The sequence below is a fragment of the Syzygium oleosum genome, unplaced genomic scaffold (assembly GCF_021117445.2).
Source record: "Syzygium oleosum isolate NSW1041296 unplaced genomic scaffold, Sole_v2.1 Sole_v2.07, whole genome shotgun sequence".
In the NCBI taxonomy this organism is placed as follows: domain Eukaryota; kingdom Viridiplantae; phylum Streptophyta; class Magnoliopsida; order Myrtales; family Myrtaceae; genus Syzygium; species Syzygium oleosum.
Window position 1 is genome coordinate 1298594 of NW_026607491.1, and position 144179 is coordinate 1442772.

The 144179-nt window shown below is 40.1% G+C and overlaps 7 protein-coding genes, 1 long non-coding RNA gene and 2 pseudogenes across 16 annotated transcripts in view; 2 read left to right on the forward strand and 8 right to left on the reverse strand.

Annotated features, from left to right (window-relative positions):
- Positions 1 to 6338, forward strand: part of LOC115688145 (actin-related protein 5) — a 6731-nt gene extending 393 nt beyond the window's left edge. Inside the window, exons 2-12 of one of the 7 annotated variants that reach the window (XM_030613893.2) lie at positions 1 to 26; positions 387 to 511; positions 1263 to 1307; positions 1692 to 1806; positions 2562 to 2671; positions 2835 to 2944; positions 3088 to 3178; positions 3243 to 3686; positions 3960 to 4087; positions 5072 to 5411; positions 5559 to 6338. The exon at positions 1 to 26 is cut by the window's left edge and continues 45 nt beyond it. In XM_030613893.2, coding sequence (XP_030469753.1) covers positions 1 to 26; positions 387 to 511; positions 1263 to 1307; positions 1692 to 1806; positions 2562 to 2671; positions 2835 to 2944; positions 3088 to 3178; positions 3243 to 3686; positions 3960 to 4087; positions 5072 to 5411; positions 5559 to 6065 — 2041 coding nt within the window. In that variant the 3' untranslated portion in view covers positions 6066 to 6338. Of the gene's footprint in view, positions 27 to 386; positions 512 to 1262; positions 1308 to 1683; positions 1807 to 2561; positions 2672 to 2834; positions 2945 to 3087; positions 3179 to 3242; positions 3687 to 3959; positions 4088 to 5071; positions 5412 to 5558 lie in introns of those variants that run through there. The other 6 variants (XM_030613895.2, XM_056313387.1, XM_030613899.2 and 3 more) reach the window with 6 other exon arrangements.
- An 8597-nt stretch (positions 6339 to 14935) lies between these two features.
- LOC115662691 (scarecrow-like protein 9) lies at positions 14936 to 108243 on the reverse strand. Of its 2 annotated transcripts, XR_008817008.1 has the most exons (2): positions 105603 to 108243; positions 14936 to 15711 (listed from the first exon to the last, which is right to left on the reverse strand). XR_008817008.1 is itself a non-coding variant. In XM_030584796.2 (1 exon), the coding sequence occupies exon 1, from the start codon at positions 107870 to 107872 to the stop codon at positions 105716 to 105718; it is 2157 nt and encodes a 718-aa protein (XP_030440656.2). In that variant the 5' UTR covers positions 107873 to 108242; the 3' UTR covers positions 105165 to 105715. The 2 variants fall into 2 exon arrangements, 1 of the variants encoding a protein (XP_030440656.2); XM_030584796.2 differs by lacking the exon at positions 14936 to 15711 and having other exon boundaries at positions 105165 to 108242.
- Positions 15715 to 18456, reverse strand: LOC130138671 (scarecrow-like protein 9). Its single transcript, XM_056313451.1, has one exon. The coding sequence runs from the start codon at positions 18094 to 18096 to the stop codon at positions 15952 to 15954; it is 2145 nt and encodes a 714-aa protein (XP_056169426.1). The 5' UTR covers positions 18097 to 18456; the 3' UTR covers positions 15715 to 15951.
- Positions 52832 to 57809, reverse strand: LOC115688137 (ubiquitin-conjugating enzyme E2 36-like; annotated as a pseudogene).
- Positions 57787 to 62482, reverse strand: LOC115667987 (ENHANCER OF AG-4 protein 2-like). Its single transcript, XM_056313071.1, has 4 exons — positions 62431 to 62482; positions 60383 to 60693; positions 59726 to 59802; positions 57787 to 57976 (listed from the first exon to the last, which is right to left on the reverse strand). Exons 1-4 carry the CDS (start codon positions 62480 to 62482, stop codon positions 57787 to 57789), a joined length of 630 nt encoding a protein of 209 aa, XP_056169046.1.
- On the reverse strand, positions 72235 to 75196 carry LOC130138670 (scarecrow-like protein 9; annotated as a pseudogene).
- Positions 84239 to 87863, reverse strand: LOC115668121 (scarecrow-like protein 30). Its single transcript, XM_056313453.1, has 2 exons — positions 85131 to 87863; positions 84239 to 84996 (listed from the first exon to the last, which is right to left on the reverse strand). The coding sequence occupies exon 1, from the start codon at positions 87382 to 87384 to the stop codon at positions 85243 to 85245; it is 2142 nt and encodes a 713-aa protein (XP_056169428.1). The 5' UTR covers positions 87385 to 87863; the 3' UTR covers positions 84239 to 84996; positions 85131 to 85242.
- Positions 108244 to 115961: 7718 nt separating the features above from the next.
- LOC115662692 (scarecrow-like protein 9) lies at positions 115962 to 119502 on the reverse strand. Its single transcript, XM_056313452.1, has 2 exons — positions 116716 to 119502; positions 115962 to 116581 (listed from the first exon to the last, which is right to left on the reverse strand). The coding sequence occupies exon 1, from the start codon at positions 118966 to 118968 to the stop codon at positions 116827 to 116829; it is 2142 nt and encodes a 713-aa protein (XP_056169427.1). The 5' UTR covers positions 118969 to 119502; the 3' UTR covers positions 115962 to 116581; positions 116716 to 116826.
- A 5803-nt stretch (positions 119503 to 125305) lies between these two features.
- On the forward strand, positions 125306 to 125896 carry LOC130138661 (uncharacterized). The gene is made up of 3 exons (XR_008817001.1): positions 125306 to 125562; positions 125661 to 125728; positions 125834 to 125896. It is a non-coding gene; the product is annotated as an uncharacterized LOC130138661 (long non-coding RNA).
- Positions 125897 to 128550: 2654 nt separating this feature from the next.
- LOC115688126 (scarecrow-like protein 9) lies at positions 128551 to 131409 on the reverse strand. 2 transcript variants are annotated; one of them, XM_056313429.1, is made up of 3 exons: positions 131309 to 131409; positions 128975 to 131153; positions 128551 to 128856 (listed from the first exon to the last, which is right to left on the reverse strand). In XM_056313429.1, exons 1-2 carry the CDS (start codon positions 131316 to 131318, stop codon positions 129088 to 129090), a joined length of 2076 nt encoding a protein of 691 aa, XP_056169404.1. In that variant the 5' UTR covers positions 131319 to 131409; the 3' UTR covers positions 128551 to 128856; positions 128975 to 129087. The 2 variants fall into 2 exon arrangements, with proteins under 2 accessions (XP_056169404.1, XP_056169403.1); XM_056313428.1 differs by having other exon boundaries at positions 128975 to 131364.
- Between the last annotated feature and the right edge of the window lie 12770 nt (positions 131410 to 144179).

Sequence of the window (144179 nt, forward strand, 5' to 3'; positions counted from 1 at the left end):
TCAGAGGCCTCGACACAAGTCCACTGGTACGTATTTTGGTCTTTTTCTCCGAAGGGTACGACGGATGTTTATTACTTTTTGGTGGGTTTCGTTCTTGAGACCGGTTCCTTCTGTTTTTCAGTTGCGGTTTGCGTGATATCTTCTTTCGCTTTGTAAGCTGTTGAAAGTTCATCCTGGGGCTAAAATGCAGTAGATATGTAGACTTGCAATGGCACGTTGCGGTTGTGACTTGACTGTTTTGAATCTTGCTTGGTCGAGTTTTTCTCATGGTTTTCTTGCTTCATAAAGTTGGAGTTTTTGGGTGGCCTTTCTTAAAGTGAGTGGATGTTGGGCTCTCGGTGTCACTACAGTGTTGCTCATGCTATGTCGTGTTTCTTTTGACTTAGGTGAGACTGTTACTGTTGTTGGCGACCACGATCCTGCTTTGATGAAGTACTTCGATTGCACTCGCTCTGGGCCGCGCTCTGCTTTTGATAGCAACGTTGTTTATCAGTTTGAAATTATGGAATATGTAAGTGTCATGGTGACTTTCTTTCTCTAACAATCCACTCAAACGTCGATGGTCTTAAATTTTCCTTCTGCATAGAATGTACCCTATGATGTTAGTTATTGCTCACCTAAATACGTTTTATCCTATTTATACGACTAATTTTGTTTGCTAAGAAAAATATTAGTATGTTGGATCGTGAAATTGCTTCATATGTACAATAGCTGTAATTCTTGTCCACAAGCTTTAGCACTAATCTCCCTTACTTTTTGGCTTGCTGTTGCTACCAGGAAATGTCCATCACTTCTTTTATTTATCATAAATGACATTAGGAAACTGTTGGCCATTTAACTTGCTTGCACTAACAGGCTTATATTATCACCTTGTCAGATTTATTCTTCATACATAATGAATGCCGGACATAATGGCTTGTTAATTTCTTCTAGAGCATGCAAGCAGCCATTGCGATGTATCTCTATTTGTGTCATCAGATGACTTTCCTCTGTTAATTTTATCTGCTCAATGTATAAGTATGATTCATTTTAGCTATTGCCTATGATAGTATTGGTATCTCTATCAAGTTCAGATCAAGATATGATTGTTAGTTATTTTTTGTTTCAATAATCATTTAGAAATTTTGTTTCTTGTCAGAGTAAATCATTCTACATATGTTATGTTCGTTGTAAATTGTTCTGTGTCACATAAGGGTTATGTGCTCATCTTCAAAAGCATACTAAGCATAGTTATTCTGAAATGATAGTTTTTGCATTTGTAGATTCTTGATTTTGGCTTTGACCGCTTGGGAGCAAATGGTTCAGAGGTATGCAATATCTAAATTCTTCCGTATAATTCAGTGTGTCCATATCTGTTCGTAACTTTGGTTAGTCAACTCATTAGCTTTAATAGCCTAAGAAGAAAAATATCATTGGCTTTTATATTCGGAAACTTTCAATAGAGAAGGAGGTACCCGGTAGACAGAGTTTCAGGTCTTGCAGGCATCCCACTTAATATCATATTGCATATTGATAGAATTGCAGCTCAGTATTTTTCATTTTTTAGATATCAAAATTGGTCAATAGCAGTTTCACGTAAGAGATGTGCCTCCGTATTCAAATTGCTGATTAAGTAGAATGTGGATGAACTTTACTCATGTTTTTTGTGTAGATATTTATTCCAAATCATATGCTTATTTGAAGTTGTGCAGATTGATCATCCTGTCCTGATCACAGAATGTGTGTGCAATCCTGTCTATTCTCGCAGTAAAATGGCAGAACTTCTTTTTGAGACTTATGGAGTTCCATCAGTTGGTATGCCTCCAGGTTCCTTCTGTAACTAATATACAATACGATATGGGCCTGTCACTTTTCCAAAATGTGATCTTTTATTTGCCATGTAACTTTTGGCTGCAAGTCATGTTTACCATATGATTGACGCCATTATATTGCGCTCATATTGAGATGTTCTCATACTTCTCTGATTGCATTAAGATGACATGAGTATCTTCTATGGAGTTTGTTAACTGCAACAGATATAATTAGGGCGGATACATGGCAGGTATAGCCCTGATAAAGAAATACCAGCCATGGTGAATAGAAACATTTGAACAAAAAACACAAACGGTGTTGTGTGTGAGAGAGAGAGAGAGAGGCATCAACTTAGCACAGTGACCAATGTGGTGGGGGTTGCCATGGTCCAAGTATGGTGCCTCTCTATCTGGTGTACAAGGGGACTAGTGACTACCGTGCCATTTCACCATTCTCAGGTGACTGCCCGGTGGTTGTCTCTCTTGGCTGGAGGGGATGGGCGATCCCTCGAGTTGTTGCTAGTGGTGGTCGCCAGATGGTTTCTTTTTTCCTTTTTATTTGAGCAGATCTTTTTCTCTATTTATTTAGATATGGTCTTATCTGGTCATATAATAAACAAGAAACAGCATAAGTAAAAGGAAATTCCTATTCTATCCTCTGCAGTTGAAAAATTGGCAAAACTAAATGCAACCTCTAGGTTTGTCTGCATCATTGCGTTTCTTTCTTCACTAATAACCCTGTCTGAATTTATCTGTATTTATTTTTCTAAGCATTTGGCGTGGATGCTGCATTCAGCTATAAATACAATCAGCAGCTCGGTGTCTGTGCTAAGGATGGTCTTGCAATTTCCCCGGGGTTTACAACAACTCATGTTGTTCCTGTAAGTTTTAACCATTGCAATCATTTGAGATATGACGGGAAGTGGGGGTTTTTTCGCTTTTTGTACAGTAGACAAAGTTACAACTGTCAAATAAACTAAGTGACGAGAAATTTACCTTATTTTCCATCCATTGAATAACTGTGTTTATTCAATTATCCTGCAGTTTGTGGATGGAGAACCAGTTTATAAAGGTTCCTGCAGAACGAATATTGGTGGTTATCACGTTACTGATTATTTCAAGCAGCTCCTTTCTCTCAAGTATCCTCATCACATGTAATGACAAACCAGCACAATGCTGCTTTTATCACCCCCACACACACACCGCCCCCACACCCCCCCCCCCCCCCCCCTTCTCTTTCTCTCTTCCGTCCCTCCTTTTTCCGGGTGAACTCTTATTTTATTCACGTGATATATAGGACAAGGTTTTCTTGGGAAAAGGTTGAAGACCTGAAAATGGAGCACTGTTATATTGCGCCAGACTATGCTTTAGAAGCTCAACTGTTTCAGGTAGTCGAATTGGCTTATTGTTTCCATGCCTCCTGCTTATCTCTGAATGTAGTTATTCTGACAGAAAGGGACAAAAGAAGCTGAAGAGAAGACCAGGTGCTGGCAACTTCCTTGGGTCCCACCAGTAGTTGAAGAAGGACCTTCGGAAGAAGAGTTGGCTAGAAGGGCAGCTATTAAGGAGAGACAAGGCCAACGTTTACGTGAAATGGCTGAAGCAAAGAGATCTTCTAGGATAAATGAACTGGAAAATGAATTGAGAGGGTTGGCTTTTCTCTTAAAGCAGCTTGAACAAGTGGGACAAGAAGACGCTCCATCTTTCTTGGCAGAGACTGGTTATGCATCAAAGCAGGAAATAGAATCTGCCCATGCTAAAGCAACACAATCTCTTCGAAAGGCAAAAGGGGAGCCAAAGGCTGAACAAGTTGACTCTGATGAGAAAATAGATCCTTCTGCCGATGAAAAGTTCTCTCTTCTAAATGTACCTGACCACATGCTTTCTTCTGAGCAGGTATGCTTTTCTTTAAATGTATATATTGAACGTTTTCATCGAGTCCTTGCTACCTCCCAAATATTTGCATTATCCATGTACAATTATGAAACGTTATTTTTTTTTAGTAGAATTGCTGCTGTTCGATGTTTCTCTTGAACCTTGGAGATTGTTGTTGTAATCCTTGAAAGGTATTGAGTGCCTTAATAGGAATTGCAGCAATGAGCCTTAAATCACTTTTTGCTGTCACTGCCAATGCTGACTATATTAACTTTTGGCTATTTCTCTTGTCAGCTGAAGGAAAAGAGGCGGCTGAATTTTCTTAAAACCACTACTGAGGGCCGGCAGCGTGCCAAACAGAAGCGGATGGAAGAGGAACTAGAAAGGGAAAGGAAAAATCGTGAAGATGAAGAAAGACGCTTGTATGTGCCATCATAAGTTTTTATTGATTCTCTTAGACAGATCTATGAAGGGTCCGTCGCCAATCAGAAGAAATTTGACCTTTGTAGTGCGCTTGATTGCAGTAATGAAATAAGACTGGCAAAATAGAGGACGAATAACTATTTTAGTTGGTCTAATAAAAGGAGTAGCTATTATTATTTGTTCAAAAATTTAAATGACCCTGTAAGAAAGAAGTAGAGACAAAACATAGAAAACGCATTACCATTCACTCTATCCCTCTGTTAACCTTTGCCAACCCGGCATCGTGTTGGCCGACCCCTAGCTGCCGACAAGGCCACTATTGATCATGCTGTGTCTCATTGTGGGTTGCTGATGGCCGTCCCACCATGTGTAGAGGGAGAAGTGTATAAGGGAATACTTTGTTCCATGTAGGGCGTAGTACTATTTTATACAATTTCTGCTATAACATCACGCGGATATAACATGTACTAGCTACAATTGCAACGATAAACATGTATTAGATGTGAAATAGTCATTATTAGAGCCAAAAGTTGAATTCTGAGCATCTTTTGAGCTAAATGTGATTATTTAAGGGGAAAATATCTTCTTAGGTGTGGAGAAAAAATCTGAGTTTTCTCTCTGCAGTGAGATTGCATCATAGGAAACTACATGAAATAGCTGTACAACATGGGTGGAGACTATCAGCTGTCATGTGCCTTATGAGTGCATTTGCATTTCTGTTCTCCCTATAATTTGGACCTATATTGAAAGAGGGTAGAGAAGATATTTTCCTTCCTATTGCCAGCAATGAACTTGCTTATGTCTCTAAACAACAGAAATAGTTCCCTTTACTTGCTGTTGGTTACCTTCACTTCTCTTATTCCAAAATTATGTTTTGAATTTTCAGAAGAGAGACAGCTTGCTTGTTCTCTTGTTGAGTTTGATTTTTATTTTTTATGGTTGTTGTACCTTTGTTTTGAGCTATCCATTTGGATTTTTTGCAGAGCGAATCCAGTGCTTTATCTAGAACAGTTGCACGTCAAATATAAGGAGCTTTGTGAGAAAGTAGAACAACGTAAACGTTTTAAGACAAATGGTGGCAATACAAATGGGAATAATCTGTCTGGAGGTGTTGGTCGTGGCGAGCGATTGAATGCAGCCCAGAGGGAAAGGATGCGCCTTCTTACCACTGCTGCATTTGATCGGGGAAAAGGTGAAGATACTTTTGGTGCCAGAGATGAAGATTGGCAACTTTATAAACTGATGAGCAAAGATAATGACGACGATGATGATGAACCCGATCCAGAAGAAGCAGAGCTAACCCGAATCTCATCTAGGCTTCAGGTCAGTTTGCTATTGATTTGCATAGGTTTCTGTCGTCTGTGCAAATTTCTGTCTCCCTGTATATTATGTTTCGGCCAGGTCTTTTTCGAATTGGGAATAATATGACTGTTGGCTGTATCTGATTGTTCCTTGGAATCAATGTGGCAGGAGATCGACCCAACTTTTATTCCCAAGGTGGAATTAGGAACTTCCCAACAAATTGTCGAGGTCCCCAAATTCCGTCCTCTGACCAAGGAAGATTTTCAGGTCATTCTTGGAGTCGAGAGATTCAGGTGTCCTGAAATCCTGTTTAACCCAAACTTAGTTGGGATTGACCAGGCTGGATTGGATGAGATGGCTGGGGTTTCAATTAGGAGGTTGTCATGTGACTCTAAAGATGTTGAAGACAGATTAACCCAGTCTATCCTTATCACTGGCGGGAGTTGTCTTTTCCCGGGTATAAGCGAGCGTTTGGAAGCCAGAATCCGTATGATTCGCCCCTGTGGGTCCCCAATAAGGGTGCTTAGAGCATCCGATCCGGTTCTTGATGCATGGCATGGAGCTTCCATGTATGCTTCCACCTTGCAATTTCCATCCCAAACGTTCACCCGGATGGATTATTATGAGAAGGGTGAAGATTGGCTCCGACGATATCAGGTGCGGTACTCACTATAGATCTTTTTATTTTTTCCCCGTTGCAGTGAACTGTAATTCCTGTAAATTTTCTGTGCGAGATGATCATTCTTACGTTTTCTTGCGAGAAGCTCTTCTTCATATTTAAACTGTACATATATTCTAATTTATATCGTATACATTTGTTCTTGGCAACAGAAACTTTCTTATATGATCTTATGAGGAAGCTATTCTGTCTTGTCATGCAAATGGATAAATGATGTGAACTGTGAAGTCTTGAGTAGTGGAGATTATTAGCATGGGCAAATATTGGTAGTTGAGAGTCTCGAGACTTGGATGGCACGGAACTTCTAGAAAACAGATGGGGGGAAAAGTTCAAAGAATGAAACAAGGAGAAAAGAGAAAAAAGAACCGAACTTTTAGCAGAGATTCTGGGGAGATAACATGAGACTATGCAAATCAAAGTGATGTTTAAAAGTTACATTCCACAATTCATGCCGATGCTGTTCCTATCTAACCATCTTAAGTCTGGGAATTTCCCATCATGTTGAATTTCTATGAGACGAAGTGTGAATTGCTTGCCTTTGACTTGCTTGGGAGCTTAAACTAATCAGTGTGTGCGTAAACTAGCTCGAACACCCATTGACCAAGACTCGAAATCAAAAAGTTGCTCTACATGGGGGGAAAAATAGAACAGGTTTGTTTTTCATAGGAACTGCTTGAAAGCATGCATCACAGCATAAAAAATGAATAGATAGAAAACAAGCACGGTGTTTGGAAACAACTTAACAGCATTTCAGTTTGGATAATCTTCCACCAAAAAGATGATGAAAACCAAACCAATACGATCGCGTTAAGAGCGACTCCGGTGCCAGTTGCTCCTATGCCATTGCTGGTTTAGGATCCAGGAATTCTCTCATGTCGCGCTAAACTCATGATCATTCTCGAAAAAACTGTACAAGTGTAACAGAAAACGTTTTGTTCATTTATTTATACCAGACTATACAGTCCGTCTGCGCAAGTTTGTGCAAAGATGGTCGGAAGATAAGAGATTCAGTTTCAAAGCCACTGACTATGAACCTATCTAAAAATGCCTTTTGACACTTGGTTAGAAACAGTAAGAGCCCAACAGGCAACAGACAAGCAGGATGTGAAAGTCTTTCCTTACCTACTTTCAACGATCATTAAAAATTCAACACAAAGGCCTTCAGGTCGATAGTGCATACACAATCCTGCCCTTCCAGCCCCGCAATAGCCACTGCCCATCTTCTTCAATCTCAAAATCCTTATGGTAGCAAGATTTCAGCTTGTTCTTTGCCAAGCTCACCATATCCTTATTCAGGGATAGCTGCCTAACCCAGCCCTCAGGTTTTGCACGTGCCACATTTTGTTCGTCTTGGATCTCTCGATCCTCTTCGAGCCTTCACAGGCGATGATATTCATTGCCCGCCTCCCAATTATCTCTCGCTCGATCAGCAAGCTCTGCGGCGCGTCACAAGGCACAGTTGCCTCAAGCATGTCAAAGATAGCTGAAAAATGGAAGAGCGCCTTCCGGAATCGCGTGGCAAAGAAGGGGACACCATGGCCACCATTTTTGACTCCCTGAATGAAAATGTCGGGATTCATCTTTCTGATTAGATTCCGTACAACGTCTCGTCGACTCTCCACTGTCTCATCGAGTATGTTCCTCGACTTTAATGGCATCCCAATCTTTTGCTATAGCGTTGAACTTGAAGGGGAAATTGTATAGTATTTGGCAAACTTCTCACAACTACGGCACATGCACAGCTCCATTGGTGCAGTTGATTTGGGTATTAGGTGATTTTCATATCAGAAATTGAAAGTTACATGTTTGAACCCTATCAATTGCATGCAAACTACCCTAAATCAGAGCCACATGCATAGTCTAAAGGTCTGAATTTAACCGATTAATGAGTTTTGCAGGGTGTTCCACCACTTCCGGTAGCCAATTATCCACTTTCATGTCCCTAAATTGTTAACAAAAAATACAAATTTGCTCCATCAACCGCACCAAGATGACTTAAAAGACAATCCTTCATGTAAAAGTCCCAAAACACCTAAACTCTCAACCTAAGTCTGCCATTTCTCCCCCTACCGGCCATCGCCTCCGTCATGACTGATCGCTCCGCCGAAGCCACTTGTCTCGAGACATGACCAGCCTCCGCAAGAACCGTCGCAACAATCAAATCCAGGTCACCATGGGCTGTCGTGGCCTTGGATCAAGGTTGAGGTTGCGACGCCATGTGGACCTCGGATACATTTGCCGTCATCATACTTCTCACGTTACTTTGCATTGTCATTCTTTTGTCCAATCACATATTGTCGAAAATTTCTGTTAAAAAGAAAAACTATTTCTAAATATACTCTGTTAAACCAAGATCATCACATATTCAGTGAAGTCAATAATAATTGCAACAAAAAAAACTCTGCTTCTAATAAATTTGCTTCATTAGCATTGATTTCTCTATCCTATAATTCATATGTTCATAAAAATTCTCTCGATGCCGCAGTATATCCGAGGTCTTCTCTTTTCAGTGCCTCCCGAAGTCACCGGCTGCACGTTCTATCTACCACTTCAGGCCCATTTCATTTTGCAATGTTACACGCGAGATCATATCTAAACTACTTGCGACCAGATTGAAACCTTTTCTTGACAAATTGATCTCCCCTTTCCAAGCAGCTCTCAATCAAGGGACACTTCTCGGAGTAAAGAAACAATTGCCCCTGATTCTACCACATGCAAAATGATCCTTGATAACAGTCGGATAATCTTGAAAGGAACCTGCTTTATTGTTTCAATCTGTTTGAATGACCCTGGAATTGAAAAAAAGTAGGGATAGAATATAGAAAAGGGTTAATATCACGAAAAACCCCAAATTGATACTCCTGTGACAAATTTACTCTACGTTAATTTCCGTTAATTTTTTCTGTCAAATTGTTGAGTTGAATGACACGTGGGAGTTGATAGGTGTTCTGGTTTTGGGGTTTTACCTCTATTTATCACAGGTGTACTAATTTGTGGTATTTTGTGGTATTAATCCAATTTAAAGAAAACTAACGGATAGTAAATTTGTCATCAGTGTATCAGTTTGGGAATTTTGGTAGTTAAAAAATTAGTTTGGGGTAAATATATCGCATGTTGGGTTTTTGGTGATCAAAAAATTAATTTTGGATAGATTTATTATAAGTGTATTAATTTGGGATTTTTGTGGTATTAACCCCGTAGAAAATGTATTACCAACCTCTCTATCCCTCTCCTAACCACCGCCGACCCAGCATCGCCTTGGCCCACCACTATCTGCTGACAAGGCCAATATCGAGCATGCTGCGGCTCATTGTGGGTTGCTGGGGGCCATCCCAGTTCCCACCATGAGTAGAGGGAGATGAAGGAGGAGAGAGAGAAGTGTTGAGGGGACTACTCTGTTCCGTGTAGGCCGTAGCACTACTACATACAATTATGGTTATAACATTGCAATTATACATAACGTACTAGCTTGATTGCAATGGCGAACATGTAGTGGACAGTGAAATAGTCGATCATTGCAACCAAAAGTCGAGTTCCGAGCATCTTGTGTGAAAAGTTTGTTTGTTTGGGGAGAAAAGATCTATTCAGGTGAGGAGAAAAAAATATGAGTTTTCTCTCTGCAGTGAGATTGGATAACAGGAAATTACATGGCATAGCTATACATTAGGGGTAAAGACAATCAGCTGTCATGTGCCTTATGAGTGCATTTGCGTTTATGTTCTTTCTATAATTTGGAAGGATGTTGAAAGAGGGTAAAGAAGATATTTCCTTCCTATTGCCATCAACAAACTTGCTTATGTATCTAAACAACAGAAATAAGTCCCTCTACTTTAACTGCTCTTGGTTGCCTTCAGTTCTTCTTATTCGAGAATTATGTTTTGATTTGTCAGAAGAGAAATGGCTTGCCTTTTCTCTTGTTTACTATTGAGTTTGTCTTTTGCTTTTTTATATATGTTGTACCTTTGTTTTGTCATTCGAATTTTTTGCAGATCGAATCCAGCGCTATATCTAGAGCAGTTGCACCTCAAATATAAGGAGCTCTATGAGAAAGTTGCACAACGTAAACGACTGGAGGTGTTGATCGTGGCGAGAGATTGAATGCAGCCCAGAGGGAAAGGATGATGCACCTCAAATCGGGGGAATGGTGAAGATACTTTTGGTGCCTGAGATGAAGATTAGCAACTTCATAAACTGATGAGCAAAGATAATGATGACGATGATGAACCCGATCCGGATGAAGCAGAGCTAACCGAATCTCATCTAGGCTTCAGGTCAGTTTGCTATCAATTCACATAGGTTTCTATCATCTGTGCGAATTTTGGTCTCGGTTTTTCAGCCAAGTCTTTTTTGAAATGGGAATAATATGACTGTTGGCTATATCTGACTGTTCCTTGGAGTCGATGTGGCAGGAGATCGACCCAAATTTTATTCCCAAGGTGGAATTAGGAGCATCCCATCAAGTTTTCGAGGTCCCCTCGTCAGATTTTCAGGTCATTCTTGGAGCTGAGAGATTCAGGTGTCTTGAAATCCTGTTTAACCCAAACTTATTTGGAATTGACCCGACATGATTGGATAAGAGAGCCGGGTTTCAATTAAGAGGTTATCGCATGACTTAAAGATGTCATGATAGATTAACTCAGCCTATCCTATCTGTAATAATGGGCCCTAAAGCCCAGCCCAATATACCCTTTATATTCTGGCCACAAAGCTCCACCACCTGATTATATGAAAAAGAAAGAAAGAAAGGAAAGAGACAGACCAATCGAGAAGAGTGGAAAAGGAGGAAGGTGAGTTCGTCCGAGAACAGCAAAAAGGAACCGCATAGAGAAGAGAAATCTCATTATTCTTCTAATCGGGTAATTTTCGACGTTAGGTCATAAATTCAGAGTTATGTGAGTTTTGAACTACGAAATCCAATTTTGGAGTTACTATGTTGTAGATTTATATAGAAATGAAGTATGCTTTGATTGGAACGAATTTCCGAAGTTTAGTGTGCAAGTTACGCCTAACGAACAATACGTGTACCAGACAAAGATCAACATTCGCTACAAACAAATTTCTTTGTAAGTGCATACGAGTCGTTTTGTCAACAATTAAGCGTAGTTAAGTTGGGTCATTCATTAGAATAATATTTTACTCGGATTTGATATTGTTTTTCAATTAATTGATAGAAATACAAGTGCGTTGACTCGAGTAACCGTCGTAAGTTGGTTTATAATTTTTCTAAGTGAGTGATGAACTCATGTCTTGAAAGCGATATAGGTTTGATATATTATGAGTTATAAACAAGCATGTTTGTTCCATGAAATCCGGATTAGGCCTTTACTACGACTTGGTATTTGTAAATGGTTGACAAATGTTTTAGGAAATATGTTGCAAAATGTTATATATACTAAATTGTGAACTTGCCTTATGAAATGGATTCTGAATAGTTTGAGAAACGCCTGGCGAAAAGAATTATGTTTGATGGACGGGTTGAGAAAGATTATATGTTTGGCTTGTGAAATCGTTTTGTGATTTGTGAGTTTGTGTTGGTGCTCAATATCGCTGTAAGCTCATTGATGAGCTTGTGGATATGCGCATACTAGTTTTAGATATCCTTGTGAGTCAAGCCACTGGTAATGTGATGCCTAGGGTCCACTCATAATGATATTGTTCGCTTTGGGCCGGAGCCCACACGGTTTTGTTCTTCTGAGCTTCACCAAGAAAAGGTCTCGTTACAAGTTAGGACAAGTGCCACCACATATATGGCACTTCACCTCACCACACGTAAGCGATGTAGGATTTGGTTCATTCCTGTTCCCTTCGCCATCCTCGAAGCCTGTTAGGAACTGCTTCTTGTCCAGGCCCTATGGCCCTGGCGACCACTTCCCGCTCTCGTAGGACCGGGTCGTTACAGGTAATATAGATGGAGACCTAACCAAGGGGAGAATCTTGGTTGCCTTGTCACGGAGCGTTATGTGTGATCATGGTTAGATATTTGAACACAAGTTTAGTCAATGGAGTGGACTATTGACATGTGATTTGAGTTTGGTCAATAGAGTTGACCATTGACATATGATTTGAGATTAGTCGATGGAATGGACTATATATCGACGACTATTCGAGGAGGTGCCCGATATATGTTGACATATATCGACGACTATTCGAAGAAGGTATGAGTATACTTTCTGAAGCACAAATATGATGTGTTTGATCGATTCAAGAAATTTAAGGTATCGATTGAGAAGCAGTCAGATAAACAAATCAAGTGCTTGAGAACCGATAACGACATGAAGTTTTGTGATAAAATTTTTACTGAGTTCTGTGAGAAAAAAGGGATCGTGAGACACCACATAGTACCCGAGACACCATAGCAGAATGGCGTAGTAGAACGAAAGAATAAAACTTTACTTGAGCGAGCTTAATGCATGCTTTCACATGTAGGATTAGGCAAGGAATTTTTTGCCGAAGCAATGAACATGGCCTATTACATGGTTAACCGATTTCCATTATCTGCTATCGAGTGGAAGACTCCTGAGAAAGTATGATCGGGGAAACCTGTTGATTACTCCGGATTACGAGTATTCAAATGTTCTGCGTATGCTCATGCAAGTGATGATAAGCTTGAGTCGATAGTGAAAAAGTGCATATTTCTGGATTATGCACATGGCGTTAAAGGTTACCAGATGTGGTGCATTGATCTTAGATCACCCGATTTTCTAATCAGCTGAGATGTGATCTTCGACGAAACTGTAATGCTTTGATAAATGAGTCTTAAGACACAACAAGCTGAGCAAATCCTTTTGATTTCTTCTATTTCTTCAATCATCGACTAAGAAATGGTGTCAATAGTGAGGTGAAACTTTCAAGTGGAAACTCTAGAGATCTCGGAGGTAATAGAAGTAGAGATTGCATAGGGGGCCGCAGTTCCTGAAGTCAGTAACATTGAACAGCTAGCATAACCACAACACATTATAGTTGCGAGTAGACGGAGAAGACAAATTAAATCACCAGTACTTAATGGTTCTACAGATATTGCTTATGCATTGACTGTAGTTGATGAGGTGGAGACAGATGAGCCTTTGTCTTACTTTAAGGCTATGGCTAGTTTTGAATTGTTGCAGTGACTAGGGGCTATGAGTTGAGAGATGGAATCACTCCATCAAAATCTGACATGAGAGATGGTCAAGATACCCAAGAGCCAAAAGATTGTTGAAAGCAAATGGGTTTTTAAACGGAAGGATAGCATTGCAGCAAGGTATAAGGCAAGACTTGTCTTGAAGGGGTATACACAGCGGGAGAGCATATGTCCCATGTTCATTATTTTAGTGCATTGGGTAGTATTATGTATGCTATGGTATGCACTAGGCCCGATGCAAGCGTAATTAGTTGTTATATGAAGCATTTTAGTAAAGCTCATTGGAAACTTGTGAAATGAATCCTCGTATACTTAAAGGGGATGGAAGACGTTAGTACAGTGTACCGAGTGGGCAGCAATGGTAGTAAGACAACAAGGTATGTAGATTTGGATAATGCAGGTGACTTGGATAAGTACAGATCTTTAGCAGGGTAATTGTTTATGCTAGCAGATAGTGCAGTTAGTTGAAAAGAGTCCTTATAGGACCACGTTGTATTGTCTTCAACTGAAGCAGAGTACATGGTACTGACCTTTATAGCAAAGGAGGCGATATGATTAAGATGTTTGCTCTCGGAATTTGGGTTAAATCAGAAATATAACCAATGTGCGACATATGTGACATATAATTCAGTTTATCACAAGTGAACGAAACATGTCATCATCAGGTTTTTGTAAAGAAGATCGCTACAGCGAAGAACTTGGCAAATATGATGACAAAGCCTGTTCTTTTGGCGACTGTAGAGAGTGTGCGCCTATCAGGGCATTGGAAAAGCAACATGGATGATGAGTACTATGACTTAGCATCAAATGTCGAGCTAAGGTGGAAAACTGTTAAATTATGTTTTGAGTTTGAGCTAATTAGTAAATCCCAATCCGATGTTAATCGGTAAAGTTTCGATTGTTGCTGAACGTGCAAAGCAAGGAATTCATCTTTGTCCCCAATTAGGAAAGGACAATTCGGCGAGAATATCAATATTGGATGTTTCATTGAAGGTTTGACCAATTTCAACGTTTTGGGCACACCTTCTATATCAGTGTGTGGAGTCTTATAATGTGTACAGTGGACGTCAACTTTCAAAGCCACGAAGCAAAGCGTGTGGGGCACAATAAAAATAGAAGGCCTACGTTTTGCTTCCTGCCACACCCGTACAAAAAGAAAAGAAGACTCCTTTATTTCTGTTGTGTGAGCGCCGCACAATGAACAAACACGGCCGAACAGTACTTGCACAAAGGAGCCGCACAAGAAAAGGCCGCGAAGAGCAGCCGCACGAAGGAAGAAGACTAGCATACAGCGCGTTCTTGATTTCATGCGTTCTTTATTTCTCTTGTTTTTTATTGTTCCTCGTTATTTTTCTGGTGATTTCGCATTGACTTGATTTGCAAAATTCTGTTGTTTTCGCGTTAATTTTACAACAGCTCAGAAGATCATCTTAGATTCTCTCACGAGCTGCTCTTCTTCATATTTAAAAAGTACCTGTATGCTAATCTATACTGTGTACATTTGTTCTTGGCATTTTAGAAACTCTCTTATATCATATTAAGAGGAAGCTATTCTGTCTGTCATGCAAATAGATAATTGATTTCAACTGGGAACTGTGAGCAGGCACGGTGCTTCTTGAAACACGGAAGCGGGAATATTACGAGTAGGAAAGGAAGAGAAAAAAGAAAATTGATTTCAACTGAGAACCGAACGTGTAGCAGAGATTCTGGGGAGATATGCTAGTTCAACATGACACTATGCAAATCAAGAATGATGTTTAGTAGTAGCATTGCACGATTCATGTTGATGCTTTTTCCGTCTAACAGTCCCAAGTCTGGGATTTTCCATCATTATGGAATTTCTCTGGACCAAGTGTGACTTGTCTGCCTCCGATTTGCTTGGTGTGTTAAACTAATCGATGTGTGTGTAAACTAGCTCGAACACCGATTAACGATAAGACTCAAGACCAAAAGTTGTTCTGCATGGGGAAGAATTTGAGCAGATTTACTTCTCATAGAAGCTGCTTGAAAGCATGTATCAGAGCATAAAATATGAATGAACAGAAAATAAGCACGGTGTTTGGACCTCGGGATGGCCAACTCAAGGCAGAGATATCTCTGTAAGTGACTCTGAGCTCATGAAAATCTTATCCGCGAACCGAAAGATGAGCAATGGACCCAGATTGGATCTCAAAACAAACCACACCAGTGATGATTGTAGCAGGATTTTCAAAACAAACCCCGCTTGTGATGATTGTAGCATGATTTTCCTCCATTGCAGACAACTTAATAGCATCTCGGTTCACATGAATCCAAAACAAACTACAATAATAGTGATAATTGTAGCTTGATTTTTCTTCGTTATGGACACAACCTAACGGCATCCCAGATCGCGGAATCTTCGACCATGAAGATAATGAAAAACCACAGCAATATGAGTCGTGTTAAGAGTGACTCCTATGCCAGTCACTCCTATGCCATTGCTGGTGCAGAATCCAGGATTTCTCTCATGTCCCGCTAAACTTGCGATCATTGTCAACAAACTGCATAGAAACGTTTTGTTCATCTATTTTCATCAGACAAAACAGTTCTAACAATACAGTTCCCTCCAACATGCGCAAAGATGCAGGGAAGCTTAGAGATTCAATTTCAAAACCACTGATTGTGAACCTTACAGATCTAGAAATGCCTTCGGACTCTGCAATAGAAACGGTAAGAGCAGAAAAAGACTAGCAGGATGTGAAAATCTTTCCTTATCTACTTTCGACGGGCAATTTATACATTCACCTCCAGGTCGATAGCGCATAGATAATCCTGCCCTTCCAGCCCTGCAATAGCCACTGCCCATCTTCTTCAATCTCAAAATCTTTATGGTAGTAAGATTTTAACCTGTCCTTTGCCAAGCTCACCATATCCTTATCCAAGGGTAGCTGCCTAAACCCAGACCTCAGGTTTCGCAAGTGCGACATTTTGTATGTCTCTGGCCTCTCAATCCTCTCAGAGCCTTCGCAGGCAATGACATTCATCGCATGCCTCCCGAATATCTCTCGCTCAAGCAGCAACCTCCCTGGGGCGTCACGAGGCATGGTCGCCTCGAGCATGTCAAACATAGCTGAAAAATGGAAGAGTGCTTCCCGGAACCGCGAAACGAAAAAGGGGACACCATGTTCACCATTTATGACTCCCTGAATGAAAACATGGGGATTCATCTTTTTTATCAGATTCAGTACAACATCTCGTGGACTCTCCTCCGCCAGCACCGTGTCATCGGGTGTGTGACGTACTCTATTTGTGCAGTTCACGACAAGGATTTCATCGCTGTGGATATTTAGCTCCTCAACTTTAATGGCATCCCAATTTTTCGCTATAGCATTAAACTTGAATGGGACATTGAAAGTTTTGGCATAGCTCGCCAAGCGTCTTCCGGTTTCCTCAACGATTTCCTCTGGTTTAAGTCCTGGTTTTGGCCGGTCAATCCCAGTCATCCGAAGCTTAGGTGGTCCACCGGGGCTCAATGAGAGACGCTCTATAAGGCCAGGCCACTGGAAACCATGGAGAATTCCGAAATCAATGATGTGCAACTTGGGTGCCTCCCTGGCCACTTTCATTATCGTCTTGTTCGAGAAGGAAATTAAGAGCTTCTTAAAAGGACAAGCTGCCAGAAAGAGATGATAAGCCTTCAACGCATCGAGAACCGATGTTGGCCTAGCCATGAGAGCCTTGTATATCTGAGAGCCTGACCCGGTGAGGCGCGCCTCGAGACCATTCGCAAAATAGTGTGCCGTCCTTTGCATCCCGTCCCCTGTGGGAGACGCGTGCCTTCTGATCTGCTTGAGCAGCTCGCCTGCGACTCCTCGATCATCCATAGTAACAGCTTGTGCACAAAGCGTCAAAAGAGTTCTCAAGTCGACCACATCCCTCTTGTGCCTGCCTTGCTGCTTGCCGCGGGCCTTCCCCTTGTTCGGCGCTTTCTGTTTGCCAATCTGCATCAGGTTCCATAGAGCTTCGCGAAGGGTAGCTTCGCTTCCATTACGATTGAGCAACACTATATCGAACATCTCCGACCTCACAGTTGATTCAGTGTATACTGATAAATGCTTGCTCACCCTTCCTTCCTCTAAGTTCACATCCTCCTGCAAAGGATTTTTCTTTCCCCTGTATCCTCCAAGGTCGGCAAACACGTTCCCATCGTTCTCTAGATTTGCAACCAAACTTGTAGGCTCTTCAGTTTGTTCGTTAAAGGAAAATTCACCCCTCTCCGGATCAACTAGAATTTCATTTCCGAAAGCAAGCGACTCTCTCGCTTCTTCACCATTGCCCTTGAACTCGATAACAGACTCCCTTCCAATTAGTTCAGGCAAAGAAACGTCACTCAGTGGAGATTCAGCACGTCCAGCGGTAGTGATACCATCATAGACACCACCCAATGACTGGCCAATTGACGATGAGATGGATTGAGACACCGTGGTGAGGACAGTATGCTCTTGTGACACACGGTTCGGCTCTGCCTCAACCAAGTTAATCGCACCACCGCTACTATTACACGAGCTCTCATTGGTTCGATTAGGTAACGGATGCTGATCCGCAGCTGGCGGATACCTCTCCCCAATGACCTCGTAGAGTGATTTCTCGGCTGCCTCGAGCGCCGAGGCCTCGTGACACCCGATGCTCTTCTCTTCTATGTCTTCCTCCATAAGCATCTGGTGAATGTACTTGACAGCTGCATCACCAAAATCATAGTCCTCGGCCAGTTCCTTCCCAAGGTTAGCGCCCAAAGGAGGCGTGTATGTGTACTTATTGAACATGTCGTCGATCGTGAGCCTACTAACAAGATCATTCTCTGGTAAATTCGAAAAGGCGGCATCATCACCGTCATCGACTACATACCCATCAATGAAACTATTGAGTTCGTCTGGTGGTGGATCCATTTCTATACACTATGCTAGACTCAGAAGGACTTCAGAACATCAATGGCTCAAAAAGATCTTGAGAGAATTTGCACCAAAATTCGTCAACTCGCTATATAAACACAGAAATGATTCCCCAAAATCGCGACTCAACCAAGCGTACAACTGGGTAAATATCTCGAAGCTTTTGTAGGAGCTGAAGTTCGGAGCTTGCATGTAGTTACGCAAAACGAAACAGAGAAGGCAATTTGAGTAGGAACTACAAGCTAATCTTGTTTCAAAATGAAACAGAACGAGATGGAAAACTTTCGTTGTGGAATCACTTCGAGGAACTGGGGTGGGGGGGCATTCAGCAAGATTTGACCTGGGTGAGTTTTGACCATAAATAGAAAGTTGCAAATCCTGGGTGAGAAAACAGCCAGTCGATTTCAGATTCCTCAGTATTATCCCACGTGAGTTGACTCTGGAGAGGTGGACGTATACGTGTCCTCTGGTCAAATTACGTTCGTCCTCGCGTCTCCTCCCCTCCCGAGTGTTACGTTATATCCCATGAAAGGAGACTTGTCGCTTGTTTGCTGGTTGCCAAAGAAGAAAAAAGCCCTTCAGATCATTAGACCGACTATAAGTTGCGTGTGGAATTTAAGAGCCAGTTTGGTACTATTATGTCGCTTGTTTGCTGGTTGCCAAAGAAGAAAAAGCCCTTCAGATCATTAGACCGACAATAAGTTGCGTGTGGAATTTAAGAGCCAGTTTAGTACTATTATTTCTACGGCAGATACAATTAGGGGTGAGACCGACTCAACTCGATCAATCAAGGGAACTAGGCCGATCCCAAGGCCACTTGAACCTGTATTGTGCGAATTAGTCCTTAATCTTGATACTTTAGGGTTGATCCCGTTAAATTATGTGTTGAGTTGAAGCCCGCATGCATTTTTCTAATCGGATTAGGATCAATAGCTCTTTGACACTTAGTGGTAAAGTAAGGAGTACGCTTATAATATTTATTTTACTTATGGGGCAAAAAAGTCTTTGTTAGAGGAAAGAAATAAAATAAGGAGGAGGAGAGGGAGGAGGAGGAGGGCTTTACTGTATGGAAGGTTGCCTGCACAGTGGCCGTACAAAAAGGATTTTGTTTTCCCACTGACTGCATAGCCGTATATAAAAAGAATAATCGTGGGCCTTTCTCCCAGTCAACAAGGAGCCGCAAAGAATAAGAATCTATTTAATAACATTTCTATTTCTAGAAATAATTTCTGTTCAGAATTCCCTAGACGAGTTTTTGAGCAAAAAAACGTATTTAGTAACTACAAAAAATTTATATTCTAGAAGTAGAAAAAGAACAGAAATGCGTTTGGTAGGACACTAAAAATTTCTACTCTTAATTTTTTATTTAATTATAAAATTATCGGTGAAGACTTAATGATTCATATTTGGATAAAATTGGACTAGAAATAAAATAAGAATATATTATGATATAGAATTGGATGACCTTAATACAATCATAAAGAAAATTACTTCTTATAGACAAAGCAAATACCGGGTGGTGGTCGAGGAAATTGCAGTTTAGGGGACTTAATAATTCATGTTTGGAAAAAATTGGACTAGAAATAGAATAATAATATATAAAATTGGATGACCTTAATACAATCATAAATAAAATTACTCCTTATAAACAAATCAAATACCGGGTGATGGTCAAGGAAATTATAATTTAGGGTGTAAGATTTTAGGATTTGGGGTTAGGGGTTAGGGTTTTAGGATTTCGATTTTGAGGTTTAGGGTTTGGATTTTAGGGTTTACGTTTTAGGGTTTCGGATTTAGGGTTTTAGAGATTTGAGTTTTGGGTATTAGGGTTTGGGATTTAGGGTATAGGGTTTAGGGTTTAGGGTTTAAGGTTTGGAGTTTTGTGGTTTTGCATTTTAGGATTTAGGGTTTGGAATTACAATTTTAGGATTTAGGTTTTAGGGTTTCGGGTTTGGAGTTTTGGGGTTTAGGGTTTAGTGTTTCGGGTTTTGGGTTTGGGATTTTAGGGTTTAGGATTTGAGGTTTATAAGGTTTAGGGTTTTAGGGATTTGAGTTTTAGGGTTTGGGATTTATGGTTTTTGATTTTAGTGTTATGGGTTTTAAGGTTTGGGTATTGAGGTTTAAAGTTTTGCAGTTTAGGATTTGAGGGTTATTGTTTAGGGTTTTAGGGTTTAGGATTTGGAATTTAAGCTTTAGTATGATAATATCTTGTGAAAGAGAGAGAGTTGGTCTTGTTTCTCTATTGTTTCTCTTTTTGTTCCAAAAACAGAAAAGTAAAATTTTTTTTACTTCTTATTTCTGTTTCAAATTTATTCCCTGACCACTTTTCTATTCCAGGGAACAAAAAAACTAACTGACGTTATTAAACGGATTTCTATTCTTTTTCTGTTCCGGAGAACAAAAAAACAGAAAAATAGAGAAACAGAAACATTACTAAACAGGCCCTAAGGAGCTGCCGCATGAAGACCGAAAACAAGGAATCATACAATGGTTCTTGTTTTCAAACACACATGAGATCTCGCTTTGGGTTGAACACATGGTGATTTTGTGCCGTGAGTTGTATTCCATTCGAATTGTCTATTTATAAAATATTTGAGATTTGGGTGTAATCTAGGTGTAAGAAAATTCAAACTAATGAGTAAATTGTAACTCTGATTATAGTAGATTATTTGTTACTAACTCTCCTCGCGAATGTAAATATTAACACTCGAACCAAACCATATAAATCGCTTGCATCTTTTATTGTCCCTTGTTATTTCTCTAGTGATTTTACATTGACTTGATTTGCAAAATCCTACCATGGTCTATCCCAAACCAACCCTATATATATATTCCAAACCCTAGTATATAACCTAAAGTTCCAAGCCCCTCCTCTTCTTTACCCTTTTTCCTCTCCCTCTCTCCGAGTCTCACTCTCACTCTCTCCCTTAAACTCATATTGTTCTCCACCTTTTAGTGGCTCTCTCTCTCTCTCTCTAGCAACGACTCTCTCCCTGCTCGTTATCTTCACCAGTCTCGGTCATCAGCAACGAAGACTATAGAATCTTAGCAATTTAGATTGATCATTATTCACAATCAACATCTGCATCTCAAAGGCAAGTGCCTCCATGCTCAGTTCTAATAAAAACAGAGGCCGGGAATCTTAACTTGAATGGCCACATTCATTTTGCATCTTCGTTGACAATCACAGTAACAATTTCTTTTTGTTAGTGCTTGATTCTTCAACATGAATACCAAAAAACATCTTAATATTTGAAAAAACAATAACAAAACGGAGCTTGTAACTAGGGTTCCTATCAGAATCTATAATATCATAATCTCTTTTATCATACTCGAAACAAAGATGATAAATATGTGGATATAATCGTGTGGCATTATGGGATCTTAATTCAACTCAGACAGATGAATTTGACAATCAGTAGCCTTGACTCTACCAGAGTTAAAGACTCATTTAAGAATGAGAAATGCCACATATTATTGATTGTTAAGAAAAGCATAAGCATATTTTCAATAGCTCTGAAATTTCAAAAAGTACGTTTCTCCTTCCAAGAAATACAAAACATGAAATAAAAAAAGAATCGATTGATCCCGGATTGACCTTGAAATCAAATCTAAGGAGTCAATCCGATCCTTAGTCCCAGGCTCAACAGGGTTGGTGCCCAGTCATAAAAATTGGGGACTAACATTGTGCTGGTTAGTCACTGAGTTAGGTACCGGACTGGCCCACCCTAGACAATGCTCGCAATTATGGAAGGCGCAATTAGTTAAAACCTCGAGTGATTTCTAATTCGAAAATTGAAAGTTCCTCATTCGAATCCCGCCAATTACGTGCAAACTGCATGGGATCGAAGCTATTTGCTTATGCCAAAGGTTTGAACTTCACCGGTTCATGAATCTTGTAAGGTGTTCCATTGTCTCCAAATAGCTGGGACTCTACTTCTATTCCACTATATCAGAAAAAAGAATACAAATTTTCTCCCAAGCCCCATTAAACTCACTTAAATACGTAAAAATTCCAAAAACCCTAGTCTCACACCACCCAAAACACCCAAGTCTGCCAACGCCTTCTCCCGCCACCGACCTACCACCTCCGCCATCTTGGACCACTCCAAGGAAGCTGCTCGTCACTATGTCAGCCCCTTTCTATAATCAAAGTCTCCGCGGGCTGTCGCGAACTTGGATCGAGGTCCCCATGCCATGGGGACCTCGGATGCATTCACCATCAACACACTTCTCACGTTGCTATGCTTGGTCATTCTTTTGTCCAATCACATATTTGTCAATAATTTTCATTAAAAAAACTACTCCTTAATATGCTTTATTAAACCAAGATTATCGCATGTTCGGTGAAGTCAATAATAATTGCAACAAAAAAAGCACTCCTTCCAGCATATTTTCTTAATTGCGATTGATTTCTCTATCCTATAATTTATTTATTTGTAAAATTTCTCTCAGTGCTGCAGTATGCCCTGGTCTTTTCTTTCTAGTGCCCCCCGAGGTCACAGGTTGCACGTTCTGTCTGCCACTTCAGGCAACGTCACTTACGACATCACATCCAATATACTTGCAAACAGATTGATACCTTATCTAGGACAAGTTGATCTGCCCTTTCCAAGCAGCTTTCACTCAAGGGACACTTCTCGGAGTATCAAAATTTGCCACTGATTCTACCATATGGAAAGCCATTCTTGATAGTAGTGAGATAATCTTGAGAGGGACCTACTTTATTGTGGGTAAGGATGAAGAATATTACATATACTCGGTCTATATAGACCAACATAATCATAACTATTAAAGACCATATCATTTCATTCTAGTAACCGTAATCGATCTTGCATTTCATATGGTGCATGAGAAATAAAGTGCATGCTACGATTTGCACCGTTTGATTCAAGTGTTTAGGACTCATAAATGTGTCTTACAGGGAGCTTGTTAGAAGAGTCGAGCACCAAAGCAAATGCAACTTGAATTAGCCTCATCTTCCGTGTGATCTACCTCCCCCAATTCATAATTTTAAAAGGTTAGGCCCAAGCTCAGGGTACCTACTGATGTTGTTTAGTACATGACCCTAATCATATCGTGAAGGGAAACTTTGGACCAACAAAGACATCTAAGACCCCCAAAAAAAATCCTGATTTTGATGATTTTATTTTTAGTACTTGTCCTATATCAAAATTCGTTTTTTAGTTGATCTTTCAAATTAAAAGATGGACTCCATATTTGAAATATGACAAAAAGTTTGCACTACAGGCCTAGTGGACGTCGAGTGCCGATCCAGAGATGATGGGGTGGATGGGATCCATAGCAAAGCGGAAATCATGTCAAAAGTTGTGTTTCCTTTTTGTGAGAGCCGATGTTCAACCTCAGACTTTCAATGTTTTCTCATATGCTATTGTCTCCATTAAACTAAACCTATATAACAACTTGATTGTAAGGAACATTTCATCTTCCAACATTAGATTGGTAGGTCTCTCTCAAGTAGCTTTTAACGGTAGCTTATTCACACAATTTTACTCGGTTTTACTTCACAAGGAGAAGTAAGCCTTGGTGTCCTTAAAGTTCCATCTTTTTATGAACGAGGGAGCACTTGTTAAGTAACCAATTAAAAAAATTCACAATTTCCAATGCATCGACTTATAATCGCTACTATCCATATTAAGTATATTTAATCAGATACTAGTTTACACGACCTTTATAATACAGCTTTGTGTCTTCTTCTACAAGAGGTTGGATAGGCTTGTGTAAAGTGAGGGCCGTTCATAAACAGGCTGGTGGACCCATTTCCTAGTTTAGTCTCTCTTTTCTCATTTTCTTATTGCCGTGCAACATTTGCATTATGGCCTTTCAAGCTCGAAGCTTGACTCTTGTATGCTTCTATAGCTCTGTGTCCTTTAAAATTGTTTTGAGCCAACTGCCGTCGCATTTTGTATTACGTGCTCCAGCGACTCAATTCCAGCTTATCAAAAATAAGAACTTAGAGACAAATTGCAGGTTACCAAAACCTATACGAAAAGATGAATTACACTAAATTCAAAACCAGAATTAATAAGGACAACAAATCTTATAAGGAAATGTAAATGTGAGTGATATCCATGATTGTGACCCACCATTCTACCAAATATAAGAGTGGTCGGCGATTAGAGGAGGTTGGAGAAGTGGATAAAGTGTATTTTTCCCTGATACTTTTCATTTAAAAAAAATTATGAGCTTTTCCCTAATACTTTTCATTTAAATTAAATTCATGAGCTCCAAGACAGGCATATTAAGACAGCTGACAGCTGGCTGAACAAAGCTCCCACAAAACCGCTAAATTAGATTGATTTAAAACTACTTCTAAGACCAATATTCCCAAAAAAGACAAAAAAGAAAACAAGGAGCGAGTGCTTCAGCAACTGATTGCAAAAGAGGGGAAATCGGCCGCACTATTGTCTTTTGGGAAGGTCCATTTGATATCTAAAAATTGCTCAACAATAGTCAGGCAAGTGGAAAATTTTAACTCGAACCTGAAAAAGTTGGGTAGAGCCGGGTCTAAATCCTGGCTAAGTAAGCATCCTGTAATAAGAGGAGTGGTTGCGATCCCTGTAAACCATCCCATGAGAGTGGTAACGAGCTCATTTGGTAGGAAAAACTCAACTTTTGGGGTTATCATGCACTTGGAAGAGAATCTAGTAAAAGGAATAGATATAGTACTACTTTCTTTCTTTGGTGTTACTACGGGAGAAAATTTAATTTCTTTTCGTCTCTACAAAAAAAAAATGGGAGTAATTAATTGTGACATGTTCAGTTAAAAAAACTCCTTTTTTTAGTAAATCATCTATCAAGAAAAATTGAGAAGCTTAACGCAACAACATGATTTTCCTACAACGATTGACCCATACTATTGCTATCCACGATGGAAGGGAGCATTTGCCTATATATATATATATATTTAACAAACGAATCTTGCTAGGATTAGCGTTGTAAGTCGACAGCTTGGTTTTAGGTGAAGATCCAGAGAAATCTGGTGGTACCACGGTGGTCCAGGCAGTAAGTCCAGGAAGGCTGTTAGTCCGTTGGTTTAGCCGTGTTCAAGGACCCTAGAACTTGGGACTTATGCTTGCTAGCAATATGAGTTTATTAAAAAGATCTATGTCTTCCTCTAGTTCTCTATCACAGAGATCCACAGATTAAGGACCTATACATAGAGAAGAAATAAGAATAGAAGATTTTGACAAGTCTATAGAAAATTGGAAAATTCCGAAGGTCCAGTTAAACGAAATATACAAACAATCCAAATTTGAGAAAATCTGGAAAAAATCTGACTATATAATTGCAACAGAAGAAAGAGATATACCCCTTTCTTTTTCCTTCGAAAACTCTCCAGCTTTTTGATAAAAACACTCTTAAAAAATATAGAGAAAAATATAATTATATTCAATTTGGATTAGTTCAAGTAGGAATAAAACCTCTTACCAAGGAAGGTTTAGATACATCAATTTTTCTAGCTTTAAGAGATACACGTCTCTTCGATTATCAGGATTCTATCCTAGGAATGGTCGAAACAAGCCTTTGTAATGGTCCAATACACTTTGAATCTTCTCCTGACTTTACGGTGTCTCTCAAAGATAAAAGCATTCTTAAATCTTTAACTCTTCAAATCAAAATTCATAATTACAAGATAGCGGATGGATCAATCCCATTAACCTTAGTTTATAGAGTCCATTATAAAGCAATGCTTTCTGCATTTGGTAGCAAAGCATTTAAACAAAGAAAAAAAGGAGAAACAGTCCTAATACAAATGGACCTCTCTAAAGCCAATACAGTCGTTCCAATAACCATCAATTGGGATCAAGTCACTTTACCAGAACAATGGGAACTAGAAAATCCAGTTCCCCAACAAGTTGTTCATAATACTGACCCACTAATATCATACAATACCCTGAAAGAAGGGTAACTATCCAGTTTCCAGAAGATCTTTTGATACAAGATGTGCCGCTTCATTCCGAGCATCCTCTTCTAGAAGGTCAGTTGATCTTCATCCAAATCTCCCTAGCGTAATCACAATTCCCTTAAAGGAACTTGAAATCAAACAAACTTCTTCTTCTAAACCAAGAATCAATCTTCAAAATACAAATATCAGTGGCCTTTATAAAAGAAATGGAATCTCTGTGCCCGTCTATCAAGCCCAACCTGAACCTGAAATTGTCCTAGAAAGTTCTGACTCACCTCAACGTTCTCCTACATATTCACAAATGGTAGATTCTGAATTAACTATGTTAGAAATAGGATTCGAACCAAATAAAGCTTTCCTTAATGAAGAATTTAATTCTGAAGAAAACAAAAAAAATTAGGGAATGGTTCTTTAATAAATTTTCCAGACAAGTCAAACAAATCAAAGAACAGTATTATAAATACAAGTACAAACATGAAATTCATATATTCTTCTTTGATTGGTTTGAGGAACAATTCCTAGAACCAAAAGAAATTCTAGTTCTCGATCATAACTACAAGTGGAAATTAGATGATGACCAAATCATAGAATCCAATCACCCTCCACTTAGAAAGATCAAGATCCAACATAGAGAAAGTGAAATCATAGCTACCCCTTTTAGGATAACAACAGAAACCGATCCTCTACATATACAAAAAATTGTGCAACAAAACAACTATACAAATCAACACCTTCACACCATAGTTAAACAAATAGATAGAATAGAAAACTATGTTCACGTTAACCCATAGACTCTACCATAGACAAAACCTTTCAAAACACCAATATTCAAAACATTTGAATTCCCCAAAACACTCAATCCAGAATTTGCCAAAGCCATAGAAGATAGAAAGAAATCCTTAGAAAAAGGAAAAGCTAGAATAAAAGATACAATAGGATCCTCCTTAATAATAGACACCCCGGGAATACAGCAATTAACAGTAAAAGACACTCCGGACCAAGCCCATATCCATACCCTTGACAATTCAGATACTGAATCTACACCTGAAATTAATAGACTATCATGGAAAGAACCACAAAAACTATACCACAGTAGAGCCACACCACCTGACATTGCATTAGAAGAATCATCCAAAATATTTCAGAATAAATACTCCCCTGATGCAATTTATGAATGGAACATAGATGGAGTAGCAGAAGCCAACATCATAAAAATTTTAAATCAAATGGTAATGCTTGCCAATGCTTATAAAACCCAACAAGAAACTTCTGATCATGTAGTAGCTAATATTTTAGTTGGTGGTTTCACAGGACAATTAAAAGGTTGGTGGGATAATTATCTCACTGATGAACAGAAATTCCAAATATTAACGGCTTATAAGATAGATGAAATAGGCCAAAGAATAATTGATGAAATAGAACAACCTATCCAAGATGCTGTCAATACACTCATTTTCTCTATATCTCAACACTTCATTGGAGACCCCTCACACATCAGAGATAATAATTAAGATCTCTTATCCAACATGAAATGCAAACATCTAGGACATTTCGGAGAATATAAAGAGTTGTTCTTCCAAAGAGTCTTTGTTAGGACAGATTGCAACCAACCCTTCTGGAAAGAAAAATTCCTAGCTGGATTACCTACACTCATAGGAAATCTCGTTCGCGAAAAAATTAGGGAAGAATACAGTGGCAGTATTCCATACCATTTACTCTCCTATGGAGAATTAGTCTCTTACATCTATAGACAAGGTACACAAATGTGCACCTATATAAAATTACAAAGACAGCTTAAAGAAGAACAATCACGTACAAATAAAGGCTTAGGAGATTTCTATCCTCAATACGACCCTTCTTATGAAGAAAAGAAAAAACCAAAATGCAAAGGAAATTGTCCTCTTGAAAAACCAAAAAGAAAATTTAGAAAAAAGGAATTTAGCAAAAAACCCCGAGATAAACCCAAAAGAAAAATTAATAAAAATTTTACTTGCTATACATGCAGGAAAAAAGGACACACTGCCAAATATTGCAGAATCAATAAAAGAATAAACGAGCTACATATAGATGAAGATACAATATATCAATTAAATAACATATTTAATGCAACTGATGATGATACTTCTTCATAAGATTTTCTAGAAGAAGAATCAGGTCTTCAATTAAATGAAATAGAAACCTCTTCTGATTCTGAGGATGAAGAGAAAACCACCGAAATAAACATGCTAACCAAAGAAGAAGAATTCCTAATAAATACTGCTGACAACATCAAAGACCCTGAGGCAAAACAAGCCTATCTTGATAGATTCCAAGCCTCTATATGAAAATCACTTCCAAAACAAGCAACCCCTATAATCTCAAAGATATTCTTAATCGAAACAAAAAACCTTCTTCTAGGCCAATAAACATAAATGACCTTCAAACCGAAATCAAACAACAGAAGATAGAAATATAAGCCCTTAAGGACACCCAAATAGAAATAAAAAATGAAATCTCGAAAATCAAAGAAAACATTGATAAAAGAAAAGAAAAACAAGAATTAAACAAAGATGAAGCAACTGTTCCTGACCCAAATTTCTTAATGTTCTTAACAGAAATAACAACTAGGAAATGGATAATAAATATCACAATAAAAATCAACAATGAATTTATTATAAAAACAACAGCATTATTTGATACCGGTGCAGATCTCAATTGTATTAAAGAAGGATTTGTACCTACCAAATATTTTGAAAAAACCTCACAATCATTAGAATGAGCCACGGGCAATAGACTTAATATTGAATATAAGTTACCAGAAGTATTAATATTAAAAGAAAACATGTCATACAAAACATCCTTCCTTCTTGTTAAAAATATGAGACAAAACGTTATATTAGGAACACCTTTCATACAACTCATACAACCCTTCACTGTAACCAATGAAGGTATACAAACGCAAACCTTGAAAAATAAAATCACATTTAATTTTATCTCAAGGCCCCAAACTAGAAATATAAATACTCTCCAAGACCATTCAATCTTTGAAATAAATTGTCTTATAAAAGACAAAGAAAATCAACTTCAATTTTTACAAGAAGACTTAGATTACAAAAGAATAGAGAAAAACCTTCTGGAACCAAAAACAAAAAACAAAATAGAATCGCTATATAAAACCATTCAACAAAAAATATGTTCTAATTTACCTAATGCTTTTTTGTCACGCCCCGAACCCCATCGAGCACGCGACACACATCTCTGGTCGAATAATGCGACGTCCCAGGGTATCGCAGACTCAATCCAACTTCTCAAAGATTTTAAGACAATCAACGAAAGCCACAAATACCCGGACTATAACAATTGGGGTAAAAAGTGATAATAAACATTTCCATTGCTCGTCCAAACTTATACAATATTCACATAAACAACCCATAATGTACAAGCACACCGAATATCTATACTATGCACCACCGACATTCAAAAAAATCAGTAGCTTAGTACACCCTATCTCCAAAAATGGTACCTTTCAAAAGCCTACACCCAACCCCTACTCTAGCCCCTACGCCCTCTACATGGCGTCCACTCAGAGTCTGATTCCTCATCATCTGAATCTAAATCCCCCTGAACTGTCGGCTCCTCTGAGGACTCCGGCTCGGCCTCAATCTCAATCGGGTGGTCTATATCACCCGACTCCGCTGGAACCTCGACTCGCTCCTCCTCAACTGGCTCATCATCTGACTCGTCCTCTGGCACAAACTTGAGATCGTACTCTCGCACATACTCTGACTCGTCCTCGGGCGCGTCCTCTGGCCCCACCTCTGGGTCTTCTTCAGGCTCTTCTTCTTCTGGCTCCTCCTCTGGTATCACATCAAGATCCATCCATGGGATCATACCCCGCCTGGGATTCTTCCGGCTCCGGTTCATGCTCGGCCCCCGAGGGCTCAGGTGCTGCAGGCGCAGGTTGAAGTCCGGACTGTGCCAGGCTAGTCTCTAGGCTCGTCATCTCGCCGTCGGGAGGGGGTATGGCTGATGGGTCCCAATCCCCAACTCCATCAAAGGGGACATCGAAGCCACGGACGGGGCCAAACTCATCCACCCCGTCTCTAAACATCCAGGCAGTGTACGTGTGGGCTTGCCAGAGGGGTAGTCCTATATCTACCCAAACTACCGTAGTATGCTTCACCCAAGTCATGTTCTCATCTATAGGGTATTCTACAATGCTGTGGTCGGTGTGCATCGGTACTCCAAAACGCTCAGGTGGCGGCGGTGGGAGATTCATTGCTCAGGCCGGGGTTCTGAAATTGTTGGTTGAAACAACCATGAGATCACATCTCAGCAAGCACACACCCTAAACCCCACCTAGGCTATCACGTACCTCCGGACGACCACAAACACAACCACACTCAACCATCACATAGCAGGCACACAATTCATACTTACCTGGGCCTTTCCAGCGTACAACCTGCACGTTAGCCACAGTAGTATACTTTTCAATCACATGCACGTTCGAATTACATTTCACGCATTCGTTCCTACCTTATCACATTCTTTTCACCCAACTCGCTAGTGACCCGCGTAATGGTACTGCCTCAGGGATTTTCGTAACCTCATGCACGACATTTCACACACTTTCTTATTCAATTACTCACTCGATTCTCTCACCAACAAGCCCAATTACTAGTCGATTAAATCCGGCTCATGCACGCATCCAACTCCACGCATTTCACATACTCAGATAAAGCCCAAACAGGGCTAAATTGGCGATCCACGAAACTCAGCCCATGCGTGCACACAACAACTCATATTTCAATCAAATATTTCGCAAACTAACGAGCAATCACGGCCGCCATCGGGCCCACAATCACAGCCACAAATTCAACATTTCCACGCATATTTCAAGCCATAACAGGCACCACAACATAGCCACATCACAACACATCAAACCGACACAAATCGTCTTCAAATCGGACCATATGCCCGTCATTTCATTTCCCGATTTTCCAGCATCTAACTCAGCACTAAATCATCATAATTTCATTCATAAACCAGCCATAATTAGCTCCCAAATCGGTCCACTAATATAACCATCAAACAGCCTTTAATTAACCCCTAAACCGTCCACTATCAACCCGATTCAGCCCTAATTCGTCCGTCGATACCCGAAATCCTAAATAGAGTTTAGGGCGAGACTTACACGAACACTAGACTGGCTCGGCTAGAGTGGGAAGGGGGCGGCTGATCGGCGGCCTCATGGCGGCACGTGGCGGCGGCTTCCTTGGCCGCGGTTCACGACCACAAGGGGAGAGAGAGAGATCGCCGAGAGGGAGAAGGAGAGAGAGAAGGACGGCGGCGTGAGGGCACGGCTCGGTAACCGAGCGGCGGCGATCGGGCGAACGACGGCCGGTGAGCGGCGGCGCGGCAAGGGGGAGAAGGCAGCGATCGGTGAGGGAGGAGAGAGAGAGTGAGTGAGCCGAGAGAGGGAGAAGGTGAGGAGAGAGAGGGAAAAATGGGCTTAAATAATCCAAGCCAATAATTGATGTCCCAAATGACCATCTTGCCCTTCTCTCACAAATCCAATCAACGGCCGAGATTTGTTCTTATCTTGAGATCGATGGTCCAGATCGAATCTTTTCCAAAACATCCAAGGGCAATTTGGGAATTTCTCAAAAAGTCTAAGGGCAAAATTGTCCAAAAATCTCTATTTCTAAGGCTAGGGTGAAATGACCAAAATGCCTTTCCCAAATTACATTGGCCTTAACAAATTTCGAGGGGTAAAATGGTCCTTTTCCATTTCTCGCCGAAATTCAATTTTTCTGAAGGATTTGGGCAAATCCGAGGCTACCCGAGTAATTGACAACATCGTCTAAATGATCCGTCGTGACTTTCTAAATTTCCAATGCCCAACTTGGTCTCTAATTAACGACTAAGTTCTAAATAACGTAACTTGCGCATATCTCATACTAACGGGTGGCTTTTGGGGAAATTCGCATTATTGACCCGTGGCCGATACTAAATCAAGCCACGTTCAAGTTCACTCGGGTCGTGACAACCTCGATTGTCACTTAATCGCGAGGATTGATCGCTAGTTCCGATGGGCACGATCGTTTGGTATAGGTTTGGGTCATTCGTCAATTCATTTCGTGGTCAAGCGGAATCACCTGCGATCCACTAGTATGATAATGGCGAACTGATCCCTAACTATCTTTAGATCGGCCTACATTGACTCAAGATGTCACATCGACGATTTTCATGGTCGAAAGTTGGTTCACGATCGAGTTCTTTGGTCGCACGAATTTAAATCCCTAATTAGCCTTTCCTTAACGGTTAGTGTTCCCGAAGTGGTCAATTCCGGGCGAGATTTAACTACAAGCACGTCCATAAACTATTCATTTCATAAATTCCAAGTGGGTTAGATTTCAGAATGTCACAACTCTTCCCCCCTTATAAAAATTTCGTCCTCGAAATTTACAAATCAAACTAACTACTCAAACAAGTGGGGGTATTGACGTTGCATTTGCTCTTCACTTTCCCACGTCGCGCCTTCTGTCCCGTGGTGTTCCCAAACCACCTTGACCATCAGGATCGTCTTGTTCCTTAGAACCCGTTCTTTCCGATCTTCAATCCTTACTGGTCGCTCGACATGTGACACCCTGTCATCGACTTCTATCTCCTCATAATTCAACATGTGAGTTGGGTCCAGTTCATATTTTCTCAACATCGATACGTGGAACACATTATGAACTTGCGACAAATTTGATGGAAGTGCAAGGCGATAAGCTAAATCTCCAATCCTTTCTAAAACCTCAAAAGATCCACGTACCTTGGACTCAACTTCCCTTTCTTACCGAATCTGGACAATCCTTTTATGGGCGATACCTTAAGGAATACGTGATCCCCTACTTGAAACTCCAAAGGTCTTCGCCTTCTGTCTGCATAACTCTTTTGACAGCTTTGAGCTGTTTTCAGCCTTTCACGAATTACCTTAATAGCCTCAACTGACTGTTGAACTAATTCTGGCCCGGTTATGCTCCGTTCTCCTACTTCGTCCCAACACACGAGTGTCCTACAAGCTCTGCCATATAGCGCTTCAAAGGGTGCCATTCCGATGCTCTGCTGAAAATTATTATTATACGCAAATTCTGCTAAAGGCAATTGCTCTTCCCACTTACCCTGAAAATCTAAAACACATGCCCGAAGCATATCCTCTAAAGTCTGAATCGTCCTCTCAGACTGGCCATCCGTTTGCGGACGATAAGCTGTACTAAACTGCAGTTTTGATCCTAACGCCGTCTGCAGACTTTTCCAAAAATTTGCGGTAAACCTAGGATCACGATCTGAGGTAATCGTTACTGGTACCCCATGCAAACGAACTATTTGTTGCACATACAACTCAGCATATCGATCTAATGCGAAGTCCTTTCGCACGGCCAAAAAGTGTGCCGACTTTGTCAATCTGTCGACAATCACCCAAATAGTATCATGGCCACTTTGGCTCCTTGGTAATCTCGACACAAAGTCCATAGTTATATGTTCCCATTTCCATTCTGCGATTTCCAAAGGTCGCAATAATCCTCCGGGCTCACAATGTTGCGCATTCACTTGCTGGCACGTCAGACACTTGGCCACATGTCTGGCTATGTCTACCTTCATACCATTCCACCAATATTATTGCCTCAAATTCTGATATATTTTGGTACTACCTGGGTAGATACTATAACTACTACGATGCGCTTCTGACAAAATTTCTTCTTTAAGTTCCGCATCGTCAGGCACGCATAATCGTCCACGGAACTTCAATATCTCGTCTTCATATATCTGGAAGTCCGGCTTTCTCCTGGTATCATCCATCTCTAGAACCCTTTGGATTTCTTGATCCGTAGACTGTAAAGTCCTAATCTTAGCCTGGATCTCCGATTCAATCCTTAGCGTGGCTAGCAAGCTCGAGACTTGACTTACTTCGAATCTAAACTCCGAGTCTCGCCTTTTTCCAATAATGCCCATTCCTTGACCATCAAGTGTGCGATGCTTGACTTCCGACTCAATGCATCGGCTACCCGGGGTGATATAAAATATCGCAATCATAATCTTTCAGCGATTCCATCCACCGACGCTGCCTCATATTTAACTCATTTTGAGAAAACAAATATTTGAGGCTATGATGATCTGTATATATTTGAAACTTCTCTCCGCATAGATAATGTCGCCAAATCTTAAGGGCGAATACTATAGCGGCTAACTCCAAATCATGTGTCGGGTAGTTCAACTCATGCGGTCTTAGCTGTCTCGATGCGTAGGCCACTACCTGTCCATTTTGCATGCGTACACACCCCAGTCCTTTCAACGACGCATCACTATAAATTTCGTATCCTCCGGGTCCTGACGGAATAGTCAACACCGGTGCCGATGTCAATCTATGTTTTAATTCCTGAAAACTCCTTTCACATTTGTCGGTCCATTCAAACCTTGTTTCCTTTTTCAACAAATGTGTCAACGGTGTCGCTATTGCCGAAAATCCTTCCACGAAGTGTCGGTAATATCCTGCCAAACCCAGAAAGCTTCGAACCTCAGTTACCGTCGTCGGTCTCGGCCATTTCATTACCGCCTCAATCTTTGTTGGATCCATTGAGATTCCTTCCCCAGAGATCACGTGTCCGAGAAATGCTACTCGATTGAGCCAGAACTCGCACTTGCTAAATTTAGCATACAGTGCGTTCTCTCTTAAAGTCTGCAAAACTTTACTCAAATGAAACTCATGCCCCTCTGGGCTCTTCGAGTACACCAATATGTCGTCTATGAAAACGATCACAAATTGATCTAAGAACTCCTTAAACACTCGATTCATTAAGTCCATAAAGGCAGCAGGGGCGTTCGTCAATCCGAATGGCATTACTGTAAATTCATAATGTCCATATCTCGTCCTAAATGCCGTCTTCGGTATGTCCTCTTTCCTAATCCTCAATTGATGATATCCCGTTCTCGAATCAATTTTAGAAAATACCGAAGCGCCTTGTAATTGATCAAATAAATCATCAATCCTCGGCAAGGGATATTTATTTTTTATCGTCACTTGATTTAGTTGCCTGTAGTCAATACATAACCTCAACGATCCAATTTTCTTTCTCACAAATAAAACTGGCGCTCCCCACGGGGACGCACTCGGATGAATAAATCCTTTGTCTAATAATTCTTGTATTTGCACCTTTAGCTCCTTTAACTCCGACAACGACATTCTATAAGGTGCCTTCGAAATTGGCTCAGTCCCAGGGGCCAACTCGATTACAAACTCTACTTCTCTTTCTGGTGGCAATCCCGGCAATTCCTAAGGAAAGACTTCGGGATAATCGCACACCACGGCTCTATCCTCTAGCCTCGGCTATTCAGCCGTCGAATCAACTACAGCCGCTAGAAATCCTTTACATCCTTCATTCAACAATTTAGTCATTTCTAGCGACGAAATCCATGGAATCGAGGGTCCTCCTCGATTTCCTATAAACTTGAATTCCGGATGTCCAACAGGATTAAATTGGATCACCCTGCTACTACAATCCATTACGGCTCTCTGCTTAGACAGCCAATCCATACCCACTATCACATCGAAATCATACATGGCTAGAACCGCTAAATCAATCCTTTCCTCCCTATTCCCAATCACAATCTTACAATTCAGGCACCCCAACGAAATTATCATCTTATTATTTAAGGGAGTCGTAACACACAACACCACATCAAGCAACTGTGGTTCTATACCAGTCAACGCAACAAATTGCTCAGATATAAATGAATGTGACGCCCCAGGGTCAAATAAAGCATACGCAGTATGGTCGCACAGAGAAATCGTACCTGTGACAACCCTTAGTGCGTTCTCAATTTCTCTCCTGGCCATAGCGTACACCCGTCCTTGCGCTTGTGGCCTAGTCTGATTAGCTGTCTGGGCAGCTCTGGTTTGATTCTCGTTCCGGGGTGGCGGCAACGTAGGCGATCTATTCTGCCTGAGGTTGGGGCAAAACCTTATGTGATGACCAAATCCACCACATCCAAAACATGCTCTGCCCCTGGTTGGACAAGGTCCATTTCCATGTCTTTCCCCACACACCCGAGATGGACCATTCTGATTACGGGCCAGCTTCCCTATATTCCTTCTAGCAAGAAGGACAAAACGTCGATTACCCATCATTGATCTCTTTCCTAACTGACGGTTGTCCCTATCCTGGGCAAACCTCGACCCAGAAGCGGCGGCCCTATCCGCCAAGTCCCGCTCAATCGCTTGAGCCCTATCATAAATTTCATTATACTCTCTCAAATTCAATGAAATCATTTGGCTGCGAAGGTCCGGTTTCAAGCCATCTCAGAACCTCCGAGCCCTATCCAACGGGTCCTCAACCATCTTCGGGGCGAACTTAGACAATCGAGCAAATTCGGCTTCGTACTGATCTACTGTTCTCTGCCCCTGACGGAGCCTCATAAACTCAGATAATTTCTGTTCCCGGGCACTCTCAGAAAAATATTTACCATTAAAGGTTTCCACAAACATCGCCCAAGTCTGGACGGTACCAGCCGGGAATACCCTACCTCTGGTGGCTTTCCACCAGTCACTCGCATTCCCTTGCAATTGATACACTGCTAACGTCACTTTCTCCTCATCTGTACATCCCAACACCTCAAAAGCCTTCTCTAATTCCTCTACCCAAAGTGATGCAGCCTCAAGATCGCCTCTACCATCAAACTTAGGAGGCTTTAATTTCAGAAACTGCTCAACTAATTGGTGCATTTTCCTATTCGCATTCACCTGCCCCTGCCCTTGATTCCCATTATTATTATTGGCAGCAGCGGTCTCGGCAGCTTGGGCAATGGTGGCAGCTCGTTCCTGAGTCTGCCGTCCTATCAAATTACCAATTTCTTCTAGGGTCCTCATGACCGCATCCATTCTAGGATCTCCTACAGGTCGGGCTCGTGAGCTGGATGGACCCCCAGATCCTCTACCTCGCAAACTCATCCTCACGATTTCTACCACTCGACTACCTGCTATAATTCCACTCAGGAATTAGAAACCTAGGCCAACTTTGCCAGTCTAGTCCCAAGCAGTGAATTAACACAAGAATTCACTCAGCAGGTAATCAACCATCACAGCACAAGGCCACAATCAATAGGGTTTGTGCACTTACCTCATGTCCAGACGCACCTGCATTTCAATCGTTATAACACCCAACAATCACAACAAACACTCTAGAGGCACGTGTAGCTTATTCCACCCTATGACTCGCTAAGGTCTCCCAAGATTACCACCCCAGGGTCTCTGCTCCTTATCACTCCAGACTTCGACCAACTTAGATCGAGCCAGCCTCGCTCTGATACCAAATCAACACGTGATGTCACGCCCCGAACCCCATCGAGCACGCGACACACATCTCTGGTCGAATAATGCGACGTCCCAGGGTATCGCAGACTCAATCCAACTTATCAGAGATTTGAAGACAATCAGCGAAAACCACAAAAACCCGGACTATAACAATTGGGGTAAAAAGGGAGAATAAACATTTCCATTGCTCATCCAAACTTATACAATATTCACATACACAATCCATAATGTACAAGCACACCGAATATCTATACTATGCACCACCAACATCCAAAAAGATCAGTAGCTTAGTACACCCTATCTCCAAAAATGGTACCTTTCAAAAGCCTACACCTAACCCCTACTCTAGCCCCTACGCCCTCTGCTTGGCGTCCACTTAGAGTCTGATTTCTCATCATCCAAATCTGAATCCCGCTGAACTGTCGGCTCCTCTGAGGACTCCGGCTCGACATCGATCTCAATTGGGTGGTCTATATCACCCGACTCCGCTGGAACCTCGACTCGCTCCTCCTCAACTGGCTCATCATCTGACTCGTCCTCTGGCACAAACTCGGGATCATACTCTCGCACATACTTTGGCTCGTCCTCGGGTGCGTCCTCTGGCCCCACCTCTGGGTCTTCTTCAGGCTCATTTTCAGGCTCTTCTTCCTCTGGCTCTTCCTCTGGTATCACATCAAGATCCACATCCATGAGATCATACCCCGCCTGGGATTCTTCCGGCTCCGGTTCATGCTCGGCCCCCGACGGCTCAGGTGCTGCAGGCGCAGGTTGAAGTCTGGACTGTGCCAGGCTAGTCTCTAGGCTCGTCATCTCGCCATCGGGAGGGGGTATGGCTGAGGGGTCCCAATCCCCAAGTCCATCAAAGGGGACATCGAAGCCACAGACGGGGCCAAACTCATCCACCCCGTCTCTAAACATCCAGGCAGTGTACGTGTGGGCTTGCCAGAGGGGTAGTCCTATATCTACCCAAACTACCGTAGTATGCTTCACCCAAGTCATGTTCTCATCTATAGGGTATTCTACAATGCTGTGGTCGGTGTGCATCGGTACTCCAAAACGCTCAGGTGGCGGCGGTGGGAGATTCATTGCTCAGGCCGGGGTTCTGAAATTGTTGGTTGAAACAACCATGAGATCACATCTCAGCAAGCACACACCCTAAATCCCATCTAGGCTATCACGTACCTCCAGACGACCACAAACACAACCACACTCAGCCATCACATAGCAGGCACACAATTTATACTTACCTGGGCCTTTCCAGCGTACAACCTGCACGTTAGCCACAGTAGTATACTTTTCAATCACATGCACGTTCGAATTACATTTCACGCATTCGTTCCTGCTTTATCACATTCTTTTCACCCAACTCGCTAGTGACCCGCGTAATGGTACCGCCTCAGGGATTTTCGTAACCTCATGCATGACATTTCACACACTTTCTCATTCAGTTACTCGCTCGATTCTCTCACCAACAAGCCCAATTACTAGTCGATTAAATCCGGCTCATGCACGCATCCAACTCCACGCATTTCACATACTCAGATAATGCCCAAACAGGGCTAAATTGGCGATCCACGGAACTCAGCCCATGCGTGCACACAACAACTCATATTTCAATCAAATATTTCACAAACTAACGAGCAATCACGGCCGCCATCGGGCCCACAATCACAGCCACAAATTCAACATTTCCACGCATATTTCAAGCCATAACAAGCACCACAACATAGCCACATCACAACACATCAAACCGACACAAATCGTCTCCAAATCGGACCATATGCCCGTCATTTCATTTCCTGATTTTCCAGCATCTAACTCAGCACCAAATCAGCCCCGAAATCATCATAATTTCATTCATAAACCAGCCATAATTAGCTCCCAAATCGGTCCACTATTATAACTACTAAACAGCCTCTAATTAACCCCTAAACCGTCACCTATCAACCCGATTCAGCCCTAATTTGTCCGTCGATACCCGAAATCCTAAATAGAGTTTAGGGCGCGACTTACACAAACTCTAGACTTGCTCGGCTAGAGTGGGAAGGGGGCGGCCTCACTGCGGCACGCGGCGGTGGCGAGCGGCTGAACGTCGGGCGACGGCGGCTTCCTTGGCCGCGTTTCACGGCCATAAGGGGAGAGAGAGAGATCGCCGAGAGGGAGAGGGAGAGAGAGAGGGATGGCGGCGTGAGGGCGCGGCTCGGTAACCGAGTGGAGGCGATCGGGCGGACGGCGGCGCGGCAAGGGGTAGAGGGCGGCGATCGGTGAGGGAAGAGAGAGAGAGTGAGTGAGCCGAGAGAGGGAGAAAGTGAGGAGAGAGAGGGAAAAATAGGCTTAAATAATCCAAGCCAATAATTGATGTCCCAAATGACCATCTTGCCTTTCTCTCACAAATCCAATCAACGGCTGAAATTTGTTCTTATCTTGATATCGACGATCCCGATCGAATCTTTTCCAAAATATCGAAGGGCAATTTGGGAATTTCTCAAAAAGTCCAAGGGCAAAATTGTCCAAAAATCTCTATTTCTAAGGCTAGGGTGAAATGACCAAAATGCCCTTCCCAAATTACATTGGCCTTAATAAATTTCCAGGGGTAAAATGGTCATTTTTCATTTCTCGTCGAAATTCAATTTTTCTGAAGGATTCGGACAAATTCGAGGCTACCCGAGCAAATGACAACATCGTCCAAATGATCCGTCGTGACTTTCTAAATTTCTAATGCTCAACTTGGTCTCTAATTAACGACTAAGTTCTAAATAACGTAACTTGGGCATATCTCATACTAACGGGTGGCTTTTGGGAAAATTCGCATTATTGACCCGTGGCCGATACTAAATCAAGCCACGTTCAAGTTCACTCGGGTCGTGACAACTTCGGTTGTCACTTAATCGCGAGGATCGATCGCTAGTTCCGACGGGCACGATCGTTTGGTATAGATTTGGGTCATTCGTTAATTCATTTCGTGGTCAAGCGGAATCACCTGCGATCCACTAGTATGATAATGGCGAACTGATCCCTAACTATCTTTAGATCGGCCTACATAGGCTCAAAATGTCACCTCGACGATTTTCATGATCGAAAGTCGGTTCACGATCGAGTTCTTTGGTCGCGCGAATTTAAATCCCTAATTAGCCTTTCCCTAACGGTTAGTATTCTCAAAGTGATCAATTCTGGGCGAGATTTAACTACAAGCACGTCCATAAACTATTCATTTCATAAATTCCAAGTGGTTCAGATGTCAGAATGTTACATTTTTGGCAAAGAAAACAACATATAATAGATCTACCTTATGAACCCAATTTCCTCGAAAATCATATACCTACTAAGGCTAGACCTACACAAATGAACCAAGAAGTCTTAAAATTCTGCCAGGAAGAAATACAAGAGCTTCTAAATAAAAGATTAATTAGAAAAAGTCAATCTCCATGGAGTTGCTCTGTTTTCTATGTTAATAAAAATGCTGAACTAGAAAGAGGTGTACCCAAACTTGTCATAAATTATAAACCATTAAATATAGCCCCTAGATGGATAAGATATCCAATTCCAAATAAAAAAGATTTGTTAAGTAGACTTTGCAAAGCCAAGATATTCTCCAAATTTGACATGAAATCAGGATTCTCCAAATACAAATTAGCGAAAAGGATAGATATAAAACTGCATTCATAGTTCCCTTCGGACAATACGAGTGGAATGTCTTGCCATTTGGTCTAAAAATGCTCCCTCTGAATACCAGAGAATAATGAATGAGATATTTAATCCTTATTCTGATCATATCATTGTTTACATAGATGACATATTAATTTTCTCCTCTAATATAGAACAACATTTCATACATATTGCTTCTTTTATATCAGTCATTATTCACAATGGTTTAGTTGTGTCACCAACAAAAGTCAATCTTTTCCAAACTAGAATAAAATTCTTAGGCCATCATATGCAACTTGGAACCATCATCCCAATAGAAAGATCTATACTTTTTGCTGATATATTCCCTGATGAAATCAAAAACAAAACACAACTACAAAGGTTCTTAGGAAGCCTAAATTATATTCTTGACTTCTTTCCCAAAATAAATATCATATGTAAACCTTTACATGATAGATTAAAAAAGAATCCCCCACCTTGGACGTTCATCCATACCGAAACAGTCAGACAAATAAAAACGCACATTAAAGAAATTCCTTGTATTCATTTAGCTAACCTATTTACATTCAAAATTGTTGAAACAGATGCTTTTGAAATAGAATATGGAGGAATTCTCAAACAAGTCAAGAATAATAAAGAACAAGTTGTTCAGTTTATTTCCAAACACTGGAATCAAACCCAACAAAATTATTCTACTATTAAAAAAAAGATTTTAGTCATTGTACTTTCCATATCAAAATTCCAAGGAGATTTGTTGAATAAAAAATTCCTCTTGCGTATTGATTGCAAATCAGCAAAAGATATTTTACGAAAAGATGTTTTAAATATAGCATCAAAACAAATCTTTGCTAGGTGGCAAGCCATACTTTCCATATTTGATTTTGATATAGAATTTTATAAATGGTTCTTCAAATTCATTACCTGATTTTCTCACAAGAGAATTTTTACAGGGGATACAATGCAACCAAAAAAGCCCTCCAAAGAGGGAAAAGGCAAAGCCAAAGCTGAAAACCCCAAATACTTAACTCCCATAAAATCATAGTTAGATACAGCCATCTCCGAATCTCCAAAACCCATAAAACCAAATACCATATCCTCCCTTGCTAGAATAGCCGAAACACTTCCTAATGACAGTCCCGAGAAAGAAGATATCATGTTCTTACTCAAGAACATGAAGCCAAGACAATCACAACCATCACCGTTACCCATAGAGGTATATACAAGAACTGCCACATCCTCCCTGGCTCCACAAAAGCCAAAAGGATTTCAAACCATAAAAAAGGTTTTAAGCGAGGTGGTTATTGCACCACAGGCAACCCCTCAAAAATCAAAATTTTTTCCAAAAAAAACAAATTTCAAAATATAATCACAGTAGAAGATGATTTCTACCATGAAGATCCAATAAATTTTGCAAAAAATATATTTCCTGATAACTGGCTTTTCAAGCCCCACCATACAAACAAATCCCTTACCTACTACGAACATGTATTAGTTGACACAGAATCAGCCAAATTCACCCATTTCCAAAAAGATTCAAACGAAATCCTATATTTCATCATTGCCATAAACAGGATAATACACCCTTCTGAATAGGAAACAACACCTCATTCCCATAAAAAGTTCAAACCAGAAAACCATTCTACTACATTTGCTCCTTCATATACTTATTGAGACTACCAACAAGCTTGGTGGAACACCTTCTTTAGACAAAATAAAGCCTACAAACACACCTGGCTTGTCTTTTTCTCTGAAATATTCCAATCCCATAAACTTCCAAATTGGTTCAACACTTGGTGCAGCAATTTTGGCCCCATAGAAGAAATCATCCATCCAAGAATCAAATCAGGATATACTCTGTTTAAAGAAAACTTTAAACCATCCATATACGAATCCCGATTCCCAATTCTCATGCATTACTTCATAAACTTCAAAGTCTCTGGGAATTCGATTATAATGGATCACCAGAAAACCTTCATATACTAGTTCTAATCCGGAAATACAAAACAAAATGGTGGGATGGATTCAAATTTGTACATCGCACCACAGAATAGTCAATTCGCAATTGGCTAATAAACAGAATCCCTATCAAAATACAGAGCCCATCCAATTTGTCCTTCTTACAACAAAAGTCTAAGTATATAGCAGCAATGGTAGCAGTACAAGACCAAACACAATTTGTTGCCATGCTAAAACATATCATAGCAGAGATAGAAGGATCTCAAGAAGATTCGTCCTCACACCTTAGTGGAAACACTAATGAAGATGACTGCTATGGAATAGACCTTGGTGCAGACGAAGAATAAAGCCACAGACATATAAGAGGCGGAACACTATAGCAGAGCATGCCCCAACAACATATTGTTCATGACCGTACACTGTTCACTTTGTACTGTTCACTTCGCTATAAATACCCGGCCATTCTCACATAGAAGGTAGGTTTTCATTCTCCCATTTCCTCTCTTCCACTCTCACATCTCTCATTTCTTCTTTGAAGCCTCCTCGGACTTGAAGCACATTTTCATATTCGAGTATCCTTGATCACAGTAAGTTTTCGAAAACACACTTTCGAATACTTTTATATATACCGAGTGTAAGGATCTACTACTCACACTTAGTAGTCAGATCTAAAACATTCCATATCCAGAAACAAGATTATCAACTCACATAGTTGTTTAATCATCGTTTCTCCTGAAAACTAGTACTCCTTCCAAATTTCTGTCTGTTTTTATATATATACCACCTGCATGGTTGGTTTTAGTTACTTTACATTCTGCAACTTTCCATTTCATGTAATTTTAGTTCTGAACTTTCAATATATGTAACTTTCCATTTATATTTAATACAAATTCATACCACCTACATGGTTGGTTTCATTATTCTACTTTTTGTTTTATATATTGCTTACGCACTTCTTATAATTTATAACTCTCGCACTTTCAATAGAGCTTTTTCTTACTCATAAATGTTCGAGATTATATTAAGTTTAATCTTCATATATACGTCATTCCTTTACTTAGTGAAGTTCCTATATACAATAACTTTGACTCTAGAGTTATTTTATGACATCATACAAACCTTTAGAGAACTTTCTGAGTTCTTTAATTACTTTAGAGATATAGAACCTCTAGATTTCTTTCATTCAATTAATAAATCAAATAAATGTAGATGCTTCGAATAATAACGAGAATCTTCTCATCTTACTTCTCTTAATAAATCCTCCGATCCTAACTCCTTTATGGTATTATATATATATAGATAACCTTAGAGTAAGCCATAAGCCGGAGAAATTTCACCTACTTTACCCAACAAAGTTGTCGTTTCCATCTTAAGGAGTATGGGATTTGAATAAATTTAGTGGGAGATTCTATTTCATTCAAAAGACAAAATGAAATAGTTGTTAAGCGACAACGGCTAACAATTTATTTTTCTGCATAGATATTTCATTACTTTGAAAATGGTTACTACAAACCCACTTGCTGTTATACTAGACTAGAATTGCTTGACAGGACCCAATTACACTGACTGGGTTAGGAATTTGGGAATTGTTCTCAATTTTGAGAAATCTGATATGTGATTGATCAGAACATGTCCAAATCCTTTTCTACGGGTAGGACACAAGAGGAGCGCAAAACTTATGATAAGTGGCGTGAAGATATCCTAAAGTTAGGTCATACATGCTTGCTTTGATGAATAATGAATTACAGAAGAAGTATGAGCCCATGGAAAGTGCTTGGTCGATCATCTCGCACTTGAAGGAAATTTTCAACGAGAATGATTGAATCTCTAGGTATGAGATATCTAAGTGATTGTATCATATGAGGATGGCTGAGGGATCATCGGTAAATGATCATGTTCTAAAAATGATTCGGCATATTGAGGAGTTGGCTAAGCTAAATTTTATTATGGATAATAAATTAACTATGGATCTGATACTCCAGTTTTGCCCGATTCCTTCTCTCGATTTGTCCAGAACTTCCACATGCATAAAAGATGGAGAAAACTCTTGTTGAAATATGCGGTATGCTGGTGGCTTACAAAAAGGAAATGCACAACACAAAGCCCACTGTTATGGCTATAGAGTAAGACTACTTTGAAGAAAAGGAAATGGAAGAGGCCTATAAAATTAGTTTTACATCCAAGGTCCAAGACTAAAAAAGGGAAATGTCATTACTGTGGCGTCAATGGGCACTAGAAGAGGATTTTTAAGAAGTACCTCAAGAGCTTGAAGGTCAAGCTGAAGAACTAGCCTTGTGAAGGTATGGTGTCTATGCTTATTGAGACTAACTTACGGTTGGTTCTGAATCCAGCTTATATGTTCTAGATTCAGCTGCAACTTCACATATATGTATGTCTTTGCAGAATCTAGAAATAAGCAAGATGCTGGGGCTAAATGAGATTGTCTTGACATTTGTAAATGGAGCAAGAGTTGCTGCATTAGCTATAGGAACTTTTGTCTTTGCCCTCTGGGCATATATTGGTTTTAAATAATTGTCTGCATTATAAGAATGTGGTTCAGAACCTCATCTCTATACCTCATTTGAGTAATGAGAATTATGGATTTTCTTTTACTAATAACGTATGTTCCATTTATCACGATAAGAGATGTGTTGATTCTGGTTTGTTAACCAATAATCTTTATACCATTATAATGTTTGATGATGTGATTACAAATGTCAATAAGCAAAATAATATAAATGTCATAACCAATAAAAGGCCTAGAGATAGTCCAAACCCGAAATATGTTTGACATCTTCGATTAGGTCATATTGGAGAAGATAGAATCATCAAGTTAGGTAAAGATGGATACATTGATCCATTTGGCTTTGAGCAGTACTCATCTTGCTAGGCATGTCTTCTAGGAAAAATGACAAAAGCGCCCTTTGTAGAACATAGTGCGCAAGCTGCTGACATACTAGATTTGATATATACGGATGTATGTGGACCGCTTAATGAATCAGCTAGAGGTGGTTGTTCTTACTTCATTACCTTTACTAATGATCTATCATGGTATGGATATATGCATTTAATGAAGTATAAATCTGAATCCTTTGAAAAGTTCAAGGAATTCAAGGTTAAAGTTGAGAAACCAACGGGAAAGAGTATTAAAGCTCTTCGATCTGATCGATGAGGTAAATACTTTAGTGCTGAATTCCAAAACCATCTTAAAGAAATTGACATTTTATCGCAATTGACACCTCCCCGAACTCTAGAACACAATGGTATATCTGAGAGAAGAAATCACACTTTATTAGATATGGTGTGATCTATGATCGGTTACACCGATTTGCCTATATCCTTTTGGGGATATACTCTTGAGACAGCTACATATTTACTGAACAGAGTGCCGACCAAGTCCATTCCAACTACGCCCTATGAGATATGGCATGGTAGGAAACTGAGTTTTAATCATATTAAGAGTTGGGGTTGTCCAGCTTATGTTAACAAGCTGAAAACGGACAAATTAGAGGCAAGATCTGAACAAGGTCATTTCATTGGGTATCCAAAAGAAACTCTTGGATATTATTTCTATTTCACTCTGACCAAAGAGTTTCGATCAGCAGACATGCTTCTTTTCTGGAGAATCAGTTCATCCAAGAAAGTGGAGCTAAGCGGAAAATAGATTCACAAGAAGAAAACAATGGAGTAGTAAACGATCAGGTTTAGACTTAGATCTCATATTCAATGGGAGGTTTATATGTGGACTTCTCAGGAGGAGTTTGAGAATGTCTTGTGCACCCATTTGTTATGGATGCTAGATTGAACATACTAAACATTTGTCCATTGTGAATGACAACGATCAATCTAGAGATCCTAACATCTATGAGGAAGTGATGTCTGACATCGATTTCTAGTAAATGGCTAAAGGTCATGAAATAAAAATTGAATTTAATGTATTCCAACGATGTTTGGACTCTCATTGACCTACTCGATGGTATTGTACCAATTGGCTATAAACAAGTCTTCAAGAAGCAGATGAACGTTGATCGTCAAGTTGGAACTTACAAGGCACGGCTGGTAGCGAAAGGATATCGTTAAAAAGAAGGGATTGATTATGACAAGACTTTCTCGCTGGTCGCCATGCTAAAATCTATTTGGATCATGTTGCACCTTGACTATGATATTCCAAATAGATGTCAAAACGGCTTTCCTAAATAGGTTCCTCATAGAAGGCATCTATATGGAACCACCAAGAATTTTTTAATCTAATAATGGTAATCAAAATGTGTGCAAGCTTAAGAGAGTTATTTATGGACTCAAACAAGCCTCCAGAAGTTGGAACATCCATTTTGATGATATAAAAAATTCGTTTGATTTCATCAAAAACTCATATGAGCCTTGTGTATATAAAAATGTTAGAGGGAATGCATGTATGTTGATGACATACTTTTGATCGGGAGTGATGTACCTATGATATCATCGATCAAACTACTCTTGTTACAGAAATTCTCCATGAAAGATTTAGGAGAGGTAACCTATATTTTAGATATCAAGATTTATAGAGATAGATCGAGACGACTGATTGGCCTTTCACAATCTACGTACATAGACAAAGTGTTAACACATTTTAACATTGAATATTCCAAAAGACAATTATTGCCTCCAAGGAATGAAATCCATCTTTCCAAAAGTATGTGCCCCCAATACTCCTGAAGAGAGAGAGCAGATGGAAAAAATACCTTATGCATCAACTATTGGTAGCATAATGTATACTATGCTATGTACGAGACCTGCTATAAGCATTACTAGCATATATCAGTTTGATCCGAGCGAAGAGCACTAAATAGCAGTCAAGACTATCCTGAAGTACTTATGAAGGACTAAGAATCTATTCTTGATATATGAAGAATGAGAGTTTAAAGTTGAAGCATATACTAATTCTAATTTTCAATCAGATCCTAATAATTATAAGTCTACCTCTGGGTATGTCTTTACACTTAATGGTGGTGCAGTCGGTTAGAAAAGTTCCAAACAGAGCATAATTGCTTATCCCACCACTGAGGCAGAGTATGTAGCTGCTTCTGAAGTAGCAAAGGAAGCGACTTGGATGAGAAATTCGTTTCAGAACTTAAAGTGGTTCCTCGATTGAACAGCCGATTACATTATTGTGACAACAATGGGGCAATAGTTCAGGCTAAGGAACCAAGGTTTCACCCAGAATCCAAGCACATTGAGAGTCGCTTCCATCTCATCAAAGAAATTGTTGGGAGAGGTGATCTCACATTGCAGAAAATAGCTTTAATGGAAAACATGGTGGATCCCTTCACTAAAGTGTTGCCACAATCTTCTTTTGAAAGACACCTAAACAAGATGGGTTTGAGGTACGAGAAAGTTTGGCTTTAGTGCATGTGGGAGATTGTTGGCTATATGCCCTAAAGCAACCATGTAATACTTACGTATTAGGGATTTCAGTTGTATTATTTAATGACAAAGACACATTCATTCATTGTCCCATTATATGAATGAGCCCATAACATCAGTTGCGACTGAACCTATTCTTAAGGTGTTAAGAATATGTGTGATAAGTTCAAAGTTAGACCGAGTCTTTTAATAGTTCCCGATCGATGGATTGTTGAGAGGATATTGATGATCCTGTTAAGACCGATGTGTTCTCAGGCTTCACTATTGAGTATTGAATACCTAAAAGAATAATGAGTCACAAGTCATTGGGTATTGTGATACACGAGCTTGAACACAAGTGCTTGTATCGGACAAGTTCACTGAACATAACATACTCAAAATGATTAGCAACATAGAAGTTTTTAGTAGGGTTAATGACTAATCATTCAGGCTTTAGTCTTGCATAAAATCCTTACATCTGAGTAGGGATGAGCACAGTTCCAAGGTAGAACTGGAAACCGAAGAATCGAACCAGCGTCCGGTTTGGTTCCCGGTTTTAGGGTGGGAGGTTCCAATTTCCGGTTCCAATTTTTAGGAACCGGGAACCGGACTCAGAACCGGAACCGGAACCGGAACCGGAACCGGAACCGGCGCTCTCTCTCTTACTAAAACCCCTAACTTTCTTAGTTTCTTCCCAAATTTCCCTCGCTCGGTCACTCTTCCATTGCGCTCTCTCTCTCACGACTCGACAAGACCCTCTCGCCTCTCCTAGCTCCATTCGGCATCCGCCTCGACTCTTCCTCTGTCTTCATCAACCGCGGTCCGGCTCGTCTGCAGCGGAGGTGGGCTTCGCTTCAAGGCTTCACGCGACATCCTCTGTCTTCGTCTTCATTCGGGCTCACGTGCCGCCGCACGAGCACCCTCTTGAGCACTCCGCCTCGGCTCTTCCTCCTCTCGTCTCTTCGTAAGATCGGCACCGCTTCTCGTCGGACATGGTTCCTCTCCAGGCAAGGTTCGTGTCAGTCTTCGAGTTTGTTTGTCTCTGTGTTTTTTCCAAATTCCGTTCGATTGCTCTACTGTAGAGGTTTCTCTGAGCATCGATTTGGGAGGAAACTTGTAGCTTGCGGACATAACTTCCTAGTTGTTTGCTTGGCCAGTGTTGTTTGTTTGATTCGGGAGGAAAATATTTTGAGTGTGTCTTAAGCCTTTGGGTTTGCAAATCCTTGCCGATCTTTCTTTGGTCATATATGCTCTTCTTTCCTTGCATCCAGCAGTAGATGTGCGGCCATGTATTAGTTGATACTACAATAAATGTCAGTGAGTGTATAAAATGGTCATTCTTAATCATGCGAGAACATAACAGAAGAATGTTTGATGGAATTGAAGCTTCCGCTTCTACGGTTTTGAGTTTTTCTCATTATAGCTTTGGTTGTCTTCTTCTTCTTATAGTGATAGAAGAACCTTCAGAATGGCACTACTTTCCTTCAGAATTCTGTAAAACTCGGCCTTATTAACAAGAATTGGAAGGAATCAATAAACTCGTCCTAATTTTCAAGTCTCTTAATTTATTTCTTTGGCAAAGGCCAGCACTTGCACTGGCACTTTTGTGCTTGGGGAGCTCCAAATGGTGATGACAGAGAAATTTAGTGCTTCTTGGATTTCACTAGCACTCTTATATTTAAGTTGTGAACAAGGGTCACCTTCATTCATCTCTCAATTTTACCCATCATAGAATGTCTAAATATTTTTTCCAGAGCTCCTTTCCCTCTCTACCAGTTTCCCCCTCGTTTCTATTCTCTGGCAACTCTGTTTGTTGGCTTTGCCTTGCAAATGATAATTTGAAATTTGCCATATAAACTTGTTTCATGAATGATATGGTGGCTGACTCCTATTACAAAGAAGAAGAGAAAACGTTTCTGGTATAACAAGTCTAGGTAGTAGTTGCTCCAAAATAAAAGAAGTCACATGCACAGTGAAATATGAGAGCTTAGACCGGCAGTCTTGTCAATTTTACTAGCAACATTCTTTCAATTACAACCAGGCCTTTTCCCATTTCAAGGATGGATCTGGGGATGCCATGGAATCCAATGATGTCCAACTACTTGAACTGTTCAGGTTGTTGGTTGATCCTTGATACTGCCAAAGGAAGGAAACACATTATTTACTGATGAGTCATCTTACAACTGCTGTTTCTTGACCTTGTTTCTTCCGATGGAAAGCAGATAAACTATAATTGACTCATCGGCAACGTCTAAGTTCAAATAAACTTATTTGTTTGGAAATGTTTTAGTTTATCTTTTATGCCAGATCAGAAGTGATTTGAGAAGAGACTAATCTATGCTCGACTATATATCAAAGTCGATGTGATCAAATAAAACTCAAGCAGATTAATCCTTAGCTTCTGTAAGAGTTTGCTGTGTAAGAACTTTTCCTTGAATAAACTAGTGATGCTTATAGGACAACCGAGAAAAGGTTTTCTGTTCACATGGCTTCTTAAGCTTCTTTGGATGAGCAGACCTAAGTGAGGAAGGTCATTTCCTAATCTGGTTTAACTGTTGCTTCTTACCTGTCACACGAAGTCTTCTCCTCTCTCTTCAATCAAATCAGAGCTATTACAATCTTGTTATGCATCCTTATAAATTGGTCCATTTTGTAAATGTGTCTGCTCACAAATTGAATGACTCTTCCATTGGCCTCTAGTTTGCAGTTGGATATAATAGAAGAGGACTTGAAGAGATGGAGTTGAAGAATTCAAAAGATAAATATGATGGTTTTGATTTACGACCTTTGTTGGACCGTCACAAATGCTCTGAAGTCGTAACTGCAGCAGTTAAGGATGCTATACCATATTCAATTGTAGATCTAAAAAACCCTGAGGTAGAGCTCCCCCCCCCCCCTTCTCTCTCTCTCTCTCTCTCTCTCTCTCTCATGTTTATCTGACATCTTTTATTGTAGATTTCTGTTCTGGTTGAGCTGCTACCCCTTTCGGCTGTTTCGAGCGGGTTGAAGATTAAGATTGAATTGGGTGAAATAGGTCCGTCAGCATTGCCCTTTTCTTCCTTCAACTTCCTATCTTAGTTTTAGTGCGTAGTTGCGATTTTCATTATGTGCGCCGGTCTCTTTGATGTTGCGGATGGTAATTTGTTCTCGTGTTGTTTGCTTGGCCAATGTTGTTTGCTTGACTTATCAAGATAACATGTCAATGGAGGTGGAGGGATGTGAAGAGATGACTCCGATCACAGAATTGGAATTGTCGGGCGATGAAAATGAAGAAGAGCCATCCCACACCATGAGTGCAACAAACAAGGTACTTGGTCTTCCTCCTTGTGATAAGAAGTATACATCCAATTGTTGGAATCATTATGAGATAATCAAAGATAAGGATGGAAAAACATATCAAGTGAAGTGCTTTCATTGTAAGTCTTTGTTAAAGTACCGTGTTGCTAACGGTACTTCCGCAATGAGGAAGCACTTGACAACGTGAAAGAAATTTCCTCGCAATGTAGATAAAAGGCAAAAATTCTTTGCACCACATAATGTAGACGTGACTGGTAAGGCAGTGGGAGATTCGAGTACTGGTAGTGTCTTATCGACATGGTTGTTTAATTAAGAACATTCTCGGGAAATGCTTGCTCGGTTCATCATAATTGATGAACAACCTTTTTCCTTGGTTCAGCGTGTCGGATTTCGTGAGATTGTCACTGAGTTACAACCTCTCTTCAAACATTTATCACGCTTTACAGTGGCTAGAGATTGCATGAAGCAGTATTTCTGTAAAAGAACTTATTTGAAGACTTACTTTTGTAAGATTAATTCTAGAATCGCACTTACGACTGATACATGGACTTTCATTCAAACTTTGAATTATTTGTGTCTCACTGCACATTTTATTGATGAAAATTGGAAGTTGCATAAAAGAATCATCAATTTTGTGGTGATGCATAGTCACAAGGGTAGGAAATTGGGAAAATAGCGGAGAAATGCATCTTCGAGTGGGGAATAGAAAAAAAGGTGTCCACAATCACCATTGATAATGCTAGTTCGAATGATGTTGCAATTGCTTATTTGAAGGAAAGACTTTCAAGAGAAAGGTTGTTCATCTTATATGGTAGTGTTTTTATACATGAGGTGCACTGCTCATATATTAAATTTGATTGTTAGAGATGGCTTGACTATAGTACGTGAATCTATTGCACGTAGGGGTGAGCGGTTCCAGGTTCCGGGTAGGTTCCGCCTGGAACCTGGAACCTATCGTTGGGTACAGGTTCCTTATTTTTTGGAACCTAGAACCTACCCGTCGAAACGTGAAACGTGGAACCTGGAACCTACCTTGTCACAGGTTCCAGGGTCGGTTCCAGGTTCTAACAGGTTCTTTTTACCGGACCATAACAAGGATAGAGCAGAAAATTAAATTTTGGCCTTCCACTGGACCATAGTAAGTGATTATTTACGCAAGCATAAGATGCGAAAAAGATCAAATCAGCTAATAAAAATTTGTCATCTGAATCTCAATCATTCAAAGTACCACATGATCGGAGAACCAGCTACAAAGACCCAGTAAAACCACAAAAGACATGGAAACTGTTTCCACAACTTCAACCTCATTTGTCTTCCAATGCTTAGCGATATTCTCAGATAGCGGATCATTGGGGTTTAGAGCGCGCAGAAAAGCTTGAATGCTGCAGAACAGTACATCAGAAAACACTTCCATCAGCTATTGTACAAAAAATCCAACGTAAACATGCCGAACCTCAATTCCAAATACTGTAAACTTACCATTTTGCATGACAAACTCAAACAAATGCTATTGCATTAGCCTCCATAATAGATAAAGGGAGAGGGATGCTGTAAGCCAGCAAAACTAAGATCTACATCTATAACAATTTGGTAGATCTTTTGTGCTCCTTAGCTATTTAGATTGTTAGAGTGCCAATGCAGCCTATTCAGTCCCTTTCCAGAAGTCTCAAATATGCAAAGGGAAATCACTAATATACCTAAGAAGTACAGTTCGAATCTGTAGTGCAGGACTCCACTTGTCTTTCAAGATGTCGAGGCATATCCTACCAAGCTAATTAAAAGAAAAATCACATTAAGAATCAAATGGATATTCCAGCCAAAAAAAGAAAAAAAAGTTGTAATAGTACCTTTTCAATATTGGGATGGTATATTTTTGTGAGAAACCTAACCTGTGGCACAAGTAATGATTAGAAGCTAAACCCCACGAGTCACCACTATTTTTGGATAAAGCAGTTGAAAACCTCAGGACAAATAAAAACTTCAAAAGTACTTAAGTGAAGACCCAGGAGTCAGCAACGCTGGCAATGTCCAGCTTCATCTGAGAGTTATCTAAGCAACCATATGCATATGTTCACACAACCAATCAAATCAATCAGAATAGCTAACAGATGAACCGTAAAAAGAGTTACTCGAACAAGCAACATGCAGACTGGATGGAGCCACTCAGCAGTCAGAATGAAGCGAAATCCAATATGACCTACAGCAGTAAGCAAATCAATTTTTTTGCCTGCCACCTGAGGCAAATCCTACTCCACTTTAAACATGGTTCACCGCGGACAACTAAAGCTGCCCAAAAATCAACAACCCCTTGGAAACATCTAAGGAAGACCAAAACGATTCATAAAAATTGACTGCGATTGCTAAACTTTCTAGATAGCAGAAGTAAGCAAAGAGTCGAGGCACAATTCTGACAGAAATGCAAAGGCTCTAGAAACAAGAGGAAAGCCATTACCCCACCATGAACTCGAGAAAAAAAGAAAAAGAGAGTTTGAAACAATTACAAAGGGAAAGATGAATCAATGTCCTATTCATCTATTTTTTTTAGGTAAGCAAGTTACTGTCTTTAAACTAGCATGTAACTTTCATTGTCAACACCAAGGCATTAATTGATTATGTAGCTTTCACAACCCATTTACAGAGCACTTGCAATCTAGCACCTTTACTTGATTGAGATTCTGTGCTGGAAAGAACCAAGCAGCAGATACCATGACAACAGAAGTTACTATATATTGAAAGAAAAGACCGTGCTCAAGTGAAAATTACCTAAGGAGCAGCCACAGGATATTCTTCAGGCAAAAACAACTCTAGTTTGAAAACTCCTCCTACAAAAAGATTGCAAAAAGACAAGCAAACAAATTAACTAAGAGATTAGTTATGACAGAACAAATTTTTTAGGAACCGCCGGTTTGAGTGCAAGTTAACTAAGTTAGATTCTCCATCAAATTTTTATTTAAAATTTTCACCCATACTTGCAGAAAACACAATTTAGAAAGAGCTTTCCAGCACCTGCTTGATATTTTCCATTTTTAGTTCATTAATCACGGCTATATATTCGCTTTTACATAAATGGCTACCATGAAGATAGACATGCACAATAAATTTAAGGGGAACAGAAGAGGTAACTCACAATGAATGGAATGAATGCTATCCAAAAGTATGTATGCCAGCCTGCACAAAGAAAAGTAAAAAGTAGAGGTCACGTGATAACAATCACAACATCCGGCCACACTCAAATACAGAAACTACGCAAAAGGCACTGGTGAGAAAATAATATGCATTTACAATAATAAATTGGACCCAGCAAGTCTATGGTTTTCAACATGGCACTTTTATACACTCAAAGCAGATGAACCTCAAAAGCATCACTAAAATATTAAATATTGGCATGCATATCCATGAAGACAGGCATGGCGATAAATAAACAATTTCATTAATGCAGATTGTTATAAAAGAACACTTCTGGCCATTAAAGCAATAAAATAAAATAAGTATTAGAAAGCCTCACCACATATATTCATTCTTCAACTGGTAAACTCTATTTACCGACGATAATCTCCTCATCAAGACAATTCATATCTATAAAAAAAAACGAGACTAAATTAAATATTCACTTATTAGATATATAAAAGGAATTACAATATATAAAGATATAAACATCACTTACCCAACTCAAATTTTTCTGCATTCTCGATACACTCTTCAACATTAATTGACACACGAATGGCTCTCAACCAATCTTGAGTGCAAATCAAAGCTTCTACTACTTTGAGTGTTAAAGAACTTCGAAAGCCATCAAGCACACGACCCGATGTACTAAAAGTCGACTCTGAAGCAACAGTAGTTACGGGAATAGACAAAATATCTCGAGCCATCAAAGATAGGATCTTATATTTTGAGCCGCTAGTCTTCTACCACATCAAAAGGTCAAGATCAAGAATATTTTCATTTTTATCCTGAAGATACCGATCAAGCTCAGATTTGTTATCATCGCACTCTGTTTGATTCGAGTGCATAAAGGATTTCCAAAAAGCTTGGGGGTCATACTTCTTCTTACCTTTGTTACCACCGACATCGGTATTGGAACCACTACTACTTGCACTCAAATTTTGGACACCAAAATTTCGATCACTTGCAGCAAGAGAATATTGCTCATAAAATTCATACAAACGCTCCAATGCATCATTCACCTTATAATGCATCTCATTAACTTTTGATTCATCATCATAAATTTGTCCATACAAGAAATTCACATAATTCAACTTGGCTCTAGGATCCAACACAACCGCAATCAACACCATCATATTCACTTTATCCAAACTCCCATAATATTTGTCAAATTTTTCTTTCATTTTCCTACCCATAGTTTGAAGTTTAGGATCCGAAGCATCTGCCGCCACATCGTTTAGATATTTATACAAAAAAGCTATCCCATCAAAGTAATCATTTGAAGTAACATATGAACTCCCCGACATCCGATTGGTGGCATCATAGAATAGTTTTAGAAATTCCGAAAGAACAATGGCATTTTTCCAATCATCATCTTTAGGAAGATCATCATTAAGCTCACTCACAAAAGATGGATCGTCTTCTTCCATCCTTTCAAAAGCTTTTCTGAATTTTATGGCGGTGTCTAACATGTGGTAAGTGGAGTTCCATCTAGTGGCAACATCAAGAATAACTGAACCCTTGTAGGTGATCCTTTCACCCTCAATGCAAGATTTAAATGTGTTGGTCCTCATAGGAGAACTCCTCACATGCCTAACCACATTTCGGATACGTGCAATAGATTCACGTACCGTAGTCAAGCCATCTTTAACAATCAAATTTAATATATGAGCGGTACACCTCATGTGTAAAACACTACCATCTAAGATCAACAACCTTTCTCTTGAAAGTCTTTCCTTCAAATAAGCAATTGCAACATCATTCGAACTAGTATTATCAACGGTGATTGTGGACACCTTTTTTTCTATTCCCCACTCGAAGATGCATTTCTCCACCATTTTCCCAATTTCCCTACCCTTGTGACTATGCATCACCACAAAATTGATGATTCTTTTATGCAACTTCCAATTTTCATCAATAAAATGTGCAGTGAGACACAAATAATTCGGATTTTGAATGGAAGTCCATGTATCAGTCGTGAGTGCAATCCTAGAATTAATCTTACCAAAGTAAGTCTTCAAACAAGTTCTTTCACAGAAATACAGCTTCATGCAATCTCTAGCCATTGTAAAGCGTGATAAATGTTTGAAGAGAGGTTGTAACTCAGTGAAAAATTCACGAAATCCAACACGCTCAACCAAGGAAAAAGGTTGTTCATCAATTATGATGAACCGAGCAAGCATTTCCCTAGAACGTTCTTGATTAAACGACCATGTCGACAAGACACTACCAGTACTCAAATCTCCCACTGCCTTACCAGCCACGTCTACATTACGCGGTGCAAAGAATTTATGCCTTTTATCTACATTGCGAGGAAATTTCTTGCACGTTGTCAAGTGTTTCCTCATTGCGGAAGTACAGTTAGCAATACGGTACTTTAACACAGACTTACAACGAAAGCACTTCACTTGATATGTTTTTCCATCATTATCTTTTATTCTCTCATAATGATTCCAACAATCGGATGTATACTTCTTATCACAAGGAGGAAGACCAAGTACCTTGTTTCTCGCACTCATGGTATTAGATGCCTCTTCTTCATTTTCATCACCCGACAATTCCAATTCTGTGATCGGAGTCATCTCCTCACATCCCTCCACCTCCATTGACATGTTATCTTGATAAGTCAAGCAAACAACACTAGCCAAGCAAACAACACGAGAACAAATTACCATCCGCAACATCAAAGAGACCAGCACACATAATGAAAATCGCAACTATACACTAACACTAAGATAGGAAGTTGAAGGAAGAAAAGGGCAACGCTGATGGACCTAATTCACCCAATTCAATCTTAATTTTCAACCCACTCAGAACAGCCGAAAGGGGTAGTAGCTCAACCAGAACAGAAATCTGCAATAAAAGATGTCAGATAAACATGAGAGAGAGAGAGAGAGAAGGGGGGCGGAAGGGAGCTCTACCTCGGGGTTTTATAGATCTACAACTGAATCTGATATAGCATCCTTAACCGCTGCAGCTACGACTTTACATGTCCTTTCAAAAGCAGTTGACTGTTTGACTGTTCTCTCTGTGACTCGTCAAAAGCAGCACATATTTCCTTTACAGCTTGGGCAAAGTACTTGACTGTTTTACCTTGACATCGGGCTGCCAACCTAGTCTCTGTCTCACTAGTGAATATTTGGATATCCACAGGAGCAACAAAAGCTCTGTGACGCCAATAAATGAAAAGATGACCAAATTACAAAATGGTATATGAAGCCATACAACAAGTCGAGGGTAATTTATCAGACTAAAAATGAATTATAAAACATTGGAAAGAATTACATTAACTTCACCCGTACTATTTTTTTTTTTGAAAACCATAAAAGTCTAATATAGGTATTTTAAGAGCAATTTAGCTTGATAAAAAGATATACTAAAAGATTGAAATACCACATAAACCAACAAGATGAAAAAAAAAAAGGCCGTTTAGGGAGGGGGGTTTTATTTTGCTGGGTGACCCAAATGCAACTCCCAAAGCCTGCTTTTCCAGCCAACATGAAATAAAATCACAATTGTTGCACTACATACCAAGTAAATGGCAAACACAATGTGAGCACGGGAACTTTAAGAGTGATTGACCAACTTACAAGGACAAGTGCTTTCATAGAAACTTCACTAGGACAACAATGACATAATAAATACTAATACAAAGTATGACGCATTTGTTATAGACACCGCTCAGTTTCAGTCCTATTATGCTCAAACCACTACGTTCAAAGAAGTAACCACCTTGTGATAGCGTTTTCACAGGGTATTTGCCTATCCATTGATCCTGTATGTGTGTCCACACCACAAAATAATTGGACTAAATTACAAAATCCAACTTCATTGCCAAAATATGAGTGAATCACAGATACTAAAACATGAAGCCAATGTGGGCTTTAAAAAATCTGATGGTTTGCATTTATTCAAAGACCTACTAAAGATTTTCCCCAAAGTGGGGTTGGGATCCAAAATCATAAATAACAAAAATGAAAAGCAAATGGCAAAGCGATCAAAGAGACTTGGTGAGAAAAGAAAAAAACTCAAGAGGAAGACGCAACAATTTAAGCAGGTAAAAGGAAGATCAACAATCTGACCAAAAAAAAAAAGGGAAGATCAACAAGAAAAAGTGGAAATCACCTTAAAAAGACTGACAGAGAAATCTTACCACAGATCCCTAAAAAGTTAACCTTGTTAAACATACTATTTCCAAAAAATTTAAATTTTACAACTTGCAGTTTCTAAATATCAAATCCACGGTGTGTTATTAGATATGATCACCACTAATACAAGTGATTGCAAATGTAACAGCCTAGCAGGCTCAATCTGTAACATTTACTTTACATGTCCTTTCATCTTTATACAGTATTCCTTTACCAACAGACTGTAGCCTGTAGAGGAATTGCATGGAAAAGAAGACAGCTCTTCATTTGTATCTAAAGTGCAAAGATGAATTTTGACTCACACTTTGATCTAATGGGTGACTTCATTCCACAAGTCAAAAGCTCATAATAATGACTAAGGCTAGAGTACAACCTACTTTTTCTATGGTTCATAAAAAAATACTTCCTATGGAACAACAGAGATATACTTTAAAAAGAAAAAATCAAAAGCATGGCATAAGGCAAAATGCTAGAAGGAGATTTTAATTAACAAATTGTCCTCTCATTCTTCTGTCTGTGCTAGTGTCTGCTTCTTTAGAGAAGAGGGGCATGAGGGACAGGAGTAGATGAACTGGGCCAGCCTATATATCAAATAACCTTAAGGTTTACCAAAGAGAGAGAGAGAGAGAGAGAGAGAGAGCTGCTCATGAACACAACACTTAGTTACTGCAAGAAATGTAGGAACGAATACATAAACCTAAATAAAGCCATTAAGCTAAATACTAAGACATAAATAAACAAGTACCGCCACCAGCTAGTAGAGCTTACGTTTTTTGTATTTCAAAAAGATGCACAAAGTGCTTCTTTAGGTCAGGAGTCTGTTGCCAATCCTCTGGCTTGCTAATCTGAAGACACAAAAGCAATTATCATTCACAGAGCAACCATCATACAAAAGATGCGCACCGCATCCCACTGAGATGATCAATATAATCAATGTATCTATGCAGTATCAGACTTCAAACAGAAACCATGAAGACAAAAAGCTACTTTGGATCTAACTGAATAGCCCAGAGGCAAACCTAAATCACTAGTGAGCCACGAGGTAAAGCACGAAAAACAGTGCTTAAACATGCCAATTTAGTTTTGAAAACCCAAAAAAGCAAAATTAAACCTCATTCGCCTCTATTTCCAACTAATCCAAAGAATCACATACATTCAGAAAGGTTCACTTCCGAAGTGCCCGGCAGAAACAGTACACAATGCGAGCAAGTAAGAAAATCGAAAAAGACCAGCCTCCCCAAACACAACGGCCGACCACCTATTCACTTCATAACATAAGCCGAATTAAATTGAACTAAACCATTTTCCAACCGCGAGAAGGCAACAAAAAAAAAAGACAGAAAGTAAAAACTTGCGCTTGAACACCCAAACAGAAATGAGAAAACACGAAACAATCAAAGGGAATACAGAGCAAAAAGCGCGAACCTTGGCAGGCCAAGCAGGGTGGTCCTTAACTTTGGCAAGAACGAGATCGCCCAAACTCAACTGACACTTACTCTTGGCCTTGCTCGCTCCCTTCTTGCGCCCTTTAGCCAGAATCGAAAACCCTAGAAAAAGCAGAGACCGCGAACGAGCCAGACCGCGGTTGATGAAGACAGAGGAAGAGCCGAGGCAGACGCCGAATGGAGCGAGGAGAGACGAGACGATCTCGTCGAGACGTGGGTGTTGGGAGTGGGAGAGAGAGCGCAATGGAGGAGTGAGTCGAGTGACCGAGCGTGGGGAAATTTGGGAATAAACTAAGGAAGTTAGGGTTTTTACTTTTTAGTAAGGGAGAGAGCCGGTTCCGGTTCCTATAGGAACCAGGAACCGGAACTGGAACCGACGGTTCCTAAAAAAATGGAACCGGGAACCGGAACCTCTCACCCCAGAACCGGGAACCGAACCGGATCCGCCGGTTCGGTTCTTCGATTCCCGGTTCTACCCTGGAACCGTGCTCACCCCTAATTGCACGTATCCGAAATATGGTTAGGTATGTGAGGAGTTCTCCTATGAGGGCCAACAAATTTCAATCTTGTATTGAGGGTGAAAGGATCACTTACAAGGGTATGGTTATTCTTCACGTCGCCACTAGATGAAACTCCACTTACCACATATTAGACACCACCATAAAATTCAGAAAAGTTTTTGAAAGGATGGAAGAAGACGATCCATCTTTTGTGGGTGAGCTTAATAATGATCTTCCTAAAGATGATGATTGGAAAAAATGTCATTGCTCTTTTGGAATTTCTAAAACTATTCTATGATGCCACCAATCGGATGTCAGAAAGTTCATATGTTACTTCAAATGATTACTTTGATGGGATAGCTCTTTTGTATAAATATCTGAAAGATGTGGCAGCGGATACTTTGGATCCTAAACTTCAAACTATGGGTAGGAAAGGAAAGGAAAATTTGACAAATATTATGGGAGTTTGGACAAAGCGAATATGATGGTGTTGATTGCGGTTGTGCTAGATCCTAGAGCCAAGTTGAATTATTTGAATTTCTTGTATGGACAAATTTATGATGATGAATCAAAGTTAATGAGATGCATTATAAGGTGAAGGACGCGTTGGAGCGTTTTGTATGAATTTTATGAGCAATCTTCTCTTGCTTCAAGTGATCGAAATTTTGGTGTCTAAGATTTGAGTGCAAGTAGTGGTGGTTCTAATACCGATGTCGTTGGTAACAAAGTTAAGAAGAAGTATGACCCCCAAGCTTTTCGGAGAACCTTTATGCACTCGAATCAAATAGAGTGTGATGACAACAAATCTGAGCTTGATCGGTATCTTCAAGATAAAAATAAAAATATTCTTGATCTTGACCTTTTGATGTGGTTGAAGACTAGCGGCTCAAAATATAAGATATTATCTTTGATGGCTCGAGATGTTTTGTCTATTCCCGTAACTACTGTTGCTTCATAGTCGACTTTTAGTACATCAGGTCGTGTGCTTGATGGCTTTCGAAGTTCTTTGACACCCAAAGTAATGGAAGCTTTGATTTGTACTCAAGATTGGTTGAGAGAGATTCGTGTGTCGATTAATGTTGAAGTGTGCATAGAGAAGGCAGAAAAATTTGAGTTGGGTAAGTGATGTTTTTATCTTTATATATTGTAATTCCTTTTATATATCTAATAAGTGACTATTTAATTAGTTTCTTTTTTTTTATATATGGATTGTCTTAATGAGGAGATTATCGTCGGTAAATAGAGTTTACCAGTTGAAGAATGAATATATGTGGTGAGGCTTTCTAATACTTATTTTATTTTACCAATACGTAAATTAGATATGGATTGTCTTAATACTTTGATTTTCTTTGTTCTTATTTTTGTCCATTGTTGAAGGAGCAGCTAAGGTCGTGTTATGTGTGATTCTGCCAATGGTTTGTGCGTGCCTTTGACCTCATGGATGTTTAAAGGAGAAAGAAATTTAATGGAGAATATGCCAAAGTGACTATGGCATATAAGGATCTTTCTCGGTCTATTCTATACATACTGTCAGTATTTGCATGTGACTGAGTTTCTGCTGACATGTTGGAGCTGGTCATTCCTGTGCATCATTCATGTACGAACTATACTCGACTTGTAAGATAGATGAGTTTAAGAGGAAGCGAGACTTAGGTTATCAATATAATGCAGAAGTACATATTTGGATTCAATGGATTTTCAACAGAGAAATGAGTAATAGGCGTTTGGCAAGGTGAAGAGAAGTCAACTTAGCTGCCAAATGATCTGCTACTAATCATGATGGATCATGGTTTGAAAACATGGAACAACTAGGACACTGTGCTTATGATAAGGTTTATTTTGTGTGTGAATTACTATTCATACAATATCATTGACTTCAAGAGGGAAATTTTTGAAGAATGACTCATTTACATTTTCAAGCTTGTACTTCACCGGTCTTTATGGGTAATAGAGAAAGGTTGGAAGAAGCACACAGATGCGATGTTTATATATTCTAATATCTCCCTCACGGCCATGGATGACCAGTTGCTGGCAGTTTTGTGATTGTAGTTTCCAAGAAGTCGAGAACTCCAAATTTTTTAGAACCTTATGCTAGTCTTCCTATTTTGTTTGGCTGATAGAAAATTCTCCGTGCAGCATGAATTTACCGTAACGGTCAAGTTTCAAATACCTAATAATATTGGAACAAGGATCGTGCATGGACAAAAAGTTCACTCTGAATGCTATACAATCGAGTGTGTCATTAGTAATTATAGGGAAAATTGCTCCTTGGCGTCCTATTTTCTAAAATGATCAGGGATGGTGCTCTTATGGTCATGTTGGGTCATTTTTAGCATGGTTTACTTCATTTGCATTATTTTCAATCATGTGAGTCATTATACATGTGTTTTTATCACTTGTGAATGTGAATGCTCTCTTACGTATTGTCCCCAGGATGATTGTTAAGTTGACTGTGCTCTGTTTGCTATCTATTTGTGATATAACCTACCTTAGTGTTTCTTATCTGCCTGTAAAATGTCGGAGTGCACCCGCTGTTTCATGTTTTCAAAAGTTAGGTCATGGTTAAAAGTGCGTGCAATCTTGAAACCATGATTGATCAGACTTTTGTGAATCACTAAATCATGTGCATTTCCACCTTTTGATAATATTTCCAGCTTCTGCTGGCTGTGGGAACCAAGCTGGAGCATGTTATTACACAATTGGCTCATGAAGTTGCTGAAAAGCATAGCGCAATAGTAAGGGAACTAGTTGTTCAACCGTCAAACGAACACTTTTGATTTCAACTCCCCCCGAATAGTCCTCTACTTGATCCATTTTATACTTTTCCAGAATGCTTTTGAGATTGCATTCTTCTTCTGGATCTGGGTAAGCGATTTTGGGGGTATTGTTTCCGAAGCCAATGGCGGCGGAGCAAGAAATTAGCTAGCAAGTTAACAGGATCTCATGGTTCCTTGTGTCTGCAGGTTCAATATGGCTTTGACTCCTGCATAATGGGACAAGTCCGTTACATTGTTCCGAGGCCTATTATTGGATATAACCCATGATCCAATTTGATTTCTATATCTTCAAATAGTTGCATGATATTAGCAGAACAAAATGTTCATCCGCTTTCTCACTTTTGCATGGGCGTATTCAGTGTGTTCATTCAGGTACTCTGCAATTACAGCACTCTGCCCCTATATGCCATAGTCGCTTAAATTTCTCCATTAAATTTCTTCCTCCAGTAAATTTCTTCAATTTCAGCACTCTACCCCTATATTCAGTGTGGATCATGGTCAATTTCATGATCTATACGTTCTTGTTGGTGTCACCACTGCAAATATTGTTTGTGGTTCTGTTGATTGCCATAAGTTGGCATTCCTAGGAACTTAATCCACAGTGACCTGTCTTGTGGTGTCTTGTGGTGCTGCATCTTCATATAATGGTTAGGTGGCTGACACTTCCATGGTACTGCTATTGGCTCGATCTCCGGTATGGGCAACACCACACCATTATCATGTTATTATTGTTAACATTCCGCATCCTGTTTGACCCAATTATCGATGCTCAGCTTCCGTGTTTCTCCTCTTTCTACCTTGCTTTTGTTGCCAGTGGTTCTCTTGGAGGTTTGATTGCCACTACACAACTAATTCCTTTTAGTATTGCAGGTGGTGGAGGAGCTTGGAAGAGCAACTTGCTTTGATGACTAGAAACAAAAAATTTTCTACTTTGGAGGAGCTTGGAGGGGAGCATGTTATGTACTTTTTGTGGAGAAAAATGTGGCATCTTGCCTTGGAATTAAAGTCATGTGTTGCATCCCAATAATTACTATTTGTACGTTCTATCCCCTTTCTATTAAGCGAAATGTTGTTTTCTAATAACTAGTCATTGTTGCGTTTATTTTCGTTTTGTTTAACTAAAATGAAATTAAAAAAAAATAACTTGTTAGAACCTGGAACCGACCCTAGAACCTGTGACAGGATAGGTTCCAGATTCCACGTTCCGACGGGTAAGTTCCAGATTCCAAAAATTGAGGAATCTGTACTCAAGGGTAAATTCTAGGGTCCAGGTGGAACCTGTGAGAAACCTGAAACCGCTCACCCCTACACCTGAAGCACGGTGTTGACTTGTATTTTGGATGGCTGTGGTTCACAAGTACAAATATTAACACTTCGTCGAATCGTCTCTATACTCGATAGAGATGATAAGACTTCAAGACATTCACAACCGATGTTGGCCTAGCCAGGAAAGCCTTGTAAATTTGGGAGCTTGACCTGGCGAGGCGTGCCTCTAGATCATTCGCAGGATAGGGTGCCGTCCTTTGCATCCCATCCTTCGTGGGAGACGCGTGCCGTCTGATCTGGTTGAGCAGCTCGCCAGCACTTTCTTGACTGTCTCTAGTAACGGCTTGTGCACGGAGCATCAAAAGAGTTCTCAAGTTGACCACATCCCTCTTGTGCCTGCCTTGCTTCTTGCCCCAGGCCTTCCCTCCATTCGGTGCTTTTGGTTGGCCAATCTGCATCATGTTCCGTAGAGCTTCACGAAGCTGCACTTCGCTTCCTTTACGATTGAGAACCATGTTGACTGGGTCCACCTTATGTGGGGCCCAGTTAGTACTTAAAACAAAAATAAACAAAACAAAAGAAAGTCAAAAGGTGAAAAAGAAAGAACAAAAGAGGGGCCGCTTCGTGTGTGTGTGCTCAAGTGAGAAGGAGAGAGAAAAACAGAGAGTGACTTTACCGAGAGCTCACCGAGAGTGCAGGGGAAGAAAAGAAAAAAAAAGGAGCGCATCTTCGCGGTCCGATTTCGAAGGCCAAACGTTGTCAAAATTGGCTCAAATTTTAGTATGTTGTTCGTGAGACCGGGGGCTACGAGTTGATCGGTTTCGTTCGTTGAGAATCTCCTCCGAACTCTCCATTCACGGTTAGGGTTTTCTTCTCCGTTTTATGTAAATCCACCTTCGCGGTGATGAAAATGATGTTGTAATGTTGATGTTGTGCCTCTAGTGTGTGACTAGAGAAGAACTTGGTGTATCCTACTATTCTTGGTGATTAGTGGAAGTTTTTGGGGCGGTCCGTGATTTTTTCCGCTTTGGGTTTCCACGTTAAATATTGGTGTCGATTGTTGCATTTGTTTCCTTATAATTACGAGCTTATATTGCTGGAATATAGTGGGTTGTTGGAATTAAATCGATTTTGGTCGGTTTAGTTTCGGGGGAGATATTGATCCTGGATTGGCTTGGTTCTTAGTGAATTGTTGCCGCGGTTCTCCCCAACAAAGTGGTATCAGAGCTAGCGTTGATATTCTAATATTGAATGGAGGAAACTAGTGGCACCATGTTTAAGTTAAATGCCTCGAATTACAACATTTGGAAGTCTCGAATGGAAGACATGTTATATTGCAAAGATTTATTTGATCCCATTGAGGGTGATGAGGCTAAAAGAGATAAGGAAGACAAAGAATGGGAGCGAATGAATCGGAAAACGATTGGGTTTATTCGACAATGGATTGATAATAGTGTGTTTCATCATGTAGCTCAAGAAACGAAAGCGGACACTTTGTGAAAGAAATTGCAACATCTCTATGAGAGGAGAACCCCACAAAATAAAGCTTTTCTAGTTAAAAGACTTGTGAACTTGAGATACAAGGAGGGAAGTAGCATGTCGGAACACTTGAGTGAATTTCAAGATGTTGTAAATCAATTGACAAATCTTGAGATTGACTTAGGTGATGAATTGCAAGCATGTCTATTGCTTGGTACTCTTCCCGATAGTTGGGATACTTTGGTTGTGGCATTAAACAACTTGGCTCCGTTTGGTGTGCTTTCTATGAGCATGGTCAAAGAAAGCCTATTCAATGAAGAAACAAGGACAAAAGGCTTGAATTATGCTTCTAAATCGGAGGCACTTGTCACAGAAAACAGGCGGAGAAATCAATCGAGAAACTTCCAGAATTTTGATAAAAGAGGCAAGTCAAGAGGAAGATCGAAGTCCAGGCCAAGGAGGAGTGTGAAGTGCTACAATTGTGGCAAGATGGGACATTATGCAAGAGAATGTAGGTTGCCAAAGAGAGAAAAATTCCATGATAGAAATGAAGATCGAAAGAAAGAAGAAAAGCAAGTTACAACGGCAGTGGCATCCGACGACGATATTGTGTTCATTTGTGATGACACTTGTGTGAACCTTACATGCCAAGACTCTGGTTGGGTTGTTGATTCCGAAGCTTCATTTCACGTCACCTCACGGCGTGACTATTTTACTTCTTATAACAGCAGTGATTTTGATTGTGTTAGGATGGGAAACAGTGGTGTTTCCAAGGTTATCGGCATGGGGGACATTCATTTGGAGACCGACGTTGGATGGAGTTTGCTTTTGAAAAATGTGAGACATGTTCCGGATATTCGACTTCACTTGATCTCCACAAGTGCCTTGGATGATGATGGTTATTGCAATATCTTCGGTGACGGCAAATGGAAATTGACCAAGGGTTCCATGATAGTGGCTACGGGTAAGAAGACATGCACTCTTTACACCATGCAAGCTAAGTTGGTCAAGGAAGATGTGAATGTAGTGGAGGACTCCTCAGTTGATCTATGGCATATGACACTCGGCCATCTTAGCGAGAAGGGGCTTGAAACTCTTGCGAGAAAGAATCTCCTACCATTGAAGGAGAAAAATCTGGAGGAATGTGCTCATTGTCTTAAAGGTAAGCAACATAGATTCTCATTTCATAGTTCTTCTCCACATACGAAATCAAATGTACTTGATTTAGTTCACACTGATGTTTGCTGCATGGATGCTAGAACACTTGGTGGTGCATTGTACTTTGTGACATTTATTGATGATTGTTCTAGAAAAGTATGGGCTGTTGCTTTGAAATCTAAAGATCAGGTGCTTGCAGCTTTCAAACAATTTCATGTTAATGTGAAAGAGAAACCGGGAAGAAGTTGAAATGTGTTCGAGCTGACAATGGTGGTGAATATAGAGGCCCGTTTGAACATTATTGCGGGATTATGGCATCAAGCTTGAGAAGACTGTTCCAAAAACACCACAACAAAATGGATTGGCGAAGAGAATGAACCGGACAATTAATGATCAGATTCGGTGTATGCTCTCTCATGCGAAATTGCATAAGTCATTTTGGGGTGAAGCGATGAGAACAGCAATAGACTTGATAAATCTTTCTCCATCAGTTCCTTTTAAGGGGGATGTTTCACAAAGAGTTTGGAGTGGGAAAGATGTTTCATATAATTACCTGAAAGTCTTTGGTTGCCGGGCATTTGTGCATGTTCCAAGAGATGAAAGGTCAAAGCTTGATGACAAGTCTAAACAGTGTATCTTCTTGGGTTATGGATATGAAGAGTTTGGCTACAGGTTATGGGATCCAGTTGCAAAGAAAATCATTAGAAGCCGAGATGTGGTATTCTTTGAACATCAAACCATTGAAGACATTGACAAGCTAGGGAGGCCAAAGAATGCAGCTCAACATTATGTTAGTTTCAGCCCAAGTCCTTCTACCGTATTGGATGGAAATCACGGGGGAGAAGTACATGGAAATCATGAAGATGGTGAATCCTTACAAAATGTTGATCCTTTAGATGAGACAGGTGAAATAGTTGAGCAAGAACAGCCAGTTGAGCCAGTGGAGCCAGTTGAGCAAGAACAGCCGGTCCTACCTCAGGTTAGAAGATCTGAAAGAGAACGTAGGCCTTCACAGAAATATCAGCCGCATGAGTATGTGTTACTCACCGATGCAGGAGAGCCAGAAACTTATGAAGAGGCTATGTCATGTGATCAAAAGAACGAGTGGTATGAAGCCATGCAAGAAGAGCTCAAATTATTGCATAAGAACCACACATTCGAATTGGTGAAGTTACCTAAAGGCAAAAGAACACTCACAAATAAGTGGGTGTACAAGTTGAAGACGGAAGAAAGAAGTTTGCAACCACGATACAAGGCTAGGCTTGTCGTGAAGGGCTTTCGTCAAAAGAAAATAATTGACTTTGAAGAAATATTTTCACCAGTTGTAAAAATGCCTTCTATTCGAGTTGTTCTTGGGTTGGCCGCCACCTTAAATTTATAAATTGAACAACTTGATGTAAAGACTACTTTTCTTCATGGAGACCTAGAGGAAGAAATATATATGGAGCAACCAGAGGGTTTTATAGTCGAAGGCAAGGAGCATCATGTATGTAGATTGAGAAAAAGTTTGTACGGTCTCAAGCAAGCGCCAAGGCAATGGTATATGAAGTTCGAATCATTCATGGAAGATCATGGGTATGGTAAGACCAACTCTGATTCTTGTGTTTTTATGAAAAGATTCTCGGATAATGATTTTCTTATCCTCCTACTCTATGTGGATGATATGTTGATTGTCAGATATGATGCTAAGAAAATCAAGAGTTTAAAAAATGAGTTGAGTATAGCTTTTGCAATGAAGGATTTAGGTCCGGCAAAGCAAATCCTTGGCATGAAAATTACTCGTGACAGGTTGAACAAGAAACTTTGGCTATCTCAAGAGAAGTACATTGACAAGGTGTTGGAAAGATTCAACATGAGCACATGTAAACCGGTAAGTACTCCACTTGCTAGTCCTTTCAAGTTGAGTAGTGACCAGTGTCCTACAAGTGAGAAAGAAAAGGAAGAGATGATGAAAATTCCTTATGCATCGGCTATGGGTAGTTTGATGTATGCCATGGTTTGTACAAGACCAGACATTGCTCATGCAGTTGGTGTTGTGAGTAGGTTTCTCTCAAATTCTGGTAAAGTGCATTGGGCTGCTGTTAAATGGATTTTGAGGTATCTTAGAGGCACTTCCAGATTCTATTTGTGTTATGGAAATGGAAAGCCTGAGTTGAGTGGCTATTCAAATGCGGACTATGCCGGTGATGTTGACTCTCGAAAATCCACATCGGGTTACATGAAGATTTTTGCAGGGGGAGCGGTTTCATGGCAGTCAAGATTGCAAAAGTTTGTTACTTTGTCTACAACTAAAGCGGAGTATATCTCTATTACCGAAGGAGGTAAAGAACTTTTGTGGATGCAGAAATTCCTACAAGAGTTGGGCTTAAAGCAAGAGAAGACCGTTATATATTGCGATAGCATGAGTGCTATCTATCTTAGCAAAAATCCGGTGTTGCATTCAAGATCGAAGCATATTGATGTGAAGTATCATTGGGTCCAAGAAAAATTAGAAGAGAAGCTCTTTCAACTCGAGAAAGTCCGTACCGACGACAATGGATCCGATATGATGACGAAAGCCTTGCTCGTGACGAAACTTGACTCTTGTAGAAGCAAAGCAGGCATGATGGATCTTCCCACATGAGGTGGAGGGGGAGATTTGTTGACTGGGTCCACCTTATGTGGGGCCCAGTTAGTACTTAAACCAAAAATAAACAAAACAAAAGAAAGTCAAAAGGTGAAAAAGAAAGAACAAAAGAGGGGCTACTTCGTGTGTGTGTGCCCAAGTGAGAAGGAGAGAGAAAAACAGAGAGTGACTTTACCGAGAGCTCACCGAGAGTGCAGGGGAAGAAAAGAAAAAAAAAGGAGCGCATCTTTGCGATCCGATTTCGAAGGCCAAATGTTGTCGGAATTGGCTCAAATTTTAGTATGTTGTTGTGAGACCGGGGGCTACAAGTTGATTGGTTTCGTTCGTTGAGAATCTCCTCCGAACTCTCCATTCACGGTTAGGGTTTTCTTCTCCGTTTTATGTAAATCCACCTTCGCGGTGATGAAAATGATGTTGTGATGTTGATGTTGTGCGTCTAGTGTGTGACTAGAGAAGAACTTGGTGTATCCTACTATTCTTGGTGATTAGTGGAAGTTTTTGGGGCGGTCCGTGGTTTTTCCCGCTTTGGGTTTCCAAGTTAAATATTGGTGTCGATTATTGCATTTGTTTCCTTATAATTGCGTGCTTATATTGCTGGAATATAGTGGGTTGTTGTTGGAATTAAGTCGATTTTGGTCAGTTTAGTTTCGGGGGAGATATTGATCCTGGATTGGCTTGGTTCTTGGTGAATTGTTGCCGCGGTTCTCCCCAACACAACACAATATCGAACATCTCCAACCTCACAGTTGATTCGGTGTAAACCAATGAATGCTTGCTCACCCTTCCATCTTCTAAGTTCACATCCTCCTGCAAAGAATTTTTCTTTCCTCTGTATCCTCCAAGGTCGGCAAACATGTTCTCGCTGTTCTCTAGTATTGAAACCAAACTTGTAGCCTGTTCTGTTGGTTCGATAAAGAAATATTCACCCCTCTCCGGATCAACTAGAATTTCATTTCCAAAAGCGCGCAACTGTGTCGCTTCCTCACATTACAGACTCACTTCCAATAAGTTCAGGCAAAGCAATGGCGCTAATTGGAGCTTCAGCACGTCCAGCGGTAGTGATGTCAACATTGACACCATCCCAAACATTCACCCAGATGGATTATTATGAGAAGGCTGAAGATTGGCTCTGAGGATCCCAGGTGCGGTACTAGCTACAGATCATATTGTTTTTCCCCCATCTGGTGCATTGTATTTCCTGTAAATCTTCTGAGCTCAGAAGATCATATCTTAGATTCCCTCTCGAGCAGCTCTTCTTCGTATTTAAAAGTACCCGTATACTAATTTATATTGTGTACATTTGTTCTTGGCATTTTAGAAACTCTCTTATATCATCTTATGAGGAAGCTATTCTGTCTGTCATGCAAATCAATAATTGATTTGAACTGCGAACTGTGAGTATTGGATGGCACGGAGCTTCTTGAAATACGGAAGGGGGAAAATTACGAGAAGTTAAGAAGGAGAAAAAAGAAAAAGAGCTGAACATGTAGCAGAGATTCTGGAAAGATATGCTAGTTCAACATGACACTACGCAATTCAATAATGATGTTTAATAGTAGCATTGCACGATTCATGTTGATGCTTTTTCCATCTAACAGTCCCAAGTCTGGGATTTTCCGCCATTATGCAATTTCTCTAGACCAAGTGTGACTTGTCTGCCTCTGACTTGCTTGGGGTGTTGAACTAAACGATGTGTGTGTAAACTAGCTCGAACATCGATTGACGATAAGACTCAAGACCAAAAGTTGCTCTGCATGGGGAAGAATTTGAGCAGGTTTGCTTTTCACAGGAGATGCTTGAAAGCATGTATCAAAACTTCAAAAATGAATGAATAGAAAATAAGCACGGTGTTTGGACCTCAGGACAGCCAACTCAAGGCAGAGATATCTCTGTAAACGACTCTGAGCTCATGAAAATCTCATCCGCATACCAAAAGAGGAGCAATGGACCCAGATTGGATCTCAAAACAAACCACACCACTGATGATTGCAGCAGGATTTTTAGAAAAAACCACGCTAGTGATGACTGTAGCAAGATTTTCCTCCATTGCAGACAACTTAATAGCTTCTCAGTTCACATGATTCCAAAACAAACCACAACAATAGTGATAATTGTAGCTTGATTTTCCTTGATTGTGGACACAACCTAAAAGCATCCCAGATCACGTAATCTTTGACCATGAAGATAATGAAAAACCACGGCAATATGCCTTGCGTTAAGAGTGACTCCTAGGCCACTGCTGGTGTAGAATCCAATATTTCTTTCATGTCCCGCTAAACTTGCAATCATTGTCAACATACTGCATAGAAACGTTTTGGTCATCCATTTTCATCAGACAATACAGTTCTGACAATTCAGTTCCCTCCAACTTGCGCAAAGATGCAGGGAAGCTAAGAGATTCAATTTCAAAACCACCGATTGTGAACCTTACCTTGCATATCTGGAAATGCCTTCTGACACTAAGATAGAAACAGTAAGAGCCCAAACAGACAAGCAGGACGTGAAAATCTTTTCTTATCTACTTTCGACGGGCAATTTATACATTCATCTCCAGGTCGATAGCGCATAGATAATCCTGCCCTTCCAGCCCTGCAATAGCCACTGCCCATCTTCTTCAATCTCAAAATCTTTATGGTAGTAAGATTTCAACCTGTCCTTTGCCAAGCTCACCAGATCCTTATCCAAGGGTAGCTGTCTAAAGCCGGCCCTCAGGTTTCGCACGTGTGACATTTTGTATGTCTCGGGCCTCTCAATCCTTTCCAAGCCTTCGCAGGCAATGACATTCATCACATGCCTCCCAAGTATCTCTCGCTCGAGCCGCAACCTCTCTGGGGTGTCACGAGGTATGGTCGCCTCGAACATGTCAAAGATAGCTGAAAATGGAAGAGTGCCTCCCGGAACCGCGAAACAAAAAAGGGGACACCATGGCCGCCATTTATGATTCCCTCAATGAAAACATCGGGATTCATCTTTTTTATCAGATTCAGTACAACATCACATGGACTCTCCGCCAGCACCGTGTCGTCAAGTATGTTATGTAATCTATTTATGCAGATCACGACAAGGATTTCATCGCTGTGGATATTTAGCTCCTCAACTTTAATGGCATCCCAATTTTTCGCTATAGCATTAAACTCGAATGGGACATTGAAAGTTTTGGCATAGCTCGCCAAGCGTCTTCCGGTTTCCTCAACGATTTCCTCTGGTTTAAATCCTGGTTGTGGCAGATCAATCCCAGTAATCCGAAGCTTAGGTGGTCCACCGGGGCTTGATGAGAGACGCTCTATAAGGCCAGGCCACCGGAAACCATAGAGGATTCCAAAATCAATGATGTGCAACTTGGGTGCCTCCCTGGCCATGTTCATTATCGTCTTGTTCGAGAAGAAATTGGAGAGCTTCCTAAATGGACATGCTGCGAGAAACAGATGATAAGCCTTCAAGACATCGACAACCGATGTAGGCCTAGCCATGAGAGCCTTGTATATCTGAGAGCCTGACCCGGCGAGGCGTGCCTCAAGACCATTCACAAAATAGTGTGCCATCCTTTGCATCCCGTCCCCTGTGGGAGACGCGTGCCTTCTGATCTGTTTGAGCAGCTCGCCTGCGCTTCCTCGACCACCCACGGTAACGGCTTGTGCACAACGTGTCAAAGGAGTTTTCAAGTCGACCACATCCCTCTTGTGCCTGCCTTGCTTCTTGCTGCGAGCCTTCCACTCGTTCAGTGCTTTCAGTTTGCCATTCTGCATCATGTTCCGTAAAGCTTCGCAAAGGGTAGCTTCGTTTCCTTTAGGATTGAGCAACACTATATCGAACATCTCCGACCTCACAGTTGATTCGGTGTAAACTGATAAATGCTTGCTCACCCTTCCTTCTTCCAAGTTCACATCCTCCTGAAAAGGATTTTTCTTTCCCCTGTATCCTCCAAGGTCCGCAAACGTGTTCTCATCGTTCTCTAGATTTGCAACCAAACTTGTAGGCTCTTCAGTTTGTTCGTCAAAGGAAAATTCACCCCTCTCCCGATCAACTAGAATTTCATTTCCAAAAGCGAGCGACTCTCTCGCTTCTTCACCATTGCCATTGAACTGCAAAACAGGCTCACTTCCAATTAGTTCAGGCAAAGAAGAGGCACTCACTGGAGATTCAGCACGTCCAGCGGTAGTGATACCATCATAGACACCACCCAATGACTGGCCAGTTGATGCTGAGACGGATTGAGACACCGTGGCGAGGACAGTATGCTCTCGTGATTCACAATTCGGCTCTGACTCAACCAAGTTAATCGCACTAGCGCTACTATTACACGAGCTCTCATTGGTTTGATTGGGTAACCGATGCTGATCTGCAGCTGGTGGATACCTCTCTCCAATGACATCGTAGAGTGATTTCTCGGCTTCCTCGAGCGCCGAGGCCTCGTGACACCCGATGCTCTTCTCTTCTATGTCTTCCTCCATAAGCATCTGGTTAATGTACTTGAGAGCTGCATCACTAAAATCGTAGTCCTCGGCTGGTTCCTTCCCGAGGTTAGCGCCCAAAGGAGGCGTGTATGTGTAGCTATAGGTGAAGTTATTGAACATGTCGTCGATCGTGAGCCTACTAACAAGATCATCATCTGGTAAAATCGAAAAGGCCGCATCATCACCATCATCGACTACATACCCATCAATGAAACTATTGAGTTCGTCTGGTGGTGGATCCATTTCTATACAATATGCTAGACTCAGAAGGACTCCAGAACATCAATTAGCTCAAAAGATCTTCAAAGAATTTGTACCAAAATTCATCGACTCGCTGTATAAACACAGAAATGATTCCCCAAAACCGTGACCGAAGCAAGCGTACAACTGGGTAAATATCTCGAAGCCTTTTTTATAGGAGCTAAAATCCGCAAAATGAAACAGCGAACGCAATTAGAGTAAGAAGTACAAGCTAATCTTGTTTGAAAATGAAACAGAACGAGATGGAAAACTACCCTTTTTGGACTCTCTCCGAGGAGCTGGGGGGATTCAGCAACATATGACTTTTTTCTTGAACCGATCAAATTTAGTTCCGAGAAAAGAGAAAAAGGAAAAACGATGTAAATCCTGGGTGAGAGAGAGGACAGCCAGTCGATTTCAGATTCCTCAGGATTATCCCGTGTGACAGTACTTCTCCCTGGTCAAACTGCGTAAGGGTGCAAAGGAATTGGAAATCGCCCGGACCGTTTGTAACTGAACCGGACCGGTCCAGAACTGGCAATCCCGTGAAGATTGGTCCGATTCTCAGTTCTAATTTACTAGAACCAGTGAGTACCAGTTCGGTTCCCGGTTCTAGGCGTGAAACTGCCCACCCGAACCGAACCGGTAATATATATATACATATATAAAAAATTTTAGAAAAATTTCAACCAAAAAAAGAAAGAAAACATTTTTAGAAAAATGAAAATCATAAAATCCCTAATCTAAAGCTCGACTCTCAACTCCCATCAACTCATGGCTACGCTTTTAGTCGTTCATCACCTCCTTCTCTCACTCTCGGTCACCTTCATTTGCGTAAAACTTGGTGGGACCGGTTCCATGGACCCACCTGGGAACCGGACCGGACTGGCAGTCCGGTTCTCGAGTGGATTCATGGAATCAACAGGCGGTTCCTAGTTCTAATTTCTCGAAATCGGTCCTTAGTGGGCGGTTTCCGGTTCCATGTCGGGAACTGCCCGTCCAGACCACGCTCAACCCTAAAACTATGTTCGTCCTCATGTCACCACCCATGAGTTTTTTTATTTTATTTTTGGTATTGACCCAAGAGTGTTTTTATATCCCATGAAAGGATACTCATCGCTTGTTTGCTGGTTGCCAAAGAAGAAAAAGGCCCTTCAGATCGTTAGCCCGACTATCAGTTGCGTGTGAGATTTAAGGGTCAAGTTTGATACAGTTATTTTAGGATTAATATTACGAAAAACCTTAAATTTGTACACATAATAAATTTATCCCCAACTAATTTTTTAACCACAAAAAATCTCAAACTGATACATCTGTGATAAATTTATCCTCTGTTAGTTTCCATTAAATTTTACCATCAAATTACTGAATTAGACGACACGTGATAGTTGACAAGTATATCAGTTTGAGGTATGCGTTTGTCACAGGTGTACCAATTCATGATTTTCTATGATATTAATCCAATTTAACAGAGGGTAAATTTGTCACAAGTGTATCAGTTTGGAGTTTTAGGTGGTCAAAAAATTAGTTTTTGGTAAATTTATCACAAATATGACAGTTTGGGATTTTTCATGATATTAACCCATTATTTTAACAATAGATATAAATGTGAAAAGGGATGTTATAGTCTTTTTAAAGTATTTGGCAAACTTTTCGCAATTATGGCAAGCACAGTTGGTTAAAGCCTCGAGTGATTTCTAATTCAAAATTTGAAAGTCACTCATTCGAATCTCACCAATTACGTGCAAACTGCTTTGGATCGAAGCTATTTACTTATGCGAAAGGTTTGAACTTCACCGGTTCATGAATCTCGCAAGGTGTTCCATGGCCTCCATATAGCTGGGACCCCACTTCTATTCCACTATAAGAAAAAAGAATAAAAAGTTTGCTTCTAGAGCCCCACTAAAATCACTTAAATACGTAAAAATTCCAATAAATAAATAAATAAATAAGCCTAGTCTCACACCACCTAAAACACCCAAGTATGCCAACACCTTCTCTCGCCGCCGGCCACCAACTCCGCCATCTCGGACCACCCCAAGGAAGCCGCTCGTCACTAGATCAGCCCCTTTCTACAATAAAGGTCACTGCGGGTTGTCACGAACTTGGATTGAGGTCACCATGCCATGGGGACCTCGGATGCATTCGCCATCAACGCACTTCTCTTGTTGCTATGCATGGTCATTCTTTTGCACAATCACATATTTGTCGATAATTTTCATTAAAAGAAAACTACTACTTAACATACTTTCTATTAAACCAAGATTATCACATATTCGGTGAAGTCAATAATAATTGCAACAAAAAACAGCACTTCTTCCAGCATATTTTCTTCATTGTGATTGATTTCTCTATTCTATAATTTATTTGTTTGTAAAATTTCTCTCAGTGCTGCAGTATTCCCTGGCCTTTTCTTTCTAGTGCCACCCGAAGTCACCGGTTGCACGTTCTGTCTGCCACTTCACGCCTGACGCCCATTTCATTCTGCAAAGTCACTTACGGCATTCCAATTATACAAATCAACGTTAGGGACAGTATGGCTTGGAGTTGGCGATGTCTTCTTAAATTGCGACCTGTTCTAACTTTGGTTATCCATAGCCCAGGGTATTGTTGCCGAGAAATTTATGATGAATTCAGACACGTGGGACCAGCTGTGGAGTGGTATAAGCTGATTTGGACTAGTGGAATAAACAAACACAATTTTATTGGCTAGCTTGTTTGCAGAAATAGACTACCGACAGTGGAAATTATTGGCCAATGGATGACTTCAGTTGATATCCAATGTAACTTTTGCAGGACCAGTATAGAAGACATAACACATTTATTCTTCCAATGTGAGTGGATAGGCATCATTTGGTGCAGTATCCTTGCACAATATGGGATTAGGCGTCCTCTAAAAGGATGGAATGAGGAACTTCAATGGATGATTAGGGCAACAAAAGGCAAAGACTTGGCGGCAAAACTCCTCAAGGTATCATTTCTAGCAACTATATATGGCATTTGGATGGAGCGCAAACATAGGCGATTTCAAAACAAATCATCTAACATCCATATTATTCTGGCTAATGTTCGTAAAATTGTAAGAGGTAGAGCTTTGCTCTTCCAAAAAATTAGACCTTCCCAGACAAATGTTGCTTTGGCTACTATATGGAGGCTTCCTACCTTCATCTTTTTGAACTATTAGCTCTATTGTAATGTTAGGGTATGCCCCTAAGCTGCTGTTCTTCATCTGCTTTATAATACTTACATTTTACATCAAAAAAAAAAGTCACTTACAAAATCACATCCAAAATACTTGCAAACAGATTGAACCCTTATTAGATTGTTGGAAAACATCCCAGTGAAATTTTGATGATCACCAAATTATCTTTGTTGCTAATGATTACAATGATGAATGCGGACAGTGAAACACGTTACTATTTTCAGTGATCCTACCTATTGGCAAAGACAAGATACCAGTCAAGATGGTGATCTTGAAAGTCTTTGGTACAGATGAAGTTGGAAGGATCATTTGATCCGGCCACTGTTAAGGCTATTAGTCTAAGAGTGGACGTAGGTATGGTTATAAGCCGAACCACTATATATCATTGTGTGATCTACTTACTTCACTCTAATTTTTTTTTTTGGTCAGATACTTCACTCTAATTTACTTACTAGCATCACACATACTGCTCGATTTGCAATATCATTTTGAGTGTCGATTGCTTGATATTCCGCAAAAGGTTTAATACATCAACACTCAACCTATTCATTCCCCCTTCTAGGTTGCTTTGTTGAGCCCAACAATTGGTGTCAGAGCTTCCTTGCTTGTCTATTGAAGTGTATTACTTTTGAGCATAAAGATCTGCTTATATAGCTAACCTAAAAAATGTCTTTGCTCCTGATTCTCTTACTCCTAAAGAGCCTCCTTATATCGATGGAACAAATTACGCATACTGGAAGCAGCGTATGCAAGCTTATCTAGAAGCAATTGATCTTCAGATGTGGTATGTGATTGAAAATGGTCCAGCAATTCTAGACAAAGCACCTGCTCGACGAGAAGTATAAGATCCAGCAGTTGTTGTAGCCGTTGCTACTGTTGAGCTTGAGGAAACTCAAAGAAGACAGGCTCTTGATGCTAAAGCAAGGCATCTTCTTTACTGCTCTCCTTCCCCTTCTGAGTTTAACCGAATCTATTCATGTGTTTCAGCTAAAGAAATATGGGTCGACTCCAAGTAACATTTGAAGGAACCGATTGTGTGCGAGAAACAAAGTTGAATATCCTCTTAGGAAACTATAAGTTGTTTAAGATGAAATCTGACGAGACGGTTACCAAAATGTTCACATGGTTCACTGTCATCACAAATGGTCTTGCCAACCATGGGAAGATCTTCACTAATGCTAAGAAAATGAACAAGATCCTAAGGTCACACTACTAAAGGAGTGGAGTCAAGTGCAGACCTTTGTTCGTGAGACCATGAGGATTCAAGCTATCCCTACGGATGAGCTAATTGGAATTCTAATGTCCTATGAGGCTAAACATCAAATTGAAGATCCAAGCTCAAAAGGTAAGAAAGTTATTGCTTCCACTTCTAATCACGGTGATGCAGGCGAATCTACAACATCATCTGATGATGATGAAGACATGGCTCTCTTCACAAGAAGGTTCAAAAGCATAATGAGAAAAGGAAGCAATTACAAAGGAAAGAGGCAAGCAAAATACTCAGACGAGAAGAAACACCACAAAGCCAAAGATGAGTCCAAATCAAAAGAAGTAGTCTGCTATAAATGTCGAAAGCCTGGACACATCAAGCCCGATTGTCCTCTTCAGAAAAAGAAGAAAGGAAAGTTTGAGAAGAAGAAGTGTGCACACAAGACTAAAACCTAGAGTGACACCAAGTGCGAAAGCAGCAATGAAGATGCTAATCACGCCACCCTGTGTCTCATGGCTAATTCTAAAGTCGATGAGGAAATTGAAGTAGAATCCCTTGAACTCACTTGTAAAGAATTGCAAGATTTTCTAAAGGAAACTCTTGAACAACTCAAAAAATCTTTGGAAAGAATGTCGGAGTTAAAAAAAAAAAAAGTTTTGAAGTTGACAATTGAGAACCTTTCTCAAAGAGTGTCACTTGAAGAGATGAGAGATGAATTGCACGACCAAATGGAAAAGAATAGTCTCTATCTAGACAAGAATTACTCTCTTAAAAAGGAGATTTCGAAAATCACTATAAGGTTCTCTCTTGGTTCCAAAATACTTGAGCACATCCTTTCAAATCAAATTGCTTGCTATATAGCAAGTCCGGTTTAGGATGTGAGGGAAATGAGAAGAAAGTGATCCTTTTCCAAAAGCAAATGCATTTCAAAGAAACCTTGTATTCCTATTCAAGTTTACAAAGATAATATTGTCAGGCATTTCATTAAATCAACATATAGAAAGTTCCCTGACTGCTCTAGCTGCAATGGGGATGGTCATTCTAAGCATGACTGTTCGAAACAACAAGCCAAGTCAAAGAGGGTGAACTGGAAGTTCAGATACACTAACAATCAAGGACCCAAGTTTGTCTGTGAACCAAAAAAGAAACAAAATTTCTCCTTGATGCAGGGAAAGAAGTCCAGCAAATGGTATTTGAACAGTGGATGTTCACTACTAACTGGAGATGCTAGTACCTTTCTACATATTACCCAAGTTGATGGTGGATCTATTACCCTTGAAGGAAAAGACAAAGGAAGAATAGTTGATAGAGGCACCATCAAGGTGAGAGAGCTAATCATTGATGATGTAGCATTGGTCAAAAGATTGAGACACGACTTGATAAGCATCAGTCTACTATGTGACAAAGGCTATGAGATCAACATCAAGGATGGTATTTGCACAAATAAAGGAAAATATCCATCACAGAACTTTTTTTCAAAAAAAGGTATGGAAATATCTATCTATTGAACAATGGCTGTGAATGTACTCAATATTTAATCTCTGTAAAAGAAAAACAAGAGATGTTGCATAGAAAACTTGGTCATGTCAGTTTGAAGCAAATATCTAAGCTAGCTTCAAAGGAACTGGTAAGAGGTCTTCCGAGAATGAGGTATGAAATGAATGAAATCTGTAATGCATGCTCGTTAAGTAAGCAAGTCAAAATTCCTTTTAAGTTCATAAACACTATTATGACTAACCGAGTATTGCACTTATTTCATATGGACCTCTTCGGACCTCCGAGGAACACTAGCCTCGGAGGAAGCAAATATTGCCTAGTGTTTGTAGATGATCACTCCATATTCACATGGGTAATGTTCTTAGTTCACAAAGATGAAGCATGCAAATCTTTTGAGAAAATGGCATGAAAGATTCAAAATGAGAAAGGATACAACATCACAAGCATCAAAATTCATCATGGTTGTTAATTTCAGAACAAAAGCTTTGCTGATTACCGTAAAGAAAATGGAATCGAGCACAACTTCTCATCTCCATATACTTCACAACAGAATAGAGTAGTCGAAAGGAAAAATAGACGTCTGCAAGATATGGCGAGAATAATGATGATTGAAAGTAGCCCTCCTGCTTACTTTTGGGCTGAAGCAATTGCAACATCATGTTGTATCATCAATAGGGCTTTTTGCGTCCATTATTGGATAAAACACCCTATGAAGGAAGAAAACCAAATATATCTTATTTTCATATTTGGTTGTAAATGTTATATTCTGAAAAATGCAAACGACAACAGTGGTAAGTTTTAACCAAGATCAAATGAAGGTATATTTCTTGACTATTCTACTACTAGCAGAGCATATCGTGTGTTTAACAAAGTTTTGCAGGAAGTAGAATATTCTATCAATGTCAAGTTCAATGACAACATGATGGGAATCCAAAATCTCAATGAAGACCATGAACCATCATCAATGCAGATCAAACAAACTTCTCAGAATCAACAGTTCAAATTATAAGAGGAAATCAAAATTTAAATGCCTAAGGACTTGAGATTCCAAGCAATTCACCCAAAGGAACAAATCGTTGGTGATACTAAAGAAGGTGTACGAACCAGATCCTCGTTTCAACAAGTCATGAACTCACTTGTATTGATCTCTAAAGTAGAACCAAAGGGAATTGATGAAGTCATCAAAGATGAAATATGTATTGAAGCAATGCAAGAGGAACTTCACCAATTCAAAGTCAATGAAGTCTGGAATTTAGTCCCTAGACCACAAGATCACCCAATCATCAGCACGAAATGGGTATTCAGAAACAAGATGAATAACAAGGGAAATATTATTAGGAACAAAGCCTGACTCATTGCAAAGGGATACTCTCAAGAAGAAAGTATTAACTATGATGAAACTTATGCACCCATGGCAAGGTAAGAAGCTATTTGCCTATTACTCTCTTATGCTTGCGATCATGATTTCAAATTATATCAAATGGATGTTAAAAGTGCATTTCTAAATGGATACATAAAAGAACAAGTATTTTATTTAGCAACCCCTAGGGTTTGAAGATCCAAAGCACTGTGATCATGTTTATCAACTCAAGAAAGGCTTATACGGTCTAAAGAAAGCACTCAGAGCTTGGTATAAAAGGTTAAGCACATTCTTAGAGGAGAACGATTTTGAAAAAGGTAAAGTGGATACCACTCTGTTCACCAAGAGGAATAGTAATGATATTTAGTTGATACAAATTTACATTGATGATATCATTTTTGGTTCCCTTAATGAAAATTTATGCAACGATTTTGCGTGCATCATGAAGAACAAATTTGGAATGAGTTTGATGAGAGAATTAAACTTCTTCCTTGGTCTACAAATCGAGCAATTAAAGGAATAAACTTTCATATTCTAAGAGAAATATTCAAAAGAACTTGTAAAGAAGTTTGGAGTAGAAAATTGCAACAAAGTGGCTACTCCTATGTCATCATCATTGAAACTGGACAAGATGAATCACGTAAGTCTGTTGATCCAAAACTCTATAGAAACATGCATGATTAGTTCATTATTATATCGAACAGCTTCCAAACCAGATATATATTATTCAGTGCATGCATTTGTGCCCGCTTTCAATCTGATCGTAAGGAATCGCAGCTCAAAGCTATTAAGCGTATTATCAAATATGTTGCATCTTATCCCAAATTAGGACTATGGTATTATAAGAACTCGGATTTTATATTCCTTGGATATACATATGCTAATTTAGCAGGAAGCAAAATAGATTAAAAAAAAAAACACTACATGTACTTGTCAAATGATGGGCAGTATGCTTGTCTCTTGGTTCTCAAAGAAGCAGAACTCAGTAGCACTATCTACAACCGAAGCTGAATATGTAGCACTAGGCAGCTAATGTGCTCAAATTCTGTGGATGCAACAACAGTTTAGTGATTATGCTGAAGAATGCTCGGGCACAATGATCAAATGTAACAATACGAGTGCAATCAACCTTACAAAGAATCTTATTATGCATTCGAGGGCTAAGCACATTGAAATTCGTCACCGCTTTATTCGAGAACATGTGGGGAACGGAAGCATCTACATTGAGTTCGTTGATTCTAAGCATCAATTGGCAGACATCTCCACAAAGCCTCTAGACAAAGTTGCATTCGAATTCATAAAAAATGAACTTGGCATCATCATTGAGGTAATATGTCATCATCATTGCTCCTAGTTAGTATTACTGCACAAGTACGCAAATGTTCAAAAAAATTATCGTTACACTGTGCCTCTTTACCGTCCTAACAGTAGTGTCATTCCCGATTTTTTTTTTTTTTTGTCTCTACAATGATTTATCTGAGTTGTTAGAATTAATTAGGCAATTGATTGTTTTACTGTTATCTCTCTCACCTTCACCCACGATCCCATTTTCATCTATTTATACACGATCATGGTGTTTCAATTACCATCACGTTCGACGCTCTCAATCTCTCTATTTTAACTCACTCTGTCTCATAATCTTAATCAATTATCCTCTCTTCTCGATACTCTTCATTAATCCTTCAAACATGCCTCTAAAATCATCGAAAGGAACCAGCAAGCCAACTACTACGAACCTTCGGGTTCGCTTGGGCGTCTGTGTCCTCCTTGAAGCAGGAATTCATCTTCACATCTCATTTTTCATCTTATCCTCGTTATTTTCTATCCTTTCCACCCTTTTATCATCTCTCATCATTTTGCTGGGCTACTTTCATAGATCGGAATACTCTTAGCGGAAAGCTCGTGGTAAATGTTACTGGATACATTACTTCTTGGCATTTAGAAACTTTCTTATAATATCTTACGAAGAACCTATTCCGTCTGTGATGCAAATGGATTAGTGATTTGAACTGTGAAGTCTGGAGTAGTGGAGATTATTAGCATAGACAGTATGTGGGCAGTTGAGTCTTGGATGGAACGGAACTTCTTGAAATACGAAAGGGGGAAATATTACAAGAAGGAAAGGAGAAAAAGAGAAAGAACAAACGTTTAGCAGAGATTCTGCAGAGCTAACTGATAGGTCGCCATGAGACTGCAAATCAAGAATGATGTCTAAAATTGCACTGCACGATTCATTCTGATGCTGTTTCCATCTCACCATCCCAAGTCTGGGATTTTCCCACCATTATGTGATTTCCATAGACCAAGCATGAATTGTATGCGTTTGACTTGCTCGGGAGGTTCAACTAACCGGTGTGCGCGTAAACCAGCTCGAACACCAATTGACCATACTAGATGGGGGAAAAATTGAGCAGGTTTGCTTCTCATAGGATCTGCTTGAAAGGACGCATGACAGCATTAAAAGTGAATGAGCAGAAAATAAGCAAGGTGTTGGGACCTCAGGACGGCTAACTCAAAGGCAGAGACATTTCTGTAAGCGATTCTGAGCTCATGAAAATCTTATCCCCTAACCGAAACAGGAGAGATGACCCCAGATTGGATCTCTAAACAGATCACGTCGATGATGGTTGTAGCTTGATTTTTCTTCATTGCAGACACAAAATCAACAGCATCCCAGTTCACGTAATCTGCACCAGGAAGATAAAATGAAAACCACACAATTCACTTTGAGAGTGACTCCAAGACCAGTCGCTCCTGCGCCATAGCTGGTTTTGAATCCAGGATATCTCTCATGTCACGCGAAACTTGCATTCATTGGCAACAAACTGCACAAGTGAATCAGAAAAGCTTTGTTCATCAATTTTTATCAGACAATACAGTTCATTGTCTGTGCAATTTTGCGCAAAGATGGAGGGAAGCTGAGATAGTCAATTTCAAAACCACTGCCTAGGAACCTTACCTTTCATATTTAGAAATGCCTTTTCGACACTGCGGTAGAAACAGTACGAGCCCAACAAACAAGAAGGATGCCAAAATCTTTCCTTATCTACTTTCGACGGGCAATTATACATTCAACGATCAGGCATCCAGGTCGATAGCGCATAGACAATCCTGCCCTTCCAGCCCTGCAATAGCCACTGCCCATCTTCTTCAGTCTCAAAATCCTTATGATAGTAAGATTTCAGCCTGTCCTTCGCCAAGCTCACCATATCCTTATCCAAAGGTAGCTGCCTAAACCCGGCCCTCAGGTTTCGCACGTGCGACATTTTGTACGTCTCGGGCCTCTCGATCCTCTCCGAGCCTTCGCAGGCAATGACATTCATCGCCTTCCTCCCCAATATTTCACACTCAAGCAGCAACCTCTCTGGGGCGTCACGAGGCACAGTTGCCTCAAGCATGTCAAAGATAGCTGAAAAATGGAAGAGTGCCTCCCGGAATCGCGTGGCAAAAAAGGGGACACCGTGGCCACCATTTATGATTCCCAGGATGAAAACATTGGGATTCATCTTTCTGATCAGATTCAGTACGACATCTCGTGGACTCTCCGCCGTCACTGTTTCATCAAGTATATTGTGAAGTCTAAATATGCAATGAACAACGAGGATTTCATCGCTATGGATATTTAGCTCCTCAACATTAATGGTATCCCAATTCTTTGCTATAGCATTGAACTTGAAGGGGACATCGAAAGTTTTGGCGTAGCTCGCCAAGCGTCGCCCAGTTTCCTCAACGATTTCCTCTGGTTTAAATCCTGGTTGTGGCAGATCAATCCCAGTAATCCGAAGCTTAGGTGGTCCACCAGGGCTTGACGAGAGACGCTCTATGAGGCCAGGCCATTGGAAACCATAGAGAATTCCGAAATCAACGATGTGCAACTTGGGTGCCTTCCCCGCCATATTCATTATTGTCTTGTTCGAGAAGAAATTCGAGAGCTTCTTAAATGGACAAGCTGCGAGAAAGAGATGATAAGCCTTCAAGAAATCCACAACCGATGTTGGCCTAGCCATGAGAGTCTTGTAAATCTGAGAGCCTGACCCGGCGAGGCGTGCCTCGAGACCATTCGCAAAATAGTGTGCCATTCTTTGCATCCCATCCCCTGTGGGAGACGCGTGCCTTCTGATCTGCTTGAGCAGCTCCCCTGCGCTTGCTCGATCATCCATAGTAATGGCTTGTGCACAAAGCGTCAAAAGAGTTCTCAAGTCGACCACATCCCTCTTGCGCCTGCCTTGCTTCTTGCCGTGGGTCTTCCCCTCATTCAGCGCTTTCGGTGGGCCATTCTGCATCGCATTCCGCAGAGCTTCACGAAGGGGAGCTTGGCTTCCTTTATGATTGAGCAACACAATATCGAACATCTCCGACCTCACCGTTGATTCGGTGTAAACTGATGAATGCTTGTTCATCCTTCCCTCTTCTAAGTTCCCATCCTCCTGCAAAGGATTTTTCCTTCCCCTGTATCCACCAAAGTCGGCAAACATGTTCTCATCGTTCTCTAGATTTAATGCCAGACTTGTAGCCTCTTCAGATGATTCATTAACGGAAAATTCACCCCTCTCCAGATTAACTAGAATTTCATTTCCAAAAGCAAACAGCTCTCTCGCTTCATCAGCATTGCCATTGAACTGCATAACAGACTCACTTTCAATAAGTCCAGGCAAAGCAACGGCTCCAGTGGTACTGATACTAACGTAGACACCATCCAATGACTGGCCAATTGACGATGAGATGGATTGAGACACCGTGGTGAGGACAGTATGCTCTCGTGATCCACAGTTCGGCTCTGACTCGACCCAGTTAATTGCACCAGCGCTACTACCACATGAGCTCTCGTTGGTTTGATTAGGTGATGGATGTTGATCTGCAGCTGGCGGATACCTCTCCCCAATAACCTCATAGAATGATTTCTCAGCTGCCTCGAGCGCCAAGGCCTCATGACACATGATGCTCTTCTCTTCTATGTCTTCCTCCATAAGCATCTGGTTTATGTACTTGAGAGCTGCATCACTAAAATCATAGTCCTCGGCCGGTTCCTTCCCGAGGTCAGCGCCCAAAGGAGGCGCGTACATGTAGCTATAGGTAGAGTTATTGAACATGTCGTCAATCGTGAGCTTACTAACAAGATCATCCTCTGGTAAAATCGAAAAGGCCAGATCATCACCATCATCGACTACATGCCCATCAATGAAACTATCGAGTTCGTCTGGTGGTCGATCCATTTCTATATAATATGCTGGACTCAGAAGTGCTTCATAACATCAATTGCTCAAAAAGGTCTTGAAAGAACTTGTACCAATATTCATCAATTCGCTATATAAACAAACACAGATGATTCCCCAAAATGATTGATCAACTAAGCGTACAACTTGGTAAAAAGCTTGAAGCCTTTTTTTGGAGCTAAAGTTCCAAGCTTGCATGTAGTTCAGCAAAATGAAACGGAGAATGCAATTTGAGGACAAAGTACAAGCTAATCTTGTTTCAAATTGAAACAGAACGAGATTGAAGACTTCCCTTTTAGGACTCTCTCCGAGGAACAGGGGGGATTCGGCAAGAGTTGGCCTTTTTCTTGAACCGATCAAGTTTGGTTCCGAGAAAGAACAGCCAGGATTCGATTTCAGATTCCTCAGTATTATCCCATGTGATAGTTGACTCTTGAGAGGCCTACATATACTTGTCCTCTGTTCCAATTACGTTCGTCCTCACGTCACTACCCACCAGTCTTTTTATATTCCATGAAAGGAGACTTATCGCTTGTTTGTTTGGTTGTTGAAGAAGAAAAGAGCCCTGCAGATCATTAGATCGACTATAAGTTGCGTGTGAGATTCCATTTGGTACAATTATATATAGAGTATTTCGCAAACTTCTCACAATTAAGGCAAGCATAGTTGGTTAAAGTATCGAGTAAATTCTAACTCGGAAACTGAAAGTCATTCATTCGAATCCCACCAATTATATGCAAACTGTTATGGATTGGAGCTATTTGCATATGCCAAAGGTCTGAACTTCACATGTTCATGAATCTCGCAAGGTAGTCCATAGCCTCTAGGTAGCTAGGACTCCACTCCTGCTTTTTGTATTAAAAAAGAAAATACAAATTTGCCCCCAGAGCCCCAATAAGATGACTTGAATACACCAATTTATGTAGACATCCAAAAACCCTAGTCTCACACCTCCCAAAACACCCAAGTCTGCCAACACCTTCTCCCGCGGCCGACCCCCATCTTCACCATCTCGGAGCACTCCAAGAAAGCCGCTCGTCACTATATTGGCCCATTTCTACAATCGAGGTCGTCGCGGGCTGTCGTGAACTTGGATTACATTCACCATCAACATACTTCTGGGATTACTTCAAACTGTGATTCTTTTGTCCAAATACATATTTGTCAAAAAAATTTCGTTTAAAAGAAAAACTACTTCTTAATATACTTTCTATTAAACCAAGATCATCACACATTGAGTGAAGTCAATAATAATTGCAACTAAAAAAGCACTTCTTCTATCATATTTGCTTCATTGTGATTGATTTCTCTATCGCATCTACCACTTCAGCCTCATCTCTTTCTGCAATGTGACTTACGAGATTATAGCTAAAACCAAAACAGATTGAAACCTCTTCTTGACAAATTGATCTCCCCTTTCCAAGCAGCTTTCATTCGAGGGACTCTTCTTGGAGTAAAGGAATTTACCACTGATTCTACCATGTGGAACGCTATCTTGATGGCAGTGAGATAATCTCGCAAGGAACCTGCTTCATCTTGTGCAAGGAGAAAGAATATTACGTAAACTCGGTCTACGCAGACCAACACAATCATAGCCATTTGAAGACCACGATCTTTTCATTCTAACGACCATGATCAATCTTGGATTTCATATAGCGCATGAGAAACAAACTGCAGGCTACAATTTGCACCATCGATTCAACAAAGTGTTTAGGACTCGTAAATGCATCGTATAGAGAGCATGTTAGAAGAGCCGAGCACCAAAGCAAGTGCAACCTGAATTGACCTCATCTTCACTGTGATATACCTCCCCCAATTCGTAATTTTAAAAGGTTAGGCCCAAAGCCCAGCGTACCTACTGACGTGGTTTAGTACATGACCCTACTTATATCTTGAAGGGAAACTTTGGACCAACAAGGACATCTAAGACCCAAAAGGAAAACCCTAATTTTGATGATTTTATTTTTAGTACTTGACCTATATCAAAAAAAAAATTGAGTTGATTTTTCGAATTAAAAGACAAACTCTATATTTTAAATAATGAACGTGACAAAAAGCTTGCATTACACGCCTAGTGGATTTCATGTTCCGATCGAGAGATGATGGGATGGATGGGATCCATAGGAAAGCGGAAATCGTGTCAAAAGTCATGTTTTTTTTGTGAGAGCCGGTGTTCAGTCTCGGACTTTCGCTATTTTCTCATATGTGATTGGCTCCATTAAACTAAACCTATATAATAACTTGATTGTAAGGAACATTTTTCCCTCCAACATTAGATCGGCTGGTCTCCCTCAAGTAATTTTAAACGGTAGCTTATCGACGCAATTTTACTCGGTTTTACTTCACAAGGAGAAGTAAGCCTCGGTGTCCTTGAAGTTTCATTTCTTATGAACGAGGGAGCATTTGTTAAGCAAGCAATTAAGAAATATTCACAATTTCCAATGCACCGACTTTTAATCGCTACCATCCTTTTTAAGTATATTTAATCAGATACTTGTTCACACGACCTTGACAATACAGCTTTGTGTCTTCTTCTACAAGAAGTTGGATAGGCCTGTCCAAAGTGAGGGCCGTTCATAAACAGGCTGTTGGGCCCATTTCCTTATTCACTCTCTCTTTTCTCATTTTGTTATAGCCGTGCAATATTGCAGTATGGCCTTTGAAGCTCGAAGCTTGACATTTGTATGCATTCATCACTTTGTCCTTCAAATTTATTTGAGCCACTTTTACTCTTTGGACATGCTCCAGTTTGGTGTGAAAACTCTAAAAGTGTTATAACTAAGCGACTCGATTCCATCTTATCAAAAAACAGACAGGTTTAACTGAGGCTCCGTTTGTTTTCGCGGAAAATAAATGATTTGGAAAGTATTTTCCTAGAATCGATCACTTGTATCGCTTGAAATAATTAGTCAATGGATAATGTTTTCATTATCATCGACAATATACGTCTAAACATTTCCGTGGACAATGAAAATATTTTTCGTTTATTTGTTTTTGTAAGCAAAACAATCAATCGTTTTAGAAAAATGTTTTCCAGATCATTTATTTTCCGTGAAACAAACGTGCCTAAAGTTCTACGATCAATGATCCATAAATAAAATCTTTCTACAAAAATAAAACACACAAAATTAACTAAATTCAATTAAGAAAGCACGAAACACAAAAGCCTGAAACTAGATGGAACCCCACTTACCACATGTTAGACACCGCCATAAAATTCAAAAAAGCTTTTGAAAGGATGGAAGAAGACGATCCATCTTTTGTGGGTGAGCTTAACAATGATCTTCCTAAAGATGATGATTGGAAAATGTCATTGTTCTTTTGAAATTTCTAAAACAATTCTATGATGCCACCAATCGGATGTCGGAAAGTTCATATAATACTTCAAATGATTACTTTGATGGGATAGCTCTTTTGTATAAATATCTGAAAGATGTGGCGGCAGATGCTTCGGATCCTAAACTTCAAACTATGGGTAGGAAAAGGAAAGGAAAATTTGACAAATATTATGGGAGTTTGGACAAAGTGAATATGATGGTGTTGATTGCGGTTGTGTTAGATCCTAGAGCCAAGTTGAATTATGTAAATTTCTTGTATGGACAAATTTATGATGATGAATCGAAAGTTAATGAGATGCATTATAAGGTGAAGGACGCGTTGGAGCGTTTTGTATGAATTTTATGAGCAATCTTCTCTTGCTTCAAGTGATCGAAATTTTGGTGTCCAGGGTTTGAGTGCAAGTAGTAGTGGTTCTAATACCGATGTCGGTGGTCACGAAGTTAAGAAGAAGTATGACCACCAAGCTTTTCGGAGAACCTTTATGCACTCGAATCAAACAGAGTGCGATGACAACAAATCTGAGCTTGATCGGTATTTTCAAGATAAAAATAAAAATATTCTTGATCTTGACCTTTTGATGTGGTTGAAGACTAGCGGCTCAAAATATAAGATACTATCTTTAATGGCTCGAGATGTTTTGTCTATTTCCCTAACTACTGTTGCTTCATAGTCGACTTTTAGTACATCGGGCCGTGTGCTTGATGGCTTTCGAAGTTCTTTGACACCCAAAGTAGTGGAAGCTTTGATTTGTACTCAAGATTAGTTGAGAGCCATTCGTGTGTCGATTAATGTTGAAGAGTGCATAGAGAATGCAGAAAAATTTGAGTTGGGTAAGTGATGTTTTTATCTTTATATTGTAATTCCTTTTATATATCTAATAAGTGACTTTTTAATTTAGTTTCTTTTTTTATATATATATATGGATTGTCTTAACGAGGAGATTATCGTCGGTAAATAAAGTTTACCAGTTGAAGAATGAATATATGTGGTGAGACTTTCTAATACTTATTTTATTTTACCAGTAAATTAGATATGGATTGTCTTAATACTTTGATTTTCTTTGTTCTTATTTTTGTCCATTGTTGAAGGAGCAGCTAAGGTCGTGTTATGTGTGATTCTGCCAATGGTTTGTGTGTGCCTTTGACCTTGTGGTTGTTTAAAGGACGAAGAAATTTAATGGAGAATATGCCAAAGTGACTATTGATGTAGCTAGCAAGGATCACCTAGAGGGGGGTGAATAGGTGATCTAAAACAATTTTTAGTAATTTATGCGGAAACAAAATAAATCACAGAAGAGTCTGAATAAAATTCAGATTCAAGACGATTATATAGATCGTGCTCTTGATGTGCGGAATGTAAAGTAAGAGATAAGGGATAGAGAATCGCACACAAGTTTATAGTGGTTCGGCTTATAGCAAGCCTACGTCCACTCTCCCACGCTTACTGACCTCTACCGGGCTGGATTTCACTATGTAATCAAGAGGAGTTACAACTTCTGAGTGTTTACACTCTTGTGTATGATAGGACTCTCTATCTCACACAATCACTCTTACAAAGTGTTCCTCAAGATCTTAATATTTGGCTCCGAATGACAAGAGAAAAATGATTGGATTAAGCTCGGACTTTGGACTTGTTGATTCTTGATTCCGTACTTCCTTCCGCTCGCTCGTTGATCTCCTTAAATACTCCTCTCGCTTCCAAACTAGCCGTTGGACAGCTTTCAGAGGATCATCTTCCAATCTTTACCTTGGACAGATTTGTATAGTAAGGATTGAGTAGCCGTTGGTTGACAGATTCTGAATCCCGCTGATTCTGGTCGCCCATACAATCGAATCTTGGTTTCCATAAGTAGAACTTTGTCCGTTGTAATGCATTCTTGTCATGATGTTTGATTGTCAATCGTTTGATTCGGATTGAGACAATCGAACATTCCTTCGTGAAATCCATGCCGGATCACTAGCTGTTGTGTTACGTTCGAATTCTGCGTCTCGAAGATATTCCGCGTCCGCATCGAAGAACTCTGCGTCTCGCGTCGAAGAATTTCTGCGTCGAATAATTTCTTCAGCGTCGACGAATTTCTTCGTCGAATAATTTCTTCTGCTCGCATCTCGCATTCGAATAACTCTCGCATCCGCATCCGAATAACTTCTCGCTTCGAATCTCGAACTGCGATTATGTGGGTCTTCGAAATATACTTGATGATTGTAAAGTCTCGAATAACTTTCTTCCGAGCTTCCAGAATATACAGACCTGGAATAGTTCAGAATAAGTATCAGATTTACAATAACATAGAAGGTTTTGTCAACTTCAAAATTAATAGGAGTTTTCCTCAACAATCTCCCCCTTTTTGATGGTGACAAAACTTTCTTTGCAGATTGAATTATTTTAAACATATTAAGCTCAATAAACACAGATTGAAATAGCAAACTCTGTTGATATCTGTGTCTTTCTTCCTTTGAGAATAACCTGTAAATCTGCAATATGATTTCTCCCCCTTTTTGTCATCAACAAAAAGAATAGTAATAGATAGAATAATGCATTGATATTAAGTAATCAATCAGTCTAACAATAAGTATGAGAAATATTACAGACCAATTGAAAGAAATAGAGAGAAATGTTGAAAAACAGGCTATTTTTTAGGAGTACGAATCAGTTGAAAATTTTCCAATATTGAGACAGCCTCCTCAATCTTCGAACTGCATTGACCTATGGCTTTATCCATGCTGGATGAGCACATAGCAATGGCTCCTTCTAATTCCGCTTTGTCTGCTGCTGCTTGAAGTTGTTGAGCCTTGGTGTTTTCCTCAACAATTTTCGTAGGTTTCGCAAATTTTGCTCTAGAAGCGACTCGCTTGTCCTTTATCTCGAGCGAGAATCGAAAGGATGTTCTGATTTTCAGAATGCTGACCTTGGTCATTAGCTTTTTCAGACTGATTGTACCCTGCAGCTGATTCTGGTGGAATCTCCCCTTGAACAGGTGATTGTTCTTCAGTAACATGCTCTTCATGAATTGGTTCAAACATTTGGAACCGGTTCAGAACATCGCAGTGTGACTCGATTCAAAGTGTCTTCGCTTCGCTTCATCATTTTCATCATGCGTAAGAGTTTTTCTTTTCTTTCGTACACTTTGATTGGGGTTGGAGAATCGTTTGCTTGCTTGCGAACTAGTTCTTTTCCTTTGCTCCTTTTCTTTCGAACTTTCTTGCCAATGATTTGGCCTCTCGACCGTTGAGCCTCTTTCCTTTTACTATGTCCCTGATATCTTCAAATTTCTTCATTTTGGAGAGCATTTTTTCTCCAACAAACATAAGGGGAAGCATAGTTTCTCGCAACGCACCAGGAATAGATAAATTGAGATACATGAAGATACGAGTGATCAAAGCTCCATATGGCAGATGACCCTTATCTTTCTGCAATGCTCTGTACATATGGAATATTATGAGGTGAGGAAGAGAGAAGGATTGACCTGTCAAGATAGCCCAAATGAGCTTGATCTCTGATTTCGAAAGGTCAGTTTTTGAGGCATCCTTTGGCTTTAAACAGTTGATGATGATCTTATGCAAGATCACCGATCGTCTTGATAAGTCAGAATAGGAGAGATGTCTTTTTGATCCTTGAGCAAAGTTCGGATTTTCAGAAACTAGCTGAGAAGCCTCTTCAAGACTTACTGCCAATGGTGTAAAAGTGGAGTGTGTGGCTCCAATTATCCTTGCCAACTCATGCGCCTTTAAATCAACTTTCTTGTCACCAATAGTAAACTGTAACCAGTTTGGTGACAGAATTGAAAGATTCGAATAAAAGTAGGCAGTCAATTCAGCATAAGTGTTGGCAGATTGAAGGCAAAATTCATAAACCCCTAGTTTTTCAAACAGGTTCTGTACAGAAATTCCAGCCTTCTCCAAATACTCGAAATCCACAGTTCTATTGTTCATTACTCCTCTATCAAGTAACAGCCTGTAATACATCTGATGCGCAGTGCTTCTGAATAAGCCTCCTGTTCCAGGCAAGCCAGATGCTATTCCAACTTTCATCTCAAAATTCTCAAAAAATCGTGCATCATCATCCGGAACAACAAATTTTGACGCACTAGATGTCTTAGGGCTTACATGAACCGATTTCTTTTCAGATGGAGTTGAAGCTTCTCCAACTTTTTCTTTGCCCTTTCTGGAAGAAGTTTCTTGTGGAGTAGTGCTGGTTGGAACTTGCCCTGATTTAGTGCAGTATTCAGAATAGATTTTCGCAAGGTGAGTTTCAGAGCGAAGATTGTTGTCTTTCAGACAAGCACGAAGAGCTGACTCAGAGGCATTATTCCTTTTCAGCCTTTGATAATTCTCCCACACACGTTTAATGTTTATGAACCGAAAATCAGTTTTACCAGACGATTTCGGTGGAGACGAACGCTGAGGGGTTGACGCTTCAGAAGGGTTGACATGATGATCGGATTCTGAGTCTGAAACTTCTAAAAATTCCGCCGCTGCGGTAGATTTTGAGTCTTGATTAAGAATACGAGAAGATCTTCTGTGGGCCACCATCTTGACCGGCATTATGATCACCTTTGAAGACGAAAGTTTCGATCTTTTGGAAGAAGAAGAGGAGAGTCTCTGTATATCGGAAGGTTTTTGAGAGAAAAAGATCGTACTGGTAGGGTTTGGAAAAAGAGAAGGACGGGCTTAAAAAGGAAGTTGATAACCTTTTGGAAGGAGAAAAGTACTTTTAGAAATTAAGAGATATCCCAAAACAAGTAGGAAGAAAATATTCTCTCTAAAACTTAACCAGACATATCAATATATTAGGCAGATTTTAGCAGATAAAGTAGAATGCATACCTGATTTGCTTCCAAGTATAACGAATTATACAAGTATCCTGCCAAAAATGTCAATTTTATACCCGCCAAAATTTGAATAAGGAACGTACCTGTTTTCGTGAGTCTGAAAAATGTTCAGACTGAGAATACTTGAGTCTGAACAATTTCCTGTCTATCAAAACACTTCAAGAAAATGGATAAGTAATGCACAGTTTTTCTCTGATGAATTCAAATGAAGATTTATCAAGAGGTTTTGTAAATATATCAGCTAATTGATTCTTAGAATCAATAAATTGAATATTTACATCACCATTTTGAACATGATCTCGAATAAAGTGATGCTTGATTTCAATATGCTTAGCACGAGAATGAAGAATTGGGTTCTTTGTCAAATTGATTGCACTTGTGTTGTCACATTTGATTGCAACACTTGATTCTTCAATATCAAAGTCTTGTAATTGCTGCTTCATCCACAGAATCTGTGCACAGCAACTTCCCAATGCTACATATTCTGCTTCTGCTGTAGAAAGTGCAACTGTACTCTGCTTCTTTGAGTACCAAGATACCAACATATTCCCAAACAGTTGACATGTACCGGAAGTACTTTTCCTGTCCACTTTACATCCAGCTAAATCAAAGCATCGAATATCCAAGAAGAGTAAAATCGAATCTTTGGAATACCAAAGACCTAACATTGGATATGTTCCAATGTATTTGATTATTCTTTTTACTGCAGAGAAATGAGATTCCCTTGGGTCTGATTGAAATCTTGCACACATACAGACACTAAAAAGAATGTCAGGTCTAGATGCAGTTAGATATAATAAAGAGCCTATCATGCTTCTATATACCTTCTGATCAACCTTTTTACCATTTTCATCTTTGTCCAGTTTGGATGAATGAGACATGGGAATGTCTGTCTTCTTGCAATTCTGTAATCCAAATTTCTTGATAATCTCCTTTGCATACTTCTCTTGGCAAATGAGTGTACCATCTTTGGTTTGTTTCACTTGAAGGCCAAGAAAGAATGATAATTCTCCCATCATACTCATCTCGAATTCATTCTGCATATTCTTTGAGAATTCCTTGCATAGCAATTCGTTAGAAGATCCAAAGATTATATCATCAACATAAATTTGAACAATTAAGAAATCCTTACCCTTTTTCTTAACAAATAAAGTTGTATCAACTTTACCTTTGGTAAAACCATTTTGCAGAAGGAAGTTACTTAACCTTTCATACCAAGCTCTTGGTGCTTGTTTCAGACCGTAAAGAGCCTTCTTGAGTCTGTAGACATGATCACTCTTTCTTGGTTCTTCGAAACCAGGTGGTTGTTCCACATATACTTCTTCTTTGATATATCCATTCAGAAAGGCACTTTTCACGTCCATCTGAAATAATTTAAAGTTATGGAAACAAGCATAAGCTAGTAGTAGCCGAATGGCTTCTAACCTTGCAACTGGTGCATATGTTTCATCATAGTCTATGCCTTCTTCTTGAGAATAGCCTTTTGCAACCAGTCTTGCTTTGTTTCTTGTAACTTTCCCTTTGTCATCCAGTTTGTTTCTGAATACCCATTTTGTTCCAATTACTGGATGATTTTTGGGTCTTGGCACAAGCTCCCATACTTTATTGATTCTGAACTGCTGAAGTTCCTCCTGCATAGCATCGATCCAGCTTTCATCTGATAAAGCTTCACCAACTTCTTTTGGCTCTATCTCTGATACCATATTTCTTACCACCAATACTTTGTGTTCTGGTTGGTCCAAATAGGTCCATATGAAGAAGCTGCAAAGCACGATCAGTGGAAACATGATGTATAGACTTGAAAGAACTTCTTACTTGTTTTCCTAGAGTGCAGGCATTGCATAACTCTGTTTTCTTGTATTTCAAATCTGGTAGACCTCGAACCAGTTTCTTGTTTGAGATCTTTGAGATTTGTTTCATACTGATATGCCCCAGTCTTCTATGCCATAGATCTTCATCCTCTTTGATTGAGATCAAGCAATGAGTGGATTTTGGATTGACATCTAGAAGATAGATATTGCCATGTCTTCTCCCTGTAAATGTTTGAGAAGAATCTTTGCTTGTCCCTGAGCATGTATCTTCTTGAAAGTTGATTCTGAAACCTGTGTCACATAGTTGGCTTATGCTTATCAAGTTGTAGTTGAGTCCTTTTACCAACGAGACATCATTGATTGTAAGTCCTCCAATTTCAACTGTTCCTTTGCCAACGATTTTTCCTTTGGTATTTCCTCCAAAGGATACTTTTCCACCATTCAGATTGTGTAGATCAACGAATATACTTGGATCTCCTGTCATATGTCTAGAGCATCCACTGTCTAGGTACCACTTCCTTTTTCTTTTTGTGGTAACCTGCAAAGAACACAGCATCTCAAGTTTTCTTTGGTACCCAAATTTGTTTGGGTCCTTGAACATTAGTATAGGCTGTCTTAACAAAATCTCTTCTAACAGGTCTCCAGACCTTAGGACATTCATTCTCAAAATGTTGTGGATCTCCACATTTTGAGCACTTGAGTGCACTTCGACCAACAGGTTTTACAAAATTCCTTTTGAAATGATTTTTATAAGCTTGTCGAGGAGGTCTTTGTTTTAATCTCTCCTTGACCTTTGGAAAATCAATCAAGCTATCACTTTCCTTCACAAATCCGAGACCAGATTTGTTGTAGTAAGGAATTTGGATAGAAAGGATATGCTTCAAGGTTTCTGATCCCTTTGAAAATTTGGAAGTAATTTCTGAAACTTGCTTTTTCAAAACTGCATTTTCTTTGGAAAGAAAATCTCGACTTTCCTTGACTTGATGAAATTCTTTTTGAAGGAAATCGATTTTTTCTTTTTGTGAAACATCCTGTTGCCTCAGTGATGAATTTTCCTTTTTCAAAGAAGAGATGCATTTAAGAGCAGTCTTGAATTCAAAGCATAATTCATCAATGTAATTTGATACCTCAATAGGCATGTCAGAATGTTTTACCTCAATTTCCACTTTGGGATCAGAATCTGAATCTGAGTCTGAGTCTGACTTAGCCATTAGACAGAAATCTTCATCACTGTCTTCACATTCTGTGTCACCCAGGTTTCTCGCTTTTAAGGCCTTCTTTGCTTTCTCAAACTTGGTCTTCTTTTGGAAGTGGACAATTTGGCTTGAAATGTCCACGTTTCTTACAGTGAAAGCATATAACATCACATCCTTCGATCTTTCCGTCTCATCAAAAGATTTCTTCTTTTCAAAAGGCTTCTTTCCCCGAGGTTTCTTCCTTTGATCTTCATTTTCTTATACTTCTTTATAAATAGAGCTAGTTCTTCATCATCAACGTCTTCATCTTCAGAATCTGCATCAGAATCAATGTTAGTCTTCAACGCAATTGATTTATTACCTTTGGATTCAATCTCCTCATTTCGTTTCTCAGTCTCATATGATTGAAGAGTTCCAATTAACTCATTCACTGATAGAGGCTTGATCCTTTGTGTCTCTCGAAGAGATGTTTTGATGTTGTCCCACCGATTTGTCGTCCCTCTTAAGTTTGTTGACTTTCGTGCATCCGGAACCGGTTGTCCTTGATAAGCAAGACCGTTTACTATATCAGTAAACCTGTCATATAAATCAGCAATTGATTCTCCAGGCTTCATTTTGAAAGATTCATATTGGCCAAGCAGAAGATTAATTTGAGTTTCCTTGGCTCGATCTGTTCCTTCATAAGTAATAAGAAGAGTATCCCAGATTTCCTTAGCTGATTCACAAGCAGCAATTTTTTTATATTCAATAGGTGATAAGGCACAATAAAGAGAATAAATAGCTTTGGAGTCTAAGGTTTCTCTTTTGGATATCTCAGTTTGAGATAATGGAGGATCTGCTGCTTTGCTTGCATCTGCCTTTTCTTTTGAATCAGAAGACTTTGGATTGACACCTCTGATGATGACATCCCATTGCATGTGGTCAATTGACTTTATGAATGCCTTCATCTTATTCTTCCAGACACTATATTCCTTGCCATCGAAATATGGTGGTCTGTTGTTGCTCTGTCCTTCAATAAGCCCTGGAGCACCATAGCTAGCCATATAGATCGTTAGCTCAGAAGTAAAACACTTCAATAACCGAGCAACCCGCTCTGATACCAATTGATGTAGCTAGCAAGGATCACCTAGAGGGGGGTGAATAGGTGATCTAAAACAATTTTTAGTAATTTATGCGGAAACAAAATAAATCACAGAAGAGTCTGAATAAAATTCAGATTCAAGACAGATTATATAGACTGTGCTCTTGATGTGCAGAATGTAAAGTAAGAGATAAGGGATAGAGAATCTGCACACAAGTTTATAGTGGTTCGGCTTATAGCAAGCCTACGTCCACTCTCCCACGCTTACAGCCTACTGGCTGGATTTCACTATGTAATCAAGAGGAGTTACAACTTCTGAGTGTTTACACTCTTGTGTATGATAGGACTCTCTATCTCACACAATCACTCTTACAAAGTGTTCCTCAAGATCTTAATATTTGGCTCAGAATGACAAGAGAAAAATGATTGGATTAAGCTCAGACTTTGGACTTGTTGATTCTTGATTACGTACTTCCTTCTACCGCTCGTTGATCTCCTTAAATACTCCTCTCGCTTCCAAACTAGCCGTTGGGACAGCCTTTCGGAGGATCATCTTCCAATCTTTACCTTGGACATGATTTGTATAGTAAGGATTGAGTAGCCGTTGGTTGTGATTCTCGAATCCCGCCGATTCTGGTCGCCCATACAATCGAATCTTGGTTTCCATAAGTAGAACTTTGTCCGTTGTAATGCATTCTTGTCATGATGTTTGATTGTCAATCGTTTGATTGATTGAGACAATCGAACATTCCTTCGTGAAATCCATGCCGATCACTAGCTGTTGTGTTACGTTCGAATTCAAGCGTCCGAAGATATTCTGCGCTCGCATCGAAGAACTCCCCGCGTCTGCGTCGAAGAATTTCTGCGCCCGAATAATTTCTTCTGCGTCGACGAATTTCTTCGTCGAATAATTTCTTCTGTCGCATTCGCATTCGAATAACTCTCGCATCCGCATCCGAATAACCTCGCTTCGAATCTCGAATCGCTGCGATTATGTGGGTCTTCGGAAATATACTTGACAGATTGTAAAGTCTGAATAACTTTCTTCTGAGCTTCCAGAATATACAGACCTGGAATAGTTCAGAATAAGTATCAGATTTACAATAACATAGAAGGTTTTGTCAACTTCAAAATTAATAGGAGTTTTCCTCAACAACTATGGCATATAGGGATCTTTCTGGGTCTATTCTATACATACTGTTAGTATTTCCATGTGATTGAGTTTCTGCTAACATGTTGGAGCTAGTCATTTCTGTGCATCATTCCTGTACGAACTGTACCCGACTTGCAAGATAGATGAGTTTAAGAGGAAGCGAGACTTAGGTTATCGATATAATGCAGAAGTACATATTTGGATTCAATGGATTTTCAACAGAGAAATGAGTAATAGGCGTTTGGCAAGGTGAAGAGAAGTCAACTTAGCTGCCAAATGATCTGCTACTAATCATGATGGATCATGGTTTGAAAACATGGAACAACTAGGACACTGTGCTTATGATAAGGTTTATTTTGTGTGTGATTTACTATTCATACAATATCATTGACTTCAAGAGGGAAATTTTTGAAGAATGACTCATTTACATTTTCAAGCTTGTACTTCACCGGTCTTTATGGGTAATAGAGAAAGGTTGGAAGAAGCACACAGATGCGATGTTTATATATTCTAATATCTCCTCATGACCATGGATGACCGATTCTTTGGCAGCTTTGTGATTGTAGTTTCCAAGAAGTCGAGAACTCCAAATTTTTTAGAACCTTATGCTAGTCTTCCTATTTTGTTTGGCTAATAGAAAATTCTCCGTGCAGCATGAATTTACCGTAACGGTCAAGTTTCAAATACCTAATAATATTGGAACAAGGATCGTGCATGGACAAAAAGTTCACTCTGAATGCTATACAATCGAGGGTGTCATTAGTAATTATAGGGAAAATTGCTCATTGGCATCCTATTTTCTAAAATGATCAGGGATGGTGCTCTTATGGTCATGTTGGGTCATTTTTAGCATGGTTTACTTCATTTGCATTATTTTCAATCATGTGAGTCATTATACATGTGTTTTTATCACTTGTGAATGTGAATGCTCTCTTACGTATTGTCCCCAGGATGATTGTTAAGTTGACTGTGCTCTGTTTGCTATCTATTTGTGATATATCCTACCTTAGTGTTTCTTATCTGCCTGTAAAATGTCGGAGTGCACTCGCTGTTTCATGTTTTCAAAAGTTAGGTCATGGTTAAAAGTGTGTGCAATCTTGAAACCATGATTGATCAGACTTTTGTGAATCACTAAATCATGTGCATTTCCACCTTTTGATAATATTTCCAGCTTCTGCTGGCTGTGGGAACCAAGCTGGAGCATGTTATTACACAATTGGCTCATGAAGTTGCTGAAAAGCATAGCGCAATAGAAGGGGAACTGGTTGTTCAACCGTCATATGAACACTTTTGGTTTCAACGCCCCCGAATAGTCCTCTACTTGATCTATTTTATATTTTTCCAGAATGCTTTTGAGATTGCATTCTTCTTCTGGATCTGGGTAAGCTGTTTTGGGGGTATTGTTTCCGAAGCCAATGGCGGCGGAGCAGGAATTTAGCTAGCAAGTTAACAGGATCTCATGGTTCCTTGTGTCTGCAGGTTCAATATGGCTTTGACTCCTGCGTAATGGGACAAGTCCGTTACATTGTTCCGAGGCTTATTATTGGGTATAACCCATGATCCAATTTGATTTCTATATCTTCAAATAGTTGCATGATATTAGCATAACAAAATGTTCATCCGCTTTCTCACTTTTGCATGGGCGAATTCAATGTGTTCATTCAGGTACTCTGCAGTTACAGCACTCTGCCCCTATATGCCATAGTCGCTTAAATTTCTCCATTAAATTTCTTCCTCCAGTAAATTTCTTCAATTTCAGCACTCTGCCCCTATATTCAGTGTGGATCATGGTCAATTTCATGCTCTATACGTTCTTGCTGGTGTCACCACTGCAAATATTGTTTGCGGTTCTGTTGATTGCCATAAGATGGCATTCCCAGGAACTTAATCCATAGTGACCTGTCTTATGGTGTTGCATCTTCATATAATGGTTAGGTGGCTGACACTTCCATGGCACTGCTATTGGCTCGATCTCCGGTGTGGGCAACACCACACCATTATCATGTTATTATTGTTAACATTCTGTATCCCGTTTGACCCAATTATCGACGCTCAGCTTCCGTGTTTCTCCTCTTTCTACCTTGCTTTTGTTGCCAGTGGTTCTCTTGGAGGTTTGATTGCCACTACACAACTAATTCCTTTTAATATTGCAGGTGGTGGAGGAGCTTGGAAGAGCAACTTGCTTTGATGACTAGAAACAAAAAAATTTCTACTTTGGAGGAGCTTGGAGGGGAGCATGTTATGTACTTTTTGTGGAGAAAAATGTGGCATCTTGCCTTGGAATTAAAGTCATGTGTTGCATCCCAACAATTACTATTTGTACGTTCTATCCCCTTTCTATTAAGCGAAATGTTGCTTTCCAATAACTAGTCATTGTTGCGTTTAATTTATTTTGTTTAACTAAAATGAAATTAAAAAAAAATAACTTGTTAAAACCTAGAACCGACCCTAGAACCTGTGACAGGATAGGTTCCAGATTCCACGTTCCGACGGGCAAGTTCCAGATTCTAAAAATTGAGGAACCTGTACTCAAGGGTAGATTCTAGATTCCAAGTGGAACCTGTGAGAAACCTGAAATCGCTCACCCCTACACCTGAGGCACGGTGTTGACTTGTATTTTGGATGGCTGTGGTTCACAAGTACACATATTAACACTTCGTCGAATCGTCTCTATACTCGATAGAGATGATAAGACTTCAAGACATCCACAACCGATGTTGGCCCAGCCAGGAGAGCCTTGTAAATTCTGGGAGCCTGACCCGGCGAGGCGTGCCTCTAGATCATTCGCAGGATAGGGTGCCATCCTTTGCATCCCATCCTTCGTGGGAGACGCGTGCCATCTGATCTGGTTGAGCAGCTCGCCAGCACTTCCTTGACCGTCTCTAGTAACGGCTTGTGCACGGAGCATCAAAAGAGTTCTCAAGTTGACCACATCCCTCTTGTGCCTGCCTTGCTTCTTGCCCCAGGCCTTCCCTCCATTCGGTGCTTTTGGTTGGCCAATCTGCATCATGTTCCGTAGAGCTTCACGAAGCTGCACTTCGCTTCCTTTACGAATGAGCAACACAATATCGAACATCTCCAACCTCACAGTTGATTCGGTGTAAACCAATGAATGCTTGCTCACCCTTCCATCTTCTAAGTTCACATCCTCCTGCAAAGAATTTTTCTTTCCTCTGTATCCTCCAAGGTCGGCAAACATGTTCTCGCTGTTCTCTAGTATTGAAACCAAACTTGTAGCCTGTTCTGTTGGTTCGATAAAGAAATATTCACCCCTCTCCGGATCAACTAGAATTTCATTTCCAAAAGTGCGCAACTGTGTCGCTTCCTCACATTACAGACTCACTTCCAATAAGTTCAGGCAAAGCAATGGCGCTAATTGGAGCTTCAGCACGTCCAGCGGTAGTGATGTCAACATTGACACCATCCCAAACATTCACCCAGATGGATTATTATGAGAAGGCTGAAGATTGGCTCTGAGGATCCCAGGTGCGGTACTAGCTACAGATCATATTGTTTTTCCCCAATCTGGTGCATTGTATTTCCTGTAAATCTTCTGAGCTCAGAAGATCATATCTTAGATTCCCTCTCGAGCAGCTCTTCTTCGTATTTAAAAGTACCCGTATACTAATTTATATTGTGTACATTTGTTCTTGGCATTTTAGAAACTCTCTTATATCATCTTATGAGGAAGCTATTCTGTCTGTCATGCAAATCAATAATTGATTTGAACTGCGAACTGTGAGTATTGGATGGCACGGAGCTTCTTGAAATACGGAAGGGGGAAAATTACGAGAAGTTAAGAAGGAGAAAAAAGAAAAAGAGCTGAACATGTAGCAGAGATTCTGGAAAGATATGCTAGTTCAACATGACACTACGCAATTCAATAATGATGTTTAATAGTAGCATTGCACGATTCATGTTGATGCTTTTTCCATCTAACAGTCCCAAGTCTGGGATTTTCCGCCATTATGCAATTTCTCTAGACCAAGTGTGACTTGTCTGCCTCTGACTTGCTTGGGGTGTTGAACTAAACGATGTGTGTGTAAACTAGCTCGAACATCGATTGACGATAAGACTCAAGACCAAAAGTTGCTCTGCATGGGGAAGAATTTGAGCAGGTTTGCTTTTCACAGGAGATGCTTGAAAGCACGTATCAAAACTTCAAAAATGAATGAATAGAAAATAAGCACGGTGTTTGGACCTCAGGACAGCCAACTCAAGGCAGAGATATCTCTGTAAACGACTCTGAGCTCATGAAAATCTTATCCGCATACCAAAAGAGGAGCAATGGACCCAGATTGGATCTCAAAACAAACCACACCACTGATGATTGCAGCAGGATTTTTAGAAAAAACCACGCTAGTGATGATTGTAGCAAGATTTTCCTCCATTGCAGACAACTTAATAGCTTCTCAGTTCACAAGATTCCAAAACAAACCACAACAATAGTGATAATTGTAGCTTGATTTTCCTTGATTGTGGACACAACCTAAAAGCATCCCAGATCACGTAATCTTTGCTTTAGCAAAAAAAAAGATCACGTAATCTTTGACCATGAAGATAATGAAAAACCACGGCAATATGCCTCGCATTAAGAGTGACTCCTATGCCATTGCTGGTGTAGAATCCAATATTTCTTTCATGTCCCGCTAAACTTGCAATCATTGTCAACATACCGCATAGAAACGTTTTAGTCATCTATTTTCATCAGACAATACAGTTCTGACAATACAGTTCCCTCCGACTTGCGCAAAGATGCAGGGAAGCTAAGAGATTCAATTTCAAAATCACCGATTGTGAACCTTACCTTTCGTATCTGGAAATGCCTTCTGACACTACGATAGAAACAGTAAGAGCCCAAACAGACAAGCAGGATGTGAAAATCTTTTCTTATCTACTTTCGACGGGCAATTTAGACATTCACCTCCAGGTCGATAGCGCATAGACAATCCTGCCCTTCCAGCCCTGCAATAGCCACTGCCCATCTTCTTCAATCTCAAAATCTTTATGGTAGTACGATTTCAACCTGTCCTTTGCCAAGCTCACCATATCCTTATCCAAGGGTAGCTGCCTAAACCCGGCCCTCAGGTTTCGCACGTGTGACATTTTGTATGTCTCGGGCCTCTCAATCCTCTCCGAGCCTTCACAGGCAATGACATTCATCGCATGCCTCCCGAGTATCTCTCGCTCAAGCAGCAACCTCTCTGGGGCGTCACGAGGTATGGTCGCCTCGAGCATGTCAAAGATAGCTGAAAAATAGAAGAGTGCCTCCCGGAACCGTGAAACAAAAAAGGGGACACCATGGCTGCCATTTATGATTCCCTCAATGAAAACATCGGGATTCATCTTTTTTATCAGATTCAGTACAACATCTCGTGGACTCTCCTCCGCCAGCACCGTGTCATCGAGTATGTTATGTAATCTATTTATGCAGTTCACGATAAGGATTTCATCGCTGTGGATATTTAGCTCCTCAACTTTAATGGCATCCCAATTTTTTGCTATAGCATTAAACTCGAATGGGATATTGAAAGTTTTGGCATAGCTCGCCAAGCGTCTTCCGGTTTCCTCGACGATTTCCGCTGGTTTAAATCCAGGTTGTGGCAGATCAATCGCAGTAATCCGAAGCTTAGGTGGTCCACTGGGGCCCGATGAGAGACGCTCTATAAGGCCAGGCCACTGGAAACCATAGAGAATTCCGATATCAATGATGTGCAACTTGGGTGCCTCCCTGGCCACGTTCATTATCGTCTTGTTCGAGAAGAAATTTGAGAGCTTCTTAAATGGACAAGCTGCGAGAAACAGATGGTAAGCCTTCAAGACATCGACAACCGATGTTGGCCTAGCCATGAGAGCCTTGTATATCTGAGAGCCTGACCCAGCGAGGCGTGCCTCAAGACCATTCGCAAAATAGTGTGCCATCCTTTGCATCCCGTCCCCTGTGGGCAACGCGTGCCTTCTGATCTGCTTGAGCAGCTCACCTGCGCTTCCTCGATCGCCCATAGTAACGGCTTGTGCACAAAGTGTCAAAAGAGTTCTCAAGTCGACCACATCCCTCTTGCGCCTGCCTTGCTTCTTGCCGCGGACCTTCCCCTCATTCGGTGCTTTCAGTTTGCAATTCTGCATCGTGTTCCGTAGAGCTTCACGAAGGGTAGCTTCGCTTCCTTTACGATTGAGCAACACTATATCGAACATCTCCGACCTCACAGTTTTTTCGGTGTAAACTGATAAATGCTTGCTCACCCTTCCTTCTTCCAAGTTCACATCCTCCTGAAAAGGATTTTTCTTTCCCCTGTATCCTCCAAGGTCCGCAAACGTGTTCTCATCGTTCTCTAGATTTGCAACCAAACTTGTAGGCTCTTCAGTTTGTTCGTTCAAGGAAAATTCACCCCTCTCCCAATCAACTAGAATTTCATTTCCAAAAGCGAGCGACTCTCTCGCTTCTTCACCATTGCCCTTGAACTGCAAAACAGACTCACTTCCAATTAGTTCAGAAAGAGAAGAGGCACTCACTGGAGATTCAGCACGTCCAGCGGTAGTGATACCATCATAGACACCATCCAATGACTGGCCAGTTGATGATGAGACGGATTGAGACACCGTGGTGAAGACAGTATGCTCTTGTGATTCACAATTCGGCTCTGACGCAACCAAGTTAATCGCACTAGCGCTACTATGACACGAGCTCTCATTGGTTTGATTAGGTAACGGATGCTGATCTGCAGCTGGTGGATACCTCTCTCCAATGACATCGTAGAGTGATTTCTCAGCTGCTTCGAGCGCCGAGGCCTCGTGACACCCGATGCTCTTCGCTTCTATGTCTTCCTCCATAAGCATCTGGTTAATGTACTTGAGAGCTGCATCACTAAAATCATAGTCCTCGGCCGGTTCCTTCCCGAGGTTAGCGCCCAAAGGAGGCATGTATGTGTAGCTATAGGTGAACTTATTGAACATGTCGTCGATCGTGAGCCTACTGGCAAGATCATCATCTGGTAAAATCGAAAAGGCGGCATCATCACCATCATCGACTATATACCCATCAATGCAACTATTGAGTTCGTCTGGTGGTGGATCCATTTCTATCCAATATGCTAGACTCAGAAGGGCTTCAGAACATCAATAGCTCAAAAAGATCTTAAAAGAATTTGTACCAAAATTCATCAACTCGCTGTATAAACACAGAAATGATTCCCCAAAATCGGGACTCAAGCAAGCGTACACCTGGGTAAATATCTCGAAGGCTTATATAGGAGCTAAGTTCCGCAAAAATGAAACAGCTAACGCAATTACAGTAAGAAGTACCAGCTAATCTTGTTTGAAAATGAAACAGAACGAGATGGAAAACTTCCCTTTTTGGACTGTCTCCGAGGAGCTGGGGGGATTCAGCAAGATTTGACTTCTTTCTCGAAGCGATCGAGTTTTGTTCCGAGAAAAGAAAAAAAGAAAAAAGGTTGTAAATCCTGGGTGAGAGGACAGCCAGTCGATTTCAAATTCCTCAGTATGATCCCATGTGAAAGTTGACTCTCGAGAGGCCTATACATATACGTGTCCTCTGGTCAAACTGCCTTCGTCCTCACGTCACCACCCACGAGTGTTATTTTATCCCATGAATGGGAGACTCGTCGCTTGTTTGATGGTTGCCAAAGACGAAAAAGCCCTTCTGATCATTAGCCCGACTATAAGTTGCGTGTGAGATTTAAGGGTCAGTTTGGTACGATTATTTTATGGTTAATATCGCGAAAAATTCTAAACTGATACACATACGAGAAATTTACCACAAACTAATTTTTTGACCACCAAAAATCTCAAACTGATACATCTGTGATAAATTTACCTTTCGTTAGTTTCTGTTAAATTTTACCACCAAATTACTGAATTGGATGACACACGGCAGTTGACAGGTGTAATAATTTGGGGTCTCCATTTGTCACAAGTATATCAGTTCGTGATTTTCTATCGTATTAATCTAATTTAACGGAAACTAACAGAGTATAAATTTATTACAAATGTATCAGTTTAGGATTTTGGGTAGTCAAAAGATTAGTTTTTAGTAAATTTGTCACATATATACCAGTTTGAAGTTTTTCGTGATATTAACCTATTATTTTAACGGTAGACATAATTGTGAATAGGGATGTTGTAGTCTTTTTAAAGTATTTTGCAAACTTCTCACAATTATGGCAAGCACAGTTGGTTAAAGCCCTGAGTAATTTCTAATTCAGAAATTGAAAGTCACACATTCGAATCACACAAATTACATGCAAACTGATTTGGATCGAAACTATTTACTTATGCCAAAGGTTTGAACTTCACTGGTTCATGAATCTCACAGGGTGTTCGTTGGCCTCCAGATAGCTGGAAGTCCACTTCTATTCCACTATATTAGAAAAAAGAATAAAAATTTGCTCCTAGAGCCCCACTAAAATCACTTAAATATGTAAAAATTCTAACAAAAAAAAAAAACCTAGTCTCACACCACCCAAAAAACTCAAGTATGCCAACACCTTCTCTCGCTGCCGACCACCAACTCCGCCATCTCGGACCACCCCAAGGAAGCCGCTCGTCACTATATCAACCCCTTTCTACAGTCAAGCTCACCTCGGGTTGTCACGAACTTGGATTGAGGTCACCATGCCATGGGGACCTCGGATGCATTCACCATCAACGCACTTCTTACGTTGCTATGCATGGTCATTCTTTTGCCCAGTCACATATTTGTCGATAATTTTCATTAAAAGAAAACTACTACTTAATATACTTTATATTAAAGCAAGATTATCATATATTCGGTGAAGTCAATAATAATTGCAACAAAAAAAGCACGTCTTCCGGCATATTTTCTTCATTGTGATTGATTTCTCTATCTTATAATTTAATTGTTTGTAAAATTTCTCTCAGTGCTGCGGTATTCCCCGGCCTTTTCTTTCTAGTGCCACCCGAAGTCACCGGTTGCACGTTCTGTCTGCCACTTCACGCCCATTTCATTCTGCAAAGTCACTTGCGGCATTCCAATTATACAAATCAACGTTAGGGACAGTATGGCTTGGAGTTGGCGATGTCTCCTTAAATTGCAACATGTTCTAACTTTGGTTATCCATAGCCCAGGGTATTGTTGCCGAGAAATTTATGATGAATTCAGACATGTGGGACCAGCTGTGGAGTGGTATAACCTGATTTGGACTAGTGGAATAAACAAACACAATTTTATTGGCTGGCTTGTTTGCAGAAACAGACTACCAACAGCGGAAATTATCGGCCAATGGATGACTTCAGTTGATATCCAATGTAACTTTTGCAGGGCCAGTATAGAAGACAGAACACATTTATTCTTCCAATGTGAGTGGACAGGCATCATTTGGCGCAGTATCCTTACACAATATGGGATTAGGCGTCCTCTAAAAGGATAGAATGAGGAACTTTAATGGATGATTAGGGAACAAATTAAAGGAAAAGACTTGGCGGCAAAACTCCTCAAGGTATCATTTCTAGCAACTATATATGGCATTTGGATGGAGCGCAAACGTAGGCGATTTCAAAACAAATCATCTGACATCCATATTATTCTGGCTAATGTCCGTAAAACTATAAGAGGTAGAGCTTTGCTCTTCCAAAAAATTAGACATTCACAGACAAATGTTACTTTGACTACTATATGGAGGCTTCCTACCTTCATCTTTTTGAACTATTAGCTCTATTGTAATGTTGGGGTATGCCCCTAAGCAGCTGTTCTCCATCTGCTTTATAATACTTACATTTTACATCAAAAAAAAAAAGTCACTTACGGCATCACATCTAAAATACTTGCAAACAGATTGAACCCTTATTAGATTGTTGGAAAACATCCCAGTGAAATTTTGATGATCACCAAATTATCTTTGTTGCTAATGATTACAATGATGAATGCACATAATAAAACACTTTACTATTTTCAGTGATCCTACCTATTGGCAAAGACAAGATACCAGTCAAGATGGTGATCTTGAAAGTCTTTGGTACAAATGAAGTTGGAAGGATCATTTGATCCGGCCACTGTTAAGGCTATTAGTCTAAGAGTGGACGTAGGCATGGTTATAAGCCGAACCACTATACATCATTGTGTGATCTACTTACTTCACTCTAATTTTTTTTTTGGTCAAATACTTCACTCTAATTTACTTACTAGCATCACACATACTGCTCGATTTGCAATATCATTTTGAGTGTCGATTGCTTGATATTCCGCAAAAGTTTTAATACATCAACACTCAACCTATTCATTCCCCCTTCTAGGTTGCTTTGTTGAGCCCAACAATTGGTGTCAGAGCTTCCTTGCTTGTCTATTGAAGTGTATTACTTTTGAGCATAAAGATCTGCTTATATAGCTAACCTAATAAATGGCTTTGCTCCTGATTCTCTTACTCCTAAAGAGCTTTTTAATATCGATGGAACAAATTACGCATACTGGAAGCAGCGTATGCAAGCTTATCTAGAAGCAATTGATCTTCAGATGTGGTATGTGATTGAAAATGGTCCAGCAATTCTAGACAAAGCACCTGCTCGACGAGAAGTACAAGATCCAGCAGTTGTTGTAGCCGTTGCTACTGTTGAGCTTGAGGAAACTCAAAGAAGACAGGCTCTTGATGCTAAAGCAAGGCATCTTCTTTACTGCTCTCTTGACCCTTCTGAGTTTAACGGAATCTCTTCATGTGTTTCAGCTAAAGAAATATGGGTCAACTCCAAGTAACATTTGAAGGAACCGATTGTGTGCGAGAAACAAAGTTGAATATCCTCTTAGGAAACTATAAGTTGTTTAAGATGAAATCTGACGAGACGGTTACCAAAATGTTCACATGGTTCACTGTCATCACAAATGGTCTTGCCAACCATGGGAAGATCTTCACTAATGCTAAGAAAATGAACAAGATCCTCAGGTCACACTACTAAAGGAGTGGAGTCCAGTGCAGACTTTGTTCGTGAGACCATGAGGATTCAAGCTATTCCTACGGATGAGCTAATTGGAATTCTAATGTCCTATGAGGCTAAACATCAAATTGAAGATCCAAGCTCAAAGGGTAAGAAAGTTATTGCTTCCACTTCTAATCACGGTGATGCAGGCGAACCTACAACATCATATGATGATGATGAAGGCATGGCTCCCTTCACAAGAAGGTTCAAAAGCATAATGAGAAAAGGAAGCAATTACAAAGGAAAGAGGCAAGCAAAATACTCAAACGAGAAGAAACACCACAAAGCCAAAGATGAGTCCAAATCAAAAGAATTAGTAGTCTGCTATGAATGTCAAAAGCCTGGACACATCAAGCCCGATTGTCCTCTTCAGAAAAAGAAGAAAGGAAAGTTTGGGAAGAAGAAGTGTGCACACAAGACTAAAACCTCGAGTGACACCAAGTGCGAAAGCAGCAATGAAGATGCTAATCACGCCACCCTGTGTCTCATAGCTAATTCTAAAGTCGATGAGGAAATTGAAGTAGAATCCCTCGAACTCACTTGTAAAGAATTGCAAGATTTTCTAAAGGAAACTTTTGAACAACTCAAAAAATCTTTGGAAAGAATGTCGGAGTTAAAAAAAAAAAAATTTTGAAGTTGACAATTGAGAACCTTTCTCAAAGAGTGTCTCTTGAAGAGATGAGAGATGAATTGCATGACCAAATGGAAAAGAATAGTCTCTATCTAGACAAGAATTACTCTCTTAAAAAAGAGATTTCGAAAATCACTATAAGGTTCTCTCTTGGTTCCAAAATACTTGAGCACATCCTTTCAAATCAAATTGCTTACTATAGCAAGTCCGGTTTAGGATGTGAGGGAAATGAGAAGAAAGTGATCCTTTTCCAAAAGCAAATTATAGCATTTCAAAGAAACCTTGTATTCCTATTCAAGTTTACAAAGATCATATTGTCAGGCATTTCATTAAATTAACATATAGAAAGTTCCCTGACTGCTCTAGCTGCAATGAGGATGGTCATTCTAAGCATGACTGTTCGAAACAACAAGCCAAGTCAAAGAGGGTGAACTGGAAGTTCAGACACACTAACAAAGGACCCAAGTTTGTCTGTGAACCAAAAAAGAAATAAATTTTCTCCTTGATGCAGGGAAAGAAGTCCAGCAAATGGTATTTGAACAGCGGATGTTCACTACTAACTGGAGATGCTAGTACCTTTCTACATATTACCCAAGTTGATGGTGGATCTATTACCCTTGAAGGAAAAGACAAAGGAAGAATAGTTGGTAGTGGCACCGTCGAGGTGAGAGAGCTAATCATTGATGATGTAGCATTGGTCAAAAGATTGAGACACAACTTGATAAGCATCAGTCTACTATGTGACAGGCTATGAGATCAACATCAAGGATGGTTTTTGCACAAATAAAGGAAAATATCCATCACAGAACTTTTTTTCAAAAAAAGGTATGGAAATATCTATCTATTGAACATTGGCTGTGAATGTACTCACTATTTAATCTCTGTAAAAGAAAAACAAGAGATGTTGCATAGAAAACTTGGTCATGTCAGTTTGAAGCAAATATCTAAGCTAGCTTCAAAGGAACTGGGTAAGAGGTCTTCCGAGAATGAGGTATGAAATGAATGAAATCTGTAATGCATGCTCGTTAAGTAAGCAAGTCAAAATTCCTTTTAAGTTCATAAACACTATTATGACTAACCAAGTATTGCACTTATTTCATATGGACCTCTTTGGACCTCCGAGGAACACTAGCCTTGGAGGAAGCAAATATTGCCTAGTGTTTGTAGATGATTACTCCATATTCACATGGGTAATGTTCTTAGTTCACAAAGATGAAGCATGCAAATCTTTTGAGAAAATGGCACGAAAGATTCAAAATGAGAAAGGCTACAACATCACAAGCATCAAAATTGATCATGGTTGTTAATTTCAGAACAAAAGCTTTGCTGATTACCGTAAAGAAAATGGAATCGAGCACAACTTCTCATCTCCATATACTTCACAACAGAATGGAGCAGTCGAAAGGAAAAATAGACGTATGCAAGATATGGCGAGAATAATGATGATTGAAAGTAGCCCTCCTGCTTACTTTTGGGCTGAAGCAATTGCAACATCATGTTGTATCATCAAAAGGGCTTTTTTGCGTCCATTATTGGATAAAACACCCTATGAAGGAAGAAAACCAAATATATCTTATTTTCATATTTGGTTGTAAATGTTATATTCTGAAAAATGCAAACGACAACAGTGGTAAGTTTTGACCAAGATCAAATGAAGGTATATTTCTTGACTATTCTACTACTAGTAAAGCATATCGTGTGCTTGACAAAGTTTTGCAGGAAGTAGAATAGTCTATCAATGTCAAGTTCAATGACAGCATGATGGGAATCCAAAATCTCAATGAAGACCATGAACCATCATCAATGCAGATCAAACAAACTTCTCAGAATCAACAGTTCAAATTATAAGAGGAAATCAAAATTTAAATGCCTAAGGACTTGAGATTCCAAGCAATTCACCCAAAGGAACAAATCGTTGGTGATACTAAAGAAGGTGTACGAACCAGATCCTCGTTTCAACAAGTCATGAACTCACTTGTATTGATCTCTAAAGTAGAACCAAAGGGAATTGATGAAGTCATCAAAGATGAAATATGTATTGAAGCAATGCAAGAGGAACTTCACCAATTCAAAGTCAATGAAGTCTGGAATTTAGTCCCTAGACCACAAGATCACCCAATCATCAGCACGAAATGGGTATTCAGAAACAAGATGAATAACAAGGGAAATATTATTAGGAACAAAGCCTGACTCATTGCAAAGGGATACTCTCAAGAAGAAAGTATTAACTATGATGAAACTTATGCACCCATGGCAAGGTAAGAAGCTATTTGCCTATTACTCTCTTATGCTTGCGATCATGATTTTAAATTATATCAAATGGATGTTAAAAGTGCATTTCTAAATGGATACATAAAAGAACAAGTATTTATTTAGCAACCCGTACGGTTTGAAGATCCAAAGCACTGTGATCATGTTTATCAACTCAAGAAAGGCTTATACGGTTAAAGAAAGCACCCAGAGCTTGGTATAAAAGGTTAAGCACATTCTTAGAGGAGAACGAATTTGAAAAAGGTAAAGTGGATACCACTCGGTTCACCAAGAGGAATAGTAATGATATTTAGTTGATACAAATTTACATTGATGATATCATTTTTGGTTCCCTTAATGAAAATTTATGCAACAATTTTGCAAGCAACATGAAGAACAAATTTGGAATGAGTTTGATGAGAGAATTAAACATCTTCCTTGGTCTACAAATCGAGCAATTAAAGGAATAAACTTTCATATTCTAAGAGAAATATTCAAAAGAACTTGTAAAGAAGTTTGGAGTAGAAAATTGCAACAAAGTGGCTACTCCTATGTCATCATCATTGAAACTGGACAAGATGAATTACGTAAGTCTGTTGATCCAAAACTCTATAGAAACATGATTAGTTCATTATTATATCGAACAGCTTCCAAACCAGATATTTATTATTCAGTGCATGCATTTGTGCCCGCTTTCAATCTGATCATAAGGAATCGCAGCTCAAAGCTGTTAAGCTCTCAATCTCTGTATTTTAACTCACTCTGTCTCATAATCTTAATCAATTATCCTCTCTTCTCGATACTCTTCATTAATCCTTCAAACATGCCTCTAAAATCATCGAAAGGAACCAGCAAGCCAACTACTACGAACCTTCGGGTTCGCTTGGGCATCTGTGCCCTCCTTGAAGCAGGAATTCATCTTCACATCTCATTTTTCATCTTATCCTCGTTATTTTCTATCCTTTCCGCCTTTTTATCATCTCTCATCGTTTTGCTGGACTACTTTCATAGATCGGAATACTCTTAGCGGAAGGCTCGCGGTAAATGTTACTGGATACATTACTTCTTGGCATTTAGAAACTTTCTTATAATATCTTACGAAGAACCTATTCCGTCTGTGATGCAAATGGATAAGTGATTTGAACTGTGAAGTCTGGAGTAGTGGAGATTATTAGCATAGACAGTATGTGGGCAGTTGAGTCTTGGATGAAACGGAACTTCTTGAAATACAGAAGGGGGAAATATTACAAGAAGGAAAGGAGAAAAAAGAGAAAGAACAAACGTTTAGCAGAGATTCTGCAGAGGTAACTGATAGGTCACCATGAGACTGCAAATCAAGAATGATGTCTAAAATTGCACTGCACGATTCATTCTGATGCTGTTTCCATCTCACCATCCCAAGTCTGGGATTTTCCCACCATTATGGGATTTCTATAGACCAAGCATGAATTGTATGCGTTTGACTTGCTCGGGAGGTTAAACCAACCGGTGTGTGCGTAAACCAGCTCGAACACCAATTGACCATACTAGATGGAGGAAAAATTGAGCAGGTTTGCTTCTCATAGGATCTGCTTGAAAAGACGCATGACAGCATTAAAAATGAATGAGCAGAAAATAAGGAAGGTGTTGGGACCTCAGGACGGCCAACTCAAAGGCAGAGACATTTCTGAAAGCGATTCTGAGCTCATGAAAATCTTATCCCCTAACCGAAACAGGAGAGATGGTCCCAGATCGGATCTCTAAACAGATCACATCGATGATGGTTGTAGCTTGATTTTTCTTCATTGCAGACACAAAATCAACAGCATCCCAGTTCACGTAATCTGCAACATGAAGATAAAATGCAAACCACACAATTCACTTTGAGAGTGACTCCAAGACCAGTCTCTCCTGCGCCATAGCTGGTTTTGAATCCAGGAAATCTCTCATGTCACGCAAAACTTGCGTTCATTGGCAACAAACTGCACAAATGAATCAGAAAAGCTTTGTTCATCAATTTTTATCAGACAATACGGTTCATTGTCTGTGCAATTTTGCGCACAAAATGAGGGAAGCTGAGATATTCAATTTCAAAACCACTGCCTAGGAACCTTACCTTTCATATCCAGAAATGCCTTTTGACACTGCGGTAGAAACAGTACAAGCCCAACAAACAAGCAGGATGCCAAAATCCTTCCTTATCTACTTTCGACGGGCAATTATACATTCAACAATCAGGCATCCATGTCGATAGCGCATAGACAATCCTGCCCTTCCAGCCCTGCAATAGCCACTGCCCATCTTCTTCAGTCTCAAAATCCTTATGATAGTAAGATTTCAGCCTGTCCTTCGCCAAGCTCACCATATCCTTATCCAAAGGTAGCTGCCTAAACCCGGCCCTCAGGTTTCGCACGTGCGACATTTTGTACGTCTCGGGCCTCTCGATCCTCTCCGAGCCTTCGCAGGCAATGACATTCATCGCCTTCCTCCCAAATATTTCACGCTCGAGCAGCAACCTCTCTGGGGCGTCACGAGGCACAGTTGCCTCAAGCATGTCAAAGATAGCTGAAAAATGGAAGAGCGCCTCCCGGAATCGCGTGGCAAAAAAGGGGACACCATGGCCACCATTTATGATTCCCAGGATGAAAACATTGGGATTCATCTTTCTGATCAGATTCAGTACGACATCTCGTGGACTCTCCGCCGTCACCGTTTCATCAAGTGTATTGTGAATTCTAAATATGCAATTAACGACGAGCATTTCATCGCTCTGGATATTTAGCTCCTCAACTTTAATGGTATCCCAATTCTTTGCTATAGCATTGAACTTGAAGGGGACATCGAAAGTTTTGGCATAGCTCGCCAAGCGTCGCCCAGTTTCCTTAACGATTTCCTCTGGTTTAAACCCTGGTTGTGGCAGATCAATCCCAGTAATCCGAAGCTTAGGTGGTCCACCAGGGCTTGACGAGAGACGCTCTATGAGGCCAGGCCATTGGAAACCATAGAGAATTCCAAAATCAACGATGTGCAACTTGGGTGCCTTCCCGGCCATATTCATTATCGTCTTGTTCGAGAAGAAATTGGAGAGCTTCTTAAATGGACAAGCTGCGAGAAAGAGATGATAAGCCTTCAAGACGTCCACAACCGATGTTGGCCTAGCCATGAGAGTCTTGTAAATCTGAGAGCCTGACCCGGCGAGGCGTGCCTCGAGACCATTTGCAAAATAGTGCGCCATTCTTTGCATCCCATCGCCTGTGGGAGACGCGTGCCTTCTGATCTGCTTGAGCAGCTCCCCTGCGCTTGCTCGATCATCCATAGTAATGGCTTGTGTACAAAGCGTCAAAAGAGTTCTCAAGTCGACCACATCCCTCCTGCGCCTGCCTTGCTTCTTGCCGCTGGCCTTCCCCTCGTTCGGCTCTTTCGGTGGGCCATTCTGCATCACATTCCGTAGAGATTCGCGAAGGGCAGCTTCGCTTCCTTTACGATTGAGTAACACTATATCAAACATCTCTGACCTCACAGTTGATTCGGTGTAAACTGATGAAAGCTTGTTCATCCTTCCCTCTTCTAAGTTCCCATCCTCCTGCAAAGGATTTTTCCTTCCCCTGTATCCACCAAAGTCGCCAAACATGTTCTCATCGTTCTCTAGATTTAATACCAAACTTGTAGCCTCTTCAGATGGTTCATTAACGGAAAATTCACCCCTCTCCAGATTAACTAGAATTTCATTTCCAAAAGCAAGCAGCTCTCTCGCTTCATCAGCATTGCCATTGAACTTCATAACAGACTCACTTTCAATAAGTTCAGGCAAAGCAACGGCTCCAGTGGTACTGATACTAACGTAGATATCATCCAATGACTGGCCAATTGACGATGAGATGGATTGAGACACCGTGGTGAGGACAGTATGCTCTCGTGATCCACAGTTCGGCTCTGACTCAACCCAGTTAATTGCACCAGCGCTACTACCACATGAGCTCTCGTTGGTTTGATTAGGTGACGGATGTTGATCTGCAGCTGGTGGATACCTCTCCCCAATAACCTCATAGAATGATTTCTCAGCTGCCTCGAGCGCCAAGGCCTCATGACACATGATGCTCTTCTCTTCTATGTCTTCCTCCATAAGCATCTGGTTTATGTACTTGAGAGCTGCATCACTAAAATCATAGTCCTCAGCTGGTTCCTTCCCGAGGTCAGCGCCCAAAGGAGGCGCGTACATGTAGCTATAGGTAGAGTTATTGAACATGTCGTCAATCGTGAGCTTACTAACAAGATCATCCTCTGGTAAAATCGAAAAGGCCAGATCATCACCATCATCGACTACATGCCCATCAATGAAACTATCGAGTTCGTCTGGTGGTCGATCCATTTCTATATAAGATGCTGGACTCAGAAGTGCTTCATAACATCAATTGCTCAAAAAGGTCTTGAAAGAACTTGTACCAATATTCATCAATTCGCTATATAAACAAACACAGATGATTCCCCAAAATGATTGATCAACTAATAAGCGTACAACTTGGTAAAAAGCTTGAAGTCTTTTCTTGGAGCTAAAGTTCCAAGCTTGCATGTAGTTCAGCAAAATGAAACGGAGAATGCAATTTGAGGACAAAGTACAAGCTAATCTTGTTTCAAATTGAAACAGAACGAGATTGAAGACTTCCCTTTTAGGACTCTCTCCGAGGAACAGGGGGGATTCGGCAAGAGTTGGCCTTTTTCTTGAACCGATCAAGTTTGGTTCCGAGAAAGAACAGCCAGGATTCGATTTCAGATTCCTCAGTATTATCCCATGTGATAGTTGACTCTTGAGAGGCCTACATATACTTGTCCTCTGGTCCAATTACGTTCTTCCTCACGTCACTACCCACCAGTGTTTTTATATTCCATGAAAGGAGACTTATCGCTTGTTTGTTTGGTTGTCGAAGAAGAAAAGAGCCCTTCAGATCATTAGATCGACTATAAGTTGCGTGTGAGATTCCATTTGGTACAATTATATATAAAGTATTTGGCAAACTTCTCACAATTAAGGCAAGCATAGTTGGTTAAAGTATCGAGTAAATTCTAACTCGAAAACTGAAAGTCACTCATTCGAATCCCACCAATTATATGCAAATTGTTCTGGATTGGAGCTATTTGCATATGCCAAAGGTCTAAACTTCACATGTTCATGAATCTCGCAAGGTAGTCCATAGCCTCTAGGTAGCCGGGACTCCACTCCTGCTTTTTGTATTAAAAAAGAAAATACAAATTTGCCCCCAGAGCCCCAATAAGATGACTTGAATACACCAATTTATGTAGACATCCAAAAACCCTAGTCTCACAGCCCGTCACTATATTGGCCCCTTTCTACAATCGAGGTCGTCACGGGCTGTCGTGAACTTGGATTACATTCACCATCAACATACTTCTGGGATTACTTCAAACTGTGATTTTTTTGTCCAATCACATATTAGTCAAAAAAATTTCGTTTAAAAGAAAAACTACTTCTTAATATACTTTCTATTAAACCAAGATCATCACACATTGAGTGAAGTCAATAATAATTGCAACTAAAAAAGCACTTCTTCTGTCATATTTGCTTCATTGTGATTGATTTCTCTATCCCATCTACCACTCCAGCCTCATCTCTTTCTGCAATGTGACTTACGAGATTATAGCTAAAACCAAAACAGATTGAAACCTCTTCTTGACAAATTGATCTCCCCTTTCCAAGCAGCTTTCATTCGAGGGACTCTTCTTGGAGTAAAGGAATTTACCACTGATTCTACCATGTGGAACGCTATCTTGATGGCAGTGAGATAATCTCGCAAGGAACCTGCTTCATCTTGTGCAAGGAGAAAGAATATTACGTAAACTCGGTGTATGCAGACTAACACAATCATAGCCATTTGAAGACCACGATCTTTTCATTCTAACGACCATGATCAATCTTGGATTTCATATAGCGCATGAGAAACAAACTGCAGGCTACAATTTGCACCATCGATTCAACAAAGTGTTTAGGACTCGTAAATGCATCGTATAGAGAGCATGTTAGAAGAGCCGAGCACAAAAGCAAGTGCAACCTGAATTGACCTCATCTTCACTGTGATATATCACCCCCAATTCGTAATTTTAAAAGGTTAGGCCCAAAGCCCAGCGTACCTACTGACGTGGTTTAGTACATGACCCTACTTATATCTTGAAGGGAAACTTTGGACCAACAAAGACATCTAAGACCCAAAAAGAAAACCCTAATTTTGATGATTTTATTTTTAGTACTTGACCTATATCAAAAAAAAAATTTGAGTTGATCTTTCGAATTAAAAGACGAACTCTATATTTTAAATAATGAACGTGACAAAAAGCTTGCATTACACGCCTAGTGGATTTCGTGTTCCGATCGAGAGATGATGGGATGGATGGGATCCATAGCAAAGCGGAAATCATGTCAAAAGTCATGTTTTTTTGTGAGAACCGGTGTTCAGTCTCGAACTTTCACTATTTTCTCATATGTGATTGGCTCCATTAAATTAAACATATATAATAACTTGATTGTAAGGAACATTTTTCCTTCCAACATTAGATCGGTAGGTCTCCCTCAAGTAATTTTAAACGGTAACTTATCGACACAATTTTACTCGGTTTTACTTCACAAGGAGAAGTAAGCCTCGGTGTCCTTGAAGTTTCATTTCTTATGAACGAGGGAGCATTTGTTAAGCAAGCAATTAAGAAATATTCACAATTTCCAATGCACCGACTTTTAATCGCACCATCCTTTTTAAGTATATTTAATCAGATACTTGTTCACACTACCTTGATAATACAGCTGTGTCTTCTTCTACAAGAAGTTGGATAGGCCTGTGCAAAGTGAGGGCCGTTCATAAACAGGCTGTTGGGCCCATTTCCTCATTCACTCTCTCTTTTCTCATTTTGTTATAGCCGTGCAATATTTGTAGCATGGCCTTTGAAGCTCGAAGCTTGACATTTGTATGCATTCATCACTTTGTCCTTCAAATTTATTTGAGCCACTTTTACTCTTTGGACATGCTCCAGTTTGGTGTGAAAACTCTAAACGTGTTATAACTAAGCGACTCGATTCCATCTTATCAAAAAATAGACAGGTTTAACTAAGGCTCTGTTCGTTTGGCGGAAAATATTGTGTTTTTGGAAAATGTTTTCCCGGAAATCATTTTCCTAGAAAATGTTTTTCCGGAACACAATTTTCCGGTGTTCGGTTGAAATATGAAAAAGTTTCGGAAAATATTTTCCGGCGTTCGGCAACGATCGTCGCCGGCTGTGTTCTTTTTCCTTCTTCTTCTCCGGCAGGTCGCCGGCCACGGCCACGGCCGACGTCCGGCGACCGGCCAGAGGCGAGCTCGAGCGTTGCCACAGGCCGGCGAGGCCCCAGCTCGCTCGGCCGGCAACCTCGGGTGAGGCTCGACCTCGCCCAGGTCGCCGGATCTGGCGAGGCCTGAGCTTGCCAGCCGTGCGAGCTGGGGCCTCGCCGAACGTCGGCGAACCTCGCCCAGGTCGCCGGACGTCGGCGAACCTCGCCCAGGTCGCCGGACGTCGGCGAACCTCGCCCGAGGTCATCGGCGAGGCTCTGGCGAGGCCGAGCTCGCCGGTCGCCGGCCGCCGACTGGCTGTGGTAGAAGAAGCAGAAGCAACAAAAAAAAAAAGGGAAGAAGTCTTCAGTCTTCCGGAAAATGACTTCCGCTTCTCAGAAGCGGAAGTCATTTTCCTCAAAACAATGAAGGATTTGGAGGTGGGGAAGGAAAATGTTTTCCCACAGAAAACATTTTCCGCCCCCGAACACCGGAAAATGTTTTCCGGAAAAATATTTTTCCAGAAACGAACACAGCCTAAGCCTCCTTTTGTTTCGCGGAAAATAAATGATTTGTAAAGTATTTTCCTAGAATCGATCAATTGAATCGCTTGAAATAATTAGTCAATGGATAATGTTTTCATTATCATCGACAATATACGTCTAAACATTTTTGTGGACAATGAAAATATTTTTTGTTTATTCGTTTTCGTAAGCAATACAATCAATCGTTTTAGAAAAATGTTTTCCAGATCATTTATTTTCTGTGAAACAAACGTGCCTAAAGTTCTACGATCAATGATCCAAAAATAAAATCTTTCTACAAAAATAAAAACACACAAAATTAACTAAATCCAATTAAGAAAGCATGAAACACAAAAGCCTGAAACTAGATGGAACTCCACTTACCACATGTTAGACACCGCCATAAAATTCTGAAAAGCTTTTAGACACCGCCATAAAATTCTGAAAAGCTTTTGAAAGGATGGAAGATGACGATCCATCTTTTGTGGGTGAGCTTAACAATGATCTTCCTAAAGATGATGATTGGAAAAATGTCATTGTTCTTTCGGAATTTCTAAAAAAATTCTATGATGCCACCAATCGGATGTCGGAAAGTTCATATGTTACTTCAAATGATTACTTTGATGGGATAGCTCTTTTGTATAAATATCTGAAAGATGTGGCGGCGGATGCTTCGGATCCTAAACTTCAAACTATGGGTAGGAAAAGGAAAGGAAAATTTGACAAATATTATGGGAGTTTGGACAAAGTGAATATGATGGTGTTGATTGCGGTTGTGTTAGATCCTAGAGCCAAGTTGAATTATGTGAATTTCTTATATGGACAAATTTATGATGATGAATCGAAAGTTAATGAGATGCATTATAAGGTGAAGGATGCGTTGGAGCGTTTTGTATGAATTTTATGAGCAATCTTCTCTTGCTTCAAGTGATCGAAATTTTGGTGTCCAAGGTTTGAGTGCAAGTAGTAGTGGTTCTAATACCGATGTCGGTGGTAACGAAGTTAAGAAGAAGTATGACCCCCAAGCTTCTCGGAGAACCTTTATGCACTAGAATCAAACAGAGTGCGATGACAACAAATCTGAGCTTGATCGGTATCTTCAAGATAAAAATAAAAATATTCTTGATCTTGACCTTTTGATGTGGTTGAAGACTAGCGGCTCAAAATATAAGATACTATCTTTGATGACTCGAGATGTTTTGTCTATTCCCGTAACTACTGTTGCTTCATAGTCGACTTTTAGTACATCGGGTCGTGTGCTTGATGGCTTTCGAAGTTCTTGGACACCCAAAGTAGTGGAAGCTTTGATTTGTACTCAAGATTGGTTGAGAGCCATTCGTGTGTCGATTAATGTTGAAGAGTGCATAGAGAATGCTGAAAAATTTGAGTTGGGTAAGTGATGTTTTTATCTTTATATATTGTAATTCCTTTTATATATCTAATAAGTGACTATTTAATTTAGTTTCTTTTTTTTATATATGGATTGTCTTAATGAGGAGATTATCGTCGGTAAATAGAGTTTACCAGATGAAGAATGAATATATGTGGTGAGGCTTTCTAATACTTATTTTATTTTACCAGTAAATTAGATATGGATTGTCTTAATACTTTGATTTTCTTTGTTCTTATTTTTGTCCATTGTTGAAGGAGCAGCTAAGGTCGTGTTATGTGTGATTCTGCCAATGGTTTGTGCGTGCCTTTGACCTCATGGTTGTTTAAAGGAGGAAGAAATTTAATGGAGAATATGCCAAAGTGACTATGGCATATAAGGATCTTTCTAGGTCTATTCTATACATATTGTCAGTATTTCCATGTGACTGAGTTTCTGCTAACATGTTGGAGCTGGTCATTTTTGTGCATCATTCCTGTACGAACTGTACCCGACTTGCAAGATAGATGAGTTTAAGAGGAAGCGAGACTTAGGTTATCAATATAATGCAGAAGTACATATTTGGATTCAATGGATTTTCAACAGAGAAATGAGTAATAGGCGTTTGGCAAGGTGAAGAGAAGTCAACTTAGCTACCAAATGATCTGCTACTAATCATGATGGATCATGGTTTGAAAACATGGAACAACTAGGACACTGTGCTTATGATAAGGTTTATTTTGTGTGTGATTTACGGTTCATACAATATCATTGACTTCAAGAGGGAAATTTTTGAAGAATGACTGATTTAAATTTTCAAGCTTGTACTTCACCGGTCTTTATGGGTAATAGAGAAAGGTTGGAAGAAGCACACAGATGCGATGTTTATATATTCTAATATCTCCCTCACAGCCATGGATGACCAGTTGCTGGCAGTTTTGTGATTGTAGTTTCCAAGAAGTCGAGAACTCCAAATTTTTTAGAACCTTATGCTAGTCTTCCTATTTTGTTTGGCTGATAGAAAATTCTCCGTGCAGCATGAATTTACCGTAACGGTCAAGTTTCAAATACCTAATAATATTGGAACAAGGATCGTGCATGGACAAAAAGTTCACTCTGAATGTTATATAATCGAGTGTGTCATTAGTAATTATAGGGAAAATTGCTCCTTGGCATCTATTTTCTGAAATGATCAGGGATGGTGCTCTTATGGTCATGTTGGGTCATTTTTAGCATGGTTTACTTCATTTGCATTATTTTCAGTCATGTGAGTCATTATACATGTGTTTTTATCACTTGTGAATGTGAATGCTCTCTTATGTATTGTCCCCAAGCTGATTGTTCAGTTGACTGTGCTCTGTTTGCTATCTATTCGTGATATATCCTACCTTAGTGTTTCTTATCTGCCTGTAAAATGTCGGAGCGCACACGCTGTTTCATGTTTTCAAAAGTTAGGTCATGGTTAAAAGTGCATGCAATCTTGAAACCATGATTGATCAGAATTTTGTGAATCACTAAATCATGTGCATTTCCACCTTTTGATAATATTTCCAGCTTCCGCTGGCTGTGGGAACCAAGCTGGAGCATGTTATTACACAATTGGCTCATGAAGTTGCTGAAAAGCATAGCGCAATAGAAGGGGAACTGGTTGTTCAACCGTCAGACGAACACTTTGGTTTCAACGCCCCCGAATAGTCCTCTACTTGATCCATTTTATACTTTTCCAAAATGCTTTTGAGATTGCATTCTTCTTCTGGATCTGGGTAATCCGTTTTGGGGGTATTGTTTCCGAAGCCAATGGCGGCGGAGCAGGAATTTAGCTAGCAAGTTAACAGGATCTCATGGTTCCTTGTGTCTGCAGGTTCAATATGGCTTTGACTCCTGCATAATGGGACAAGTCTGTTGCATTGTTCAGAGGCTTATTATTGGGTATAACCCATGATCCAATTTGATTTCTATATCTTCAAATAGTTGCATGATATTAGCAGAACAAAATGTTCATCCGCTTTCTCACTTTTGCATGGGCGTATTCAGTGTGTTCATTCAGGTACTCTGCAGTTACAGCACTCTGCCCCTATATGCCATAGTTGCTTAAATTTCTCCATTAAATTTCTTCCTCCAGTAAATTTCTTCAATTTCAGCACTCTGCCCCTATATTCAGTGTGGATCATGGTCAATTTCATGCTCTATACGTTCTTGCTGGTGTCACCACTGCAAATATTGTTTGTGGTTCTGTTGATTGCCATAAGCTGGCATTCCCAGGAACTTAATCCACAGTGACCTGTCTTGTGGTGATGCATCTTCATAGAATGGTTAGGTGGCTGACACTTCCATGGTACTGCTATTGGCTTGATCTTCGGTGTGGGCAACACCACACCATTATCATGTTATTATTGTTAACATTCCGTGTCCTGTTTGACCCAATTATCAACGCTCAGCTTCCGTGTTTCTCCTCTTTCTACCTTGCTTTTGTTGCCAGTGGTTCTCTTGGAGGTTTGATTGCCACTACACAACTAATTCCTTTTAGTATTGCAGGTGGTGGAGGAGCTTGGAAGAGCAACTTGCTTTGATGACTAGAAACAAAAAGTTTTCTACTTTGGAGGAGCTTGGAGGGGAGCATGTTATGTACTTTTTGTGGAGAAAAATGTGGCATCTTGCCTTGGAATTAAAGTCATGTGTTGCATCCCAACAATTACTATTTGTACGTTCTATCCCTTTTCTATTAAGCGAAATGTTGCTTTCCAATAACTAGTCATTGTTGCGTTTATTTTCGTTTTGTTCAACTAAAATGAAATAAAAAAAAAATAACTTGTTAGAACCTGGAACCGACCCTAGAACCTGTGACAGGATAGGTTCCAGATTCCACGTTCCGACGAGCGAGTTCCAGATTCCAAAAATTGAGAAACCAGTACTCAATGGTAGATTCTAGGGTCCAAGTGGAACCTGTGAGAAACCTGAAACCGCTCACCCCTACACCTGAGGCACGGTGTTGACTTATATTTTGGATGGCTGTGGTTCACAAGTACACGTATTAACACTTCATCGAATCGTCTTTATACTTGATAGGGATGATAAGACTTCAAGACATCCACAACCGACGTTGGCCTAGCCAGGAGAGCCTTGTAAATCTGGGAGCCTGACCCGGCGAGGCGTGCCTCTAGATCATTCGCAGGATAGGGTGCCATCCTTTGCATCCCATCCTTCGTGGGAGACGCGTGCCGTCTGATCTGGTTGAGCAGCTCGCCAGCACTTCCTTGACCGTCTCTAGTAACGGCTTATGCACGGAGCATCAAAAGAGTTCTCAAGTTGACCACATCCCTCTTGTGCCTGCCTTGCTTCTTGCCCCAGGCCTTCCCTCCATTCGGTGCTTTTGGTTGGCCAATCTGCATCATGTTCCGTAGAGCTTCACGAAGCTGCACTTCGCTTCCTTTACGATTGAGCAACACGATATCGAACATCTCCAACCTCACAGTTGATTCGGTGTAAACCAATGAATGCTTGCTCACCCTTCCATCTTCTAAGTTCACATCCTCCTGCAAAGAATTTTTCTTTCCTCTGTATCCTCCAAGGTCGGCAAACATGTTCTCGCTGTTCTCTAGTATTGAAACCAAACTTGTAGCCTGTTCTGTTGGTTCGATAAAGAAATATTCACCCCTCTCCGGATCAACTAGAATTTCATTTCCAAAAGCGCGCAACTCTGTCGCTTCCTCACATTACAGACTCACTTCCAATAAGTTCAGGCAAAGCAATGGCGCTAATTAGAGCTTCAGGACGTCCAGCGGTAGTGATGTCAACATTGACACCATCCCAAACATTCACCGGGATGGATTTTTATGAGAAGGCTGAAGATTGGCTCTGAGGATCCCAGGTGCGGTACTAGCTACAGATCATATTGTTTTTCCCCCATCTGGTGCATTGTATTTCCTGTAAATCTTCTGAGCTCAGAAGATCATATCTTAGATTCCGTCTTGAGCAGCTCTTCTTCGTATTTAAAAGTACCCGTATACTAATTTATATTGTGTACATTTGCTCTTGGCATTTTAGAAACTCTCTTATATCATCTTATGAGGAAGCTATTCTGTCTGTCATGCAAATCAATAATTGATTTGAACTGCGAACTGTGAGTATTGGATGGCACGGAGCTTCTTGAAATACGGAAGGGGGAAAATTACGAGAAGTAAAGAAGGAGAAAAAAGAAAAAGAACCGAACATGTAGCAGAGATTCTGGAAAGATATGCTAGTTCAACATGACACTACGCAATTCAATAATGATGTTTAATAGTAGCATTGCACGATTCATGTTGATGCTTTTTCCATCTAACAGTCCCAAGTCTGGGATTTTCCGCCATTATGCAATTTCTCTAGACCAAGTGTGACTTGTCTGCCTCTGACTTGCTTGGGGTGTTGAACTAAACGATGTGTGTGTAAACTAGATCGAACATCGATTGACAATAAGGCTCAAGACCAAAAGTTGCTCTGCATGGGGAAGAATTTGAGCAGGTTTGCTTTTCACAGGAGCTGCTTGAAAGCATGTATCAAAACTTCAAAAATGAATGAATAGAAAATAAGCAGAGTGTTTGGACCTCAGGACAGCCAACTCAAGGCAGAGATATCTCTGTAAACGACTCTGAGCTCATGAAAATCTTCTCCGCATACCAAAAGAGGAGCAATGGACCCAGATTGGATCTCAAAACAAACCACACCAGTGATGATTGTAGCAGGATTTTCAGAAAAAACCACGCTAGTGATGATTGTAGCAAGATTTTCCTCCATTGCAGACAACTTAATAGCTTCTCAGTTCACATGATTCCAAAACAAACCACAACAATAGTGATAATTGTAGCTTGATTTTCCTTGATTGTGGACACAACCTAAAAGCATCCCAGATCAAGTAATCTTTGTTTTAGCAAAAAAAAAGATCACGTAATCTTTGACCATGAAGATAATGAAAAACCACGGCAATATGCCTCGCGTTAAGAGTGACTCCTAGGCCATTGCTGGTGTAGAATCCAATATTTCTTTCATGTCCCGCTAAACTTGCAATCATTGTCAACATACTGCATAGAAACGTTTTGGTCATCTATTTTCATCAGACAATACAGTTCCCTCCAACTTGCGCAAAGATGCAGGGAAGCTAAGAGATTCAATTTCAAAACCACCGATTGTGAACCTTACCTTGCATATCTGGAAATGCCTTCTGACACTAAGATAGAAACAGTAAGAGCCCAAACAGACAAGCAGGACGTGAAAATCTTTTCTTATCTACTTCCGACGGGCAATTTATACATTCATCTCCAGGTCGATAGCGCATAGATAATCCTGCCCTTCCAGCCCTGCAATAGCCACTGCCCATCTTCTTCAATCTCAAAATCTTTATGGTAGTAAGATTTCAACCTGTCCTTTGCCAAGCTCACCAGATCCTTATCCAAGGGTAGCTGCCTAAAGCCAGCCCTCAGGTTTCGCACGTGTGACATTTTGTATGTCTCGGGCCTCTCAATCCTCTCCAAACCTTCGCAGGCAATGACATTCATCACATGCCTCCCAAGTATCTCTCGCTCGAGCCGCAACCTCTCTGGGGTGTCACGAGGTATGGTCGCCTCGAACATGTCAAAGATAGCTGAAAAATGGAAGAGTGCCTCCCGGAACCGCGAAACAAAAAAGGGGACACCATGGCCGCCATTTATGATTCCCTCAATGAAAACATCGGGATTCATCTTTTTTATCAGATTCAGTACAACATCTCGTGGACTCTCCGCCAGCACCGTGTCATCGAGTATGTTATGTAATCTATTTATGCAGATCACGACAAGGATTTCATCGCTGTGGATATTTAGCCCCTCAACTTTAATGGCATCCCAATTTTTCGCTATAGCATTAAACTCGAATGGGACATTGAAAGTTTTGGCATAGCTCGCCAAGCGTCTTCCGGTTTCCTCAACGATTTCCTCTGGTTTAAATCCTGGTTGTGGCAGATCAATCCCAGTAATCCGAAGCTTAGGTGGTCCACCGGGGCTTGATGAGAGACGCTCTATAAGGCCAGGCCACCGGAAACCATAGAGGATTCCAAAATCAATGATGTGCAACTTGGGTGCCTCCCTGGCCATGTTCAATATCGTCTTGTTCGAGAAGAAATTGGAGAGCTTCCTAAATGGACATGCTGCGAGAAACAGATGATAAGCCTTCAAGACATCGACAACCGATGTAGGCCTAGCCATGAGAGCCTTGTATATCTGAGAGCCTGACCCGGCGAGGCGTGCCTCAAGACCATTCGCAAAATAGTGTGCCATCCTTTGCATCCCGTCCCCTGTGGGAGACGCGTGCCTTCTGATCTGCTTGAGCAGCTCGCCTGCGCTTCCTCGATCGCCCACAGTAACGGCTTGTGCACAAAGTGTCAAAGGAGTTCTCAAGTCGACCACATCCCTCTTGCGCCTGCCTTGCTTCTTGCTGCGGGCCTTCCACTCGTTCAGTGCTTTCAGTTTGCCATTCTGCATCATGTTCCGTAGAGCTTCGCGAAGGGTAGCTTCGCTTCCTTTACGATTGAGCAACACTATATCGAACAGCTCCGACCTCACAGTTGATTCGGTGTAAACTGATAAATGCTTGCTCACCCTTTCTTCTTCCAAGTTCACATCCTCCTGAAAAGGATTTTTCTTTCCCCTGTATCCTCCAAGGTCCGCAAACGTGTTCTCATAGTTCTCTAGATTTGCAACCAAACTTGTAGGCTCTTCAGTTTGTTCGTTAAAGGAAAATTCACCCCTCTCCCGATCAACTAGAATTTCATTTCCAAAAGCGAACAACTCTCTCGCTTCTTCACCATTGCCCTTGAACTGCAAAACAGACTCACTTCCAATTAGTTCAGGCAAAGAAGAGGCAGTCACTGGAGATTCAGCACGTCCAGCGGTAGTGATACCATCATAGACACCACCCAATGACTGGCCAGTTGATGCTGAGACGGATTGAGACACCGTGGTGAGGACAGTATGCTCTCGTGATTCACAATTCGGCTCTGACTCAACCAAGTTAATCGCACTAGCGCTACTATTACACGAGCTCTCATTGGTTTGATTGGGTAACGGATGCTGATCTGCAGCTGGTGGATACCTCTCTCCAATGACATCGTAGAGTGATTTCTCGGCTTCCTCGAGCGCCGAGGCCTCGTGACACCCGATGCTCTTCTCTTCTATGTCTTCCTCCATAAGCATCTGGTTAATGTACTTGAGAGCTGCATCACTAAAATCGTAGTCCTCGGCCGGTTCCTTCCAGAGGTTAGCGCCCAAAGGAGGCGTGTATGTGTGGCTATAGGTGAAGTTATTGAACATGTCGTCGATCGTGAGCCTACTAACAAGATCATCATCTGGTAAAATCGGAAAGGCCGCATCATCACCATCATCGACTACATACCCATCAATGAATCTATTGAGTTCGTCTGGTGGTGGATCCATTTCTATACAATATGCTAGACTCAGAAGGGCTTCAGAACATCTCAAAAGATCTGGAAAGAATTTGTACCAAAATTCATCAACTCGCTGTATAAACACAGAAATGATTCCCCAAAACCGTGACCGAAGCAAGCGTACAACTGGGTAAATATCTCGAAGCCTTTTTGGACTCTCTCCGAGGAGCTGAGGGGATTCAGCAAGATTTGACTTTTTTCTTGAACCGATCAACTGTAGTTCCGAGAAAAGAGAAAAAGGAAAAACGATGTAAATCCTGGGTGAGAGAGAGGACAGCCAGTCGATTTCAGATTCCTCAGGATTATCCCGTGTGACAGTACTTCTCCTCTGGTCAAACTGCGTAAGGGTGTGCAACGGAATTGGAAATCGCCCAGACCGTTTGGAACTGGATCGGACCGGTTCGGAGCTGGCAGTCTCATGAAGACTGATCCGATTTACGGTTCTAATTTACTAGAACCGATGAGTACCGGTCCGGTTCCTGGTTCTAGGCATGAAACCGCCCATCCGAACCGGACCTATAATATATATACATATATATAATTTTTTTAAAAAATTTCAACCAAAAAAAGAAAGAAAACATTTTTAGAAAAATGAAAACCATAAAATCCCTAATCTAAAGGTCGACTCTCAACTCCCATCAACTCACGGCTACGCTTTTAGTCGTTCATCGCCTCCTTCTCTCACTCTCGGTTACCTCCATTTGCGTGAAACTTGATGGAACCGGTTCCATGGACCCACTTGGGAACCGGACCGAACTGACAGTCCGGTTTCCAGGTGGATCCATGAAATCAACAGGCGGTTCCTGATTCTAATTTCTCGGAACCGGTCCTTAGTGGGCGGTTTCCGATTCCATGTCGGGAACTGCCCATTCATCAGGGGTGTCAGAACCGAACCGGAAAACCGAACTGAGATACGAACCGAACCGAACTGAACCGAAAATTTCGTGCATTTCGGTTCGGTTTCGGTTTCGGTTTGGATCATCAAAATTAACCAATTTTTTTTTCAGTTCGGTTTATTTCAGTTCGGTTCGGATCGAACCGAACTAAAATAAACACTTTGATTTTTACCCTTTGCTTTAGGGCTATCTCGCTCGCACTGCATCTGGTTCTTTCTCTCTCATAGGATCAGAACGACTGAACGAGGACGACATCTCGCAAGCGCTGCACCTCCTTTGCGTCTGCACCTCCTCTGTGTCCCCGGCCTCGGCGAATCATCACGCTCCGGCTCCGCCTTCTCCTTCTCCTGCGTTGCTCAAAGCAAGAAGCCATCTCCTGCGTCGACTCAAAGCCTTTAGGGATTTCTCTCTCGGTGCCGACTCCTACGTCGCTCAAAGCAAGAAGCCTCCAACAATTTGTCCAAGATTCGGCTCCTACAGGTCACCTCTCTCCCTCTCTCTCTCTGCTTCTCGATTTTCCTGCTGATTGTTTTCCCTCTGATGGGTGTAATTGCTCTTCCCTTTTTCGCTTTTGAATTCCGTTTGCCGCTGGTTGTCTTTGCATGATGATCGATGGGATCGGCGTGGATTTCTGTTTCTTGGCAAAGTGGGGGCCGTTCTTCTATACGCATTTTCTCACTGTGAAAATGCAAAGCGTGAGGTGAGTGGATTTCGTAGCTTGCGCCGTCGTGCTTGTTTCTGTCATAACGGAGAGATGTTTGATCTCCGAATCGTGGGTTTCTGCATCCTCATGGATCTGAAGTTGATGAACAGGGCCACTGTCTTGCGTGTTCTTGATCTTCCTGTACGTCGACCAGGGGTTTCTAGAATGGATAATGTCGTGCCCGCATTTGCTGTTTATGTTGATCAAGTGCATTGGTTTTGCGAAATGTTGCCATTTCTAGATTGTATTGGTGTAAGCGAGAAGTTTTTCAATCACCCGCTTTGGGTTCTCGTCGATAGCTTCTTGGCATCTTGGTTTGTCGGAGCTTTTGTCGCTCTGGCAGATGTTCAGTAAGCATTTTCGTGAGATGATTTCGGAGTTACATGTTTTGGTTGCCCAATTTAGCTATGCTCATAAACAATGTTTGACGTGATTTACCTATGTGAGTGGTTTAGTATCCATCTGTCTTGCCAGTGAAAAAGATTTGGCTTTAGGCTGTTACGTTTGCGATCACCCAACTTCTCTGAGTGAAGTAATTGCTCTTGAAGGGTGGCGATGTATGGTTGATCATAGATGTTTTTTATTAGATTTATTGCTTTATTATAATCGTGGCTTTCATACTTCATTCCTCTGAGATTGCAAATGATTCAATAGACGTCTCTTGGTTCCAATAATGTTGGATAATGAACCAACAAGCGTGTAGAAGCTTGTAGTTGTTTGGTAAGATAAATGGTCTCTTTGAGTCAGGTGAGAAAAAATTATCGTGGAATATTTTATATCCTTTAATATTGCAATAGATACTTCAATTCTCATTTTTATTGTGAATTTAATGTAGAGTTGTCAACTGTGACCGCGGAGCTGAACTTGATATTGGTTTCCCTTGATGATTGACAAACAAAAGAGAAGTAGTCATCTCCTTGATGTGTAAAGAAAGCAAGTGAGTACTGGAGATTCTGTATTCTTTTTTGCAGCTAGTCCATTATTCGATTATTTTTAAAAAAGGAAGGCTCAAAAACTGCACATTTCTAATTCATCAACTGAAAAACCAAATCTACAGTGGGGTTGCAGAAAATATTGTCTCTCCTGGAGTCAGATGATGTCAATGTACGGATTCATGCTGTGAAGGTGGTGGCCAACCTTGCTGCTGAAGATGGATTTCCATCTTTCTCTTGAAACTTCTTATCAGATGTGAATTGAATGTCATCCCTTTCTCTGGGAGCATGTTTGTATCTTCTTAAGTAAATTTTGTTGAGGAAAACTCCTATTGATTTTGAAGATGACAAAACCTTCTATATTATTGTAAATCTGATACTTATTCTGAATAATTTTATTCCAGGACTGTATATTCTGGAAGATAAGAAGAAAGTTATTCAGACTTTACAATCTGTCAAGTATGGTTATGAAGACCCACATAATCGAAGTTCTGAGATTCAGACGCAGAAGTTATTCAAATGCGAAGCGAAGTTATTCGGATGCGGATGCGAGACGAAGAAATTATTCGGACGCAGAAATTCTTCGCAGCAGACGCGAAGTTCTTCCGATACGACGCAGAATTTCTTCAGACGCAGAATTCAGAACATAACACAACAGCTAGTGATCTGACATGGATTTCACAGAAGGAATGTTCTGATTGTCTCAATCTTAATCAAATTGATTGACAATCAAACATCACGACAGGAATGCATTACAACGGACATATCTCTACTTATGGAAACCAAGATTCTGATTGTATGGGCGACCAGAATCAGCGGGATTCAGAATCTGTTATCCAACGGCTACTCAATCCTTTCTATACAAATCTGTCCAATGTGAAGATTGGAAGATGATCCTCTGAAAGCTGTCCAACGGCTAGTTTGGAAGTAGAGGAGTATTTAAGGAGATCAACGAGCAGCAGAAGGGAGTACAGAATCAACAAGTCCAAAGTCTGAGCATACTCCAATCATTTCTCTTGTCGTTCTGAGCAAAACATTAAGATCTTGAGGGATACTTTGTAAGAGTGATTGTGTGAGATAGAGAGTCCTATCATACACAAGAGTGTTAACACTCAGAAGTTGTAATTCCTCTTGATTACATAGTGGAATCCAGCCAGTAGGCTGTAAGCGTGGGAGAGTGGACGTAGGCTTGCTATAAGCCGAACCACTATAAACTTGTGTGCAGATGCTCTATCCCTTATCTCTTACTTTACATTCTGCACATCAAGAGCACAGTCTATATAATCTGTCTTGAATCTGAATTTTATTCAGACTCTTCTGCGATTTATTTTGTTTCCGCATAAATTATTAAAACTTGTTTTAAATCACCTATTCACCCCCCTCTAGGTGATCCTTGCTAGCTACATCAATTGGTATCAGAGCAGGTTGCTCATTTATTGAAGTGTCTTACTTCTGAGCTAACGATCTATATGGCTAGCTATGGTGCTCCAGGGCTCATTGAAGGACAGAGCAACAACAGACCACCATATTTCGATGGCAAGGAATATAGTGTCTGGAAGAATAAGATGAAGGCATTCATAAAATCAATTGATCACATGCAATGGGATGTCATCATCAGAGGAGTCAATCCAAGATCTTCTGGTTCAAAAGAAAAGGCAGAAGCAAGCATAGCAACAGATCCTCCATTATCTCAAACTGAGATATCCAAAAGAGAAACCTTAGATTCCAAAGCAATTTATTCTCTCTATTGTGCTTTATCTCCTATTGAATATAAAAAAATTGCTGCTTGTGAATCAGCTAAGGAAATCTGGGATACTCTCCTTGTCACTTACGAAGGAACAGATCGAGCCAAGGAAACTCAAATCAATCTTTTGCTTGGTCAATATGAATCTTTCAAAATGAAGCCTGGAGAATCTATTGCTGATTTGTATGACAGGTTTACTGATATAGTAAACGATCTTGCTTATCAAGGACAACCAGTTCCGGATGCAATGAAAGTCAACAAACTCCTGAGAGGACTGACAAATCAGTGGGATACCATCAAAACATCTCTTCGAGAAACACAAAGGATCAAGCCTCTATCAGTGAATAAGTTAATTGGAACTCTTCAATCATATGAGACTGAGAAACGGAATGAGGAGATTGAATCCAAAGGTAATAAATCAATTGCTTTGAAGACTAACATTGATTCTGATGCAGATTCTGAAGATGAAGACGTTGATGATGAAGAACTAGCTCTCTTTATAAAGAAGTATAAGAAAATGAAGATCAAAGGAAGAAACCTTAAAGGTAAGAAGCCTTTTGAGAAGAAGAAATCTTTCGATGAAACCGATAGATCGAAAGATGTTATATGCTTTCACTGTAAGAAACGTGGACATATCAAGCCAAATTGTCCACTTCTGAAAAAGAAGACCAAGTATGAGAAAGCAAAGAAGGCCTTAAAAGCAGAAACTTGGAGTGACACAGAGTGTGAAGACAGTGATGAAGATATCTCAAATTTCTGTCTAATGGCTAAGTCAGACTCAGACTCAGATTCAGATTCTGATCCCAAGGTGGAGATTGAGGTAAAACATTCTGACATGCCTATTGAAGTATCAAATTATATTGATGAATTATGCTTTGAATTCAAGACTGCTCTTAAATGCATCTCTTCTTTGAAAAAGGAAAATTCATCACTGAGGCAACAGGATGTTTCACAAAAAGAGAAAATCGATTTCCTTCAAAAAGAATTTCGTCAAGTCAAGGAAAGTCGAGATTTTCTTTCCAAAGAAAATGCGGTTTTGAAAAAGCAAGTTTCAGAAATTACTTCCAAGTTTTCAAAGGGTTCAAAAACCTTGAAGCATATCCTTTCTATTCAAATTCCTTACTACAACAAATCTGGTCTCGGATTTGTGAAGGAAAGTGATAGCTTGATTGATTTTCCAAAGGTCAAGGAGAGATTAAAACAAAGACCTCCTCGACAAGCTTATAAAAATCATTTCAAAAGGAATTTTGTAAAACCTGTTGGCCGAAGTGCACTCAGGTGCTCAAAATGTGGAGATCCACAACATTTTGAGAATGAATGTCCTAAGGTCTGGAGACCTGTTAGAAGAGAATTTGTTAAGACAGCGTATACTAATACTCAAGGACCCAAACAAATTTGGGTACCAAAGAAAGCTTGAGATGTTGTGATTTTTGCAGGTTACCACAAAGAGAAAAAGGAAGTGGTACCTAGACAGTGGATGTTCTAGACATATGACAGGAGATCCAAGCATATTTGCTGATCTACACAGTCTGAATGGTGGAAAAGTTTCTTTTGGAGGAAATACCAAAGGAAAAATTGTTGGCAAAGGAACAGTAGAAATTGGAGGACTTACAATCAATGATGTTTCTTTGGTGAAAGGACTCAACTACAACTTGATAAGCATAAGCCAACTATGTGATACAGGTTTCAGAATCAACTTTCAAGAAGATACATGCTCAAGGACAAGCAAAGATTCTTCTCAAACATTTACAGGAAGAAGACATGGCAATATCTATCTTCTAGATGTCAATCCAATCTCCACTCATTGCTTGATCTCAATCAAAGAGGATGAAGATTTATGGCATAGAAGATTAGGGCATATCAGTATGAAACAAATCTCAAAGATCTCAAACAAGAAACTGGTTCGAGGTCTACCAGATTTGAAATACAAGAAAACAGAGTTATGCAATGCCTGTACTCTAGGAAAACAAGTAAGAAGTTCTTTCAAGTCTATACATCATGTTTCCACTAATCGTGCTTTGCAGCTTCTTCATATGGATCTATTTGGACCAACCAGAACACAGAGTATTAGTGGTAAGAAATATTGTTTAGTCATTGTTGATGACTTCACAAGATTTACTTGGGTGTTCTTTCTTGCTCATAAAAATGAAGCACTTTCATATTTTTCAAAATTTGCAAAAAGAGTTCAGAATGAAAAGGGCTATTCCATTTCCTGCATTAAAACTGATCATGGGGGAGAATTTGAAAATCAAAGTTTTTCAGAATTTTGTGAGGAAAATGGCTTTCAACACAATTTTTCTACTCCTTATACACCAGAACAAAATGGTGTTGTGGAGAGGAAAAATCGTTCTTTGCAAGAAATGGCAAGAACTCGTTGATTGAAAGCAAAATTCCTTTTCATTTTAAGGCGAGATGCGGTTTTACAAGCATGTTATATCATTAATGAGCTTTTCTCAGACCTATTCTTGAGAAAACCCCCTATGAGCTTTTCAAAGGTAGAAAGCCCAACATTTCATATTTTCGTGTGTTTGGTTGTAAATGCTATATTCTGAAAAATCCAAATGACCGCACTGGTAAGTTTGATGAGAAAGCAGATGAAGGATTTTTCCTTGGATATTCTACTTCAAGTAAAGCATACAGAGTCTTCAACAAGAACTCTCAGACTGTTGAAGAATCAATGAATGTAAGGTTTGAAGAAAACATTCAGACTCACAGAGATGAATCTGAATCATCTCCCAACATTCAAGAATCATCAGAAGATCATCAACAATCAGTATCAGAAGGAAAAGAAGATGCAATACAGACTCAACCAGAAAGTTCAGAGTCTGCAGATTTTCAGAAGGAAAGATTTGACAAAAACTGGAAACATAAATCCAGTCATCCGAAGAACTTCATCATTGGAGAAATAGAAGATGGCATCAAGACAAGATCCAAACACAAAGAGAACATCAGCAACTTGGCATTGATATCAGAAATAGAACCAAAAGAAGTTGGTGAAGCTTTATCAGATGAAAGTTGGATCGATGCTATGCAGGAGGAATTTTAGCAGTTCAGAATCAATAAAGTATGGGAGCTTGTGCCAAGACCCAAAAATCATCCAGTAATTGGAACAAAATGGGTATTCAGAAACAAACTGGACGACAAAGGGAAAGTTACAAGAAACAAAGCAAGACTGGTTGCAAAAGGCTATTCTCAAGAAGAAGGCATAGATTATGATGAAACATATTTACCAGTTGCAAGGTTAGAAGCCATTCGGCTACTATTAGCTTATGCTTGTTTCCATAACTTTAAATTGTTTCAGATGGACGTGAAAAGTGCCTTTCTGAATGGATACATCAAAGAAGAAGTATATGTGGAACAACCACCTGGTTTCGAAGAACCAAGAAAGACTGATCATGTCTACAGACTCAAGAAGGCTCTTTACGGTCTAAAACAAGCACCCAGAGCTTGGTACGAAAGGTTAAGTAATTTCCTTCTGCAAAATGGTTTTACCAAAGGTAAGGTTGATACAACTTTATTCGTTAAGAAAAAGGGTAAGGATTTCCTACTTGTTCAAATTTATGTTGATGATATAATTTTTGGATCCTCTAACGAACTGCTATGCAAAGAATTCTCAAAGAATATGCAGAATGAGTTCGAGATGAGTATGATGGGAGAATTATCATTCTTTCTTGGCCTTCAAGTGAAACAAACCAAAGATGGTACATTCATTTGCCAAGAGAAGTATGCAAAGGAGATTATCAAGAAGTTTGGATTACGTAATTGCAAGAAAACGAGACATCCCCATGTCTCATTCATCCAAACCGGACAAAGATGAAAATGGTAAAAAGGTTGATCAGAAGGCATATAGAAGCATGATAGGTTCTTTATTATATCTAACTGCATCTCGACCTGACATTCTTTTTAGTGTCTGTATGTGTGCGAGATTCCAATCAGACCCAAGGGAATCTCATTTTTTCTGCAGTAAAGAGAATAATCAAATACGTTGGAACATATCCAATGTTAGGTCTTTGGTATTCCAAAGATTCAGATTTTACTCTTCTTGGATATTCGATGCTTGATTTAGTTGGATGTAAAGTGGACAGGAAAAGTACTTCGGGTACATGTCAACTCGCTTGGGAATATGTTGGTATCCTGGTACTCAAAAAAGCAGAATACAGTTGCACTTTCTACAGCAGAAGCAGAATATGTAGCATTGGGAAGTTGCTGTGCACAGATTCTGTGGATGAAGCAGCAATTACAAGACTTTGATATTGAAGAATCAAGTGTTGTAATCAAATGTGACAACACAAGTGCAATCAACTTGACAAAGAACCCAATTCTTCATTCTCGAGCTAAGCATATTGAAATCAAGCATCGCTTTATTCGAGATCATGTTCAAAATGGTGATGTAAATATTCAATTTATTGATTCTAAGAATCAATTAGCTGATATATTTACAAAACCTCTTGACAAATCTTCATTTGAATTCATAAGAGACAAACTATGCATTATTTATCCTTTTTCTTGAAGTGTTTGATAGACAGGAATTTTTTCAGACTCAAGTATTCTCAGTCTGAACATTTTTCAGACTCACAATGAAAGGTACGTTCATTATTCAAATTTTGGCGGGTATATTTTTGGCATGTTTAACAAGATATTTTTATAATCGTTATTTATGGAAGCAAATCAGATATGTATTCTAATTTATCTGATAAATTGTGCTTAATATATTGTTATGATATCATCCTGTTTTGTTAAGCTTCCAAGAGTATTTTTTCTTCCTACTTACTTGGGATATCTTTTTATTTTCAAAAAGTAACTTTTCTTTCCAAAAATTATCCACCTCCTTTTTAAACCCGTCCTTCTCTTTTCAAAACCCTATCAGTACGACCTTTCTATCTCAAAACCCTTCCGATATTCAGAAAGTCTCCTCTTCTTCCTCCAAAGATCGAAACTTTCGTCTCCAAAGGTGATCATAATGCCGGTCAAGATGGTGGCCCATAGAAGATCGTCCCGTATTCTCAATCAAGACTCAAAATCTACTGCATCGGCGGAATATTTGGAAGTTTCAGACTCAGAATCCGATCATCCTGCAGACCCTTCTGAAGCGTCAACACCTCAGCGATCGTCTCCTCCAAAATCATCTGGTAAAACTGATTTTCGGTTCAAAAGCATTAAACATGTGTGGGAACACTATCAAAGGTTGAAAAAGTTCAATGCCTCTGAGTCGGCTCTTCGTGCTTGTCTGAAAGACAACAATCTTCGCTCTGAAACTCACCTTGTGAAAACCTATACTGATTACTGCACTAAATCTGGACAAGTTCCAACTCGTTCTACTCCACAAGAGACTTCCTCACGAAAGGGCAAAGAAAAAGTTGGAGAAGCTTCAACTCCTTCCGAAAAGAAATCGGTTCAAGTAAGCCCTAAGTCATCTAGTGCTTCAAAATTTGTTATTCCTGATGATGATGCACGATTTTTTGAGACTTTTGAGATGAAAGTGGGAATAACATCTGGTTTGCCCGAATCAGGAGGTTTGTTCAGAAGCACTGCGCATCAAATGTACTACAAGTTGTTACTTGCTAGAGGAGTAATGAACAATCGAACTGTGGATTTCGAATATCTGAATAAGGCTAGCATTTCTGTATAGCACCTGTTTGAGAAGTTGGGGATTTATGAATTTTGTCTTCAATCTGCCCATACTTATACTGAGTTAACTGCCTACTTTTATTCCAATCTTTCAATTCTGTCACCAAATTGGATACAGTTTACTATTGGTGACAAGAAGGTTGATTTAAAGGCACATGAGTTGGCAAGGATAATTGGAGCCACACACTCCACTTTTACTCCATTAGCAGTAACTCTTGAAGAGGCTTCTCAGGTAACTTCTGAAAATCCGAATTTTGCTCAAGGATCAAAACGACATCTCTCTTATTCTGACTTATCTAGAAGATCCGTGATCTTACATAAGATCATAATAAACTACTTGAAGCCTAAGGATGCCTCAAAAACTAATCTGTCAAAATCAGAGATCAAGCTCATCTGGGCTATCTTGACAGGTCAATCCTTTTCTCTCCCTCACCTCATTATATTCCATATGTACAGAGCATTACAGAAGGATAAAGGTCATTTGCCATATGGAGCTTTAATCTCTCGAATCTTCATGTTTCTAAATCTATTTATTCCTGGTGAGTTGCAAAAAACTATGCTTCCTCGTATGTTTGTTGGAGAACGAATGCTCTCCAAAATGAAAAAATTTGAAGATATGAGGGAAAGAGTAAAAGGAAAGGAGGCTGAAAAGTCAGAGGCAAAATCAGTTGGCAAGAAAGTTCAGAAAGAAAAGGAGGAAAGGAAAAGAACAAGTTCAGCCAACAAGCAGCCTGACTCTCCTATCCCAATAAAAGTGTATAGCAAAAAGCGTAAAATTCTTCTGCAAGATGAAAATGATCAAGCAGAAGCTGAACACTTTGCAACATGAGGATCAGAACATGTTGCTGAACCAGATCCCAAGGTTTCAGAATCCATTCGTACAGAACATGTTTCTGAAGATCCATCACCTGTTCAGGGGGAGAATCCGCCAGAAACAGCAACAGAGTACAATCAGTCTGAGGAAGATAATGTCCAAGGTCAGCCATCCGAAAATCAGAATATCCTCTCTATTCTGCTTGAGATTAAAGACAAGCAAGCTGCTCTAGAACAACATCTGCAGAATCTACAGAACATTGTTGAGGAAAACACCAAGGCTCAACAACTTCAGGCAGCAGCAGATAAAGCAGCATTAGAGGAAGCCATTACTATGTGCTCATCCAACATGGATAAGGCCATAAGTCAATGCAGTTCAAAGATTGAGGAGGCTGTCTCAATATTGGAAAATTTTCAACTGATTCGTACTCCTAATAAATAGCCTGTTTTTCAACTTTTCTCTCAATTTTTTAAATTGGTCTGTAATATATCTCATACTTTTTGTTAGACTAGTTGCTTACTTAATCTCAATGCATTATTCTGTCTATTATTATTCTTTTTGTTGATGACAAAAAGGGGGAGAAATTATGTGCAGATTTGCAGGTTATATTCAAAAGGAAAGAAAGACACAGATATCAACAGAGTTTGCTCTTTCAATCTGTGTTTCTTGAGCTTAATATGTTTATTCATTTTCAAAATAATTCAAACTGCAAGAAAGTTTTGTCACCATCAAAAAGGGGGAGATTGTTGAGGAAAACTCCTATTGATTTTGAAGATGACAAAACCTTCTATGTTATTGTAAATCTGATACTTATTCTGAACAATTTTATTCCAGGACTGTATATTCTGGAAGATAAGAAGAAAGTTATTCAGACTTTACAATCTGTCAAGTATGGTTATGAAGACCCACATAATCGAAGTTCTGAGATTCAGACGCAGAAGTTATTCAAATGCAGAAGCAGAAGTTATTCAGATGCGGATGCGGACGAAGAAATTATTCGAGACGAGCAGCAGAATTTCTTAGGACGCACGTTGAGAACATAACACAACGGCTAGTGATCGGCATGGATTTCACGGAAGGAATGTTCTGATTGTCTTAATCTTAATCAAATTGATTGACAATCAAACATCACGACAGGAATGCATTACAACGGACATATCTCTACTTATGGAAACCAAGATTCGATTGTATGGGCGACGGAATCGGCGGGATTCAGAATACGTTATCCAACGGCTACTCAATCCTTTCTATACAAATCTGTCCAATGTGAAGATTGGAAGATGATCCTCGAAAAGTCGTCCAACGGCTAGTTTGGAAGTAGAGGAGTATTTAAGGAGATCAACGAGCGACGAAGGGAGTACAGAATCAAGAATCAACAAGTCCAAAGTCTGAGCATACTCCAATCATTTCTCTTGTCGTTCTGAGCAAAACATTAAGATCTTGAGGGATACTTTGTAAGAGTGATTGTGTGAGATAGAGAGTCCTATCATACACAAGAGTGTTAACACTCAGAAGTTGTAATTCCTCTTGATTACATAGTGGAATCCGGCCCGGTAGGGTCGTAAGCGTGGGAGAGTGGACGTAGGCTTGCTATAAGCCGAACCACTATAAACTTGTGTGCAGATTCTCTATCCCTTATCTCTTACTTTACATTCTGCACATCAAGAGCACAGTCTATATAATCTGTCTTGAATCTGAATTTTATTCAGACTCTTCTGCGATTTATTTTGTTTCCGCATAAATTATTAAAACTTGTTTTAAATCACCTATTCACCCCCCTCTAGGTGATCCTTGCTAGCTACATCAAATTTCTCAATCAATATGGCTGGGATGGATATGTGGTGTTTGTTTGTTTAGGTTGGTGTTGCTTTTGTGTAGTTCAAGTTTCAATTCATTGTCGTGAGTCTTTGCTGCTCTAACGATGCAGTGCGATCTTTACTTAGTTAAATCTATCCATTCATGTGGTTTTTTTCGGTTTTATAATCAAAGAGCACGTGCTGCTCCTACGTAATTTCACTTGCCAAAATCTTGCTAAGGTCTTTCGAGGACAACAATCTGTTGCTTTGTTTCCTCTCTGAGTACTATCCCTCTTATGTTGGAGAAGAAATTTATTGGAATTTCACCTTTTTGAGTAGTTGGAACAAATGTCAAATGTCGCCCTCTCAGATGCTTAGAGTGCATGCACTCCTGTCAAATTCTCATAAATTCAA

What these genes read in the sequence shown, in the direction of transcription:
- LOC130138671 (XM_056313451.1), bottom strand. Translation starts at nt 18,096, where the DNA reads ATGGATCCACCACCAGACGAACTCAATAGTTTCATTGATGGGTATGTA.
- LOC115667987 (XM_056313071.1), bottom strand. Translation starts at nt 62,482, where the DNA reads ATGACCAGCTCCAACATGTCAGCAGAAACTCAGTCACATGCAAATACT. An exon ending in GTCACATGCAAATACTGACA is followed by an intron (nt 60,694 to 62,430) that starts GTATGTATAGAA and finishes TAACTTCCTTAG; the next exon opens with TTTATTCCCAAATTTCCCCA. An exon ending in ACCCTGCTTGGCCTGCCAAG is followed by an intron (nt 59,803 to 60,382) that starts GTTCGCGCTTTT and finishes TTGTGTCTTCAG; the next exon opens with ATTAGCAAGCCAGAGGATTG.
- LOC115668121 (XM_056313453.1), bottom strand. Translation starts at nt 87,384, where the DNA reads ATGGATCGACCACCAGACGAACTCGATAGTTTCATTGATGGGCATGTA.
- LOC115662691 (XM_030584796.2), bottom strand. Translation starts at nt 107,872, where the DNA reads ATGGATCCACCACCAGACGAACTCAATAGTTGCATTGATGGGTATATA.
- LOC115662692 (XM_056313452.1), bottom strand. Translation starts at nt 118,968, where the DNA reads ATGGATCGACCACCAGACGAACTCGATAGTTTCATTGATGGGCATGTA.
- LOC115688126 (XM_056313428.1), bottom strand. Translation starts at nt 131,241, where the DNA reads ATGGATCCACCACCAGACGAACTCAATAGATTCATTGATGGGTATGTA.